Consider the following 144,179-nt stretch of genomic DNA (forward strand, 5'->3'; position numbering starts at 1 on the left):
ACGTTCAACAGTGGGCAAAATTTTCCTCCAGAATTCCATCACAACAGGGCATTCCCACCAGCAATGAATAAATGAGCCCTGGAAGCCACACCCTCTCCAGCATTTGGCATCTTTTGATCTTTTGGCATAGAAAATCTGTAGTGGTGTCAGGTACCATCTGGAGAAAATTTTAAAGTTTTGTAGCCTCAAATTCAATATGGGGGTATGAAATAAATAAGATGACCAGAGTTTAGACCAACATTCTAAACTGATAGTAGTCCCACAATCCTTGTTCCAAGCCTTCATAATTGAGCTGTCTAAAGGCATGTTTAAATTACTTAGTTCTTTATAGATAACAGCAGTCTTTCCTTTCATTTTGGGTATCGGGTCCATTATGGCTTCTTCAAATGCTTTCAAAGGTCTATTTAATTGAGACAAAATATTTGGGTTGTGCAATAAATGATGTAACTGATTGTATTGCAACCAGTCGGCCCGAAAGAGATATTTTCTTTCCAGGTTCTTTAATGGTCTCATTGAATTATTTATAATTAGGTGTTTAAATCTGAGTATACCTGCCACTCTCCAGTTCTTAAAACTTGAATTGTCTTTTGCTGCAGGGAACCAGTCCTGCCCCAAGAAAACTGTTGCTGGAGAGGGATGGGGTGCTAATAAATTTCTATATCTGTCCCAAATATTCAGGGTTAATTTCAGAAAAGGATTCAATTGAAGACTAGAATTACGTGGATTAGGCTTGTTCCAAATTATTTCATACAATAAATTTGGTTCAATAAAGGATTGCTCTATACGTACCCAATCCTTATCAATTTGAGGAACAGCGTATAGCAAAACATATTTTAGTTGAGCCGCCAAATAATATTTCTCTAAATCTGGAAGTGCTAGCCCACCTTGTGACAAAGGTTTCACTAAGGTCGAGTAGGCCATCCTATGTTTTTTCTTTGCCCATATAAAATCCAAAAATAATGATTTCCATTTTTGAAAAATCTCTGGTTTAATGACAATGGGGAGGTTCTGAAATAAGAATAAAAATTTTGGTAGGACAAAAACCTTAATTTGTTCTATTTTTTCTAATAAACTCAATGAAAGTTTCTCACAATCTTTAAAAGTTGTTGTTATAGATTTTAACAGAGGATCGAAATTATCTCTAAAAAGATTTTGCAGGTCCAGAGGAATTAAAATACCTAGGTGTCTAAAGTGAGATTTCACCTAAAACATACTTTTCTAAATCAGGGTGGAATGACACATGACATGTGGGGAGCTGAGTCCAAAGGTTTAAAAAAAAAATATGCAATTGCCCTATTGCAGCTGTGCAGTAATGTCCAGCAAACAACTTCCATATAAATTCTCATGGTTCAGGTTTTGTGCATACATTTTAGTGTTAGTTCATTGATTGAAAGGGAACAGAAAGGAATGCAGGCAAAGGGGGGGAAAGCCACTGTTGAAACTGACCAGACTTTTTCTAAAACTGACAAGTATCTGCAAAGCCTCATTTTCCGTATTGCCAAACATTAGGGGATTCTCTACTGTGTTATCTGCCACTGTGAAAAAGTAAAAATTGTCTCACAATCCCATAATATGGGGAAATATGTTGAGTGTACAGAATGCATGGTAGAATTCGCTAACACTGGCATTGCAATCTGTGATCATTATCAGAGTGTGTGTGTGTGTGCGCACGCATGATCCTGCTTTGGCGGGGAGGGCGGGGTATAAATAAAAAATTATTATTATTATTATTATTACATACCTGTGCAAAGTCTGATGCAACTCACCATATTTTGCAGAGGACTGCAGCTTGTGTGGGAGAGGAGTCCTCTGTCAGAAGCTCTGGAGAGTTTTTTTAGTCTTGTGTCACTAAACCAGGGAGGGGGGTATTTTTGCCAATGCCCAGTGCAGCTGCATAGTGACGCTAATTTCTTGCCTTTCCTTGCAAATTTGCCTGGTTTTCTGTTTGTGATTTCCAAATTTGATCCTGCACACTGGTCATGATCTTGGCAGATTTTTAAAACCTTTCCTGTGCTGATTGCACTCTGTCCTCCAAATTGATTGATCCCAAGCGATTCTTAAGTTTGGTAATTTGCAGAAGGTCCATGTGGCTCAGCCATCATTTTAATGTTAGGCTTCCAGAGACTGCCAAAATGCCCCCCCCCCCCAAAAAAAACAACTTTGTTCACTAAAGCATGAAAGGGAAAAATGTTTTCAAAGCTTAAGGCTTCCCATCCAGTGTGTCTCTCTCTCTATTTACTTCTCCTGTCAATTACATTCTGCACTGATGATTTCCCACCCCCCTTTATTTTGTATACATGTGCTTTTTTTGCACTGGGGACACCACTGTTTGCCTCCTCTCCAATCCCCCTTTCAAGTCAATACCAGCAGGGAACTAAACCTCACACAGCTCCTTTTAAACTTTCCCCCATCATTTAACTTTTTTTATATCAGTGATCTGAGACTAGTGAAACTCTCATTTCATTAGACCATGGCACTTGTTAAAAAATGAAAAAAATGGAGCTTGTACACTGATAAAGTGGGGAGGATGGCAGAAAGTGCAGAGTGGGCAGAATGACTTCAATGTGAGTGGGAGAGTGGCCTTCAAGGGTTGCAAAAGGGCAAGGGGGGAATCCAAGGGAATCTATATGCTTTTGAATTACCTTCAGCTTAGAGGTGAAACAAGGGGGAAATTGGCATAAAAGCACTCTCAGAAAACCCAGAGAAAGAGCAACCAGAAAACAAACTGAGCACTCAGGGGAGGAAAATCAATGTAGAACGACAAAGAAAACCTGATGGACATGCAAGGTGAAAGTGAGGGAAAACCCCAGTGGATAATATGCTTCAGTCAAGGCAGAAATCTGATTGAATCTCTAGAGCATCCATTTCAGAATCTTTCTCTATTCAGCTGATGCTAACCAATCAGATTTCTTGGAGCATTCTGTCACTCAAGGCTCTCAGGCTCTGGCCGTCACAGTCCTTTACCTGTTTGTACAGCACACCTAAGCTTATAAAAGTGCAGTCCATCACACTTCCCCCACAGTGTTGCTGTGAGGGTAAAATGAAAGGAAGGCATATGCATCCAGTCTTCCTTCCTTGGAGAAAAGGTGGTGGGAATGTAGTGCAAGTCCAAATAAATAAAACCAATGCATCAGTTCTTTTGTTTGCCTTGGATTGCTTTCTTGGATATTTTAATATGCCCCGTCTTCACTATATATAGGTTCATAGATTCCTCTGTACCTTTGTATATGCCAATAACTTTACTGGAGCACTCAAAATGTTTGCATTAGGCCCAGCCTGAGTAAATCAACAAATCATTGTGCTTTATGGACTATTTTATAAAGAATAAAAACTGCAACTCTGCATTTTCAAAGTACATGTTTCTATGAAGTGTTGGGTGGAGTCAAAAATTGTAAATCTGCAAATGGGTGATCATACAATTAAAGGTAAAGGTAGTCCCCTATGCAAGCACCAGTCATTTCCGACTCTGGGTTGATGTTGTGTCATGATGTTTTCATGACGGACTTTTTACGGGGTAATTCACCATTGCCTTTCCCAGTCACCTACACAATATACAATGCACAAGTACTATTTCAGATTAATGTGGGAAGGGATTAATAGATTCCTGTAGACAGCCTATGACTTTCATAGCAAGATTCAACAGCCCACTTAGATACATTTTAAGAGCACTTATACCTTATAATAACTGTAATAATGTTCTACATATAAATAACAAAAAGATACACACAGAACTTTTCCATATTTCCTTTTTAGCATATAGGCTTATTTGGTTTCATATGAAAATAGCCACTCTAAAGAAGAATGGTTGCATTGGCTAGGTTTATGGGTGAACTCAAGATGTGGGCTGAACCATTGCATGGGGAGACAAAATGGTATTGTGGGTCTCAAAGAATTTTTTCAGAAGTCGTAAGAAAAACAGGTAGGGAGTAAGAATGTCAAATACATCATGTGTCATACTGAGCAAAGGTTGGTATGTATTTAAGGAAGCAGTAAATGCTACACAGGAGGGAAAATCAGAAATGGAATGGGATTGTGGCTTTGCATTTCAGGGCCTAGCAGTGAGACTTGATGAAGATGGTGACTTTGAGATGTTTTACTTCCTTAAACAGAAACTTGCATTCTTAGTTTTCATTAACCATTACCGTCCCACCAAAACCTCTGCTTAATGTCTGGACTTTCCTTCCTATAATACAATGGGTTAAAAAATAATCCCACATTCCCTGCTCTGCCTCTGTGCCCATAGTACCTCATTGCATTTCCCCCCTTATTATATTTAGGGCCCCATGTGATTGCATTAAAAAAAGGAACACAAAACATGAGGAGATCTGAGCACAGATGTCTTCTATACCAGGGATGGCCAACGGTAGCTCTCCAGATGTTTTTTGCCCATAACTCCCATCAGCCCCAGCCATTGGCCATGCTGGCTGGGGCTGATGGGAGTTGTAGGCAAAAACATCTGGAGAGCTGCCGTTGGCCACCCCTGCTCTATACCATGTAGCTTGACTCTTAAGTTTTAGTTAAGCTAACATTTTCATGGAAAAAGTGGTTTGGTGTGGAGGGATTTGACAGAAGGTGTTTTGGAAAGAAAAGGCAACAAGAGGAAAAATAGATGCAAAACAGATCTTAATGGCTGGAACCCTCAGAAACCAGAGTGGAAGCATTTTAGTCTCCTAGGTCACTTCTCAGAAGGTCTTAAAGGCAAATCCAAAGAGAAGTGTTGGTGTTGGAATTCATTAGCTATTTTGACATTGCGGAGTTTGACCTCAACACAGCTTGGGAATGGCGAGTTTGGAACACAAAGTGACTGTTTCTTTAAGTGTTTGTTTATTTTTTAAAATGTTGCTAAGGATTCGTCACCAGCAGCCACCAGTTGGGTGTGGGTCCATTCCACACTGATTAAGTCACGTTTGTTTGCTTAGATTCCCATATTCATTTGTTCTCTGCATGATCTGTGACACACCTACAGCTATCTTTTGGGCTGCTTGATCTTTTTTCACCACTTAGTAAAATAAAAATCCTTCTTTTTCTTCTGCTCCCAGTCAGAGTACATGTACCTGTCTACCTGGGTGATTTGGAATGCTATGCTAAGTAGACTGACACTTGTCTTAAGTCCCCTGAAGTTAGCAGGCTTAGATGGGAGTAACTCTGTTTAGGATGGCACTGTAAAGTCCTATTCAGATGTTAGAGTTGTTCATACCAAGAGCCTACCAACAATGTGTGTTGGGATCACATACTTCCTGTGATCCTCCTCATGACTGGATGTCATGTCTCTTGAAAGGGGCAACATATAGATTTTGCATGCATGAACAGCATCTGGGCCTGCTACACAAAACCCTGTTTTTTTCAGGGCTCTGATTTGATTCCAAGCTGTGTATTGTTTCCCTTTTTAATCTACATGGTGACTGTGCATACTGGGACGCTCTATGTGTTTGCCATTCTCCTGGTATATGTAAGTCTAACAATGTCTGAAAAGAACCCCTGTTATGCATCTTATGAAGAGGACTCCATCCTTTGGAAGCTAATAAAAGGTGCCAGAAGACAGATGTTTTTCGCTGCAACAGACTACCCCCTCCTAAGGTGGAATGGGTCTAAGCATAAGACCTTAGGGCAGCTGCGGGTGGTAAAGAAAGCATTTTTAGCTCTAGACGTAGTGCATTTTCCCACGATGAGCCTCTTAGCTTTTGAGTATTACTGGCAAGATAATCCTTTGGCTAGCAATAAAGAGGATCAGTTATTTTGTTTCAACCAAAAAAAACCCAGATGCCACATCTATTTTCATTACTATCTCTTTTTTAAATCCTGACATGATGTGACATTTCTTCCATTACCTGTGCAGGGCAAAAGCTAAATAAGTCTCTTGTTGAAACTGTGTCTACCGCTGTGTTTTAGGGATCTCATTTTCCATTTGCAACAAGGAAATACTGTTTCTTGTGCACTGTTCTTATCCAAGTTCTGGTTGTGTAATGAAAAGGAAGGAAATCCAGCAACGTTTATGATTTATGATAGCAGCTGGAACTTGCTTGTTTAGCCAAGGGAAGGGAGTGAAATAGAGTGTAGAAGCGTCAAGACAAGAGTGGCCCAGCAGTGTCACGATCAGCACTGTCAGAGCAAGAAAGCAGACTCAATTGGCTATTGTGTCCAAACTCAATATAGGCGACATTTGCCTTCTTGGCTAAATAATGCCTCAAGTGACAAAGTGACATGTCAGGGAAGAGATGCTCAAGGCTGAGAGCAGTTACTGCTGTTTCTTCATACGGGATTTCATTGATGGTATTCTTGCACAGAGTTTGAATTGACAATTGTCACAACCCACCCCTCCTCAGTACTTGCGTCACCCCTTTCACCTGTCCACTACTGGGCTGTGTGCCTGATCCAAGGTAGCACTTGTGGGGGAAACCTTAACTAGTTTGGACTCCTTCCTTTTGCCTCTTTCCCCTGTGTGTTTGTGTGTGCGAGAAAGGGTGTTTGGCTCACCTCATCTATCTCACCCTCCCCTTCCTTCGATAGATAGATAATTTAGATAGATAGATAGATAGATAGATAGATAGATAGATAGATAGATAGATAGATAGATAGATAGATAGATAGATGATAGATAATTTTATTTGTATCCCGCCCTCCCCGCCGGAGCAGGCTCAGGGCGGCTAACAGCATCATTTAAATTCCAACTATACAAAGAAAGGCAAAGAAAACAAATTACATTTAAACATTAAAATTCTGATTAAGTTTAAAAATTAATTAATTAAATTAATAAAAGTGCTAATGCTATTTGTTCTTTTATGATGGCGGTTATCATTAGCAATTTCTTTCTTCGTCAGCGAAAGCCAGTCGGAAGAGGAAGGTCTTGCAGGCCCTGCGGAATTGTTCAAGATCCCGCAGGGCCCACATTTCCTCTGGAAGTTGGTTCCATAGGTTCGGGGCTACAGAGGAGAAGGCCCGGTTGCGGGTGCATTGCAGCTTCACCTCTCTCGGTCCGGGAGTAGTCAACAAGTTTTTTCCGGCTGACCTCAGTGCTCTCTGGGGTTCATATGGGGAGAGACGGTCCCTAAGCTTCCTTGTGTTTCTCTTCTCAGCTTAAGATGGAGCTGACTTTCAGAACTTCTTATGTTTCAGTGGCATGTGCTGTCTTGGGGCATGAGGACCTTATCTTCCATAATAAGGTCCCCTCTAAGGTACCCAGCTTACTGGGGGTAAAGTGTAGGTGACTGGGGAAGGCAATGGCAAACCACCCCATGAAAAGTCTGCCATGGAAATTCCATGATGCGCTGTCACCCCAGAGTTGGAATCAACTGGTGCTTGCACAGGGAACTACTTTTACCTTTTATAAAGGATCAGTCATTCTGGGTTTCTCAAAGAACTTTATCTTACTAAACCTATATTTAAGCAGGAAGCCTAGATCATTAGGAAATACGGTACCAAGAAGGGTAGATATAAATATTGCTAGAGAAACAAACATAAAAAGCAGTGACAGCTAGAGTTAACTTTTGCTCTATTGAACATCCCTGGTCCTCATTTTCTGAGAGGGGATTGGACTGGCCTTCCATTTTATTAGGTGAGTTTATTGAGGACTGCTCCCCTAAGTCTTCCAAGACTAGACAAAGGACACATGGTTGAATGCCCCTTTTACCTGACTGCAGACTGGGAGTTTCCACCATTAGAGCCAACATCAACTTTGGGTCTTGTTTTCCAATTATAACCACAAAACTATTAACCAATAATATTCTCAGGTATAGATTAGCACTGATTGACTCTGGAAACTGTGACTGTTAGACAATTCAATAGGCAAATCTGAGCAACAGTATGAAAAAGAAGCTCCAATTCTTTAGATGCTACCCAGTAATACGAACTTTTCAATACAACAGTTTTCCTTCACCAGCAACAAAAAAGCAAGGCACACTTCTCTAGTAAGGCTAGTCCCGTTAAAAACCTGGGAGCCATATTCTGGACCAAATGAAGTTTCCAAATTCCAGTTTCAATTGCCCAGATAGTATATTACACTTGTCCAGTCTGGAGATTATCAGAGCATAACTAACTGTGACTAGAGATACTATAAGACTTTAGTTAATTAGTGGCTGGATTCTGCACTAAGGAGACTATAAAATCATTCCATCCAGAGGCTAAAATTACCTAGCTGAGCTACTCAATTTATACAAAATCAGGGCTGCATTATAACATAGTGAGGTGCTAAGCTTTGTCATGTTTAAGGGGCCCCATAGCATTACTAAAAATGGCAATTTAGGACTTTTTATTTACTTTTCTGTATTTATAGGCTCCTCATAATCTGAATTCCTACACTGTAGTTTACTTAGCTTGTGCATAAATACAGCTTTGCACAAAATCCTAAAACACAAAAGGCAGATTTTCAGGGGAAAAATTATGAATGACCTTCCCAGTCTTTGAAATAATATTGCCATCTGAGCCACAGATCTCTAAGGCAAATGCCCCTCCCTACCACATCAACAATACATTTGTCACATCAGACTAAAACAGCTCAATGGTGAGCTCTTTTTTTTTCCCTTAGCAGTTTGTGAACTGCAACGTCTATATATGACTTTGGCTGTTTGCAACATTTGAACAAAAGACTTTCACAAAAGAAAACTATTTCTTATTGCCAAGAGCCAATCTGTCTTTAAGTACTTTAGAGTAATGGCAACTATTGTGCCAGTAGCGAGAGGGGGGAAATAGCACAACACACTCATTTCTGGCTGTTGTCAATTAAACACAGCAGCAAAAAAAAAGGGGGGGGGCGGGAGGCTGTCAGCTAGCCTTCTTAAAATAAAAACAGTCAATTTGTGGGCCAGTTTATGTAACCACATTATACAGTGCTGGGATGAGAAGGCTCATTGCTGGCAAAACAGAATGCGAACATTCAGAAATGTCAACTAATAGCTTCTGTTTTAAATGTGATCCAGTATACAAGAATGGGAAAGAGCTACCCTGTTTTATTCATTTTAATTTTTCATGTGTTGGTATCCTTGAAGCTGCTGGTAGACTAGGGAAGAAAAAAATGGAGGTCAAGACATCTTTAAATGTCTGCAAGCTTTAAAGAAGTTGCATGTGGTTTGAGAGAAGTTTCACTGCTTTTACAGATTTCTTCCTCTGTTGTCATATCTGCTCAACAGGTTTTGCAGGTATTGCTAGAGGTGCAACTGAGACTAGTGTATCTACCATGAGTCTTTCTTTCAAGCAGTCTTCCTTCCACTCTCTGAAACTAGGATGGCATGGACTCCTGGGAGAAAGGCCAGTGACTGTGGGGAACAGTCATTGCATAGGAGCATGGGTCATAATCAGTGTTCCCTCTAAACTGAGTTAGAATGAGCTAACTCACAGATTTTTAACCCCCAGCTCACACATTTTTGTCTTAGCTCAGGAAAAATGGCCTCAGAGCACAATGATTTATGCAGTAGCTCACAACTTTAATGCCAGTAGCTCACAAAGTAGAATTTTTGCTCACAAGACTTTGCAGCTTAGAGGGAACATTGGTCATAATGTTCTGAATTTAGACATGCTCATTCTCCCAGCAGTTCAGTTCCCCTCAGGACTGTGTGCCGCAATCACAGGAACAAAATAATCAGTGGAATGTTTGGCTGCATTCAGATAATTCAAACATGTTCGGTGTTTTGTTCTGTTTCTATTTAAACCTTTGACTGATCATGCACAGCAGATATCAATTGTGGCTCCTATTCCTGAACGCCTTGGATTGGCAGCCAGTATTGAAAAGGCACATGGGTAAAAATAAAAATGTAGGGAAAATCATCTACATCCTTTAACATCACATGTCCTCTATATCCTTTAACATCACATGCCTGGTTCTTTGTGTCTTAGACAGCTGACTTGCTGTCTGTAACTGGCAGCCAACTGTTTGGATCCAGAATAGCTCTCACATGTGTATCCCTGCACAGCTTCATGGGAGTTGTGGTTTATTTCCTCCTCTCCCCATGTCCACTAAAATAAAAGGTGTTTTACACATTTAAAACTATAAAACCAGTAAAGGGAAGCTTTGCAATGAAACATGCACTGACTACTGAAGGAAAAAACCCTTAAGAGTCCTAGTCAGCACCAGAAGCCAAAAGTTAGCAATGTATTCACTGCAGGTCATTTAAATAATGTGCAGGAGCAAAGATAGTGATCATTTTTAAGACCCCATCATTACTCTGGGGGTAAAGACTGGTTTCTCTTCCTGAGCAAGTGCAAAAGTGGCAACAAAATGCAACACATAAGGGTAAGTTGTGACTCTAGATTGCTGTGCAAGGCTCAAAATTCTAATGGGACAGCAAACAACAATACTGAGATGATCTGCTGACAGCCAGCGTGGTGTAGTGGTTAAGAGCAGTGAACTCCAAGCTAGACAACCGGGTTTGATTCCCCACTCCTCCACATGCAGCAGCTGGGAGTCCTTGGGCCAGTCACAGTTCTCTCAGAACTGTCTCAGCCCCACCTACCTCACAAGGTTTCTGTTGTGGGGAGAAGAAGGAAGGGAGGTTGTAAGCTGCTTTCAAAGGCTGCAGTCACACACCCTATATTATGCATTTTCAATCCATTTTCCAACTGGATTTTGCTCGTTCATGCAGTAAAATCCAGTTGGAAAATGATTTGAAAGTGGATTGAAAATGCATGATTTAGGGTGTGTGATCACAGAGTCTGTAAAGTAAATAGGGTATAAAATACAACTCTTCTTCTTCTAACTTGAATGTGGTGTTTGAATGATGTAAGCCTGATTGATGATTGTGTTTGTTGTGAAGTCCTCCATATGCCTAATTTGCTTGTGTTTATCTCCTCTTTCATGGAAAGCTCAGAGTGGTTTGCAGGTGATCTGCTTCCAGTGACAATGTTCAGGCATCAATCGTAGCAACCCCTGCATAACTGGTGTTGTGGTTGCCACAGCATATGTTCCAAGATCATTTAATGGCCCTCAGAGGGTCAAATTAATTATCTTAAAATTGCAACCTATATCCACATTTTTTCAGTGGAATTTATTTCCACATGTATGTCATTCGTGTTACATTCTGTGCTTGTTAGTGATATAAATATCAATGGAATTGACTTTCCAAAAAATGTGTTTCAGACTAAAGTGTAAATGAATGGGGAACTCAGTTCTATTGCCTTTATAAATTGGGTGCTGATTACTGCTGGGTCCTATTTCCTGGATTAAATCTTAAAATAGGGCAGTTCTTACTGCTCAAAATCAGGTATCTGAAGAACATTTTCCTGATAGAACTGTCTTGTTCTCCAGTTTGTCCACAATGGTAAGTACTTAGCTCTGAGAATGGAACTGTTACGGTTCCCTGGGAACAGAAATCAGTACCATTGATAAAGGGGGGGGGGGGGGAGGGGGAGGAATGGCTCATTTGAATTTTTTTCCTTATAATTATGCTGCATTCATGGGATTAACTTTCACCTGAGTTGATTTAAACAATGATCCTTCAGTAGCAGATATACAGTGAATGGAAAGCAGTGAATTGTCTTGTACTTGTATTTCAAAACCTTCATTATTTGAAATGGCTTTTCAGCTATTTGATACAATAAAATTTGTTTTCCTATTGAAGCTGTGCATTTTTTGTGATACTACAAAAGCCAATTAACTTTTGTCTCCTCTTGATTTTCGTATGAAACAAATTCAACAATACTATTTAAGGGATGCACTTAAAAGGGTATAATCTGTTCAGGATTGTGGAAGGGGCTCTCTGAGGAGAATAGAGGATGCCAGCCTTAGCAATTTTCAGGAAGTACTGCAAAACCAGGGCTTTTAATGGATGTGTGTATGTGTGTAAAGTGCTGTCAAATTGCAGGCAACTTAGGGTGTGAATAAATGATTCCCTAGAAACTCTAGTCATTTTGAAAAGCCTTGGTTCCTCAAACATGGTCTAATGTGAGATCTCAGATATAGGGACACTGCTAACAAAGCAAGCTAACCTTGCTATTCTTAGATAACACACACAGTTGTGCAGAGGAGTGCAGTTGTGCACTAACTTCCAGTTAACACATTCCAACCAATTGAGGTCTATGGGTTTTACCTGTGGGAAAGGGGTTGCGACAATCTGCAATAAGTTTTGATTCCTTTCACCCTGGTCAAGTCATTTGCCCAAAAGCAGGGGATTACATCACTATTAAAGGTTCCTATTTGTTCTTCAGGCCTGAAATCATGTTGGACCCTTACCCATAAAGAAGTTAGATTTTCATCTTAGAGTGTGCTTGATAGTGACTGTGTGCTACCACACCATGCAGTTGCTGTTATGCTTCTGGCAGCCATTTTGATTGCTTGCATAACAGTTTGTTGGCCCTGACTGTCTCTGGAGCCACCTTGGTGCTGAGAACCTTCAGCCTGAGATAGAATAACATCTGGTAACTTGGAACCATTATATTACTATGTTAGTTAGCATTTTAATTCTTAGATTTCTTGTTTTCCCTCATAGTCTAGTTCTTTAAAAAATATTCTTGCACCTTAACAAAAATAATTGTATTTTTATTTGCTTCTGGGATTGTTTGTTTTTTGCCTTCAGCTGACCTCAGTCTAATTCCAGTATTTTAGATCCAGTGACCACCTACCAGGTAACTTGACTGTGTTGGGAACTTGTTCTGCAGGTCTACTCTGCAAGGTCAACTTTCCCATTAAATCCCAGAAAGGCTAAGAGCACCCTTTTGCTTCTAAGTCATTGAGAAGGAAGGGCTGGTGGTAGCCTACCAGACTAGTGTGTGGGCAGCCAAACACTAGGATTTTGTAATTTTGTTGTGCTGCAGCCCTTTCACCAAAGGTCCTTCGCCCAGGCTAGATTGGGGAGCTTTGACAAAGGGATTTCAAGGCAACAGGTGGTTTGTCATTGTTTTCATCTCCAGTCTTCTTGGTGGTTTCCCATCCAAGTACTGACCCTGTTAGCAGTCAGACCCCTCCTCCTGCAGAGGGTGCAGCTGGAGCTTAGAGAGAGGTAAATATCCTTCTGAAGTGTCACCCCAAAATCATATGTGCAGGGGACTGCTTGGCCAAGAAATGAAAAATGAAATAAAATAGATCAGATTCACACAAAATGGAGACTGGCCAGGTAAGCACCTGAGAAAGTATTTGGGAAGGTGAACTAATGTGGCTGACCAGCTAAGGCCTTTCTTCCCCACCCTCAGGAGATGCATTACCTCACCTTGAACTAATCTCCTCCACTCCCTGGTCATATTTCCTGTTGCCTATTAATCTTAATTATGCAATATTTAACACTATTCCATAAACCTGGTCGTTTTCCCATCCAGTAATCAAGGGCCATCAAAGAGCCATTAACACCTATAGTCTTTCTTTGGGAAAGCCATTAAGCTTCTCCCAAAATATTGTTCACACTCAGAAAAGCCCATCGAGGTATTGTTTTTGGACTGGCCCAGGGGGAACTTTTCTATAACTGTAAGCACCCTGCATCATAGCAGTTTGTGTGTATTCCTGGCCACACACCTCCATTCTATAGGTTCTCTTCTCTTCATTCTGTGAAATGTTGGCCATTCTTCTGCTGCTTCTGTGGACCTCTAAAAGATATGGTAATTATTATAGCTCTTTTTCCTTCTCTCTTCCCGCTGCTCCCTGACTTCCTTTTATGTTATGTGTTTTTCAGTAGGTTTGTGTTTGTATGTTTACGCTTTATTTCTTTTTCAATAAAATCCTTTCCAGTTTCACATCAGACTGTTTCATGTTAAGAATTCTCTAAGGGAAAGATCCTGGTATATATAGACAGATAGTGTAGTGGTGTAAAAAATGTAACTCCCCCAAGCATGACATAAAAATCAAGCACAACTTGATTGCAGCAGTGTGCCACCAAGTCATAAAAACAGGCAGCAGCACCACTAATTAACTGATTTTGGCTGCTTCTGAGTAAGGTATTACTCACATGTGTTTGAAAGGTCTACTGTCCAATGTCCATGATACCTTTTCTCTGAGGTTGCTGAATTTTACGTTTTGTACTTTGGGTACAGGTACCCAAAGAAGTCATCACACAAGTCTTGAATCATGCACATCTGTTTAAACTGGAGCTGTCAAGTTACTTCCATGCTTCTTCTTTGGGAATATGTACGCCAGAATTTGTTTTGAAAGCACATGACTTACTGCATGCACATGATTACACATATATGTTTATTTCATGTCAGTGTTTGGGTTTGTAGGGGGGTATTTTTAAAAAAAGAAAAAAAAAACACATTTTGGTGTATCTCAAGAGTCTTCACATTTGTAATGGCTGAACAGGAAACAGACTTCAGGTCATGGTGGCTAGTTCAATGAAAACATCTGCTCAGTATATGGGGGCAGTGAAAAAAGTAAAACCCATTCAGTATCATAATTTCCTATAGTGTTAGAATATATAGGCACCCAATAAAATCAGCAATTCAGAACAGGAAAAAAATCACTCTGTACATAGCAAATAGCTTGTTCTATTTATATATTTAAAATTTTATCAAAAGATCAAAGCAGAATCCAGCCAGTCATATTCTCCCAGAAGATATTTAAAGACTCATGTCCAGATATTTAAACACTCACGTGGGATAGACAGAGTTACCAGATCCAAGTTGGGAACTTCCTGGAGATTTGGGGACAGAGCCTGGGGAGAACTGGATCTACATGTTTTTTGAGGAGGGGGGAATTAAAAAATGATGCTCTCTTATGGGCCATTCTATCTTATGGTCCCATAGAATACAATGGACTCCATACCCAATTTGGTGCCCCCCCTCCATTGGCACCCAGGGCAAGCACCCCCCTCTGCCCCTCCCTAGATTTGGCCCTGGGACTGAGACCTCAGTGAGGTACAATACCTCATCCTCCAAAGCATCCATTTTTACCAGGGGAAGTGTCCTCTATCTATATGTAATTCTGGGAATCCCCAGGGCCCACCTGGAGGCTGGCATCCCTATGCAGATGTAAAAATGAACTTTTTAGAAGGGCTTTTGACTTGTCTTCAACACGCTAGCTTTGAATAGCAATTTCTTTGAGTTCATTTTTAATTGGATTGATTATATGATGTGATGATGCTATTGTCAGTTGCCTTGGGCCCCACGTTTGTGGGAGAAAGACTGCTCTATAACAGCAGCTAAAATTATTCTGGCACAGAAATGGAAACTTCAGGAAATCCCCATGAGATTGGACTTGATTGGGAAAATACTGGAAACAGCTGAGATGGACTATCTTTCCCAGTTGATGGCTGGGAAATCTAAGGAAGAAGCAAGAAAACACTGGGTGGAGTTATATGTTTGGTTAGACACTCAAGACTCTTAAGATTCTTTGGTGTGAATTTCTATCTCCTATCTCCTGTAATGTGTATTATAATATCATTTATATTGGAAATGTAAGCTTAAATAGATATCTTAAAAGAAGACTTACGATCGCTAAAACATACTATCTAGATGTTAATGATTTAACATAAAGAGATAACAACATGTGATTATATTTGTACCTTAAGAAAGTACTTTACATGCAGATTAGATTATTACAGTATTGATATTTGTAATTCTAGTTTTCTATTCCTCTCTTACCCGTTCCCCCCAACTTTCTGGAAAACTAATAAAAACATTTTCACACACACAAAAAGACTGCTCTATAAATGTTCGAAACCGAATAAATCTAAATACAGCAATAAAGCATTGAAACGCTCTAGTAAAAAAATCAATGTGTGGAATTTTCTTTCTCTTGTGGAATGCGTTGCCAAATGCAGTGATGCCCAGTGGCGAATACAACTGTAAAAGAGGATCTGCCAAGTTCATGGAGCAGAGGTCTGTAAGTGGTTATTAGTAATGACAACTACGCAAATAGAACCACCTCCGGCGCGCCTATTGATGAGAGGCAAATGGAGCAGGTGGGGGGGAGACCTGTGGGCTTTGGTTCTGGCCACTGTTGGATACTTGACTAGGTGGGCGCTTGTTCTGATCTACTACTGGCGGGCTCATGCATTTGAGGCGGGAAAAGCATGCATTTGCTCGAGGAGGGAATAGGGCAAGCAGGTTTCGACGTCCCCCTTCGCTCCCTCCGTCTGAGGCGAGATCCCGAGTCCGGACGAGTCGCTCCCGGGATGGGTCCCCAACATGCCCACGAGCCTGGCAAGTGACCTATTGAAGGGCTCTCTGGGAGCCTCGGCGCGGTTGCTACGACAACCAATGCTCTCTTTTGGTTTGCATCGAGCCATGTGACAGTGACTTTGACGTCAGCCGGGAGGCTGGCTCTGTGCTCGGCGTCTTCCGAGCCCAAGGCTTGTGTGAGAATCTGGCGGTGGATGCTGGGCTGCTTTCTCTGCCGCCGCCGCCGCCGCTTCCTCCCGGGCTCGCCGGAGCATGGAGTATTAAAGCCACGCGTCTTCTGCAGTGCGAGGTAAGCAGGCAGCTTCAGACTCCGGGGGCCGGGGCTGCCCATCTGCCGCCGCCCTCGCCCTGGCTGCAGTGCAGGCTGCTGAGAGGGGTTGTTGTGGTGTCGCCTTCCCGCCCTCTCTCCCCGCGCGCTGCCCCGCGCGTGTTTGTTTTGGCGCCGCTGCAAGTTTCCCTCCAGGAGCAAAAGCCGCTTCAGGGCGCGACGAGGGAGCCAACGCCAGCAGCCGCTGCTTCCCCGGACTGGAAGCCGCGCTCGTGTGCAGGGCAGGCAGGCAGGCAGGCAGGGGCGGCGGGGGAAAAGCTTGCCGACGGCGGGGTTAAGGGGAAGAAAGTCCGGGCGTGACAAGGGAGTGCGCGAGCCGTGCCCAGACCACGGTCGGTGCAACAGCCTGGTCGCTTGGGGATCTGAAAGGCGCGTTTCCTAAACCGAGTCTGACTCGAGTCGGGGGTGGGGAGGATGGCTCCGTTAGTTTTCGCTCCCGCTGGGCTTAATCCCCTTCTTGAACGTTTACTTAGAAGCAAGTGCCATTCATATCAATGCGGCTATCCCCCTCCCCCCCGGTGAGTTTGTTAGCTGGACTTCCCAATGCGAAAGCAAGCTTTTTTGGGGGGGGGGGGGTGGTGGTGTGAAAATGACTCTTCCGGACTTCAGTGGAACTGAAGTTCTGCGTAAGTGGTGGTACAAGAAGCCGCCAGCCCCCCGAGGAGGAATACAGTTAAGTGAGGGGGAAAAGCCTGCGCTTGCATCTTTCTCCCTCCTTCCTGCATTCGCTTGAGCGTCTCCTGTGAGTGGGGTGAACTGAACGGACGCCTTATTGGAAGTAGCGGAAAGGGTCCGGATCTGAACTATGCCAAGACAGCTAGGTTAAAAACACAGCGGATGCTTCTTCGCTTTTCCCACTCCGCCCCCTTCCTCCAGTCTCTGTTTTTCATTTCTACTTATCCTGAGGAGGAAAAAGAAAATTGCAGTAGCTAAAAAAAGATTTCTGGCTTGAACAGTATATTCCCAGGTGGAAAGAAAAGGGCTGCTGGACACCATGGTGGCTGGGGGAGAGAGGAGGGAAAGAACACGATGAAAAGAGATGGTTATCATGTACAGAAAGTCAAAGGTTATGAACAACTTCGATGCCCTTAGCTATGTTTTCAGGTACTTTGTAGGGATGGGTGCCCACCTGCCTATATTGCTCTTCTCTGGCTTCAGAGCTGGTATGATTCATCATATACATTCAGCCCAAAGTGTAGGGCTTTAGTGTTGATTGTAATAGTCAGGTGGAACGTACTGTTGACATTTTTCTGGATCTGTGTTGTGCATTTAAAACTCAACTATTAATTTTAAACATACCATTTAAAACTGAACTGTGAAAGCAATCTGGTTTGTACCTTGACAGCATAGTCCTGTGCAGGTTTCCTTGAAAGTACCATTGACTCTCAGGTAAGTGTGCATAGGATTGCAGTCTTGACTTTGAAAAATTAGGTGTGAAAAACCTCAGCCTGAGACCCTGGAGAGCTGCTGCCAGTCTGAGAAGACAATGCTGACTTTGATGGACCGAGGGTCTGATTCAGTATAAGGCAGTTTCATATGTTCATATGTTGCAAACAGGCTTTCTTTGTCTAAATCTGATGGGCTTGGTATGTGAGAAGGCATCTGCAGATCTGATACTCACTGGGGTGGGGTGAGAGGAAGAGAAATAATACATCTTAGACAAGAAATCTTGTGCTTAGATTTGGGCAGGTCTCTGTATTATTTCATATTAACTTGTGTGCAGTTAACATGCAGGATTTCCAAACCTTTCTAGTTTTTTACCACTGAGTAAACATTTAGATTGTACTGTGCATCTTATTTGCTTAGGTAAAATGTATAGCAGTCTAACAGGTTGCAGCAACTTTAAAAAGACTGATACAGGCAATGCAATGTTATTAGTCTATTGAAATTCTATGTGAAATCACTCTTGGTTGAAACAAAGCACCCCATTGTATATATTAATGAGCCTTTAGGCTTGATGGTTGGACTTGGAACCCCACATGCCCCTGAACAGTAGAAAAGTGTATATTGTATTCAAGAGAAGTATTTCTTGGGATAATTGCAGTGAACTGTATCATGTTCATACAGTGCTATAGCCTTTTAAATGTCTGGAAGCCACAGTAGTTGCAATTCAGAACCCATTATTTACTTCAGAATAGTCATGTTTACTGGCATCCACAACCCATTATTTACTCTGAAGTTCTCCCGTCATAAAGCAGTGGATTTTGCATTGCAACCCATATTGAGGCCACGGCAAGATGCAGGCTGTAATTTCTTGATTCTGAGGTCAGATCTTGCAAACTCACCCAGCTGAATCAAGTCCCACTGCAAAAGCTTCTGAGGTTCAGGCGAGGAGAAAGGGAGCTTTCTTTAAATATGTATCTTTGTAGTTGGCCAATGTATGTCCTGTGGAAAGCAAGGAATTTCCTGGAGAAAATATCCTTCAAATCCACAAAAAGAGGTATAGAGCAGAATACTGTAACCGATTGTCCACCCTCTGAGACCAGAGTGACACTTTGGTTTTGTGGCCTGAGACCTTAACAATTTAGACTGCTGCTGTTGCCCAAAAGTCTTAGGTTTGGTGGTCAGGAGCTGGGAAGTTTTAGTTCTAAAGTCAAAATTAGCTTTTAGGCCACTGATCCTTCTCAGTCTGATGAATAATGGTTATGTAGGGGGTGGAGGGAGCCAGTGGTATTTTACAAATTAATAGAATTATAGCCTTCTGAACATGGGAATGTGATGCAGTGAAACTTCATTGAACCTGTTGCATTTCTGTCTGCTTTGCAAGAAAAATCAACAACCTTCCTTTCCACTTCATTGTATAGCAAGGTTTACTTGTTTGAGCCATCTCTGGTTGTCCCATTAAGAGGAAATAAAAGTCCCAAGGCACTTTAATAACATTTATTTCAGTAGGACCTTTTGTGAATCACACTTACTTCCTTAGATACTGAAGAAGAGAGCTGTGACTCATAAAAGCTCATATTGAAGTAAATGTTGTTAGTCTTAAAGGTGCCACTGGACTTTTGTTTTATTTTTCTATAACAGATGAATATGGCTACCCCTTTGATATTATCCTATGTATTCAAATTTGCAAGTGGTTGTATGAATTAGTTGCCACCCCCACCCCTGTTTCTGCACATTGGGGACCCTGTGAAAATGCCATAGTGTACATCATCTGCTTCTCAAGTAGATCTACCTGATTGTATAGTATGTCTCCATGCCAGTGTGCCAACTGCTCTGGGCTGCTAAGATGGAGACTTCGCTTGTGATTGAGCAGTCCTGAAGGCTAGCTAATCATCTGCACTGAGCATCCACATGAAGACTGCATCGCACAAAAGCATTTTTCGGTAGCATCATTGTTACTATGTACAAAGATGCCCTGGACCTTATCTGATCTGATGTGTGTGATGTTAGAGTGTGAAGGCAGGAGACCTTGGATCTATGTGCCCTCTGCTTGTAGCACATAAGTGCGTTTAATATATGCTACCTTGGTATGCACGTTTCAGCCAGTTTCAGTGTGGTTGAGTCTGCTTGGTGGTTGTTATTTCCAAAGAATGGGGTGCTTATAACAGTGGATGATATAAGAGATATTGGAATTGCGAGTTTCTTCTAGACCCCTCCTTGATAAAGATCTTCTTGGAAATGGCGTTCTACTGAAGCTGGTGTCTCCGTTGGAGGGGGTGGAGTCTCTCTACCCAGTGAAAAAAGGAAGTTTGAATGTTACAAGCACTTTTGTGCAAGCACCTTTTATCTTTGAAGTATGGAGTTTAAGAAAATAAACAGTATATAATAATTTGACACAGAGTGGTAAACTGCAGTACTGCAGTCTAAGTTCTGTTCACGACTTGAGTTCAATCCCAGAGGAGGCTGGGTTCAGGTAGCTGGCTCATGGTTGACTCAAACTTCCATCCCTCTGAGGTCGGTAAAATAGGTAACCAACTTGCTGGGGGGGGGGGAGTGTAAATGACTGGAGAAGGCAATGGCAGATCACCCCATAAAAAGTCTGCCATGAAAACATGGTGAAAACAATGTTACCTCAGAGTCAGAAATGACTGGTGCTTACACAGAGGTTTTTGTTTAACCATAGTATTGTGTAGTAGTTTTGGTGTAGTGGCGTATGATGAGTGTGTGATTTGCTTAATTGTGCTTTTAAGACATAAGTGACTTTTGGTGAAATGTAACCCACAATGTAACAAGGCATCATATTTAAAAATGATTTGAAAGCAGGCTAGTTGACTAGAGATGGAGGTTTCAACCAGCCAGATGATATACAGCTTTCATTCACTTTTCTGAATCTTTTTGATGTGTCCCATTGAAATGGAGGCTGTGCAGCTGCTGTACTAGTTGGATACAACCCAAAGACTGAGCTATTAAGCTTGTCCTGGGAAGTCACACTGATAATTTTTGCAATTCCACCAGCACCAAGTGTGCTTAGAATTTCAACCTAACTCGTGCCAGTTATGCTGTTGGTTACTTCTTCCTATTGATCCCATATAAACTAAGCAATATCAATCCAATAGTGATCCTGGCAGGGCTGGGACAATCCTGGGCATGTGATTATCCTCACAACTCACCTTTTGATGCTGGTGCCTTGGAATCAGAAACATTCATTCCACAGGAGACAGGGTTCAGCGTTAAAAACATTCAGTTCTGGCTCTCAGGACTCTAAAGAGTGCAACTTCGGTAAAGATTACTGTCAACAGACAGCAGTGCTTGCCAGGAGATACAAGTACTGGCCATAACAGGAATCCTTGAGGTAGAAGCATCAGTGCTGCAAGGGTCTCATTTATCTTAGTGACTTAACAGTGTCATCTTACAAAGAGCTACATCCATCTAAGTCAATTCACTCCATTGGATGTACAATGGATGTTACAAATGGTAGAGGATTAGGGCTGTACTGTTCAGCAGCTTGTGAAAGTAAGGAACAAGAGACATTCTTAGCTTTAGTTAAGAACCTGTTGTGGATCTGCCCTTGTCTCCTTTTGAACGTATGTTCAGACTTCCAAATTAAATCAAGCCCGACACTTAACAGGCTCTTTCTTGTTCTTGGAGAATCCAGTTATGCAGAGTGCTAATTGGCTAGCCTTTGTGACCATCCCAACTCAGCCTCCCTGAGCCCGTTAGGAGAGGGCGGAATATAAATTTAATAAAATAAATTAACAAATAAATGCATTTGTAGCGGTAGATTGTCTGGCCCTCGATTCCCAAATCAGTGCCTCCAGTTTAAACAACAAAAGATGTGCCTTTAAAAAAACACTACTTAAATGGATGAAGATGGTGGATCCAGAGAAAAAAAACAAAGATTATCCCTTCCAAATATGCTTGAAGCATGGAGACAGATGACAATCTATAGTGAAATTGGAGCCAGGGGGACATATGACAGGTAGATCTCTCTACAGCAGAAAAACCTTTCCTAGCTATTGAAGGGAATTACATCTCTCAAGCACAGATTTGCCCACATTGTTGATTCCTGCAATTCTGGTATAGGAGAATGGCCGTAGGACAAATCGTGTTGGTGGTGCTTGGGATAGGAAACAGACAGCTCCAACCACTAGTCCCCCTGTAGGGCATAAGATTTTGCTTTTTCTTTGAGGGGAATTTTGCCACCCTTCACTCCCCCCCCCCCCCAGTTTTCCTGCAAATTTGAGCGTTCCTCTGAGTTTGCAAAACATTGCTCTATCAGAAAAAAATATACAGCTCTGTTGAATGCTCTGTATTCACAAACTGGTGTTCAGTCATGGTTTTGTGATTATGGAAACCAATGTGAGAGATTCTTAGGATTGCATGTAATCAACTTCTGGGTGCATAGCTAACTATAGTTCATCATAACTTTGGTTTATGCTCTTCTCCCCAATCTAGGATTCCAGGCTAAGCTGAAATTTGGAAGGAAGATTGTAAGTCTTATTGTATGGTTCAAAAATAATTACAAAATATACTTGTGAAACTGAAAGTCTGTTATTAATTGGTCCCACATAAGGTGAGGAGAAAGGATATGAATCCGAAGTAGTTTGATTCTAAGTGTAAATCTGTGGTGGCAAACATTTTTGATAGAGGTATTCAGCACCAAACAAGTCGTCCTCTTGTACTTTAAGACCAATATGACTCCCCAAAAGAGACGTCTACAAAGGTGGTAAGCTTGAAGGACAAAATTGCTTTTACCTGAATGCAAATCAGAGATTATATGCATGTATGTATAGATATAGGCTGCAATCACACACACTAAATAATCCACTTTCAAAGCACTTTCCAACTGGATTTTATCAGTTCACGCAGTAAAATCCAGTTGGAAAGAGTGTTGAAAGTGCATTATTAAGTGTGTGTGATTGCAGCGATAGATGGATAGAGAGATAGAGATAGATTGATAAAAGACATTCTTTTCCATCTTTATATACAGTTTCCTTGGCATTATTCTCTCCTGGGGTTATATAGGGATTTGGCATGTGTAACTCCCATTAGTCTTAATGCGAGATGCACATGTCAATCCTTTGCACGCAGTCCTGGATGAAACTGTCTGCCTCACGGACAGCCTTCTCTTTCATCCAGTGAGATGACTGGCTCTCAGCCATGGTTTTAAGAGAATAAGAATACTGTATGCAGTCATTTTTTTGCAAACAAAAACTTGGCTAAAAAATTAGTATTAAAGCTCACTAGGGCCCTATTGATTGAATTGTTGCAAATGGTTGAATTTAACAACCATGTTCAGATTTTTTGTATTGCTGTTATTTGATAACTGCAATACTTTTTTTAATGCAAATGTTGTGACTGTTGCCTGACAGTTGAGGCCAGTAGATTAAACACCCATCTATTCTCATGTCGATCTAGTCCTCACAACAAATTAATTTGACACCCCTGCTTGTAGGCTGTCTCCCCTAGTCTCTGTGGGCTTTACTGTGGAGACTAAGGAAAATTCCTGGAGTGTCACTATATGGAGGCCATCTTTTCCTGCTGCTTCTCAGTTTTTTAGGGGCAGCAAATTGGAGCTGGGGGTTGGTAATTCCCTGCCCTGGGTAAATAAGTGAGAGGCCTAGCAACTGTTGCAAAATGATATTCAAAACTGCATCTTGAGGGGAATTTGGCACAAAGGAATGGGATATGTCACAGAGATAAAGACTCTTGAACTGGAGTTGCACAAGAGCAAAGGAAAATTAAAATAGGGATTTTCAAGTCAAAATAGATGGGGTGAGATGGGATAGCATCTCTAGTGCATCACAGTGTGCCTGGGTGTATCAAATGCCTTGCTGAAGGTTATATCTGGGAAAGTCTCAATAGCTTTCTTTCAGGATCTGTTCCTGTGTCAAAATAACAAATTGTGCTCAGAGTTGGGATTCTTCTTTTATGCATTGGGTCAGGCAATTTGTAGCATGAATTTGAAATGCCTTCAAGTATCTTGTCATTAAGTATATAAAAGGCGATTGATTTTAAGACTGTGTGATTCTGGTTTTGGTTGCCCATCTTTCAGATAAGTGTAACTATGCAGGTATAAGCTGATTAAGGAAACCCAACGGAGTCAGACAGTAAACCACACTTTTGGAGTGAGCTGTAAAAAGGCAGCTGTTTAATGCCTTCTACTAACATAAGCAAGAACTAGTGTAAATCACAAGAAGACCTGTGCAGAACCTTTGGAACCACCGAGACTTGTTTTATAAATCAATCCAAATGCCATGCATGTGGTATTCTTGATGCTGATTCACTCGCTGCCCTGTGTGAACCTTAAGCACAAATATCCAGCTTCAGAATGTTTTTTGTATCCATTTTCTCAAGAGATCACTTTGCAGGGGTCTAAACAAGTCTTGACTGCAGTTGCAACAGCATATCGGGTGGAAGGAATCTGTTTGGGTTATGTTCTTACTGCTGTTTAAAATTATCTTCCTAAATAGCAGGGAGTAAAAGTTGAGAAATGAAGAACAGTAATTTTGTAATTATTTTACACAGATCAAATCACTTCTGTAGCCAGATTTGCATTTCAGTCAGAAATAGGTTTGTGAAATATAATTAGAAACTGGAGTTCAGGAATTATGGAATGCAGCATTTCCCAAAGGAACCCTTGTGAAGAAGCATCTCATTCAAACGTGAACTGAAATCCTATCAGATGAAAAAGAATGTACTCCTCTGGAATTCCTTTCATTTGCCTTTCTACTTTATCTTCATCCTTTTGGCAAACATCAATTCCTCACAGAAAGTATACATATATACATTGTTTAATCATTGAAGTATGTCTTCTCAGAAGGCATTTGACTTGCTGTTTGTGACTGATAGATTTGCCCATGAATTAAGCTGCCTAGAAGTTAAATTCTGTTGGTACGTCTTTTTGTATGTGCCTGTCCTAAGCAAGGTAATGTTTGTCAGCATACAGAAGAGGGTGTCTTGATGATGATGATATTGGATTTATATTCTGCCCTCCACTCTGAATCTTAGAGTCTCGGAGCGGCTCACAATCTCCTTTATCTTCCTCCCTCACAACAGACACCCTGTGAGGTGGGTGGGGCTGAGAGAGCTCTCACAGCAGCTGCCCTTTCAAGGACAACTCTTGCGAGCTATGGCTAACCCAAGGCCATTCCAGAAGCTGCAAGTGGGGGAGTGGGGAATCTAACCTGGTTCTCCCAGGTAAGAGTCCATGCTCTTAACCACTACACCCAACTGGCTTTCAGTGACTTCCAGGTTCTGGAATTCCCACACAGCTCTCTAAGTCATGGTTGGTCATCCAAAATTTCTTAGAGGTAATTGGTTGGCAACTGTGTGAGCAGAATGCAGGACTAGATGGCCCTTTGATTTGATCCAGCATGGCTAGTCTTATGTTCTCTGAACCTGGTGAAGACTGTTCTTTTCTGAAGGGCCTTTGAAGAGCAGGAAGTGAAGGTTAACACCAACCTGTTTTTGTTGTGGAAAATTAAAATGCTTTATTTTATAAACCTCAATCATGTCCTCTTCTAGTCTCCTTTTCTTCTAAGCTAAATAGCCATGAACATTTTAACCAGTCCTCATAGGGCAGCTACTCTAGTCCCCTGATTATTTGAGTTGCTCTTTTTTTAACACCTTTTCAAACTCTACACTCAGTATCGTTTTTCAGGTGACCAGAACTATACACAGTATTCCAAGTGTGATCTCACCACAGATAAGTGCAGTATAATAGTGACATTTTAATTCTCTATTTTGTTCTAATTGTGGCCAGCATAGAATTTCCTTTTTTCCAGAGCAGCTGTGCACTGGGTTACATTTTCATTGAGCAATTCACTACCACCTCAAGGTCCCTTTTCTTGGTCTCTTGCTGCAGCCAGTGTCTAGCCTGTGTAACTATGATAAAACCAGAATATAATAAACATAATTTTAATGACAGTCAAGGGAAGCCAAAAAACCCCCAGTGCAATAAAAGCATTCTAATTAGCCCTCCAGATGTACCGTTAGGCAGAACACCTGCTTGTTCGCTTTCATTCTAATCCACAAGGAATCACATGCAATGGACCTATGTTTATATGACAGGCAGGAAGCACAGTTTAAAGAAAATGGATGTATATAAAGCAGACCTTCACAACTGCATGTAGCCCACCAGTTATGTATTGTGTTTTTTTCCCATTTGCTTAACAACCCACTACATTTTGCTACTATTCCTGTTGTGAAACAAAAAATGCATTAAACTCCTGGTTTACTACACTCCTGTAGGCTTGCTGATGGGTTCGATGGTTCAAAAGTTTTGTAGGTCAGATTTGGACCCCCTGAAAAACACCGCCTTGAGTGTGCATGCCACAGAATCTTGAGCAGATAGCAGATAGATGTAAAAGTCTCTTGGATGCAAGTGGCATGCCAGGATGGGATGCTGTTCATGTTTCTATAGTCTCACTGTGTTATTTTACTGTGTGAAGGGTCTGCTGAAATCCCATGCGAAACATAAGGCTGACTGCAAGCCACAGGAAAACTTCCCAAACTAGTAAACTTTTATAGCTTTTTACCAAGTTGTAAATTTAGAAATAGCTCAGTGGTATCTTGCTGGGAATGTTTAAAATAGCAATGTGAGCATTTGTTCCAGAGCTCGAGAAACACTCGTGAACTCTTGAACATAATAGCTCTAGCAGGTGCTCTGGAAGAGTCAAGAATCTTTCTTTACTTCTTGCTTGCTTTTTTTTAAAGGAAAAGAAAAAAGATTGTGCATCACTTCATATTAGAGGAACCTATAAAATAGTTTTATCGCTGGCCCTTGTGTCAGTGAATAGGAAATAAATGGAGTTGGAGATGTTGAACTGAAACTGTCGCAGGTTTTTTTTTTCTTTCCATTTTTGTTTTTAGGATTCCTCTGACACACAAAAGCAGAAATGTGAAACAATGCTCCCAGCTTTTTAAGACATTCCAGCGGTTCTCATGTAAGTTGAACCCTGGAAATGTTGTCTTTCAAAAGATATTCTGCATGAACTTGTGTTGCATAAGAAGTTCAAACAATGGGGGGAAAAGAGATACTGCAGCCATTGACTCATTCTTCATCTCCATTTTGCTTCTCTCGGGGCACTGTTCTTACATGCTGAGCGGCAGCATGATGGCTGAGTTCTCACTAACTTTGTCATTTCGGTTAGCACAGGTCCAATTAGAGCAATTACATTTCAACAGTGAAACTAGACTTGGTTTTCTGTCAAGTCCAGGTCTTATCATAGCTGTTTATTTCCCTGCTATGTGATAAAGTATTTTGCTCTGATAATTTATTCTCATGGACAAATTTGCTTAAGCCATTATGCATGGTCTGCTGTTGCCAAAATCCTTTCTATTGATCCAGTTTGCTCAGTATTCTCTGGCTGATCGGCAAAAGCTTGCCAAAGTTTCAAGCAAAGATCTTTATAGCACCTTTTTCCTGAGATCCTTTCCCTGGAGATTCCAAGGTCTATGTCTTTATTTGTGCAAAAGAGTTGCATCTGGAGAAAGAATAATTTTGGGGAACAACCCTAAGAAAGCCTACACTGAAGTAAGTCCTATCCCAAGTTGTTCAATGGGAAATGGACTAAGGATTGCAACCTTCTGGTTGCCATCTGAATAACACTTTCTTGGGAATAAATAGACCTGAGAAGGATCCTGAGTAGATCTGCTTAAGACCGCACTCAGTATCCTACTGAAGCCAGTTCACATAGCTTTGGGCTTCGTCCAGACCAGCTGATTTTGGTTGTCAGTCTGGTTTGAATTGAATTGAATTGACTGGACATTGTGATTAGACTTCCCAGGTATTCATATTCATAGAATTTTGCACATGACTACTGAGGGATCCTTCCAAGGTCGGTAAAATGAATAGCCAGCTTGCTGGGGGGTAAAGTGTAGATGACTGGGGAAAGCAGTGGCAAACCACCTTGTAAAAAGTCTGCCAAGAAAACATCATGATGTGACATCACCCCATGGGTCCGTGCTTGCATAGGGGACTACCTTTACCTTTTCTGAGGGCTATTCCGTTGACCTGGTCATCTGATAAACCTATTCACATGATTGTAAAGTAGATTTGAACAAGTCCATGGCATACAATGAAAACCAGACTAGTATAAAATTAGCCTTTTCACACAGTTCCTAAAATTTGTTGTAATGAGTAACAGAGCATTCCTTGATCATGAGCAGATTCTTTGAAATGCAGCTAAATATTGCATCCTTTTATTTCTTTGTTTTAATTTCTATCCTGCCCTCCCTGTGAACGAGCTCAGGGCAGGTCACAACACAAAGTATAAAAATAATCAAATCAAAACTTTAAAAACATCCAATCTAATAAAAAAATAAAGAAGGCAGTCTACAAAAACACAGTATCTTAGGTCTTTGTCAGAGTTGTTTTATCATCTTGCTTGGCTGAAAATAATGCTATTGAGAGAGAAATTGTTTGCAGTAAATTGTAGCTAGAAAAAATAGAGTTCTTTGACAGGTAGAATCCCTTTTGTATATTTCCAAATGCACATGGGTACTGAAGAGCTTTGTAAAATTCATATAACTTACAACCGTCTGTCTCATGAAGAGCCACATGGAGTCCCTGAAGCACGTTTTCACACCCTGGTGGGAATGACGCATTTTTCCATTCTTTTGTAAGAGTCATCTAAACACTGCCTTTTTGTTGTTGTTGTTAAGCTGTATCTTTGACAGCAATGTCATCATTTTCTCTGTTAGCTTAATCTTATGAAGATGCATGGCTCTGTTTATGGCTGATGACTAACTCTTATAATAAAGTTTTCCTGGATATACTGTTCCTTTTTACCCATTATATTGTCTTGGGGCAATGTGTGGTGTAGTGGTGAGGAGAATTGTAGTGGTTAGGCTAGGACTGAGATTCAAACTTCTGCTGTGCTGTGCTGGGTAACCTTGGGCCAGTTGCACCCTCTTAGTCTAAACCCACCTTACAAGGCTGGTTCAAGAACAGAATGAAGAAGGGAGGACAATGTACATGGTTCTGAGATCGGAAGAAGGGCAGGATAAAATGTACTAAACAGTGAAACAGGAATTTCTTATGGAACTACAATTTAGTTTGTATTGTGCTTGCTTGTGGTGGTACAGCCTGGTTGGTCTGCTGGTGCAATTCCACAGGTTAGCTGGTACAACCCCACAGCATTGACAGCACTGTTAATAGCATAATAAAATCTTGCAGCTCTGTAGCTTTTCCAATCCTTGCTGTGTAAGCTAACCTAATTGCCCTTTAGAAAGTGCATCTGATTGTTTTGCAGTCGATCAATACCATGAAAATAAATGCCATAAATATCATGGTGGGGTTTTTTTTTACCTTTAGCCTATAATTTGTAGTCAAAGCAGGATTGGGCAGGATAAAACATTAAAAAAAGAAACAGAATGGGGAAAGAGTACAAAATCAGGGATGGCCAACGGTAGCTCTCCAGATATTTTTTGCCTACAACTCGTATCAGCCCCAGCCAGCATGGCCAATGGCTGGGGCTGATGGGAGTTGTAGGCAAAAAACATCTGGAGAGCTACCATTAGCCACCCCTGCATTGGCATAATTAGTGTCATTAAAGGGTATATTTATCATGTAAATGAGTTGGCTTCTTGTACTTTCAAGCCAAGCTCATACAAGATAATTTTATTGATGTTGTATGAAGATAATTATTTTTTCGCTGCCTAATATCAAAGGGGATCTTTCAATGAACAGCTGTTCTTGTTTATCATTGAAGCATCACATTCTTTATGCTTTATAAATGGTCCAAAGCCAACTATTTTTTACAGACTCCCAAAATACAGGAATATTCCATACAGAAGGGGTTTTGTGCTGATGCAGTATAATCCTAGAGCACTATGCCAGAACTTGTTTTAACATACTTTACAGCACACAGTGCTGTGACATGTATAGTCTACTGCACTAGATTAGTGGACCTTCTTCATGTCTTTCTCGTATCAGTGGTTCAGTTCAGAGTGAGGTGCTGTGTTGATGCCCAGACATTCTGTTAGTTAGTCTTAAAACCAGAATTCTAATTGACTGGCAAAATATGGACCTCCCTAGCCACAGGCAAATCCTGTCTAATAGCTGAGGCTGGCCTGATGAAAAGAGGCAAATCAGCACAGTGGGGCCAGCCGACAACTACAAAATATAGGATTTTACAAACCTGGAAGGAGGTTCTCGGATTTGTAGAAGATATATTTCTAAGTCCCCACCTCCATCATGTTAATGGCAACGCTTGCACAATGGTAAGCACTGGAAAAAGAAACTGCTGGATTTTGTGTCATATTTGGGGTTGCTGCAGCAATATGACATAATCATCTGTTTCAGCTGAATAATATTGTTAAAGTTATATGGTACATTGCGTGACAAAAAGAACCAAAAAAGGGGGGAGATGAGTTTGTCGTCATAGCAGCTATGGTAACTATGCTCCCCAAGAGCCAATGCAGAATGAATGTGGCGTTTGTATGGAAGGGAAGAGTTCTGGGGGGTGGGGGTGGGAAGGAAAGTGCTTCTACAGCAACTTCAGTTTCCCAAGTGCTTATATTCAAAGCATGCTTGTAATTTCTGTTTCTCTTCTGTCAGTTTTCCTTCACTCATTCTATTGCCTATCAGTTAAATTCTTGTCCCCATCCCTGTTTCTTTTCTCCTGCTGCTGCAATTGCACCATTTCTGTCTCTGTCTTTCTGTATGTCCTGGGACAACCATCTCCTCTTGCAGTCTTGTCCAATACCTGCATCTTCTCTATCAAATATCAGCTTAAACCTACTTGTTTCTTAAATCTTCCTTTCCCCTAGCACAGACTGACCCTTTCTGCTCTATTCTTAATTCTCCCTCCCTGTTTGTTCTTCATCAAACCTTCATCCCTTGTCATTATTGCCCTATTAATTTTACACAGAATTACAGACCTTGTAGGCATGATTCTTGGATTGCTATGTAAAAATAAACAGAATATTTATGACACCATAGAGACTGACACATTTTACTTCAGTGTAAGCTTTCAGGGACTAGAATCTACTTGGATGTCGCCCAAAATTTTCATGTATGGAAGGGTTTCCACCTGCAGAGCACAGCTTTCCCATTTCCTTCTCCTGCTACGGCCCCAATGTCCTCCCCCACCCAAATGCTGCTCCTGGGGATCTGGGAGATCCCCTGCCCCCTCCCTCTCTCTCACACACAAATACTTACTGGGTCTTGATCCTACAGAACTTGACTTCATCTGAAAACGAAAGCAAAACAAAGGGAGGGGGCCGTTCTCCGAAGCTCTTCCTGTTTCCTGCTTCCTGCTCAGCCTTAAAGGCACATATTTTAAAAACGGACCTGCAGGAGCTCTAAAACTACATGGTGATTGTGGGGGCAGGGCTTCCCCCGCTGGCCAGCTGGCTGGGGGCGGGGAGAAGCCTGTGAAAACGGGAGATCCCCCGCTGTGACCTGGGGATTGGGAAGCCTACTGCGAGCTCTACTAATGCAGTATGAAGATCCATTACAAGAGACCCGAGCGCTGACAACCCTGTGAGACCTACAACAGGGGTCCAAGGCCATGAGAGAGTACGTGGCAGACTTTTGGGCCAACACCGCTAAAGTACGGGGATGGAACGAGCAGATGAAAATTGAGCAGTTCCAGAGAGGCCTGAATGCCAGCATGCTGGGTTGAGCCCTCCAACAAGCTCGCCCTACCTCACTGATGGGGTGGGTGCAACTGCTGGGAGAAGTAGAGACCAACATGAAGAGAGTGGCTCTCCAGCACCAACTGCAACAAGAGAGTAAGGGGGGACGTGAATCTCAGCCAGGGGCAAAGGTGGAGGGGCAGAAGGCAGGCCAGCTGGGGGGGGCAACTAAACCACCCCCCGCAGCACTGCTTTTGATGCAGAGACCCTAACCACATGGCAGCAAACTGCCCTGAGCAGCCTTGAGGCCCCCCCTCACTCCGAAATCCAGTGCACTCAAAGCAAAGAAGGCGGAGAGGCGAGCAAAGGAACCAGTGAAGGGCAGCTTGGCGTCTGCAACCCCACAAAAAGAGGAGATCATCGTCATCGACGAACTAGGAGAAGAAGCCTGCGAAGAAGAACCGGGGGGTTGATGAAATTGCTGAGCAGACAGGTTAAAACGGATAAAAGGAAGTACTTCACCCAAAGGGTGATTAACATGTGGAATTCACTGCCACAGGAGGTGGTGGCGGCCACAAGCATAGCCACCTTCAAGAGGGGGTTAGATAAAAATATGGAGCAGAGGTCCATCAGTGGCTATTAGCCACAGCGTGTATATGTGCGCGCGTGTGAGTGTGTGTGTGTGTGTATATATATATATATATATAATTTTGGGGGGCCACTATGTGACACAGAGTGTTGGACTGGATGGGCCATTGGCCTGATCTAACATGGCTTCTCTTATGTTCTTAAACAAGGGCGACCTGCACTGAGCAGTGCCGAGCAGCAGGTTGTAGAACTAACGGTTCCACTGAGGGTGAGAATTACGGGGACTTTGTTTTTCATCCCACTGGCTTTACTGAACCCTAATCTTAAGCGTTTTATACACGCCCGAGTGCTACTAGATTCTGGATGCATGAGAGACATAATCACACCCAAACTAGTGGAGGCTCTTGGACTCCCTACTAGTCCCCTGCAGAACCCCAAACAATTTGAGCAAATGGATGGGACGGTGATGATGGGGAAACCCTGCACGGAACAAACCCAAGGGGTGCCGGTAGGGATAGAAGATCACTGGGACACAGAGATCTTTGTCGTAGCCCCCTCATCATTGTTTGACATCGTATTGGGGGTGGGGTGGCTGGCCAAACATGGGGGAAACATAAGATGGGGGAACAAATCATAGACTTTAGAGATAGAGGAAGCGAGCCTTACTGATGGAACAAAGAGTGGGGCCCTGAACCTCCCCCCGAACGAGAAACTATGCCTCACCATAGAGGAAGTGAGATCGATCCCGAAGGAGTATAGAGACGTAAAACAAGTTCTTAATGAAGAAGACGCTAACGAGCTTCCCCCCCACTGGGACACTGACTGTGCCATAGAACTAATCCTGGGGCAGAGCCTCCCCAGAGCCAGATTATACTCCATGAGGTGGGCCGAAAAGGCAGAGCTCCGCAAGTTTTTAGACAAGAACCTAAAACGGGGGTTCATATGGCCGGCACCACCCCCCCATGCCACCCCAGTGCTCTTTAGGAAGAAAAAAGACAGGGGGCTGAGGCTATACACGGATTTTAGGGGGATCAACGTGATTTCGACATCCAGTGCATACGCCATACACTCATAAAAGACCTATTAAGCACTGTGTTGGAGGGAAAGATTTTTACCAAGCTGGATCTGCAAAACGCTTACTTCCAGGTGCGCATAAAAGAGGGAACAAATGGAAAATGGTGTTTAACACGCTGATGGGACAGTTGAAATACTTAGTCATGCTATTCGGGTTGCAGGGGGCCCCCAGGGTCTTCATGAGTTTGATAAACGAAGTGCTGTGAAAGTATTTGTTCCAAGGGGTAGTGGTGTACCTGGATGATATAATTATTTACTCAAAAGGCCTCCCCTCACACGTGAAATTGGTGAGGGAAGTGTTAGTAACCCTTTATGAGAATCAACTGTATGTGAAACTATCCAAAGTGTGAGTTCCATAAGATGGAACTGGATTACCTGGGCTACAGAGTGTCGGGGAAGGATTTGGCAATGGACCCAACCAAAATACAAGTGGTGCTAGAGTAGGAACCCCCAAGGACATGTAGACAGCTCCAATCCTTCATCAGATTTGCAAATTTTTATCGTAATTTTATATGAGGGTTCGCCCACACAATGCTCCCCTTGACGGGCCTCCTTAAAACGAAAGGGGAAGGTCCCAAGGCCAAGCAGCCTGGAGCCAAACTGAATTGGACGGAAAGCTGTCAAGAGGCGTTCACCAAATTAAAAAGACTGTTTACCAGTGAACCCATCCTGATCCCCAATGAATTAAAACCCTTTGTGGTCCAATGTGATGCCAACAATGTCACTGTGGGGGCAATCCTAATGCAACCCGATGGGGGGGGAGGGGTCCCTAAAACCCTGTGCTTATATCTCCCAAAAATTTTCCCAAGACCAAAGGAACTGGTCAGTGTGGAACAAAGAAGCATTTGCGGTAACCTTCATGTTAAAGACATGGAGATCTTGGCTAGAAGGAGCAAGGGTCCCGTTTGAGATATGGACAGACCATAAAATTTGGAAGCCCTAACAGGGCGTTGAAAACTAACTGAGAAGCAAATCAGGTGGGCGGGGTTCTTCGCCAAATTCGATTTCAGGCTGAAACACATCCCGGGGTCTAAGAATTTCCTAGTGGACACTCTATCATGCCTCCCCCAGCACAACAGCCAAAGAGAGGAAGTGATTGATTCGTTAATCTCCCCCAGCCACTTGGGAGCTGTGATCACCCGCTCACAGTTAAAGTGCGAAAAACTCGAAGAGCAGTGGGGGGGGGGGCAAAGACTGATTAAAGAGGTAGAAAAAGAAGGGGATGCAGTACCAGAGGGGGTGAAAAAAGGGGAGGGAGGCTTCTGGTACAAGGACAATAAACTTTACGTACCAGAGAGCCTCTGAAAAAAAGTACTGCAATCCTGCCATGACAACAAGATAGCTGGGCATTTTGGTGCACCTAGTAACAAAACCCTGCACCTAGTAAACAGGCAATTTTGGTGGCCATTTATGAAAAAAGACATCTGTGTATGTAGCCTCTTGCCAAATGTGTTTAATGGCTAAAAGGTGAGGGGGGGAGAACCGCTGGAACTACTACAACCACTGGAGACAGCAGCCTGACCTTGGTCACTGGTGTCACTGGATTTTATCGTGGAACTCCCTCCTTCCCAGGGAAAAAACGTAATTCTCATAGTAGTGGACAACTTTTCTAAACAAGCGCACTTCATCCCATGCTCCCAAATACCCACGGCTAAGAAACTAGCTCAATTATTCTTCCAACACGTGGTGAAATTACACTCCTTTCCTGATAAATTAATTAGTGACAGAGGAGTACAGTTTGTTGCCAACTTCTGTTGGGAGTTCTGCAAGTTAACCGGAATCGAGCAGGGATTGAGCTCCGCGTATCACCCTTGGACTGATGGGCAGACTGAGAGGGTGAACACGTTGCTAGAGCAATATTTAAGGTGCTTTGTGAACTATCAGCAGTTGAATTGGGCAGAGTTTCTCCCTTTTGCGGAATATGATTATAATAATAGCATGCACAACTCCACTAAGTCCTCCCCCTTCCTGGTGGTAAATGATTATGAAGGGAAGCCCTTTCCACATTTGCCAGGAGGACCAATAGCAGAAACTCCATCCACTTTTGAACAATAATGGGGAAAGTTGGGGAAAATTTGGAACAACATCCAAGAAAATCTAGAATTGACTAAAGAGACATACAAAAAAAAAAACATTATGACAAGCATCACTTGCCTGCTTGGGATTTTAAAGTGGGAGATACAGTATACCTGTCCACCAAGAACTTGCCATTACCACAAACCTTTAAAAAACTAGCCTACAAATTTTTGGCATCGTTTCGTATAAAATGTGTAATCAATAAAGTGACTGTGGAACTAGAATTACCAAAGTTGTTTAGTAAGATACACCCAGTCTTTCATTGCAGCTTACTTCGAAGAGATCCCGGAGTGACGCCCTGGCACCCTAGACCCAAAGCCCCAGATCCTATCCCGGTAGGAGATCAGAATCACCATGAAGTAAAAGAAATACTAGATGCTAAGTTGAAGTGGGGTGTATTGTACTTTCTGATTAAATGGAAACATTTCTCAACGGCCCATGATGAATGGGTAATTAGTTCAAATGTAAGAGACCCAACCTTAATTAAACAATTCTATGCTAAATATCCTTCAAAGCCCAAAAGAGGGGCTTGGGGGGGGGCAGTATGTCAAGCGCGCTCATTTCTGGACTGCATTTTTCTAAGTAGAGAGCAGGTCATCAGCTCTCCATCTCTTCCCCCTTATTTACAACCAGTGGGCAAGTAGTAAACCATCAGGCCCTGAGATGTTTATGTTACAGACTGGCCGTTAGTATGTTCACGTCGCCTCTCCCACAGTTTCACACAGACAGTCCTTATCTCTCCCCAAAGAAGTGAGAAGGTTTGATGTTTCCAATAGACTAAAATTCCTTAGTAATAAAATAGATAGTTGCTTAGTAACCATTGAACCCGTGACTCAAGTATGCATCTGTAGTGTAACCTTTGATGATATCCTATATAGCAACTGTGTAACTGTTTGTACCCCATTACTCCCAAGGCTTGTGTCCTTGGTACAGCTCCTGAGTTTCTAACAATAAACCTATTTTTGATTCAAAACAAAGGACTTGGTTATTGAGAAATATCGGCGCTTGACATAATAATTGCTCTCCATTTTTATTGAAATTGTATGCATTAATTCTTGTGGTAATGAAGAATGTACTGGAAAGAGCTTGATGTCCACCATGCTGTGCTTAATAAATGGCAATGATACATTTGCATATCAGTTCTGAGCAGAGTTACACCCATCCAAATCCATTGAAGTTAATGGGCTTTGAAGGGATAATTCTATTTAGGATTGCAGTGCTGGCCACCCAACTGGTTCCTCTGTCTTTATATTTAATTTCTGCTAGTATTCTGTTCTTTTAGGCATTTCATTTTGCTGAAGTCTTTTTGTTGTCAGATATATCCAACTGGCAAATGATTGCCTTTCCACAATTCACTGTTCCTTCCTTAATTATCTGATTTTGCTGATGGGTAATTTTGTTCAAAAATGTATACCATTGCTAAATTTGGGCATGTGAACAAATCAATGATGTCCTGCCACTGCACATGTGAAGATAAAATTAGAAAACAATTTGCTTCTTTTCTCAGTATATCTGAGACAAAATAGTGGCACCTTGGTAAGGAAGAATTGGTTCCTCATCAAAGGCTCCTTAGTAAGCTTGAGTGCCATGGAGTAAAAGGACAGGTCCTCTTGTGGATCAAAAACTGGCTAATTAATAGGAAGCAAAGAGTGAGTATAAATGGGCAGTCTTCGCAGTGGAGGACGGTAAGCAGTGGAGTGCCGCAGGGCTCAGTACTGGGTCCCATGCTCTTTAACTTGTTCATAAATGATTTGGAGTTGGGAGTGAGCAGTGAAGTGGCCAAGTTGCAGATGACACTAAATTGTTCAGGGTGGTGAGAACCAGAGAGGATTGTGAGGAACTCCAAAGAGATCTGTTGAGGCTGGGTGAGTGGGCGTCAACGTGGCAGATGAGGTTCAATGTGGCCAAGTGCAAAGTAATGCACATTGAGGCCAAGAATCCCAGCTACAAATACAAGTTGATGGGGTGTGAACTGGCAGAGACTGACCAAGAGAGAGATCTTGGGGTCGTGGTAGATAACTCACTGAAAATGTCAAGACAGTGTGCATTTGCAATAAAAAAGGCCAACGCCATGCTGGGAATTATTAGGAAGGGAATTGAAAACAAATCAGCCAGTATCATAATGCCCCTGTATAAATCGATGGTGCGGTCTCATTTGGAGTACTGTGTGCAGTTCTGGTCACCGCACCTCAAAAAGGATATTATAGCATTGGAGAAAGTCCAGAGAAGGGCAACTAGAATGATTAAAGGGCTGGAGCACTTTCCCTATGAAGAAAGGTTGAAACGCTTGGGACTCTTTAGCTTGGAGAAACGTCGACTGCGGGGTGACATGATAGAGGTTTACAAGATAATGCATGGGATGGAGAAAGTAGAGAAAGAAGTACTTTTCTCCCTTTCTCACAATACAAGAACTTGTGGGCATTCGATGGAATTGCTGAGCAGACAGGTTAAAAGGGATAAAAGGAAGTACTTCTTCACCCAAAGGGTGATTAACATGTGGAATTCACTGCCACAGGAGGTGGTGGCGGCCACAAGTATAGCCACCTTCAAGAAGGGTTTAGATAAAAATATGGAGCACAGGTCCATCAGTGGCTATTAGCTACAGTGTATGTGTGTATATAAATTTTTTTGCCACTGTGTGACACAGAGTGTTGGACTGGATGGGCCGTTGGCCTGATCCAACATGGCTTCTCTTATGTTCTTATTAGGAAGGGAATTGAAAACAAATCGGCCAGTATCATAATGCCCCTGTATAAATCGATGGTGTGGTCTCATTTTGAATACTGTGTGCAATTCTGGTCACCGCATCTCAAAAAGGATATTATAGCATTGGAAAAAGTGCAGAAAAGGGCAACTAGAATGATTAAAGGTTTGGAACACTTTCCCGATGAAGAAAGGTTAAAACGCTTGGGGCTCTTTAGCTTGGAGAAACATCGACTGCGGGGTGACACGATGGAGGTTTACAAGATTATGCATGGGATGGAGAAGGTAGAGAAAGAAGTACTTTTCTCCCTTTCTCACAATACAAGAACTTGTGGGCATTCAATGAAATTGCTGAGCAGTCGGGTTAGAATGGATAAAAGGAGGTACATATAAATTTTTTGGCCACTGTGTGACACAGAGTGTTGGACTGGATGGGCCATTGGCCTGATCCAACATGGCTTCTCTTATGTTCTTAAGAATCTGCAGTTGCCGTGCGAGGCTGTGGAAAAGGATCACCCCACAGGCTATAATCCTGCTTATTTTTGTGAGTGCTAAGACAAGTTTCTGTGCATGAGATTGCTTTATGTATTTTAACTATTTTGCCCTACGTTTCCATAATGCAAGGCAGTTTCCAATCCAATATTAAAGCCACATTTTAAAAAAATAGTTAAATAAAGAAGAAATCTATGCTATATAACAGCAGTAGAACATCCCCAGTTACACTGCTTCTGGGAGTCATCAGAGACCTACAGATCTTTACCATTGTTTTAGCCTTTCTGAACAAATGGGCCCCACATTGCTGCCTAAAGGCCAGAAGAGTGAAGCAAAACAGACATATTGTCTTATCGGAGGCTTGCTACTGACAAATTGCGGGAGTCTTTACTTCCCAAATGGATAGATGTAGGAACATAATCATAACAAGAATGGAGACAGAAATGGGGGAAGGACAGGTTTCAGTCCATAAAGGTCAAAACCAACATTGACCTTAGAAAAGTTTTTCTCCCAGTCTGCCTCTGGCATTAGCTCTCTTCTAGGGAGAACTGGTTTTACCACAGTTACCTGTGATTCCAAGAGTAGTCTGGTGTCACTTGAAGATAAAAAACCATCATACTAAGAGTGATTATTTAATTTTTTTTTCTCCTGCCTGCCACCGGAGTGGCAGTGGGAAACAGAAGCAGAGAGTGGGAGGTACCCCACCCCACTGGGAAATTGCCATTGCTAAGCCTGCCTGAAAGTCAGTTTGGTGTAGTGGTTATCTGGGAGAACTGGGTTTGATTCCCCACTCCTCCACATGCACCTGCTGGAATGACCTTGGGTCAGTCATAACTCTCTTAGAGCTGTTCTGCTCATGAGCAGTTTCTGTCAAAGCTCTTAGCTCCACCTACCTCACAGGGTGTCTGTTGCAGGGAGGGGAAGGGAAAGGAGATTGTAAACCATTCTGAGACTTCTTTGGGTAGTGAAGGGTGGGGTATAAATCCAATCTCCTCTTCTTCCTTTTCATTATTTCACAAGGTGGGGTGCACAACAGAATCCATATGTTCTAATTTTTCCCTTATCCCACTACAAGAAACAGGTGCTAATAAAGCTGCGTTTTAAACCCTTCAATATGTAAATGTTATTGTCTCAGTTTTTATTGAACAACAGAGACATTTTTTCCATGAAGCATGCTTCTTGAAATTAATTGTATTTAGGTTATCTAATGAGGACACTGGATAATTGAATTACAGCTCTGCCTGAGAGACATTGGTATTGGCTCTGTTCATTTACTTTTTCATAACTGCTCTTTAGTTAACAGTTGCCAATGGTTTTTTTAATGCCCTGCAGAAGTTCATAAATTATACCATTGAAGATGTTTGGTGGCATAACTACTGCTGTCATCCTCAGCGTGGTTTAATGCACATCCTCAGCGTGGTTTAATGCAAATACTTGGATTGATATTAATTCTCCTTTATGTCAATAGGACTGAATTCCCTCAAATGCACAAATTTGGTTCATGCCCTGTTGGCCAGTTGTCACCAGAGGCCTGATTTTTTTATGGCAATTCGATAGATTGCTCATGGGTGTTTGACAGGTTGTTTCACTGTATTCCTTCTTCACTGTGGAGTACAGTGCAGTTGGCTTTTCATACATGTGTGTTCTCACACAGTCAGGTTAAGTTCTAGCCTTCCATCCTTGCTGCATAACTGCTCTGCTCAGTTATGTTTAAACAGACAATTAGATAATTCTCAAATTATGTAAATCAATCATCAATAAATGTTGCATTTCAAAATTGAACCCTTTAGTGTTCGTTTCAGTAGTTCTTAGTGGTGTTAATGGCTACCTCTCAGTTTGAAACAGCAGCATTTTTGCACAGTTTTGAGGAAACTCGAGGCTTTTTTGTAGGAAAAGCCCAGTGGGAACTCATTTGCATATTAGACCACACCCCCTGATATCACCATTGTTTCATACAAGGCTTTTTAGAGAAAAAGCCCATCAGGAACTCATTTGCATATTAGGCCACTCCCCCTGATGCCAAGCCAGATGGAACTGTGTTTCTGCTCAAAAAAAGCCCTGAGAAAACCCAATTAAACTGGTTTGGAAGACGTTTGCAGCTGGTTAGCATGAACTGAACAGACCAGGTGATCCATTGACATCAAATAGCCATCTTCCAACACAGTGAGTTCAACCATCAAATGTATTTGTGTTGAAATTTGCAGTATCCCCATAAAATACTGGTAACTTCTTTCAAAGGTTGTCTCCATTGCGGTATGTTGGCTCCATATCTTTGTAAAATGACGGTATGCGTCATCTGTTTACATTATATGATTTTTTTTGTGAGCTTGGGAAAGAATGCCAAGGCTGAGTGAGAGTAGTTTGCTGCCTAATTAACTCATGGAAGATTTGAACCAGAGACTTCCTGTTCTGTAGTGTTTTATAACTATTCTGTTACTTTATTTGTGGATATTTCAGATTCAAAGAATGAGGTTTCTGGGAAACATATAACAATGCATTTCTAGTACAGTACATTGAACTGGTTACTGCCTGTAAATAATGTTCTGTCCTCTGTTATTTTGACAGATGAACACCAAGAAAAGCATTGGTTTCTAATTATTTGTATATCTAGTTCTATATAAAATGTTCGGTTGACTGAATATGCTGGATCTGACAAGAGTTTATAACTAACACAGTCTTGGTTAGAATCATGATTTGCCACATCATCCTCCAAGATAGTGTTGCTTTTTGGCCGTTGGAAAGCAGATTGGCATGGTGACCAGAAGAACCTTCTATCAGTTGCATTTGATTTGCCAGCTCTGGGTTTTTCTGCATGTTCAAGATACTCTTGATTTTCTTGGGAGTCAATCCACATGTATTGGAATTGGTTTGGGCCTGGCAGTTTCACACATCTCCCCTCCCTGTGCATTTTCACAATAGTGAATTCAGTTTATTTTTTCTGCATGTGCTTTCAGTAGTGAGGATTTTCATTTGTTGTCATCAGTGGTGTCATTAGTATTGTCACAGATCCCCACTTTAAAGGCACTAAAATATATTGGAGTGGTATAACAATAGGCTTAGGCTTAGGAGCTTTCATTTCTAAAAAAGTAAGTCACTGGTTCTTTTCCTCATAGAGGTATTCCTTTTTCCTTATAACTCCACAAAGGAAAGTGATAAAAGGTTACTTTAAAAAAAATGAAAGCTGGGAATTCAGAGAACCTCCTGAGAGTTCAGAGAACCTTATAAGTGTTACAGCAGTCCAGCGACATATCTATATTTTAGTGCCACTTTTTTTTTTTTTAAAAAAAAAGAAAAAGATATCACTCATCTTCGGGGGAGAGGAGATGGAGCAGTTTGACTACAACAGTCCAGTCATTGAACAGGGGACTGAAGGTGGGTGGGAGTGGGCAAGACAAAGAAAACCAACCAAAGGCATAAAAATGCATGTGGAAATCAGTAAACCGAAGCAGTATGGGGCTAGAACCAAGGGGGGGGGGATGTGGGGAAGCCTTTGCTGTTACCTAGACTCAGCTGATCTGGCCACATTGATCCATGCTCTTGTAACCTCAAGGTTGGATTACTGCAATGCATTCTACATGGGGCTGCCCTTGAAGACAACCTGGAAACTACAACTGGTCCAGAATGTCACAACCTGGCTATTATCAGGAGCTAGCCACTGGGAATATATGTTGCCCATTTTGAAACAACTACATTGACCACCAGTTTGAAGAAGCAGAAGAAGATATTGGCTTTATATTCTGAATCTCAAAGTCTCAGATTGGCTTACAATCTCTTTTATCTCCCCCCCCCCCCACACACACAACAGACACAATGTGAGATAGGTAGGGCTGAGAGAACTCTCCCAGAAGCTGCCCTTTCAAGGATAGCCCTGCAAAAGCTATGGCTGACCCAAGGCCATTCCAGCAGCTGCAAGTGGAGGAGTGGGGAACCAAACCGGTTCTCCCAGATAAGAGTTAGTGTACTTAACCACTACACCAAACTGGCTCTTGGACTTGTTTCGAAGTCCAATTCAAAATACTGATTATGACCTTTAAAGGGGTCTAAACCCAAATATCTAATGGACCATCTCCTCCCATATGACTCTGCACCAACTGTAATCTTTGGGCTGCCACCTACTGGCTGTTCCTCTACTCAAGGGTGCCTACCTGACATCAATCAGAGCTTGCTCCAGTTCCCACTCTTTGGAATGTGGCTCCTTGAGGAGATGAGGGGAGCTCTGGCATTAAAAATCTTCAAGAGATGCAGCAGTTATTTGCCAGTGCTTTTAATGGGGCATAAATGACCGATAGGAAGTAAGGAGGCATGATGTCACCTGATTTGTCAGATCTTAGAAGTTAAGCAGGGTTGGTACTTGGAAGGGAGACTCTGCCTGTGAAGACAATGGCAAATCACTGCTGCTTCTCACTTGCTTCTCACAGCATCTTGTTGGGGATGCTGTACATCTGCTATGACTTGACATCACTTCACGCACACAAAAACTGTAGATATCTTTTTTGGAGGAGGTGGATATCTGGGGTTTTATTCTGTTGAATACTGGCCCAGCATAAAGTATGTAGTACTGAATTGTGAATATTATAGAGGCTGTAAGGCTCCAGAGATAAGCAATATTAAAATAAATATTTTTGAAGCTGACATGGTTTAGAGAGCCTCAGAGTAAAGGCTTCTAGTTATTCATATGTGCATCTCTCGACAAAGATATTAACTGAAACGGGAAACATAATGATCGAAATTCCGTTGAGGACATACTTTATGCACAGTTGGAGAATATATTTTTTATCACCTTTGAGTGTTGCATAAGTCTTTACATATTCATTGGAAGCCTGGAACTGTAATGGAACTTGGTGGTTTGGTTTATGTTATTCTGTATTGTATTTATTGGCAACAGTGTGTGTATTTTGAATTTTTCTCATAAGTAATACTAGTGTTTTATGTATTATTTATGTGTTGGAGATATTTAGTACATTGTTTTCATTATACAAGGGAGATATTTGGTGTTTTCTAACAGTAATGAAAGCAACCTTGAGTCACAAGGAAAAGCAAGATATAAATATTTAAATTGATAAATACTATTTCCAGGGTGGTTGGATCCAAGTGGGCAGCCGTGTTGGTCTGAAGCAATAGAACAAAGCAGTAGACAAGTTGTACCTTTAAGACGAGCTAAGTTTTATTCAGAATGTAAGCTCCTCCACTTGCACCTGCTAGCATGGCCTTGGGTCAGCCACAGCTCTGGCAGAGGTTGTCCTTGAAAGGGCAGCTGCTGTGAGAGCCCTCTCCAGCCCCACCCACCTCACAGGGTGTCTGTTGTGGGGGAGGAAGGTAAAGGAGATTGTGAGCCGCTCTGAGACTCTTCGGAGTGGAGGGCGGGATATAAATCCAATATCTTCTTCTTCTTCTTCTTTTGTATGCTCTAAGCAGACTTCATCAGACAAAAATGGAATGGCAAGCAGTCCTTATTATAGAGAAAGTGGGCAGTGTGTTGGTATGTAAAGTCATGGGAATGTTTTTAGCAGATTAAAAGAATCACAAATTGGCGTCTGTGTTTGTTAGTTCGTGTTGAACTAGGCTGAAACAACAGCGGAGGGTGATAAAAAGCAGATTGATGTCGTAGGTGTGAAGTGCCATAAATCTGGGTATCATTCTGACTTTGTTCTCGGTTTAAATAGAAGGCATAGTTTCTCAAGAGGTTATAACATCATTATAGTTTGCCATTAGAAAAAAAAAGGAATACATTAAAATATCGTTGAAGATGGGTTAGTATATGTAATAAGATAAACAGCCAATATCCCTTATTTGAGTATGTCAATACAACCCCCCCCCCAAATATTCTGATACACTGTTCCAGGGTGTTTTTTGTAGAAAAAGCCCAGCAGGAACTCATTTGCATATTAGGCCACACACCCTGATGCCAAGCCAACCGGAACTGCATTCCTGCTCAAAAAAATTCCTGACTATTTCTATTCTCTCTCATCTTTTTGGATACAAGGCAGCATAATGGATAAATAAAACAATGTAAATACAGATAATAGGACCTGCATAAACAAACAAAAAAATGTGATGGGGGATTGGGTGAGATGGAACAAAAAGTTTGGCTGGATCTGATCTGTTTTTAAAATTCTGCCCCATAGACAAGAAACAAATCACAGTTCTTTAAAGCATTTGATTCTAACAAACCACGAAGTCTTCAGTCTTGGTGCAGCAATTACAAGGAAGAGGTAGGCATTGTGCAGACCAGAGGATTTGGGTGCTCATTCCTACCATGACTTCAGTTTCTGCGTTCCATTGACTTGAAAGGAAACTGAAGTACCCAGGTGGTTTAGCTGCAATCTTAGCTTTAGCCAATTACTGCCCAGTGTTAGATTTATGGTTCCTGGGAAAAGTGACGGAGAGAGCAGTGGTTGAACTGCTTCAGGTCTTTTTGGATGAGACTGTTGCATTCAATCTGTTCTAGCCTAGTCTAGCCTTGGGACAAAGACAGCCCTTGTAGACAGGGCCGGCTTGCCCACTAGACAAACTAGGTGGTTGTCTAGGGTGCCAGGAGGGTGGGGCGCCAAATCGGGCTCCCCATCCCCTCACGGTGCCCCAAGCAAACACTTAGTTTGCCTGCCTCCTCTGGCCGCTACCGCTGCCTGCCACCACCATTGCTGCCACCCGCCCCTCCATTCCCCTCCCTTCACCTCCCCCTCACGGCTCTCCACCCCCTGCGCCTCCGCCCCTCCCTGCCAGGCCTCCTCCCTCCCCCCACCCCATGTCGATTTCAAAGCCGGAACCAGAGAATCTTAAAAGTCTTGAATGTCTAACCAGGCATAAAATTTCATCCAATATTTTCTTGCTTCTTTAGATTTCCCAAACAGCTGAGATAGAAAATCCAGCTCTGCTGTTTCCAGAACTTTTCCCACCAAGTCCATTTTTGTGGGAATTTCCTGAGATTTCCATCTCTGCGCCAAAAGAATCCTAGCTGCTGCGTTAAAATGTGCCAACAGATGTCTCATTTCTTTGGAATATTCCTCAGGAAATATGTTCAATAAAAATAGTTCTGGTTTGCAATGAATCTGTGTCTTCATATTCTTCTGTAACATTTCATCCACCATTTTCCAAAAGCCTTTCACCATCTCACATGTCCACCACATATGGTAAAAAGAACCAATCTGTTTAGTGCATTTCCAACATTTGTTAGACATATTAGTATAAATCTTACACAGTTTCTGTGTGGTCAAATACCATCTATAAAACATCTTATACAAATTTTCTTTAAAAGTTACTGACCTAGTTAATTTAGCATTAAGCTTCCACAATCTCTCCCATTCTTCTAATGTGATATTATAACATTTTTTTTTTGCCCATTGGACCATAAAGTCTTTTATAACTTCATCTTGTGTCTTCATTTGAAGTAAGCATGCATATAATTTGGAGATTAGCTTTTCTTGTGGACCCAAAAAAATTTCGTCAAATATTATATATTAAAACCTGTCGCCTTGTCTTTGGCATATCTGGATTCAACTTGCATTGTCTGTCACCAATTCATTTTAATATCCATATTTTCCAGCTCTTTTTTGGTTTTCAATTGATTATCTTTTCCCAACAAGTCATCATACCTATAATTCTGGTTTGATTTTAAAAGATTTGGATGGGTAAATGCTTCTACTGGGGAAACCCATCTTGGAATTTTTTGGTAAATTCTGGTCTTTAACCATGACCACGTATGGTACAAGGATTTTCGAAACCAGTGATTCTTAAAATAGGAATGGCCTTCAAGTCTTTGATACCACAAATATGCAAGCCACCCCATAGTCAAATCATGTCCTTCTAACAACAATTGTCTCTTGTCATTCAGCAGTATCCAGTCTCTTACCCATAGAAGTACAGAAGCTTTATAATACAATTGCCAGTCTGGAAGGCCCATACCTGCTCTTAATTTAGAGTCCTGAAATGTCTTTAATTTAATTCTAGATTTTTTGCCTTGCCAAACATATTTGGTGACCATCCTGTTCAGTTCTTGAAAAAATCCACTTTGTAAAAATATTGGAATAGTTTGAAACAGGAATAATAACCTTGGAAGGATATTCATCTTTATTAGAGCTATTCTTCCCATTAAAGATAGATTCAAATCATGCCATTTTTCCAAATCTTTTTTAATTTCTTTGTAATTTGTCATAATTATCTGCTTTTAAGTTACTACACTTATTTGAAATAACACCTAGATATTTAATTCTTTTTTCATACAAAAACCCTGATTTTTGCTGGAAGGATTGAATTTGTTCCATTGTCGTATTCTTTGTCAAAAATTTTGTTTTATGGTAATTAATCTTTAATCCTGCCCAGTAGCCAAATTGTTTAATCTTATTCCTGAGACAGTCTTCCATCGGTTGTTCTAGTATAAAGACCAAGTCATCTGTGAAGGCTCTGAGTTTATATTGTTCATCTTTTATCACAGCTCCCTTTATATTTGTATCTTCCCTTATTTGATTATTCAATACCTCTAAAGATAAGATAAAAAGTAGAGGTAACAATGGGCAACTTTGTCTTGTACCTTTTTGAATGTTGATTACATCTGTTAGTTCACTGTTCACTGTCACTCTTGCATTTTGTGAGGAGTATATTGCTTCTACTGCTCTCAAAAAGTTTTCACTGCATTCTCAGCGTCTAAACAAATTAAAGCCAGTTGTTTCTCTGGATGAGTCTCATAATATTCCAAGATATTACAAACTGTTCTAATATTATCTTTCAAATATCTTTTAGGAATCCTGCATGATCATAATGTATTATAGACTGTAAAACTTTCTTCAGATGTTGTGGCAGTATAGCAGCAAACTTTTTATAATCCATATTTAAAAGGGAAATTGGACGGTAGTTTTTGATACCTTTCAAATCATTGTTTTCTTTTGGAATCAAGGATATTGTAGCTTCTTGCCATGAAACTAGTATTTGGCCTTCCTCTTGAATCTTTTCAATAAGGTGCTTAAATGGTAAAAGTAAAGACTCTTCATACGCTTTGTAGAATTCTGCAGGTAATCCATCTGGACCTGGAGTTTTACCATTCTTTTGAGATGCCATTGCCTCTCCAAGTTCCCTTATCATTATTGACTAATTTAAAATTTTTTGTTGTTCTTCTGTAAATTTATTGAGATTATTTTGATTGATATATTCTTCTAAATCTGTTTTATGAACTTGCTTATCTTCATATAATTTTTTATAGAACTGTAAAGTACTGGGGTTGGCGCAGTAAGAGACCAGAGTCGGAGAGTGATTTCAGCAAGCTTTACTTCAGGAACACACACACAGACTGAGCTCTATTCAAACTTCCCGCTCTTTTATACAATTCTTGCCCCCTTCTGATTGGTCCTTAACGATCTACATGGATTGGCTATTTACAGGGCCCTAAGGGCCTATCAGGGTACAGTATGAGCATAGAAGTTGATTGGCTACTTATGTTTCAATCCTTCCCCTGATTGGGCATGCTTAGGCCTTCTCTGGAACCCTGGTGTGGAGTACAAGCTTTGGCTTGTTCAGCTTCCCTCCAAAAGTAACAGTTCCCTCCAAAAGTAACAGTTCTCCCATTTAAGCCTAGGACACAACACCCCTCCCCCCATAGTTCCAGCTATCAGGTGACATAGTCCTGGAGATATGCCGGAGGGCGGCGGTCTCGTGTCGAGCGTCGGAGCGCCGAGGGGACTGGGCGTTCTGACTCGGTTGGTGGTTCCACGGCTGCAGAGCTGGAGACATCTGGGACGGCGGCCCCGGGAGACCTGGGTTCAGCTGCGCGGTCGGGGGTCTCCTCCTGCTGGGCAGAAGCGGGCTCCACGGAACCCTGTTCTGTGTCAGGCTCTCGGGGACTTACGTTGTCCGGATCTGGAGCCTCTGACCTTGGCTCCCCGGCAGGCAGGTGACCTCGGAGTTGGTCGATGTGTCGCCTCAGGAGATGTCCACCCTCCAAGGTCACTGCATAGGAGACCGGTTTGGTGACGTGGTCCACCTTTCCTGGGAGCCAGGCGGGGCCAGTGGTGGCATAGTTCCGTGCCCACACTGTCTCACCTGGGTAGAACCCTCTGGGGGCTTTAAGGTGTTCCGGCGCCGGTCGCCTGTCTGGGGCTTGGTCAGGGTGCAGCTTGTCCAGCAGGGTGCAGATGAGGCGGCCCATGAGGAGTTCTGCTGGACTGCGACCTGTGGAGGCGGTAGGTGTGGTCCGGTAGGCCATTAGGAAACACGCCATGTCTTTTGGACAGTCTGAGGGGCCCAGACGGTTCAAGGCCTCCTTTGCCGTGCGCACCATCCGCTCTGCCTGGCCGTTGGTGGCTGGATGAAACGGGGCAGAGCGAATGTGCCTGATAAGGTTCTTGGCCAAGAAGTCCTGGAACACTGCGGACGTGAATGCTGTGCCGTTGTCGGTGACGATGGTCTCCGGCAACCCGTGGGTTGCAAAGATGGCCCTCAGAGCCGTGATGGTCGCCTGCGATGATGGCGAGGGCACCTGGACCACCTCCAACCACTTGGAGTATGAATCCACTAGTATGAGTAGAGTCCGCCCATGGAAGGGGCCAGCAAAGTCCATATGCAGTCTTGACCAGGGGGTTTTGGTGGATTCCCATGATTGCACTGGGCCACGTGGGGGGTCAGGCCTTGACACCTGGCATGTCGGGCACCTTTTAACCCAAGCCTCAATTTCTGCATCGAGGCCGGGCCACCAGACATAGCTCCGTGCGAGAGCCTTCATGCGGACTATGCCCGGGTGTGCCTCGTGCAGGGCTCTCAGCACTTGGTCTTGCAAGGGTTTGGGGATGACGACTCTGTTGCCCCATAGTAGGCAGCCTTTGTGGGTGGATAGTTCGTCTTTCCGGGCTGCAAACGGAGTAAATTCCGGCCCAGTCGAGCCCTTGGGCCACCCCCTCCCCACTCAGTCCAAGACACGCGAGAGGACTGGATTACGAGCGGAGCGGGCAGCAACGTCGCGGGCGAGCAATGGCCTGTCCGGAAGCATGTCCATCAGTAGGATCTGATGAGCCGGGGCTGGATCGGGATCCACGTCAGGCAAGGGCAAGCGGCTCAGGGCGTCAGCATGGCCCATTGCCTTGCCCGGGCGATGCACTAGGGTGTAGGTGTAGCCGGCTAGAAAAATGGACCAACGGAGGACCCGTGGGGACAACACCTGAGGGGTCTGCCGGTCCGATGCAAAGAGGCCCAAGAGGGTTTTGTGGTCCGTATAGAGGGTAAAGGGCCGGCCGTAGATGTAATCATGAAATATTTTGACGCCGGCCACAACTGCCAACCCTTCTTTGTCGATTTGGGCGTAGTTCCGCTCCGCCGACGAGAGGGTCCGCGAGTAGTACGCGATAGGGACTTCGGTCCCATCAGGGAGTCGGTGGCCCAGAACTGCCCCCACGCCATAAGGGGATGCGTCGCATGCAAGGACCAAGGGCAGGGTCTCGTCGAAATGGGCAAGGACGGAGTTGGACATCAGGAGGCCCTTAATATCCTGGAAGGCTTTAGCGTGCTGGCGGCCCCATGCCCAGGGTCGGTTCTTGTCTAGAAGTCGGTGCAGGGGTTCGGCCACTGCTGCCTTGTGGGGGAGAAAAGCATGATAAAAGTTTAGGAGGCCGAGGAAGGCCTGGAGTTCTTGCTTGTTGGTGGGCGCTGGAGCATCTCTGATGGCACGCAGCTTGGCATCGGAGGGGTGGACCCCCTGGGCATCGATGGAGAACCCCAGGAATTCCACCCGATCCACGCCCAGGAGGCACTTCTCCCGTATGACCTTGAGGCCGGCTGTTTCAAAACGTTGTAGGACTCCTCTAAGGCAGGCGGCGAATTCTTCAGGCGAGGCTGCCGCGATCAGCACATCATCGAAGAATGGAGTGACTCCGGGAAGTCCTTTTAAAAGAGAGTCCATGAGTTCCTGGAACAACCCCGGAGCCACACTCACGCCAAATTGCAACCGCTTTACTCTAAAGGCCCCCCGGTGGGTCACAATTGTTTGGGCGTTGGCCGTGGCCTCATCCACCGGCAGCTGTTGGTAAGCTTGGGCCAAGTCCAACTTGCCAAAAAATTTTGTGCCGGCTAGGGTGGCTAAAACATGGCTGACGATGGGCACAGGGTATGCGTGGGCCTGAAGAGCCTTGTTGAGGGTGCACTTATAGTCTGCACAAATCCACACCTCCCCACTGGGCTTGACTGGAGTCACGATGGGAGTTTTCCAGGTTGCGTGGGTGACAGGCTCTAGTATTCCCTGTGCAATCAGTTTATCCAGTTCCTCCTCAATTTTAGGCTTGAGCGCGAATGGAACTCGCCGCGCTTTAAGCCTAATAGGCCACACTGTGGGGTCGAGGTGTAGTGTAACCGGGGGACCCGTGTAGCAGCCCAAGGTGCCATCGAAAACGGCCGGGAACTCTTCGCAATCCTTGTTAAAGTCCACTCCGACAGTCTTATTGACCCCCCTGATCTCTATTCCCAGGGGCTTGAACCAGTCGAGACCCAAAAGGTTTGTAAGGTGGTTCTTGACCACTAGCACTTGTAGCTGGCCCTTGAACCCCTTGTATTGGACTGGGACCGGGCCCACTCCCAAGATAGGCACCTTATTCTTCTGGAAGTCCACTAAGGTGAACCCCGGGTCCCTGAGACGAGGCCTCAGCCTGGTGGGGATTTTAAAAAATGTCTCTGCCGCTATAACAGATGATGCTGACCCAGAGTCCACCTCCATTTGGCAGGGCACCCCCCCGATCCCTACATTGACCCGGATTTTGGAGGGCCTGACTGGCGAGGGTAGGTACTGTACCGGGTATGGGTGGGCGTGGAGAGCGTCGGTCTCGAAGTCTGGCTGGCCTTCGGAGTGCGCAGATCTTTGCGGGGCGCGTGCTCGGGATTTGGATCTGCAGGCGCAGGCGATGTGGCCTTCCTTGTTGCAGAATCGACAGGTGGCATTCCGGAATCGGCAGGTCTTCCGCTCGTGCTGGCCCCCGCAACTTGCACATGCAGGTAGTGTCTTGTGTCTCATGCCCTGTGGGACATGGGTGGTCTTCCTTCCTGCTGAACGATAGCCGGTTTGTAGAGCTTTGTCCTCGTCTGAGTCCTCTGTAGATGGTTCAGGGTTGATCTGGTGTGCCGCAGCCTGTCTTGTCAGCCGTGGCTCTGCTGATCTGCCCTTCTCCCAGCTGGTGGCCACATCGATTGCCTTTGTTAGGTCGCACTCGGAGAGGGACAGGAGTTTCTGTACTAGTTTTTCATCCCTCAAGCCCCATACAAACTGGTCGAGAAGGGCTTTGTTGAGGTCTGCGAAACTGTATCGGCTTGCCACCCGGCGCAGGCTTGTCAAGAACGCCATCGTGGTTTCGCCTGCCTTCTGTGTCCTTTGTCGGAAGTCCCAGTGCCGGGTGAGCTTGGTTGGCTGGGGCTGGAAATACTTCTCCAGAGCGCTGATGATGTCGTCCACCGGCATCTCTGAGAGCTTCCTGGGTTGGAGAAGAGCCCTGGCTAAGTCCACGGTCTCCGTGCCACACGTACTGATAAGCAGAGCTCTCTGCATGGTAGTCTCTGTAATCTTCCGGAAGGTCAGGTATGACTGGAAGCCTTCGACCCACGAGTCCCACAGCTCGGGGCGATTGATGCTGAAGGGCTGTAGGAGGTTGGCTGGAGCCTCCATTCTTGGCAGCGTGTCTGGGCGGCTTGCGAGCTGGGGTGTGCGCAGAACGGAGGTGCGGACCCAGATGGCTTGGATTTAGCCACCTTTCCGTGTTCCTGGTTCTGTTGCTGGTTCTTACTGGCATCCCATCCTCGTCGCCAGTGTAAAGTACTGGGGTTGGCGCAGTAAGAGACCAGAGTCGGAGAGTGATTTCAGCAAGCTTTACTTCAGGAACACACACACACAGACTGAGCTCTATTCAAACTTCCCGCTCTTTTATACAATTCTTGCCCCCTTCTGATTGGTCCTTAACTATCTACATGGATTGGCTATTTACAGGGCCCTAAGGGCCTATCAGGGTACAGTATGAGCCTGGATGTTGATTGGCTACTTATGTTTCAATCCTTCCCCTGATTGGGCACGCTTAGGCCTTCTCTGGAACCCTGGTGTGGAGTACAAGCTTTGGCTTGTTCAGCTTCCCTCCAAAAGTAACAGTTCCCTCCAAAAGTAACAGTTCTCCCATTTAAGCCTAGGACACAACAAGAACTGTTCCACAATTTGACGTATTTCTTGCTTTTGAGCTTTCTCTTTGTTGTTCTCATCTTTCAAAGTCGTAATTATTCTTTTGGACTTTTCTTTTCTCATCCTATAAGCCAACCACCTTCCAGCTTGTTGGCATGTTCAAAAATTTTTTGTCTAGCATGCCTCAATTAACATAAGAACATAAGAGAAGCCATGTTGGATCAGACCAATGGCCCATCCAGTCCAACATTCACACACACACACACATATATATACTGTGGCTAATAGCCACTGATGGACCTCTGCTCCATATTTTTATCTAATCCCCTCTTAAAGCTGGCTATGCTTGTAGCCACCACCACCTCCTGCGGCAGTGAATTCCACATGTTAATCACCCTTTGAGTGAAGAAGTACTTCCTTTTATCCATTTTAACCTGACGGCTCAGCAATTTCATTGAATGCCCATGAGTTCTTGTATTGTGAGAAAGGGAGAAAAGTTCTTCTTTCTCTACTTTCTCCATCCCATGCATTATCTTGTAAACCTCTATCATGTCACCCCGCAGTCGACATTTCTCCAAGCTAAAGAGCCCCAAGCATTTTAACCTTTCTTCATAGGGAAATAGGCTCAATTCCGCAGGGCCTGTAAGACGACCCTCTTCCGGCTAGCTTACACCTAGCCGGGATGGAACCTGACGTAACTGGCCTGCCATCTGTTTATATAAAATGACAAGTTATTGGTTTTAAGCTGCATTGTTTTTATGAATTGAAATGTATTGGTTTTAATGTTTAAATGTGTAGTATTTAATTGTTTATATTTAAATTGTTAAATTGTTAACTGTTGGAAGCCGCCCTGAGCCACTTGTGGGAAGGGCGGGATACAAATCCCGAATAAATAAATAAATAAATAAATAGGGGAAGTTTTCCAAACCTTTCATCATTCTAGTTGCCCTTTTCTGGACTTTTTCCAATGCTATAATATCCTTTTTGAGATGCGGTGACCAGAATTGCACACAGTATTCAAAATGAGACCACACCATCGATTTATACAGGGGCATTATGATACTGGCTGATTTGTTTTCAATTCCCTTCCTAATAAGCATGGTGTTGACCTTTTTTATTGCAGTCACACATTGTCTTGACATTTTCAGTAAGTTATCTACCAGGACCCCAAGATCTCTCTCTTGGTCAATCTCTGCCAGTTCACAACCCATCAACTTGTATTTGTAGCTGGGATTCTTGGCCCCAATGTGCATTACTTTGCACTTGGCCACATTGAACCTCATCTGCCACGTTGACGCCCACTCACCCAGCCTCAACAGATCCCTTTGGAGTGCCTCACAATCCTCTCTGGTTCTTACCGCCCTGAACAATTTAGTATCATCTGCAAACTTGGCCACTTCACTGCTTACTCCCAATTCCAGATTATTAATGAACAAGTTAAAGAGCATGGGACCCAGTACTGAGCCCTGAGGCACCCCACTGCTTACCATCCTCCACTGTGAAGACTGCCCATTTATACTCACTCTTTGCTTCCTATTAATTAGCCAGTTTTTGATCCACAAGAGGACCTGTCCTTTTACTCCATGACTCTCGAGCTTACTAAGGAGCCTTTGATAAGGAACTTTATCAAAAACTTTCTGGAAGTCAAAGTAAACAACATCTATTGGGTACCCTTTGTCCACATGTTTGTTCACCCCCTCAAAGAACTGTAACAGGTTAGTGAGACAAGATCTTCCCTTACAGAACCCATGCTGAGTATTCCTCAATAACTTGCATTCATCAATGTGCCTACTCATTCTGTCCTTGATAATGCTTTTTACCAAATTTTCCAGTATTGAAATCAGACTGACTGGCTTGTAATTTCCCGGATCTCCTCTGGAACCCTTTTTAAAGATGGGGGTGACATTTGCTACCTTCCAGACCTCAGGAACGGAGGCAGATTTCAATGAAAGATTACATAGTTTTGTCAGGAGATCCACAAGTTTAACTTTGAGTTCTAGCAGAACTCTTGGATGTATGCCATCTGGACCTAGTGACTTATTAGTTTTTAATTCGTCTATCAGTTGTAGGACCTCCTCTCTTGTCACCTCAATTTAACTCAGGTCTTTCAACACCCCTTCCAATAAAAGTGGTTCTGGAGCAGGCAAACACTTCTCATCTTCCACAGTGAAGACGGAGGCAAAAAATGCATTCAGCTTCTCAGCCATTTCCCTATCCTCCTTCAGTTATCCTTTCACCCCTTGGTCATCCAAGGGCCCCACTGCCTCCCTGGCTTAATCTCCACCTCCTCCATAAAAATCAAGTTAAATTTGTGTTGCATTTCTTTCACCTTTTTAAAAAATTCATATTGTGTTGGCTGTTTTTTTAAGATCCTTTTCAGCTTCTCCAGCTTGTGACATTAAATTTTGAAAATATTCAGTTCTTTTTTTCTTTTTCTTGATACTATATCTAATTGTAAGGCCCCTATAATAAGCTTTAGCAGTGTCCCAAACTACTTGCATCTTAACCTCTTGTGTTGTGTTCTGTTTAAAAAAAGACTCCATTTTGACCTTGGATTCTTTAAGAAAGTCTTTATCTTTCAAAATTGAAATATTTAATCTCCATGATCTTCTCATCCGTGGGCCTTTAAGCTTTATCATTACAGGGCTATGATCAGAAATAACTCTTGTTTGAATTTCTGCATCAACTAAGTCTTTAATCAAGCTTGCAGAGAGCCAACACATATAGATTCTTGACCAAGTTTGATGACTAGAGGAATAATAAGTAAAGTCTTTGGAGTTGGGATATCTTGTTCTCCATGCATCCACCAAATCCATTTCTTCTGCTAATTTCCAAAAACTTATTGGCAGTTGGGGACCTTTACTTTTAGTCCGTTTGTGCATTTTTTTTGTCCAGTTGTCTATCAGAAACGGCATTGAAATCTCTTATTGGGCAGTATTCTAAATACTCCAAATTTAAGACGCAAATCTTGAAAAAAATTCTCTTGATGATCATTTGGGGCATAGATATTTGCAAGTAATTTTTTTTTTATCCCCTGTAATTTCCACTAATAAAATTCTTCCATCTTCAGAAGCATACTGCAGTTGTGGGTTAAATTTATTTTTAATATATGCTGCCACTCCCCTTTTCTTTTTGTACAAGTCTGTTGCTGTGAATAAATTACCAAGTTTTTTATTTTTCAAAAAATGTTGACCTTTAGTTAGAATATGAGTTTCTTGTAAGCAAATTATGTCCATTTCCATTTTTGTCAAGTATCTAAAAGACTTCCTCCTTTTGGCAGGAGAGTTAAGTCCATTCACATTAATTGAAACTATTGAAGCCATTATGGGTTTTGCTTATCATTATCTTTTTTGGAATGCTGTCTTGTCTGGTATCTCCGTGGTTCATTTGGATTTTCTTCACCAGAACTGTTCCAGCTATCTAAGGCCCCTCCCTCGGCTGATCACTTGCTCTCAGCAGGTAAAACTGCACCATGGGGCCGCACTGCACTCACAGTCTGTCAGGACCAGCATCCTGAAAGGGCAGCCCCCTGTCGCTGACCTCTCTCCCATCCAGAAAGTGGGGAGGGAAGGAGTCAGTGGCAGTGGGGCTGCCCTTTCAGGACACTGGTCCTGACAGACTGTGAGCGAGGCCCCGTTTTACCCGCCGAGTGAGTCATCACCGGCGGGAGGGAGGCTTTAGATAGCCAGAACACGGTGCTAGAGCCAGTTCCGACAATGAAATTGACATGGGGTGGGGAAGGGAGGGGGAGGAGGCACGGCAGGGAGGAGAGGAGGCATGGGGAGCCATGGGGGGGGAGCATGGAGCCATGGGGGGAGGCGCGGGGGTGCCTTGGGGGGTGCTCCAGGCAACAAGTCTACCTAGGGCACCATGGGGTGTTGGGGCGCCCCTGCTTGTAGATCTTCTGAATGACATCCACGTGCAGTTGTATCAAGGCATTTCAGCACTTCTGATCTTGTTGGATCTTTCTGCATTATTTGATGGCCACTTGATTTTGGTTCAGTGCTTGAACTTCCTTGGAATTCGTGGTAAAGTAGGGTTGCCATGTCCCCTTGATGCTCCAAAAGGGAAATTTGGGGGGGGGGGCATGATGTCACACAGTGCTCTGGTTTTGGGGCAAACTCTGTTGTAAAATTGGGCTTAAACCATAGAGTTTTCCCTCCAAACCAGAATGTTCCTCCTCAGCATCCCCAATGTGATAATGTCACATCTGGCTAATGACATCACTTTGTGAGATGACTTTCCTGTTTAGGGATGGGGTTTTTCCCACTGGCCAGCTGGTCTGTGGTGGGGATAAACCTCAGAAATTGGGAATCCCTTGCTGGGACCTGGAGGCTGGCAAGCCTATGGCACAGCCTTATCTTGATTTGCCTCATTTCAGAGGGTGTTATTTGGGGCAAGGGGTCTTCTGGGTGGCCTTTGGTCTACGGGGTATCCCAGGGATTGGTCCAGTCCTCAGTGCTGTTTAACTTGCAAGGGTGGAATTCTAGCAGGAGCTCCGTTGCATATTAGGTCACACGTTCCTGATGTAGCCAAACCTCCAAGAGCTTACAAGGCTCTTTTTTGTAAACTCTTGGAGGATTGGCTACATCAGGGGTGTGTGGCCTAATATTCAAAGGAGCTCCTGCTAGAATTACACCCCTGTTAACATGTATATATGTCCTCTAGTGGAGCTTGTCAGGAGGTTTGGGGTTGGTTGCCACCAGTATGCTGATGACATCTCTGTTTTCCCCCAACATGACATATCTCAATGGCTGACAGCACCCTCCCCTTCCTCACCTTCCAGACCTCTGCTGGTTTCCAGGCTGTGCTTGGCAACCCTAACATAACCCTTCAACGGTGAGTGGTGTCAGGTCACCCACAGAGCTTCAGTTAGCAGAATGGGGATTCAAACCTGCGTCTCCCAGATCCTAGTCTGACACTCTAACCAGTGAACCACACTGGCTTTTTTTGGAATGTCTGTTTTGGCAGCATTGTACTTACTGATAGACATGGACAAAATCTAGCTGAAAGCAAGCACTTTAAGATCCTGTCAATGTCAGAATTAAGCATGCATTCAGCTCTCTGTCATTGCATTCAATGAGAATCAAAAGTGTTTGAACATTGGGTGGATGGGGCCCATTTTCTTCTTTATAGATTTGGACAGTTGCCTCACACAAGCTGTGTTAGTGCCAAGGTTAAAGCCAGCCTGGCTGTGTTTTTATTTGAGATTATTTTAAATCCTAATTTCAATTACATTTTGTACTAATGGCATTGCTGCCTGTAATGCTCCCTAATGCTTGAATTGACACAACATGCTGACTCTTTTGACCTTTCCACTTCAGTTCTGGCATGCAGTCATCCCATTACATAATCCTGTTTCTGCACTTCCAGTGCAAAGCTGCATCCATTGACTGGTAGTAATTAAAAGCCTATCCATTGCAGGAATGGGTGAAAACAGAAACTGAAAAAAATTGCTAGTGCTGGGGAAGGATATTGGCAACCATTTACATGGTTAATATTAGATAATTCAGGAAGCATTGCATAAGTTGCCCCATGTTTAAACCCTGGCTCTTTTGTAGATAACAGTGCCTCTTGTTAGTCTCCCTTTGGTTTTGTGACCTCAAAAAGAAGACAAACTATTAAGGATTATTGGCCAAGTTATCTTCCAACACAAGACTCAATTTCTTGAAGTTGTATGCGATTTCGTTTTAAATCATAGGAGCTGGGGCTCTAAATTTATTACTGCTAATGCAAACTACTGTTTCTATCCAGCTTTTGTTCTCTGCCCACCATTTACCAAATGTTGCATTTTTATTATAGAAACCTTTTTTTAAGGGTTTTTTTTACGATAAAACTTTTAAAGCCAAACTGAATCTGTCACTGATTCATTAGGTATCTAAGTTCCAGGCATAAGTATTGGGACTGGGCAATTCAAAAACTAGTTTCTGATACCTAGGTAAATCTGAAACCAAATTGGGTTCAATTTTGTAGACCTATTGACTGCCGAACTCCTAGATTTTTACCTCTAGAAGCTGAAGTATACCAGCTATGGCCATTATTCAGTAATCATTAAGTGTAACAATGATCTGTTATCTCAGAGCTAGAGTGGCGTATTGTGTTGGAACTGGGAGATGCAGGCTGAAATCCCCCCTCAGTCATAAAGCAGAGTGGACCAGTCAATTCACTTTCTTGTTCAGTATTACATACCTCATAGGGTAGTTCTGCAGATAACATGGGTACAGGAGAATAATGTACACTCTCTGATCCGCCTTGGAAAATAGGTGGGATTTAAAATGCACTAGACAGAAATGTGAAAGCCTGCTTATTTTATTTACATATTTTTAGCCCACCTCTGTCCCCATAGGGACCTGCATTGGCCAACAGCTATTTAAAAAAGAGGTGGTATCAACATTGGATCATCCTAAACCATGCTTTCCCCTTTGTTTTTAACAAGGGGATACAGCTCCAGAACATTCTTTGTTGATAGGGTTGTGAAGTCCAATTCAAGAAATATCGGGAGACTTTGGGGGTGGAGCCAGGAGACATTGGGGGTGGAGCCAGGAGTAAGGCTGTGACAAGCATAATTGAACTCTGAAGGGAATTCTGGCCATCACATTTAAAGGGACTGCACACCTTTTAAATGCCTTCCCTCCAGCATTGATGTAAGATAGGGGCACCTCCTTTTGGGGCTCTTAGAACTGGACTCCCTAGTGCAATCTTTTGGAAACCTGAGGGATATTTTGAGGAGAGGAACAGGATGATATGCTGAAATTTTGGTGCCTCTATCTCAAAAAACAGCCCCTCCAGAGACCCATGGATCAATTCTCTATTATTCCCTATGGGAATTGGTTTCCATAGGGAATAATGGAGTGCCCAGCAGACATTTCCCCTCCCCCCCGCTTTCTGATGACCCTGAAGCGGGGGGAGGGCCTCCAAACCGGGGGATCCCCTGCCCCCACCTGGGGATTGGCAACCCTATTTGTTGGGCATATGATATTGAATTTTGCTGCTGCTACTTCATTTGCCAATGCAAGGCATCAGCATAGAGGTGAAGAGGTAAAGCATAATGGATAATAGAGTCTTTCTGTGAAACCAGACATTCAAGCTCTGTGTATGTGTGACTGCAGCCTCTCTTTGGTTTCCAAGACAGAGTAGTGTTCCAAGATAGAGTACTATACAGCTGGTCCTCCCACTTCCTGTTATGTTGGCAGAAAGAGAAAATGTAGGCACAATCTAATGGCTTTATGCAAAGCAGACAACAAAACGTTGTTGTCTCTTGTTTTAAGAATAAAAAACCATCAAGGACTTAGTTACAGATCTTGTAGCACGTAACAGACTTCCATTAGTGTGTGGTCTTATCCAGTGAATAAAAGTCATCTTGTTCCCTGTAAACTAAACAAAATGGCCGCAAGGCTTCCTAAAGCTGCTGCGCCTTGACAGCTGAGCTGATGCATTCAGGGAGAAGCACATCATTTCTGCAAAATCCCTTTCTTACTCCCTCAGGACTGACTGACTGACTTGGGTCTTAGAAGAACCAAACCATAAACCTGGCTTCACTTTTGAAGAAGAGTTGCAATATTGTTTAGACACATAAACACATGAATGATATTTTTAAAATATGGTTAAATATAAAGTTGTCAAAAAATCACTATCTGTTGACAGAATGAGTTCATGTTTCAGTCCATTATAAGCATAGTTACAAAATTCAGCTGCTCAGCCAATACATTTGCTGACCTAATTTTTAGTCACAAAAGCTTCAATTAAGGGAGGGGATGGGGGCAGGGATCATTCATGGCCCACAACTTCCCTGATTCCTCATGCTTCAGAAGAGCAGTAAATCCAGGCTTCTTCCAGGTAGATGTTAAGTCATTCAGCTGTTCTCTTTGCTGTACTGAGAACAGTAAGCAGACCTTGAAAGAGGAAATAAATAGAGCAGCAATAAAAACTTCTCTCCCTTCACATCTAAACATCTGTTCTAACTTCTGAAAACTAGTCCATTGCAAAAATAAAATGCCATGCAAGGATATTGGTGGCAGCCCTGGCAACGATAAAAGCTATCCCCAACTGCTGTTAATTCAAGTTAACTGAGATGCAGGTTTCTCTCCCTCCCCCAGGTTTTGGTGATTACAAGATGGCCCTGCAACTAGTAAATGAACACTGTCCACTTTTGCATCTGGTCAGCCTCCCTAGTCTTGGGTCTCCTCTTGAATGGACATAGTGGTCTGTCTGAGTTGCTGGTGTCTTCAGTCATTCCAATACATTTTCTCCATTTGAGTGCGGAGAAACAACACTCCCCTCTGAGAACTCCCCTCTGTGATAGGGAACCTACAGGTGGGGCCTGGATATCTCCAGGAATCACAACCGATCGTCAGATGGCATGGATCCATTCCCTTGGAGAAAATAACTGCTTTGGAGGATGGACTCTATAGCATTATGCTCCATGGAGGTCCTCCCCTCCCCTTCCTAGGCTCCACCCCCAATATCTCCAGAAATTTTCCAACCCAAAGTTGGCACCACTGCTTTGTTAATAGATGTGGTTAACAAATTAATGGCTTCACCACAGTTTAAGGACTTTTTTATTGCTGCTCAGACTTGACTACTGTAGGTAATTGAGGTTTGCATCACTTTTCTACCTGCTATCTCTTCCTAAAGCTGCTGCTGAATGAACCTTGTATTTATATAGCAGTGGAACCCATGCCAAAAAAGCTCTCTCTAAGGCTTTTGCTGAAAATGCTTTCTAAAATACAGGCATAGAATTGCATACAAATCTCCAGAGAAATCTTGTTAAAATGCAGTCCCCCCTGCCAATCAGCTCAATACACAAACAGAGGGTATCAGTCCAACCAATACATGGTCAATTTTTCTGCAACAATGTTTAATAGAGTTGGATGGGTGAAAAGCAAGGCTAATTTGGCCAGGATGAAAAAATAGTGATGGGGGGTGGAGTTCCTGCCTCCACATATGCATTGTTAATTTTTATTGTGCATATTTTGATCTTCCTCAAACAGTAAATAGTTTATTGTGATGGTAAAGGAAGCAGATATTTACAGCTAAGTATAGCCACCAAGGAGTAAGAAGAGCCACACTGGGTAGCTACTATTTATCTGTAGTGGAACAAAGTTGGAATCCGGTAGCACCTCTATGACTAGCAAAGTTTTATTCAGAATGTAAGCTTTTGTGTTCATGCACACTTCAGACAATTAAATGGGGTACAATGTCTGATGAAGTCTGCATGCACACCAAAGCTTACATTTTGAATATACTTTGTTGGTCTTAAAGGTGCTACTAGACTATGTTCTATTGCTTCAGACCAACACAGCTGCCCTCCCGGATCTATCTGGGGGAGGGACGGTGGCTCAGTGGTAGAGCATCTGCTTGGTAAGCAGAAGGTCCCAGGTTCAATCCCTGGCATCTCCAAAAAATGGTCCAGGCAAATAGGTGTGAAAAACCTCAGCTTGAGACCCTGGAGAGCCGCTGCCAGTCTGAGTAGACAATACTGACTTTGATGGAACAAGGGTCTGATTCAGTATAAGGCAGCTTCATATGTCCATATGTCATATGTCCATCTATTCATTCGTAGTACTATATCACTGCCTATATGTCTCCTGGCATCTGCTGTGGCAACTGCTGATTTCTCTGCTCTGCTTCCTGACCCCTTCCACGACCCTTCCTTATTCCTTTTTTGTTTGCTCCTTCTTTGTTCTCCTTTGCACCCATTCACAGTCTCTCCATACTTCATCTGTACTCCATGCCATTTTTCCAGCCATCTTCAATGTGTTTTAAAAGTAATGGAAGGATTAAAAGTCTGTGGCTAGAGCTTAAAGGGGAAAAAGAAAAGCATGGCATACCGTTGTCTCACCAGTATGCCTACAGAAGTGACGCAGGACACTCTAATGTTCTGCAAAACCTCTGTGATAAAACCACAGTGTTTTTGCACAAATGCTAGAAGATGCCTAGCGATGCACTGACATTACTTTTGAGCACGGAGAGTGAGGTCAGCATGTTGCTGGCAACATCATTATATTGCCAGCAAGGCCCCCCCACCTGGTAAGTCTCCTGCCAGGAGCCAGACTGTGCTTGACAGCTGTAAGCATGAGCTCTTTTACTCGCTTGGCATATAAAATTTAGATTCTGGGGAGTGGTTTGCATATACAGTGCCACCATATTTATGGTAGTCTTTTTTTTTAAATTCTACATTTTTATACTTTGGTGTCTGTTTTCTGTTTGCTTGCCTGTTTGCTTGCCAACCTCTTTTGGATAGAACATTACAAATAAATAAATGAGGGTTTTGAGAAAGAGATTAACTTACTTTCTTTCAAACTGCTCTCTTGCAACATCCATTAGGGTTGCCAAGTCCAATTCAAGAAATATCTGGGGACTTTGGGGGTGGAGCCAGGAGACTTTGGGGGTGGAGCCAGGAGACATTGGGGTGGAGCCAAGATCAAGGCTGTGACAAGCATAATTGAACTCCAAAGGGAGTTCTGGCCATCACATTTAAAGGGACGGCACACAATTCCTTCCTTCCATAGGAAATAATGAAGGATAGGGGCACCTTATTTTGGGGCTCATAGAATTGGACCCCCTGGTCCAATCTTTTTGAAACTTGGGGGGTATTTTGGGGAGAGGCACTAGATGCTATACTGAAAATTTGGTGCCTCTACCCCAAAAAACAGCCCTCCCAGAGCCCCAGATACCCGTGGATCAATTCTCCCATGATTTTCTATGGGAATAAATCTCCATAGGGAATAACAGAATTCTCAGCAGACATTTCCCTCCCCTCCCCCCGCTTTCTGACAACCCTGGAGCGGGGGGAGGGCCTCCAAACCAGGGGATCCCCTGCCCCCACCTGGGGATTGGCAACCCTAACATCCATTGATTTCAGTGTTTTTATTTTTTTATTAATATGGGTGGCTGTACTTAAACAAGAAAAAGTTTCTAACTTATAGGCTTTCAAAATGAATTGGTAAACATTTGAAATATTGGCTTTATTTTAAAGAAATCTCAATACTTTCCATACTATGAATAATATAATTTTTGGGAAATGCTAGGTTTGTCAACCCTGTGCCGTGATATCACTTCTAAGTTACACCAAATGTGATGTCACTACATTACTGCCAACATCACAGTGTCTCTAAAGTGGCTCCCCTTGCACTAGTAAAGTCTCCTGCTGTATCTGTATGTGTACCTGAGGAAAGTGTTGCATCTAATTAGGCCTTAAATCAGCACATGAAGCTGTTTTATACTGAGTCAGACAAATGGTCCATCAGAGGCCATATTGTCTACCCTCCAGGCACTCAGATAGAGGCCTTTCTCATCACCTATCAATTGCCTGATACTTTTAACTGGAAATGCTGGGAACTGAACTTGGGACCTTCTGCATGCCAAGCTGATGTTCTACCACTGAGCCATGGCTCCCTCGCTGCAATTGATAAGGGTGAAGTCTGTAGCACATCATTTAATTTGATGGTTGCACCCAGGGCTTTTTTTGTAGCAGGAACTCCTTTGCATATTAGGCCACCTCTCCCCCCCCCCCCCGCCCCGATGTAACCAATTCTCCAAGAGCTTACAGTAGGTCCTGTAAGAAGAATCCTGCAAGCTCTTGGAAGATTGGCTACATCAGAGGTGTGTGGCCTAATATGCAAAGGAGTTCCTGCTACAAAAAAAGCCCTGGTTGCACTTGCTGGTTTCTTGAAATCTGTCTACATAAAGTATCCAAAAAGCATCTATATTAGCTACAACATAGTTTTGGACTGTCCCAAGTGAACTGTTTTTTTCCTTTTGAAACAGGAACTTTTTGTTCTAATTTTATGCATAATTTTCTCTTCGTTTATTTTTTTATTCAGTGTGATTCTCTGGGATAATGAAAAATGATTGTTAACTACTAATACTTTTTTTTTACATTGTGTTACAAAGAAAGGTGTGTATGTATTTATTCTTCAATTCTTTTCCATACCTGGGGGAAACGTAAAATTTTTCCCCTTGAATTGTAATTGCAGCTTTCCCCCTCGCTATTACTAGGCTCGTGTGTCTGTTACTATGACGACAACCTTCAGCATATTGTGCTTATTTTACAGTCACTAATAGGAGTAAAAGAGCAGATGCATAATTATGCTATTCTTGCTCAATCCATTAGATTGCAGATGGTATTATAAAACCCTTTCATTTAGAAGAATACATTTTGACTGTTTGTTTATTAATTTCCCTACAGACAGATGATTCACTGAGAGCCGCAGATACTTGTGGAGAAATTTATGTGTGCTGTATATAGATGAGAGGGTCATAGAACCTACATTTACTATCCAGAAAGTTAAAGTGTAAGGATTCTTTAAAAATCAAAAGACAATTAAACCTTAGAATTTACAAACAAATATTAACTGTACAGCTGGTCTTACTGCTTTGGAGACAAAGACTGAATCCTAAGAACACTTTCCTAGAAGTAGGCCCCATTGAATCAAATGGGCTTACTTCTGAGCAGATGTGTTCTTGAGGTCACAATTTGAGCAGTCTCTCCAAATCTAGTGGATGGATAAGTAATGTTATTCCTCCATTCCAGGTGTAGTTGCAGGTGTTTAGTAGAGTTCAGTAGAGTTCATATGTGGTTTGCACATGTGGACTGATTCTGTTTCTTTGGACCAAAACTCTACAGTTTATGGACTGAAAATGAAGCAATCCCATGACCCCAGTGTAAATTATTGTTAGAATTTGTGGACATACATTCATTCAGAATTGTATCCAAAATCTAGACCAGAATCTTTAATCATAGATGAGATCATGCCATACAGACAAGCAGTGGCTAGGGTTGCCAAGTCCAATTCAAGAAATATCTGGGGACTTTGGGGGTGGAGTCTGGAGACTTTGGGGGTGGGGCCAGGAAACATGGGGGCGGAGCCAGGAGCAAGGGTGTGACAAGCATAATTGAACTCCAAGGGAGTTCTGGCCATCATATTTAAAGAGACAGCACACCTTTTAAAATGCCTTCTTTCCATAGAAAATAATGAAGGATAGGGGCACCTTCTTTTGGGGCTCATAAAATTGGACCCCCTGGTCCAATCCTTTTGAAACTTGGGAGGTATTTTGGGGAGTGGCACTAGATGCTATACTGAAAATTTGGCACCTCTACCTAAAAAAACAGCCCCCCCCCAGAGCCCCCAATACCCGCAGATCAATTCCCCATCATTCCCTATGGGAATTGTTCATGGAGGTGCATGATGGCTGTGGGGGTGGGGCTTCCCCCGCCGGCCAGCTGGCTGGGGGAGGGGGGAAGCCTGTAAAACCAGGGGATCCCCCGCTGGGACCTGGGGGTTGGGAAGCCCAGCAGTGGCAGGTTATATCCTTGTCGAGTCAAAGGTCAGGAGCCAGAGGGTCAGAGCTAGGTAGAGTGTTGGAAGACAGGCATGACAAGTACTGAGAAATCAATGACATTGTAATAGAGAGAAATCTGGTAATTCAGTCATGATTGTCCAACTTAAATCTTCACAACAAGTGGTTATGAATTGGCCTCCACATGACAATCACAATGAAAAGCCTCTTGGGATGTCCCACCTGTGGTAGATGATCCACAGAGCAGCTGTTACATTTATAGTGGCTTGCAGTGTGGAGCACTGCATTCATAGGGTGAGTTTCTGCATCAATTTCCCTCCTCGGCTGTTGCTATAATGTCTGTCCATACAATAGGTATGATATGTGTGTGTGCCATCAAATCACAACCAACATTTCAGAACCCCAGTAAGGGGATTTCAATGCCAGTGAGAAGCAGAGGTGGTTGGCCATTGCCTTCCTCTCAGAGTCTTCCTTTGTGGTCTCCCAACTAAGTATCAACCCTGTTTGGCTTCCAACACTGGACTATTCCATACCATTCCACATCCCAATAGATGTGATATAGGAAAAAAAAACTAGCTATGATTCTGGGCTGTGCCTCAGCATTCTCCCCATGTAAAATGGTTTTGCATGTGCCATTTTGGTTCATGTTCTTCTCTCTATAGGGTGTTCCCCACCACCCAGCAGAGTCTGTGTGCAATAGTATGCTAATGATAACTGACTCCGTAGCAGTGTGCTCTAGAAAACAGATCTGGGATTAGGTCTCATGAAACTTTTCTATGTACATGAAACAAAATACAAGGCATTTTTTCTGATACAATCGCAAAACTAACTGAAATTGTGTATGTACAAAATATTTGTAAATTCCGGTGCTCCATATACACATTCTTACTGCATAAAGATGCAAATGTGCTATGCACTGCTGCAGCTGTTGCACGACTGCTTGCGTAAACAGAACTGCTCTAAGTACATTCTCCTTTCTGTTCATGCATTGCTGGATTCAGCCCCTGACATTGTCCTTGCTTGTGCATCTGTAATGTTCATTATACCTCCTAGCAGTTTTTTTTTTCTTGACATAGTTTTGGCTTCATTCATTCATCTCTCAGTGTTGTCTGATAGCTTAGCAGAAGCCAGATGTAGGAGGAATCATTTAAGCATATAAAACAAACAAATATCGGTGCAGCTAGTGTAATACAATAGTTTCCTATGTAAAAAATCTGAAACTGAAACAAATAATCCATCCATCTGGCTATGCAGAAAATCGTAACTGGACAATTAAATTTGTGCAGGGCTCTCCGCTCATGACTCATTCTCTAGTAATTGCTCTACTAAAAGTGCATTCCGTCATAATTAGTCTAATCTGGGATGGCGCTACCATTAGGTAGAATATGATGGCCGCCTTGGGCTGAAGATTTCAGTTTCCATTAAAAGGCATGGAATAGTCTCTTCTAACTGGGTGATGGGTGGGACTGTTGCCCTTTGGATTCTTCTGCGTCAAGAAACCAGATATATCAGTCACTTCCACTGAAAGTAATAGGAGATTTCCACACACACACACACACACACACACACCCAGCCTTCTAGTTCCCTGAGATCATCTGGATGGGCACCCAGGGTCTATTCATTAAGGAGGTAAGATCTGTAAGTACTTTTTAATGGTGGTACCTCTTTCCCAAGGATTTTAGTCCTTTTTTTTCCCCACTCTAATATGTTGGTTTTATATTATTCATACTCTGTGCCTTTGCCTGTAAAAAGTTCTCAACATGCCTTGCAAAGCCATGAAGTGCTAATAATACAAAAACAATCAACTAAATCATTTCCAATATAAAGCCAATTAAATCATAATGAGTAACAGAAAGTTAAAAATAAGCCATGCCATAGCATCAAATCTTCATTCCCAATCTTTCACAAAAGCTTTCTGGAACAGGAACCTGTTTCCTAAAAGGAGGATGGAGAATCTCAAATGGTTATCCTCCATTGATGACAACACTATACTGTGGAGGCCTACTAACCTAGTCTCAGTAGGAGTCAGATGATGACCTCAGGAATCAGGGAGTTTCCTGTGGAAGTAAATAATCTGGATCTTTCAGGTCAAAACTAGTGCCTTGAGTTACACCTGAAAACCAACTAACAGCCAATGTAGTTGTCTAAGGGTGACCCATATATGTGCTCCAATTAGCTGGAATTAGTAGTTTATGCCACATTCTTCACCAATAGGGTTTTGGAAAGGGCTTCAAGGCTCAGTGCCTCAAGAATAATCTAATAATCTAGACCAAAAGCCTTTGCAAACACACACTTCCCATAAAGGGAAATTCTGTTTAGAATTGCCCCAATAACAAGTTTTTAGCATTGCCTTTTCAGAGGCACCATTCCAAATACCTGTCACTTTCACTGACAAAGGTACCTTTTCAACCAAAGAGAGAACATTTGGATACAGGCAACTAGTCACTCATGTGATCTAGCAAGGAAAAAGTGCACCCACTGAAACCTTGAAAGGGATAAGATTCCATTCTCCTATGCCATTTCTTCACTATTGCTTCCCAGGAATGCAGCTAAGTGTTCACTTCCATCATCCTCTCATTCATGGCTAACGAATTCTCTCTGCAATTGCCATGGATTTTATGCTCTGCAGATCTGTGGCTTGAAGGTTATGTCAAGGCTCATTCAGTTCTGAAGAAAGCAGCTTTAACGGTTAACCTCAAATCTGCCCTCTTCCATGAAATTTATAAAAGCTTCCTGGGCTTCTCTTCTCACACTGGCATGGCATGACTTCCAGCACTTGGCACCCAGTCAGGAATCACAGGCAGCACAGAACAGATTTTGACAGCTACTGTTCAAGTTCTCTTGCCCTCTAAAGTGTCACTAATGTCAATTATTTCTTTTCTTTTCTTTTCCTGTTCCTTTGTTGTTTTAAGTTGTCAAACTGGGATGGGCAGTGCTTCCCTTCCCATGAAGAACATGCCCTGGGCTTAATTTTGTGGCAAGGGGAATTGGCACAATTAATGTGAAGAGTTTTTTCTACTATATAACTGCTGCTGCTGCTGCTGCTGTTGTTGTGATGATGATGATAATGACAACAATTAAGGGAGGTCCAACAATGGTGGCTTTTTTCTGGAAAAAAGGTGCCAGAACTCTCGAGGAAAATGAAGAAGAAACACAGGAGATTCTTTGAAACTATTATTTTCATGCACTACAGACTTACCTCTACTTTAAAACAATTTTAGACATGTCACCAACTTCTTCAGTTCTTTTCAGGTCTTGTTTTTGATTCCTAAGGCTGAATGATGACTTTGAAGCTGCCATGTTTTAACATACTTTGTTGGATCAAAGACAGTTAAGGGAGGTCTAACAATTTTTATAAACAATAAAGATGTTATGGTTTTGACTGACAAGGAGGACCTTAGAGTGACAATCAGGCTCATCTGGGAAAATTCCCTTCAACACACACTGGAGGAAATAACTAGTGTATTGGAGAGCCAAGTCCCCTGCATCATCTGACTACTTCCCCGCAGCTGCTACTAGGCATCCCTACATTTAAATCTAATTTTTAAAATTTCATTTTAATATTTTCATGATGTTACAAGTGATGTCATGCTCCCCTGGTACCCCTCATGAACTTTTAAATATTTTTTGAGAATTTTCTTTCCACAGGGGGGTTCCAGAATTCCGTTCTGCTGTGTTCCCTCAGGAAAAAAAGCCATGATGATAATGGGCTTTTTTTTTTTTTTAGCAGGAGCACACAGGAACACAGTTCTGGTTGGCTTGGCACCAGGGGGTGTGGCCTAATAGGCAAATAAGTTCCTGCTGGGATTTTTCTACAAAAAAGCCCTGATGATGATGATGGGTCAACTAGAACTCTAGTTTTCCCATTCAGCTAGAGTATGATGCCCTTCATTCCATGTGTGCTCTTTATTTGGGGGTACACTATCACTGAGATTATGCGAAATAAAACAGGTGGTGCAGCCACTTGTCCAGGTGCACATGCTTCCTCCTGCACCACTGCTTTTATAATATGCAGCAGAAACATGTATGAAATTTACAGTGCAATCCTAAACAGAATTATGCATTTCTAAATCAGTGGATTTAGATGGGCATAAATAAATCCCAGATATTACACAGCAAACAATCATGCGTCATATAGAGAATCAGCAGAAAGACTCTTCTAGAACAGGGTTGCTTTATTTAATATTCATTCTAAGACAACCTAATTATTTGGGTTATATGGCTGTATTTAGGTTGCCTATTAGGCCACACCACCTGATGTAGCCAATCCTCTTGGAGCTTACAGTAGGCCCTATACTAAGAGCCCTGTAAACTCTTGGAGGATTGGCTACATCAGGGAGGGGTATGTGACCTAATATGCAAAGGAGCTTCTGCTATAAAGAAAGCCCTGATGATATGCCATTAAAGGTCTGGATTATGATGACTTTTCTCTTCTTGATTTCAGCCTTGCTCCCGTTGAACCCTCTGAGCAGTCCACGCAGTGGCAACCAGCCTGCAAGCATCTTGAGGAGAGCTCCTTCCCTTGCCATACCAAGGCAAGCATAGACTGCTGCTACCCTGTGTGGTGACAGTGGATTTAGGTGGGCATAACACTGCTCAGGGTTGTACTATGAAACAGGTAGAATCTGTATACTGTAGGAGTTTAGGACTTCTATATTGGTATGCAGATGATGACAATTTTGTATAGTGAATGCATGGAGGGTGGGACTAGAAGTGCTCCTACTAGCCAGCCCTGCTTCCAGCCTCCCTGTGTTGATGGGCTCTATTATCTGCGTATAAATAGGCTTTGTACACAGGATATGTACTCTGCAAAAATACAGGGTACAGGTCATACGGTGAGTTCAGGGCAATATAGCATAGGTTTTATGCAGGAGAGTCCGTCAACATGCAGATGTGTGAGATGCAGAGTGAGTGGAATAAATCCTATTTATTTAAAATACACTTAATAAAGAGTAACAGTTATATGCTGGCTTTAGGTTGTATTAGGATGAAAGTTCAATAAGGCAACCCTGTTCTAGAAGAGTCATTCTGCTGATTCTCTGTATGATGCATGATTGTTTGCTATGTAAGAAGATCTGGGTATCATCCAGACCTTTAATGGCATATCATCAGGGCTTTTTTTTGTAGCAGGAACTCCTTTGCATATTAAGTCACACACCCCTGATGTAGCCAATCCTCCAAGAGCTTACAGGGCTCTTAGTACAGGACCTACTGTAAGCTCTTGGAGGATTGGCTACATCAGGGTGTGTGGCCTAATATGTAAAGGAATTCCTGCTACAAAAAAGCCCTGCATATCATATACATTTAAACATGGAGTGGGAAAAAAGTCAAGAAAGTTCTTTGCAGCAGATAATCAACCCAAGCTAGCATGTGCTTAGAGTTATGTACTTGTGTGGGCTGGAGAAAGAAAAGGCGGGTAGATTAACCCAGCTATACTACTTCAGCATAGGGGTCAAAGTGACCCCACATTTCAGAAATGCAGGACAAAGGATAGACAAATTTGGAATTGGGGTCAAAAATGCCCCTCACGGAAAACATCAAAAACTCACAAAAATGTAAATGGGGTCAAATTGACCCCACCATTTTTAAAGCAGAAGTGTTTATGTAGAAAGGTAACCTGTAATCAGCCTAGATCAGGGTTTCTCAAACTTTTCTTTCCCATGGCCCGATTATTTTTACACTTCTCTTTCATGGCCCACTAAAATTTGGGGGTGGAGCAAGGAGACTTTGGGGGTGGAGCCGGGAGACAGGAATTATGTCATTTCCTGTGGTGTCAAGGAACAAGTGATGTCACTTCTGGGGCACACTGAACCAAAATTCCACCTTTTCCTGTGATGTCACTTCCACGGCACTCCCCCAAATCTGCCTCTTCTTCTGAAGTAAATTCATTTTCAGGAAAATCTCTCTGAAACTCATGCTGAGCCAAAATGGGGGTGGAAAGTGGGTGGTCTTCTCTTTTCACCCTCACACCTGCAAGCACCTGTCTGTTTGCGTATTCTTCTCCAGCTTGCAAGCACTCCTAATGCCCATGTTCAATTGCCTGCACCACCTACACATCCCTTCCTCAACAGCACTGGCCAGTGTATGCAGTTGGGTGTGCTGTTGCCATTGCCATCAGGAATGCCAGCACTATGTACCACCCACACTGGGCCCTGGCAGCTGCTGTACCTTAAAATATACTGACACATTTAGTAGGCCCTTCCTTCAGCTGCTACTACTGAAACCCTGCTTCAAGCTACAACCAAGCTTGCACGGTTTCAAGAAAAACTTTTGACAGTTGTTTTTCATACTTTTCTTTAGTTGAAACATGGGAAAATTGCTGTGAAAGGTAGCAGAGAATTGTACCGCAATTAATGAATTAATTTCAAGTTATATGAAGTTCATACAAGCTTTTCTGCAGTTATCCCAAAAAGGATATTTATGAGGGACTTGCTGCTTTTTACTGGCTGTGTTTCCCATGCCTTTAAAAGCAACTTGTTGTGCAGATACTTAGCCAGTGAACTACTTTCATCCTTTTTAATATCTACAGGAGGAGTTTAATTTTGGTGTCAGACAGCTGTTAAAATCAGGACCAGTAAAATGGTGCCAGGTTCATAGTATTATCTCTTCCAGTGCTGTTGAGATATACCGCAGTAATCTCCAATAATCTCTTTCTGCCCCACACCTCTTACTCTCACTCACTCACACAGAAATCTCATAGAAAGCCACCAGGCTACAACTGGGGGTGCCAACTTTTCATTGGCAGAGCTTCTATGTCTGCAACAACAGTATGATGAACAGAAAAGTTTCATTCAGTAAAAATGGAAGGAAAGAAAGAAAGAGAAAGAGAAGGAAAGGGAAAGAATTAAATGGCAGGAAAGGAAAGGAAAATAAATACATGGAAAGAAAGAACATAAACATAAGAGGAGCCATGTTGGATCAGGCCAGTGGACTATCCAGTCCAAAATTCCCTCATACAATAACCCCAAAGCACCAGAATGTCCACCAGTGGGGCCAGGGCACTAGAAGCTTCCCCCAGCACTAAGAATACAGACAGAGTATCACTTGCAGGGAAAAAAGGAAAGAAAGAAAGAAGGGGGGGGCAAAGAAAAAAAAAAGCCTTCCTCACCATCAGATGACCCCAGCCAGCAAAAATTCTGCCCAGGGGTCATTTGGTAAAAAAAATAGCTACTGAAATGCCCACTCCCCGCTCCTCCCGGCTGAAAAAAACACACACACCGTTCTTTGCCGCCTCTTGGGAAAATCTCCTCAAAAGATCATACAGCAAGGCACATGAAAGCTCATACCTTGAAGAACACTTCATGGGTCTAAAGTGCCAGTGGATGCTAGCTTTTCTCTCAAAAAAGCAGGGGAAAAGGAAGGAGAGGCAGCCCAGCTCCTCTCTGCACAACACAGAAATGGGGCGGGGCTAACTTTGCTGGGGGCGGGGCTAGCTTTGGCTTTTCTTGTGACCCAGTAGTGAGGCTTCCGTGGCTCACTACCGGGTTACAACCCTGCAAATGGGAAACACTGGCCTAGATAAGTAGCCAATATATGGGCAGGACATTGCCAGCAGAAGGGACAAAGTGGCTAGAGCTGATGAGAAAGAAGAAATATTGGCACTTAATCAGAATCATGTATTTTCTCAAGGATTGGTTCTGTCCCCCACGCCCACTAGCTTTCATAAGAAGAGCAGGAATACGTTTTTAAATATACCATTGGATTCATTGTGTAGCCTGATGGAACTATCCTGTTCCATCTCAGCTCTCTGTCCTTGTATTGGAGGATAGGATTTTACTGACTCCACAGCCATTCATAGTACATCACCAGGAGGATATAAGTGGGGAGCCAGGAATTCCTACATGAGGGATCCATTTTGGTTGCTGATTCTGTGCATATCCTAAGTGCATCTCAGTAGAAAAAGAGCCGCAGTATCCAGAAAGAGGACAACTGATGAAGAAAAATGCACTTTACAGTCTACTGTGGGTCTTTCGGAAACACGAGTACTCTGCAAGGCTGACAACTCTTCGTTTGTGAGATGTTGTTGGAATTCATTTCACAATTACGTAATATCATTCAATAAAAGCTGTGAAATTATCAGCTGTGTTTTATTTCTCCTGATTGAAGATTAGAAATCTGCACCATGTATGTTACACACCTCAGGTATCTTCATGATGATCATATAATGAGCCAAATCCAGCCAGCTTTTTCACTTAATCTAACCCAGTTCTCCTCCTTATTACATCTCCTGTCCCATATGATTTGTTTCATCAGAAAATCTGGGTGAATCCAACCCACTGGAAGGCAGGCATTGGATTCTCAGTTGCGTCCAAGCTGCATTTCATCCCTTAGCCTTGCTTCTAGAGCACCAAGCACAGTAAAAGAAGGTCCTAGCAGTGAACAAACCTGCAAATGAGTAGCTGTGAATGGATGTTTGTTGTAGGGAAATATTTCCCTCGGTATGTATACCTTAATGCAGTATGAATGGCATAGACTGGCACAGAAGTGTAAGAAGACTCTCATCTGTCTGCATTAAAAGGGTGAAGGAAATCCATCATTTGGCAACCTAGAGTTTGTCAATCATGCGGTAATTAAGAGGTGATGAAACCTCACTGGAATGTAGCTCAGGGTCTAAAGTGGTGATTCTAATTTGTATCTGTGATTTTAAATATTCCTTCTTTTTCTAAAAAGTTGGCATTGCTTACAAACTCAGGGATTCTGTTTATCATGTGTATCTGTTTATGCCCTTGTAAGCAGCTGTGTAATCTTTTTGTTAAAATTAGGTTTCTTGCAGAGTTGCTGTGTGTCTGATTAATGTTAATACAGTGACTCATCTGTTTTGTTAACACTATGAATCCTAATGTCTAAAGGCATCATGTTGTTGAAAACTAAATCTGTGGGACTCTATGTGATTGAAGTACATGATTCTGGTGTTCTCATAATCTTAGGAGATTCAAAGAATTATAAACATGATATTACTTCAAACCACTACTTATATTTCAAAGAGAGAATTTGCACTGAATAGCAGTAAGATGCCTGCCCCTGTAGGCCTGAATGAACTAAATGCATTACTGATCACCCTTGTAAATCATATTCAGAACAGAAACTTTATGGGACTTGCAGACTGTGTCACATTCTGGAAAGATTCATATTTTTCCTTCCAAGGAAACTTGAAAATTGAAGTTTAAGCTTTGACTTGCAAACAAGTTTAGCTGTTTTCCAATCCTGCTAAAGCAATGAGCCCGCCTATGGCGGGGGAGGGCGGGATACAAAAATAAATTTATTATTATTATTATTAACCTTGAATTTCCGCAACTTTAGGCCTGTACAAGGTAAGGCCCATGGGCCAATTGCAGCCTCCTTCATTTAAGTCTGCTGCCAGCCATGGGAATTCCTTTTACCTATTCTTTGTGCTCTTTTCCTAAGTGCTACTCAAAGCCCATAAAAACAAGAATGGAGAAATAGGTGTGTCAGTACCTCTGTATTGTCCTCATCTATCTAAATGTCAGAGGAGTGTAGTGGTGGAATTTGCACCATTTTTTCAAGCCTTTTGAAGCCAGCCAGCAATGGGTCATGGCCCATTTTGTGTCTGGGATTCCTTCACTGGTGTGAATTGTAGGAGAAGTGACAGTTATTGCTGAACTCAGCCACGAGGAGCGGAAGTGGTGAGGATTGATAGATAAAGAGGGGAAACAGAGATTTAGGGAGGGACCTGGTATGGTGGAGAGAAGAGAGGGAGCATTTCAAGATGCAGAGATGAAACAGGTGATCATGTGTGGTACAGAATGAAACCTGTGGGATGGGGAAGGAAAGAGCAATGGAGCATAGAGATTTGTGTGATGTACAAGGAAAGGAAGGCGGTGGCTCAGTGATAGAGCATGTAGACGGTCCCAAATTCAATCCAGTGTTTCTAGTTGAAAGGGTCAAAGATGTGAAAACCTGAGGCCTTTGAGACCCACTGCCAGTCAGAAAAGATAATACTGACATCGATAGACCATTGATGAAATGTAGTAGAAAGCAGCTTCATATGTTCACATGTGTGTTCAAGGGTACTATGGAATGCAGAGAGACAATATGAAAAAGTGCCTGAAAAGGGGCTTCCAAAAGAATGCCAGGTCACATGACACTAGCAGTCAGGTCATGCGGCTGGGTTGACGCAGGTGCAGGGAGGCCGCTGCCAACAAGCCAAGTCAATCCTGGTGGACTGCTCACTCTGGCTGTGGGGAGACAGTGCCAACTCGGTCACTCCAGGCTCCCAGGGGAAGCAAGCAGCAAGTCAGTCCTTGTGGTCTGCTAGCTGCGGGCTTGCTGCTTGCTACTGACTATGAGGGCAGCACTTAGGAGAACCAGGCTGCAAAAAAGAGACGCAGCAGCTCTTGTGGCCTCGGGAGGGGTGGGGAAGGGAGGGGAACCAGGAAGGAGAGGCATGGCACATCTGGGAGGGGGCAAAACCATCAAATGCCCTCACTATGGCCCTGGGGTAAGGTAAGCAGAAAAAGAGTGGGGGAATCAAGAGAGAGGCTTGTGGGCCTGCAGAAGAGGGTATATAGAACACAGAAAGAGAAGACTATGAAACAGGGAGGTTAATCAAGAGAGTTGTTCTGAGAGACCTCTAGCAGAGAGGGAAAAGAGCATGTGCTATGGCAGTGATCTTCAACTTGTGGGCCAAAAGTCTCATGTGGGTCATGAAGCTGTAGTTTTCTTGGCCACCCATAGAGAAAGCATTTTTTTTGTATTTTTGAAGGTCTTGCTGCTTGTGTGAATGCATAGGGAATAAGGGCACCACATCTCATGCCTTTTCACACATAATGAGAGGAGCAGCAGGATAATGAGGCAGAGTCACTTTGATGAAGTAAGGACAGTCTGTGGTGGAACTCCCTTAGCTTTTTCCCTTGTGTGGCTCACCTCATGGCTGGCTTGTGTTTCTTATCTCTTGGTCTGCTTATCAGAGTTTTGGCCCAGACATCAGCGAGATCGTAACTCTTGCTCCCTCCTCTTCCTATCACGTGACTCTGAAGTGATGCAAATTTATGTCACATGTTTGCAGCACAACAGGTATCATGTTGCTAACTGGGGAGGGGTTAGAGGTGGATTACTGGTCTCAAATGTTGAAGACTACTACAATATGGGAGCCCTGATCTGGATAACCCAAGCTAGCCAAATCTCATTAGATCTCAGAAGCTGAGAAGGGTTGTTCCTGGCTGGTGTTTAGATGGGAGACCACCAAGGAATACCAAGGTCATAATGTGGAGGCAAGCAGTGGCAAACCACCTCTGAATAATGTATCTTGCCTTGAAAACTCTACAGGTTTCCCATAAGTCAGCTGTGACTTGGTGGCACTTTTCACCACTACAGAGAAAAAGAGGAGTAACAGAAATTGGGTTAAAAAGAAAACAGGGTTAAAATTATTTTTTAAAAATGTGTCCTGCCCTTGAAGTAGCTCCCAGTCTTTTTGCATTAGAATAGAATATGAATGTGGTGTTTGAGTGATTTTGAGCCTGTGTGTCTCCCCCATAGTAATAGGAACTTAAGGGCACTAACCAGACAGTCTGCCCTTGTCATTACCAAAGACCATGCTTTTGTCTTTGCTAAAGCAAATGGATTGTATTGTCAGAACTCCAATTTTCCTGCTTCAGTAATGCCATGAAATTGTTAAAAGAATGCTGATCAATATTTTCAAAAGTCAGAACCATCATGAACTAATGATTTCCATTGAATAATTCCTTACTTATGCAAGCAATTTTCAGAAAAGTAGTTATGTTTCTCTGTCAGCCAGAGCTTTTTTGGATCTTAAAGTTTAAAAACCTGTATTTTGGCATGAGCTTTCTAGTTAAACTGGGTGCCTGAGGGGGCATGGGAGGTTCACAGGTTTGCATACCATGAAGGACAAGGAGTTTATACACTTCTTAGCTAAAGATGGAGCTAGATGTTAGAAGGGGAAGCCTGACAGAGCCCTGTGCTGCCTGGGCATTGTTAATGGGGGGATGGGGAAGCATTGCTGGGTAAAGTCAGCAAGGGAAACTGCCCTCCACCTGCTGTCTTTTTCTTGGACATGTCCCCACACCCTATTTTTAAAAGGTTCACCTCACTCTTCTAAGCTGTGCAGCTGAGAGCAGCCCTGGCTGGAGAACAACAGCTGTGGTGGTAGAGGGAAGAGATTTTGGGAGCAAAAATATGGGACAGGTCAAGCCCCTTCCTTTCCCCTTCTTTCATTCCCATTACCTTGGCAGTTGCATATTTGGCAACAGGCATTTACTCAAGTATCATCAGGATTTGTTTTAAAGGATGATAAAACTGTGAGATGTTGCATTCTTGTTCAGGGTTGTGATACGTTCCTTTTTCATTCAACCCTTCTAAGTCTTCATTAGACTCAAAAGGATATAAAACTGCTTAGGATTGGACTATTTGTTGTTGATTGGGCAAAATTTTTCAGCCTGGCATATCATAAAACTTGGCCTAAAATGCTATAGGATCCATTCAGCACTGCCTTTTCTCCTGAAGGCTTCAAGATAGATCCCCCTGGCTTAGCTCATACTAGGTCAGGTACATATTTCAGTGGATTTGACTTGGCTTCAGTTGATGTATACATACTCACTTGAAAACAATACTTGCAAATACATTGTTGGCTATCAGAATGAAAATTCAATATCTGAAAGGCAGTGAGCGATGAGTTGGTTATAAAATTTTACAGCGGGGAGGGTGGAAATGCCTTATCTGTGGTAGAGCTAGGAATGTTAAGAAATCCAGTCCCAGTGTCGGGTGCTGAACTTCTATGTATCATTTGAGATTTCCCCCCCTAAACCTCTTTAAGTTGGTTCCCAAGTTTTTCCCATAAGAGAATCCAGAAGAAATCACATGTTAAAAAAAGCATCTGTCCCTGTAGCCTTGATATATAGCCTTCTTTTGAAAGAATGGCAGCACATAAAGTCACCGCCAGCTGGAACGGACAGCGATTTTGTCAGCTCCCCTGCTGCGATCTTAACACTCATGCCTGCCTGCACTTGGTTGGAAAGACAGATGACAGTACAAAAGTTGTGCAAGTTCCCATAATACATACTGTTCGGGTTTGCCAGTTTCCTTGTTCTGCATAATTATCTGGCTGTAAGAAAGGGTTCTGTATTTTTAAAAATCTGATTCCCCGCCATCTAAAATTATTTATTATTAGTGAAATTTATATTCTTTCTGCCCTCACAAGAGCTGCCAAATGCAGCTGTTCAGGAGGCGGAAAAAATATCTAAACTTATGGTTACATGGAGACTCTTCAGTATTACAGCTTGGGGTGGGACCCACTTTTCAGTGGGTTCATGCCACAGGGCTGCTGTGATGTTAAAAGCCTGCTACCCACTGAGCAGAGCTAATCAATTGGGTCACCCCCTGATCTCAGCTGCATGACAAGTACATAGCAAAGAGCTGGGCATTTTGCTTGTCTGCATTGTAGCAGCCTTTTAAATGCTGTACTGGCAGCAGCATTCTGTGATCCCACAGCAAAGTAGCTTATATTCTCCTGCTGTAATGTCTGAAGTGCACCACAATTTATTAGTACTCACAGGGCTTTTTAGTAGCAGGAACACCTTTGCATATTAGGCCACACACCCCTAATGTAGACAATCCTCCTGGACCTTACAGGAGGCCCTGTAAGCCCTTGGAGGCTACATCAGAGGGGTGTGGCCTAATATGCAAAGGCATTTCTGCTACAAAAAAAGCCCTGGGTACTCACTAGCTCTTTTAACAAGATAGCTTCACACAGGCATCTTCCCTTATACTGCATCTCTACAAGCAGCTTTTACAAGTTAGATGGTCATCTGACCACTGAAGTCCCTGCTATCCTAGTTGTCTGCCTTCAGTCTTCTGATGCCTTCTATACACTGGGAACAGCACTTCCAGCACAGTCTATCAGGAATGATGCCATTTTTGATAACGTCAGTTAATTGATCCGGCAATTATCTCCTGGATTACTCTGGCAATTTCCTCGCATTTCTGCTATACAAAGTGATATATCTGAAGCCAAAACCATAACGTTGATGGTAACAGAAGACCATCTTAACCAAAGACTCTGTAGATTACACTGTTATTACAATATTGAGAGGACTTCTGTGTGACAGAAACTTTGTTCCTGGTGGAGGCATTCCATCACATTGACCTGGGAAACATTTCTTTCCATTCCTTTGTAAAAGGATGACTCAAGGTTCTGAGAATGAGTAATAATGGTGAGAGTAGAAACATGCACACTTTCACTCTGGAAAATTATATCCCAGGGCCGCGGTTACACTCACCATTAAATCCATACCTAGCCCGTCGCTATTATACCCCGCAGCTTTTTTACAACGAATTTCCTGATCAGACATTTCTCCATCCTTCAGTACTAAGCAGCGTTGGTCCCATCACTGGTTGATCAGAGGTCTCAACCGGACCTCATTTTTTGAGATGGCATTCCACACTCGCACAAGCGCAGTACTTGGAATATTGTGCTTGGCTTTTTTTTTTTTAAGTGCCAGAAAAGGTGGGCGAACTGCCCCCCCCCCATTTAAACACCCAGAAAGGAAGGGGAAGCCCAGGAGTTCTCTTTGCTGTCTCTCCGCCTGGCGGGGAGACAGCAAAGGTGGGTGATCTTCCTCCCCCCCCATTTAAACACCCCAACGTGGTGTTTAAATGGGGGGGAGCACGGCAACTCTCTTTGCTGTCTCTCCGCCTGGCGGGGAGACAGCAAAGGTGGGTGATCTTCCTCCCCCCTCCATTTAAACACCCCGACGTGGTGTTTAAATGGGGGGGGGGAGCATGGCAACTCTCTTTGCTGTCTCTCCGCCTGGCGGGGAGATGGCAAAGGTGGGTCATCTTCCTCCCCTGGCAGGGAGACAGCAAAGGTGGGCGATCTGCCTCCCCCCCCATTTAGGAAAGGTCCCCTGTGCAAGCACCAGTCGTTTTGACTCTGGGGTGTTGCTGCTTTCACAAAGTTTTCATGGCAGACCTTTTACGGGGTGGTTTGCCATTGCCTTCCCCAGTCATCTATACTTCCCCCTCCCCCAGCAAGCTGGGTGCATATTTTACCGACCTCGGAAGGTTGGAAGGCTGAGTCAACAATTGCTGGCGCAATGATATCATTTGGAGTGGGCTCTCGCAGGGAAGCGGATGTGCGCTTGCGACGAGTCGGCTACAATGGAGCGTTCAAACATAGAAAGTACGCCCGGGAGTCGTCGGAAGCATTCTTATTCCGGATTTAATGTACTATCAAAAAAGTCCACGTCTCAGTTGTGGCAGTTCGGGACACGAACGAGCCAACGACCATTGCCAGATGCTGATGTTTGGACAACCGCATAAAATCCAGCATGCATCTGGCTTTCATCCATGCCCATCTCATCAGTTTATGTGCGTCTGACCTCGGCCCAGGTGATGTATCCAGAACATTTTTTTATCAGTTTATTGCAGTGATGTCATTGAGCTGTATCCACACACAGAAGGCTATCATGGTTTATAGTGGTGCAGAAACTTCCCAAACAGGAACCAACTGGATTACAGTAAGACCAAGTTTTGTGCTACTTTGCCAGAGGTGAAATCATAAATCCAACCAATTATTGGTGAAAAGGAGCTCTCAAAAGAAGAAGACAAAGAAGCTACACTGAGCATTATAGGACGTGCATAGGCAAAAGGCATGTGCAACAGGAGCTTTAGTAAGGATAAATAGGTGAAATCAAATGAAAAAGCTGGGTGTCTCTAATGCTTGGTATTTTGCACCTTGGTCTAGCCACAGCATGCTGAGAGACAACAGAAGTTTGCTTATGTACATAGATTACGTCAATACCTCTTCCTGGGGAACTCTGGAAACACTAGGACAAGTAGGCATACTCCAAACAAATTTGGCACTGTCAATTCTATTGATATCTCTGTGCGAGAAGTGAGCACGTGATGGGGAATCAATGGGACTTCCTTGTTATGCTCTTTCTCAAGCTGACATTTTGTTGTTCCTTTTCTTGGTGGGGGGTGGGAGCAAGGCAACTAGGGATCTCTAAAGAAAATTTTCAGAAGCATGCACAAAAGTACAGTTCTTTGAAGTAGCCATGGATAACTGTGATGTAAAAGTCATATAAATGTGTACAAAAGAGTGACTTGGCTGATTCTTAATCAGTTGTACAGGGTATTGTTCCACTAGTATGCAGAACAGAATTATTTTTCAGCTTTCCTCCTGTTTTCATAATGAGGAAATTAAAGCACCAAAGCCATGTCTGAAGGGTAACACTAAGTCATTATCTCCATATGTTTGAGAGAAGACCAGATTTTCATGAAATCTGCCTGAACCTTGTGTTGGGGATATCAGGCTATGCTTTGAGCTCTGATAGTGGCAATATGTTTGGACTTTTCTCTTGGTTGATTTTGTTTTCATTAGAGAATTGTAAACCCACATGTCTAAGTATCCCAATTTAAGCTCCAAAAACTAATTAGATTTGCTTAGAAATCCTGAAAATAGATACGCATTAAAGCCTGTTGCTGTCTTTGACTTTCTGCTTTCTCAGCAGAATTTTTTTCTTGGTAGCCTAGCAAAAAATGATTATTTCCCAGAATTATGTTCTGGAAGAGTTGTTGCAATAAGGCTGCGGCAGTAAGGAAACAATAAGGCCTATATGTTGATCAGCACATTATAGTGTATATAGTGTGGGTCTGTGGTCCCTACCCTGTGTCTTGAGTAACACAAACGTGAGTTACAGGTTTAAGAGAGGGGCATGGCTCAGTGGTGGAGCATCTCCTTTGCATGTAGAAGGTCATAGGTTCATTCTCTTGCATCTTCTATTTAAAAGATTGTGTGATATGAACGACTTCTACTTGAGACCACGGAGAGCCTTTGCCAGTCAGATTAGTCAACATGACAGAGGTGTCTTCCACACAGGGACAGGATTTAGTGTCTTCCCTGTTGCTGGTGTGGCTGCACATAAAACACAGCGGCAATGGAGCCTTTATGTGGCAAGTTTCCCTACCATTTCCTGGCCCAGACCCCAAGAAGTGGCTTCCCCGTTTCCCCGGGAACAACAGGGCTTTTGCAACATTTTCCTTTTAAATCAACACAAGAATATCATTCTATCAGTATACTATGGTAATGGTAGGGTTAGCCAGCTTTCGTAAAAAATCCCCTTCTCTTGAAAATATATGCTTTCCCCCTTATATCTTCACAAGGGAAGAGCCTAGAGAATTCTCTGTGCCCATGTATATATGTGTGGGTGGGTATCTGCCAACTGGCACATCGTTTATCAGATAAAGCTGGTCCCAGTCCATGAAAGCTTAGGTCAATTAGTCTGGCCCTGACAGTAATATCATTTGCAATTCAGAAATGTACGCAAAGCTGTGAAGTTATAACAAGATCTATCTGACAAATTTCAGAAACAAATTCCCTCTTCAATGCTTAGAATAGCTGGATGTGCAGACAGTCTCATGAGTTTGTCCTGAACCCAGGAGGAGGAGGAGGAAGAGGAGGAAGAAGAAGTCTCCTTGAGGTCTGTGTCTATGAAACATGCTGGGATAGACAGAGTTGCATTTGTATAGTGAAGGTTTGGATTCACTGCAGCTGCAAAAGCAGAGGCATTCGCATTTGTAATAGAGATTCCACAATTAATTTTTCTGTACACTCTCCTCTATTGGCTCCCATTTCCCCTGATTCACCACCACCACCACCACTAGTAGACTTTTGGAAGGATTGTTTCAGAGATCTATAATTGCTACCATTACCATTCTTTCTAAAGTCCTCAAAGTCCTCCAGTGACACAGTGTGGAAAACGTTAGCTAAAGAGAAAAGGTGCCAAAATGGTGAACACCTTCTTGTCTAGAGAGCTGATAATGCACTTGGACTATGTTCCCCCCCCCACCCTCACGCCCCACCAAAAAAAAGAACAACAAAATCCCAGCTGGAGAAAGAGCATAACAAGGAAGTCCCATTGATTCCCCATCACATGCTCACTTCTCGCACAGTGATATCAATAGAATTGACAGTGCCAAATTTGTTTGGAGCATGTCAACTGTACTACTCATATGAGGGTGCACTTGTATTGTACGGCAGGTCCACAACTATCTTGTCTAATCAAGACAAAGCACTTGAGCTGTCAGCAACACCTGAAAGAATGGAAAGCTCCTGAGACCTCATTGCAGCTTTGCTGTTAGCAATGCTGATGCTAATTCCACACACTCTTATTGAGGGGAGCGTGGCTGCCTCTTCCCCCTCCCTAGCCTCCCATCGGGAGAGCACAAAGGAATGGCAAAGAGAAGTGGGAGTCGGCACGGCGCAGCTGTAGCACGCCTAAGCCAGAGTAAATATAAAGGGACAGAGTAAATCTAAAGGGACAGAGTTTTCTTCTTTTGATGCTGAAAACCATAAACATCTCCAAACTTGTAAAACATTCCCTGCATGCAGCTGCTCCTGTTTGAATCTGTCCTCCTTTTTCTAGGACAAAGATGTGAGGATAAGGTGGGAGGAAAAAGTTTGCTTGGGGGCTGTACAACACAAGCAAATGGTTAGCAGATAAGGTACCATTTCATAGCTACTCCATATGATGTATGTAGGGAAAGTAACAAAGACACTGTTGGAAGGCCTGAAAATCTTGGGAATGTTGCTGCATACATTTTCCTTATTGAAGTTTGGTTTACTAAAATCTCTTGAATGTTGTAAGAAACATTTTTCCATTTGCATTTTGTGGATTATTGCTGGTAAGATAAATGTTTAAAATGTATTTTATTTTTCAATGTCTTGCATTAATGCTACAGGGAAGGGGGTCCCAACTGGTACCAAAAAAAGGGGGTGGGAGAGGTAGATGTTCTGGTAATGTTTAAAGTCCCATTGGTAATTTTGCTGCTTGGCATTGCCGTCTGCTGAATATTTAGGGTAGGAATCCCTGGGTAGATTTATAACATTTTCAAGTGGGTAACTGGGTTGGTCTGTGGTAAAACAGCCAGATTTGAATCCAGTAGCACCTTGGAGACCAACAAGATTTTCACATCATGAGCAAAGCTCCCTCTAAGCTGTAGAGCAAAAATTCTACTTTGTGAGCCACTGGCATTAAAGTTGTGAGTGAGCAGTTTGTCTACTGCATAGATTAGTGTGCTCTGGGGCCATCCTTCCTGAGCTAAGACAAAAATGTGTGAGCTGGAGGCTAGAAAACTCTGAGGTAGCTCACACTAACTGAGCTTAGAGCAGGGGTGTCAAACTCATTTGTTATGAGGGCTGGATCTGACATAAATGATACCTTGTTGGGCCAGACCATGTCAGATTGGGCTGGGCCATGTTGGGCTGTGCCATGTTTGTTCTATTTAAGTTTAGGTAGCAGAGATATAAACTTTATAAAGGACACAAACACAAAGATTTTTTTTTACAAAAATATTAAAATAAAACATGTTTAGAACATTAGCGCTCATTGGTCTTAAAGGTGCTTTCTTTGTATTTCTGTCATGGGATCTAGGGAATTGGGCAAAGGAAGCTCTGGCTCTTTCCTTCCCCAGGGGACTGGGGAAGGAGGAGTGTCAGCCAATAGAAGGAAGAGAGGTTTGGCTCAGTAGCTCTGCTCTGTGATTGAGAGAGCCTAGAAACAAGAAACAAGCTCTGCCTCCCCCCTTCTTCCCCAAGGGAGGAGCCTTAGCCAATGGAGAAAATAAAGGTTTTGCTCCATAGCTCCTGTGCGATTGAGCAAGCCTGTCAAAGCAAGCTTTATGCAGAAGGAAGCAAGAGAGAGGGAGAAGGAAGCAGATGAGAGCCAGTTGCTCAGGAGCCTGATAGGAGCCCTCCGGGGGCCTGATTCGACCCCTGAACTGCATGTTTGACACCCTTGGCTTAAAGGGAACACTAATCTCCCTTGGTCAGAGCTTTGACTCTCAAAAGTTTATACTTTGGAAATCTTGTTGGACTCTGAGGTGATGCTGGACTCCAGTCTAGCTCATTTAGAGCATAGTAAGATTTGACCACACTTGATCAGAAATATGGAGTAACTGGCAATACGACAAAATGATACAGAAGACTGGTTTACCAAATAGTTGCACGCACTGCTTGGTGAATGGATATTGGTTTCCCCACCCTGACCAGAGCACTGCCTGAAACCATAACAATGATAAAGAAGGTCTGCCATTTCCACAGGCAGATGCACAGAAACAAATGTTTCCAATTGGAAGGTTTATATTTCTTGTAACAAAGCTGCCCTGGTGGGGTCCCAAATATTATTCTGATTTCCTCTGGTGTTTGAAAATACATTGTTGTTTTCAGTATGCTCATTTTTATCCAAAACAAATGCTTCTGCAATGCCAAATGTCTCTTGTAAGGGATATGTGAGCATCACGAGTGCAATTAGCAGCATAAAGGCAACTTAAAAATAGAACATTTGATAGAAAGGCTTCCAGTACAATGTGGAATTTTGCTTTTGTTGTCATTAAAAGGACCATTTCTGTAATAGACTAACAGTACAATCCTATGAAGAGTTACACCTTTCTAAACCTATTGAAGTCAGTGGATTTAGACAGGTTTAACTCTGCATAGGATTGCAGTGTCGGTTGAACCAGAGATGAGGACTTAATGGAGATTCCAGGATAGCTTTGAACAGACTGTGTCTAGGAGGTCTCTGTGGACTTCATTTGTAGTTTGTTAGCTACGCTTTAGTTCAATGACTTCTGAAAGAGCAGCTGGAAAACATAATAATATCCTGAGATTACTAACAGGGAGAAGCTAAAAATAACAGAAACGGGAGAGCTTGAAATTGACTCTGGGAACCTGTTGCAAATTATTTACCTGCATTCTTTTGTATTGGTTCACAGTCTTAATTGTTGACTACAGCTTTCTACCTAGGAAACCAAGAGCTCATAGGGCACATCTGCCTGTTGTACAACATGGTACACGGCATATCAGCTGCACCCTACGGGGCTGGGCTTGCATTAATGATCAAGCCCTGCATTCAAAGGCATTGGGAGAGAACAGAAAGAATGGTTGAAGTGCTTCATCTAGACATGAAAGGCTTATTGAGCACCATGGAGCAACTGAAAGCAATTAAGCAGAAAAGAGTTAACCCTAAAATGAAAATGTGTGTTTCACAGGGCAATGGGCCAGTTATCGTAGAAAGGGTTTTACAAAGGAGGAATGAAGGTAATGGACAAGATGGATTCAAGATTAACAAAAGGTGGTACTTCTTTCCACAATAAGTAATTAATAGTGCCCTTGTAAGCGGAGTTACAAGAGTCCTGTGGCGCAGGGTGGTAAAGCTGCAGTACTGCAGTCGGAGCCCTCTGCTCACGACCTGAGTTCGATCCCAGCAGAAGCTGGTTCAGGTAGCCGGCTCCAGGTCGACTCAGCCTTCCATCCTTCCGAGGTCAGTAAAATGAGTACCCAGCTTGCTGGGGGAAAAGTGTAGATGACTGGGGAAGGCCATGGCAAACCACCCCGTAAAAAGTCTGCCGTGAAAAGGCTGTGAAAGCAGTGTCACCCCAGAGTCGAAAATGATTGGTGCTTGCACAGGGGACTACCTTTACCTTTTTAAGCAGAGTTACATGCTTTAAAATTCATTGAAGTCAACAACCTTAGAACAGTATCGCTCTGTTTAGGATGGCACTGTAAATTGTAGAATTCACTACAAGGGGTTGTAACGATGGCTACTAGCATGGAAGGCTTTAAAAGGGAGTTACTTGATTGGTCCATTAATGGCTAATAGTCATGGCAAGTAAGGGGGACCTCCACCTCTGTAGACAGTGGGGAGGAGGCAACATAGGGGAAGTCTTGCCCTCTATGCCTTGTTTGTTGGCCCTTCAGGTCAGCTGTTTGGCCACTTCATGAAACAGGATGCTGGACTTGATGGAACACTGGTCTGATCTAGCAGGGCAGTTTGACTCCTAGCCTATGTAATCTGGGATTCTTGGATTAAACAAATGCCAAGAAGTACTGGTAGGTAACAGTTACCTTACATTTCTTCTGACTGTTGGGGTCATGTGTCCATTGTTTTGTTTCTTAACTTGTGTTGAAGGTTATCTGAGCTCTCAGTGTTACTTGGTTAATCATACTCTGCTATTAGTTACCTCATCTTGTTCCCTTGCTGCTTTACTGCCTTTCTGAAAGTTGAGGCCTTTGTGGACATTGTCTGTATAACAACCAGACCGGAATCAAGAGTGTTTGATTTGTGGTTAATCTAGTTGTAAATACGAATTGTGGTGGTAGTTGAGTCAAAGTTCATGATGTATACTATTAAGATAACAGAAGAGTTAGAGCGCTGTGGGAGTTTAGATGCAGGGAGGAAAGGCCAAGGCAGAACAGAGAGAATTTAAATGCACAAGTCACATTCTTTGGCCTACTCTAGTGTATTAAATCCTCTTTAAACCTTATCAGACTAAAACCAGTTAAAGCAAAAATCCATTGAGTGTTTGGGGACAATCTAGTGGTTTTGCTTTCAGTGTCACGTGTACAACTTGGTGTATTAGATTGCATATAGTTGTGGATTTTCTGACCGCTTACTTTGATTGATTTGCAGAGTTGCCAGCTCTGGATTGGGAAATACCTGGAGATTTGGGGGTGGAGCCTAAGGAGGGCAGGGTTTGGGGTTTAGGGGAGGGGAGGGACCTCAGCAGGGCACAATGCCATAGATTCCACCCTCCAAAGCAGCCAATTTTCCAGGGGAGCTGATCTCTATAATCTGGAGATCCATTGTAAAAGCGGAAGATCTCCAGGATCCATCTGGAGCCTGGCAGCCCTAATTGATTGGTCTACTTGTTCATCTGTGAGGGAAGTATTACAGAGCTCCACAGAGTTCAGTTTTATATCTCATGCTATTTAATCTTTATATAAGCTGTTGAGAGAGATCAGCCATGGTTTTGGAGAGGAGGGTCATCAATAGGCTGTGCTGGACCTCCATTCTTATGTTTCTTCAGATACACCAGCTGATACTTTTGTATGTAGCTGTCCTGAACTAATGTCTGGCCACTGTGTTCAAGGGACTAAGGCTGAATAAAATGAAATTAAATCCTGAGAGGATAAAGGTGATCCTAGTTGGTAAGGCTGATATCTTAAAGGGTTTTAGCTTCACACATCTGATGGGATTCAGCCTATCCTGACTGATGAACTTAAGAAGAAGAAATTGGATTTATATCCTGCCCTCCACTCTGAAGAGTCTCAGAGTGGCTCACAATCTCCTTTACCTTCCTCCCCCACAACAGACACCCTGTGAGGTGGGTGGGGCTGGAGAGGGCTCTCACAGCAGCTTGCCCTTTCAAGGACAACCTCTGCCAGAGCTATGGCTGACCCAAGGCCATGCCAGCAGCTGCAAGTGGAGGAGTGGGGAATCAAACCTGGTTCTCCCAGATAAGAGTCCGCACACTTAACCACTACACCAAACTGGTGTAAGGAAGTGGTTTCCAATATGTAGGCTGAAGACACCTGGGGTCTGTGGAGTTATCTAAAGGAGTCCATGAATCCATGCAGCTTGAGTAGATTTCCACTTCAAGTGTGCACTGACCCAGAAGGGTTGCTTGTCACCTCACAAGGAGAACCACTTCTTGTGAGAGGCTTGAGTGGGAATGTATCATCTTCTATTGCCCACCCTTCCCGTCTCTGATGACAACTGGAAATGACCACACCTTGAATGGAGACAGGGGCTACAGCACTTTAAGGAGCCACTGTTTAGGTGGCAGCTTCCATTGGTTGGTTTCTTTGGCTCCTTCCATATTTCTGTCAGCCTGAGAAGGATCTGAGCTGCATCAGGCAGCCATTGGAGGCTAGCCCCCTCCACACATTCATGTGCACACCCTTCCTCCTTTCCTGACTGTATGTACTGTGCATGTCCTACAAAGCACACAGGGAGCCATGTTTTGTGTCTCACAGAGCATCTTGCAGTGGAGAACACAGCAGAGGATCTTGGGACAATGACCACAGCAAATGCTTCCAAAAAAGAGAAGCACTGTGGCTCACTGGCAGAGCATTTGCTTGGCATGCAGAAGGTCCCAGGTTCAATACTCGGCATCTCCAGTTAAAAGGATCAGGTAGTGTGAAAGACTTCAGCCTGAGACTCTGAGGAGCTGCTACCAGTCTGAGTAGGCAGTACTGACTTTGATGGATCAAAGGTCTGTTTCAGTATAAGGTAGCTTCATGTGTTCATCTTATATGAAGCTTTTGGGAGAAATCAGGGAGTGCAGACATCAATTAAGCCACCAGGCCAGAAGACAAAGATGCCTTTTCCTTTATTGTCTTTTACATGATATGCAATCACTGTCCATTAACACCATTGGGACGTAAAGTGCCCTGTGACAGTCTGGAATCTGCATTTCAAATCTTCCCGTTGTCCTCAAAGCTCCCACTGAATATATGACTCAGCTTCATGTCTCCAGTTTTGCAATCCTGAATTACAATTCAATCAAAAACTTCCCTTCCTGTTACCCTCCCCAATGCCATTTAGTCAGTTTTATAGTTTTCTCCTGATAAGCTGCCCAACTCGCAAGTATTCCTTTATCCTCTGTTGTAAATCTTTTGTTTTTTTGAAAAGAACTCACTTTATGCTAAGCACCAATAGCAGTATAACTAGCCTGGTTTTAGAGCCAGTAATGAGAGTCTCATCCTGGATACCAACTGAACTGCAACAGAGGCTTCCAACACACACTCCTTCTTGCATTTGATTTCTTCAAGGAATAGGACAGGTAATCTTTGATCTCTCTCTTGAACTATTCTTCCCCCCTCCCTGGCCATTTTCCAGTCTACACTTGGACTACACAGATAGCTGACTCTTTATTCCTCTCTGCTCTGGCCCTCACATCTGGAAGACTGGACGCCTCTATCCCTACTAATGTCACTTCTTCTCTGTCTTATTCCCCATTTCCTCACATGTCTGTACACTTTTAGCTCAAAGAGTAACTCCTGCTCTAAGTTGGAGTAGATCTGCTGGTTGTTGTTTTTAATCAGGATAAGAAATGTGTCTGGCTTTGATTTAGAAGCCCTAGCAATATGTTTAGGACAAACCTACTCCACCCCACTGCATGCACACACTGTTGTACCAAATCTCTCAAGAAACTCCTTTAAGATTCTCAAGAATCTTCCTTTAAAATCAGGCCTCTGTTATCCTTTTCCTACTGAAAACTTGCTGCTCACAGCCACCTCTGCATAAACATGCAAGCTAATTCCCCATGTTAACCAGAATGTAATGTTCCAATGTTGTGGGGGTGTGGTAACAGGTATTGCACCATAGCTGCTACCACCACATGAATTGAAAAGATACAGAGCCATGTACAGTGTCTTGCTCCATCTTTTGCTCCCCAAGACAAGCTTTCTGTTGTCTCACAAGAGAGCCTCAGTACACAATTAATCATATGCCATATTTCCAGCTCCCAAGAAACCCTAGAAGTGTTCTTTTAGGTCTCAGTTCAGATTAATTTTTTTAAAAAGAAGAATTTACATATATGGTGTTAGATCTTATATTAGCAACCAAAATACAAATAGTGCAGAACTGGAAATTTGTGGTAAACATTTGATTGACTAATAGCTTAAAAGTCCAAGCTTAAATGAAATTATTCATTTGAATGACAGAAGCAGTTAAAAGCCTTCATTTCTGACAACCTGGAAACACTTTCTTGCTTTCTAGCAGCTAAAACTGAAATTGAATTTAAATGTGTTTGTTACCTTCTTTTTAAAAAAGAGACCTGATATAAATGTTCTCTTTAATTGCTTGCTTTAGTATCTGGAATTGTTGGATGGGTTTCCTTTATTCCTTTTTATTGTTGCTTACTATTGCATAAATGTTTGCATAATTTCTTAAAAAATAGTGGGGGGGGGGGGAGAGAGAGCCTTAGGAAACCCTGGTATGAGCTAAAGGGGTCAGGCAAAGAGATGTTTGCTGTTATCCTTCCCCAATTTTCTTTCTTTTGGGGGGGCGGGGTTCTGGTGGTTAATAGAAGGAAGTAGATAACATGTGCTTGGTTTGCATAAACAGCAAACAATGGCTGTACTATACAAAGTATGCTACCTAGATATGGGGAACTAATATTAAATGCACTACTTCCTTGCAAAATTTACTTTATTTGCAAATGAAGAAATCATCTCAAGAAAACCAAACCTCAGGAGTACTATCCTTGGAATTTCTCATGGCTCAGGGAAATTGGAAGGGTGTAACATTGCAGAGTATATTATCAGTTTGTGTTGTGTTCTTCGTTTGCTCAAGGAGTTCTATTCGCATTCAGTACTTTTCATAAAAACGAATTTCCATGCTGCAGGAAATTTCAGGCCTGAGAAATAACTGTCATCTGGAGGAACCATTAAGCTAGGAGTTCTTTTGTGAAGAGGCACCTTCAGAACTTCTTCTAGAGAGCCTAATTAAACTTCTCTAACAGTTACAACTGAGCTTTCAGCTTTTGAAATGTTTAATAGCCAAAAGGCACTAATCTTTGCTAGACTTGTAGTGCAATGGAGGATAGAGCAATTTTCTTTCGACAAAAGTAACTGTGGTAGTTGAATTGAAAAACTGCACATAAAAGCTGTATTCAGATATATTGTCTGATGAGTAATTTAAAGAGGACAGACTTTCCAGTGTTATAAATACTCTACTGTGGTGGATTTTTTTTTCTTCTTGCAAAGATATTTTCAAAGGATCTTGGCTAAACCAATTTATAACTACTAATTGGTTTTGATACCTGGCCATGAAGATATTAAAAGTGTTGCAAAAATAATTTTCTTTTTAAGCTTTAAGATGCTATCTTAATGCCATGTTCTATTTCTTTTTTTTTTTTACCTAAAAAGAACTAGTTTAATTTTTAAAAAGTTTCTCATGACCTGCTCACTATGTACAGTTAAAGTTTCTCTAACTTTCTCTAACTATATAGAGTTACATTCTGATTACAGCCTGTGTCTAACCACTAGGGTTGCCAAGTCCAATTAAAGAAAAATCTGGGGACTTTGGGGGCGGAGCCAGGAGACTTTGGGGGTGGAGCCAGGAGACACTGGGGGTGGAGCCAGGAACAAGGGTGTGACAAGCATAATTGAACTCCAAGGGAGTTCTGGCCATCACATTTAAAGGGGCAGCACACCTTTTCAAATGCCTTTCTTCCATAGGAAATAATTAAGGATAGGGGCACCATCTTTTGGGGCTCATAGAATTGGACCCTCTGGTCCAATCGTTTTGAAACTTGGGGGGTATTTTGGGGAGAGCCACTAGATGCTATACTAAAAATCTGGTGCCTCTACCTCAAAAAATAGCCCCCCCAGGGCCCCCAATACCCACGGATCAATTCCCTATTATTCCCTATGGGAATCATTCTCCATAGGGAATAATAGAGTGCCCAGTAGACATTTCCCTCCCCCCCCCACACTTTCTAAAGGGAGGGAGGGCCTCCATACCAGGGAATCCCCCTCCCTCTCTCACACACACACAAATACTTACTTGGTCTTCTTCCGGAGAACTGTGCCTGCTGAGAAAACGAAAGCAAAGAAGGGAGGGGCCGTTCTCCGAAGCCCTTCCTGTTTCCTCCTTCCTGCCCAGCCTTAAAGGGACAGGGATTTTACAAACTGCTCAGGAGCTCTACAACAGGAGCTCTATAGGTATGTTCTCCCCCCCTCCACCCCCGCTTCTCAATTTTTGAAGACCGGAAGATTAAGCTGGGAACCCAGAAGTCTCCCGCTAAAGCGGGGGGATTGGGAACCCTACTAACCACACAGGTTGGAAGACTTAAGGGTACTTGCATTTACAGAAGAGGAAATGACACTTCCTCCCTCCTGCTGTAGCTTTAGGATTGCCAGATCCAATTCAACAAATATCTGGGGACTTTGGGGGTGGAGCCAGGTTACATTGCAGGTGGAGCCAGGAGCAAGGTTGTGACAAGCATAATTGAACTGCAAAGGGAGTTCTGGACATCACATTTAAAAGAACCACACACTTTTTAAATGCCTTCCCTCTATTGGAAATAATGAAAGACAGGGGCACCTTCTTTGGGGGCTCATAGAATTGGACCCCGTGGTCCAAACCTTTTTGAAACTTGGGGAGTGTTTTGAGGAGAGGCACCAAATGCTATGCTGCAATTTTGGTGCATCTACCTCAAAAAACAGGCTCCCCCAGAACCCCAGATTCCCACAGATCAATTCTCCATTATACCCGATGGGAATCAATCTCCATAGGGAATAATGGAATGCCCAGCAGAAGAAGAAGAAGAAGAAGATATTGGATTTATATCCCGCCCTCCGCTCCAAAGAGTCTCAGAGCGGCTCACAATCTCCTTTACTTTCCTCCCCCACAACAGACACCCTGTGAGGTGGGTGGGGCTGGAGAGGGCTCTCACAGCAGCTGCCCTTTCAAGGACAACCTCTGCCACAGCTATGGTTGACCCAAGGCCATTCCAGCAGGTGCAAGTGGAGAAGTGGGGAATCAAACCCGGTTCTCCCAGATAAGAGTCCACACACTTAACCACTACACCAAACTGGCTCTCCAGCAGATGTTTCCTCCCCCCCACTTTCTGATGACCCTGAAGTGGAGGGAGGGCCTCCAAACTGAGGGATCCCCTGCCCCCACCTGGGGATTGGCAATCTTATGTAGCTTTCTGTGTGATGTTTAATGGCTCCTCAAGATCAACGTAAGGGGCAAAGTGGGTGTGTGTGGCAGGAGGGAGAAGCAGCAGAAATTGTCACCCTCCTTCCATAAATGTAAGTACCCTTAAGTCTTTGGAATATGTTGGGCCTAAGTCTACATACTTACATACAATCAGGTAATCTCTCTAGAATCAGTCAATATCTAATATGATTTTACAATAATTTATATTCTTCTACTGACCTCTGAAGACTTGTGAAGCCAGTAGATGGGCCTTTGATCTGTAGATGGGTTGATTGTAGCTAAAGGTGAGAGAGGACAGGGGAACACAGAACGCAAGAAATTGGGCTGGATCCAGACTACATTATCCAACTGCAGAACGGAACTTCCCTGCCTTCCCCCTCCCACCTCATCTTACTGATTTCCCAAAAAAATGCTGCTCCTGAGGAAGCTCAGACCCTGCAGAATAGGGTTGCCAAGTCTGACTCAAGAAATATCTGGGGACTTTGGGGGTGGAGTCAGGAGCAAGGTGTGGCATCACATTTAAAGAGTTCTGGCCATCACATTTAAAGAGAGCACCACCTTCTAAATGCCTTTCCTCCATTTGGAATAATGAAGGATAGGGGCACCTTTTGAGGCTCATAGAATTGGACTCCCTGGCCCAATCTTTTTGAAACATGGGTATTTTGAGGAGAGTAAGAAGAAGAAGATGATATTGGATTTATATCCTGCCCTCCACTCCGAAGAGTCTCAGAGCGGCTCACAATCTCCTTTACCTTCCTCCCTCACAACAGACACCCTGTGAGGTGGGTGGGGCTGGAGAGGGCTCTCACAGCAGCTGCCCTTTCAAGGACAACCTCTGCCAGAGCTATGGCTGACCCAAGGCCATGCCAGCAGGTGCAAGTGGAGGAGTGGGGGATCAAACCCGGTTCTCCCAGATAAGAGTCCGCACACTTAACCACTACACCAAACTGGCTCTATGCTATACTGAAAATGTGGTGCATGTACCTCAAAAAACAGCCCCCTCAGAGCCCCAGATACTCATCGATCAATTTTCCATTATACCCTATGGGAATCCGTCTCCATAGGGAATAATGGAATGCCCTGCAGACATTCCCTCCCCCGCACCAGCGTTCTGATGACCCTAAAGTAGGGAGAGGGCCTCCAAACCAGGGGATCTCCTGCTCCCACCTGGGGATTGGCAGCCCTATTGCAGAATGACTGGTGGGTTGCTGTGGGAAACTGCCATTTTAGTCTCACTCCAACCCAACGTTTGTTGTTAATCTGGTAGACATTATATATTTGACTGCCCCCTAAAAGTCAATCATCAAAGGATCTTAAGTAAATTTAGCAGTTACTGGGTAACAAAAACAGGTTCTCCTATGGGTTAGTAACTGATTAAAGAATAGGGCACAGAGTAGGAAATAGTGTGGGTGTCAGTAAGCTAGTATCCATGAAGGCAGTAAAGTACCCATGAAAGATAGGGCAGGTGCTGTTTAACGTTCATATATGATCTGGAGTCAGATATGGGCAGCAGGGTAGACCAAGCAGCAGAGAGCATCAAATTATTCAAGATGGTGAAAATCCATACAACTGTAAAGAGCTCCAAAAGCATCCCCATAAACTGGTGAATATGAAGCTAAAGGCAAATTCCAAAGAGGGAGCCAGGTAATTCTGTTGCAGCCAGCAATTTAAAGATGAGTCTGTTGTGTGAGCTTGTGCGTATTTTTTTCCTAAGTGTTTTTTTCACTGCAGCCCAGTTTTCTTATGCCATATAAGTAAACAAAGTGAAAGGACACTGAAGTATACTCCCGTACGCCATTTATAGTCTTCAAGCCTCCTCCAGAAGGTGCCTTTCCTTAGGATTGTCTGTAGTGCCTCAGCAAGATCATGGTGTCAGTTGTGTCAGTTTGGTGGGACCAGTCCTTTGGAATGGCCTCTCAGAGAGAGTGAGGAGTGCACCTTCTTTTCCAACATTTAGGAAAACATGTATGGTAGTTCTCTTTCAAACAGCATTTGGTAGAGGGTGACTTTCCCCCAATGAAGTGGACTGTGTGTGTTCTGATCCAGTGTGTTTTAAACTTTTGCGTGTTTTAAGTCTGAATGATTGCTTTTAAATTGGCAAATTGTGTACTTTATTCTTTTTAAATTTTTGTTAATTGGATTATTATTGCTACATGGTTCCCTGCCTTGAGTCCAAGGAGATACAATGGGATAGAATTGTTTTAAATAATTACAAAATATCCTGTTCTGCACAAAACTGACACAAAGAGCTATATATGATGTCCCAAGAATGAAGAAGGATATTTCAGGCTTCCTTGCTAACATGTGACCTCCAAAGGCTGCTCTTCAGAGTTGGGGGACTGCCTAGAGTGTGATTTGAAATGGAATAAAGGCTACAGGCAGAAATAGGCCTGCCAAACCCCCGATTAGGACAGGGGATTCCGTCACTGAGAGGGAAACCCTGAAACAGTGGTAGATGATGATTTTATTAGAGTTACTGGCAATTCCTAGAGCTACTGTTGTCACTTCCAGGTTTCCCCTGGAAATAATATCATGTTTGTGATGCCGTGCCCCCCACCCCCACTGCTTCTCTGGTTACCAGGGTAGTCCTGGAAACTGTAGGAAAATTAGCTATTTACATACACAGCATTCTTTTGGATCGTAGTTTGAGTCTGAATTCCAGATGGAACTAATCCAACGAAAATGTTAACAATAAATTCATCCTTTATAAGATTGCTACAAAGCCTAAAGTGTTCTCTATCAGTCTCTAGTTTTGCATATAAGAAATAAACTTTTTTCCCTCCCTTCTTTAGATAATTTCCTGACACCAACATGGGAAAACAGAATAGCAAGCTACGCCCTGAAGTCATGCAAGATTTGCTAGAAAGCACGGACTTTACAGAACACGAGATCCAGGAATGGTACAAAGGTTTCCTGAGAGACTGTCCAAGTGGACATTTGTCCATGGAGGAGTTTAAAAAAATCTATGGGAACTTTTTTCCATATGGGGACGCTTCTAAATTTGCTGAACACGTGTTCCGTACTTTTGACGCTAATGGTGATGGAACGATAGACTTCAGAGAATTTATCATAGCCTTGAGTGTAACTTCCCGAGGAAAACTGGAGCAAAAGCTGAAGTGGGCATTCAGCATGTATGACCTGGATGGAAATGGATACATCAGCAAGGCAGAAATGTTGGAAATAGTCCAGGTATATATCATTTCAAATAACTCTTCCCCTCCCCAATACAGATTGATTGAGTTCTGGTTTTATGAACAATGAATGAGCCATAAATCCTTCAGCATGAGCCATAAATCCTCCAGCATTCTTGGCCTCCCATGTTTTCTCTTAAATAGAAAAACACATAACATTATAACCTGTCTAAAGTTTAACTACTGGTTGGAATGGAACAGAAATTTCTGGGTGTGCTTCATTTCTGAATCCCCATATGTTAATGCAAACAAGGGCTGTGTCTTATGCGGAGGGTTTCCTGGTTCTGATTTACCACATCAAACTTATGAATGGTGAGGCTCTGCCAGCAGGGATTCTTATCTCTGTGACCTGAGGACAGATTTCCCAACCAAGGGAATAGATTTTAAAAACCTGTACTATTAATGGCACCTGGGCCATGCCCTTCATTGGTTATTGCGTGGAACTAGACACTGATGGTATTTCCACATGGGAGCGCATCAGCACTGTAATTCTCAACATGGCCAAATCTATGGATACATAAATCCAGAGACTGGAGCTTTGAACAGATAAGACATATATTTCTACAGACCTGAAAAAAAAGGCCCCAGGTTTACAGAAAATTTTGAAATCTTAAAAAAAATGATCTTAAAAGTGCCACTGAACTTGAATTCTGTTCTGCAGTAGAACGGTTAGATTGAAATCTAGTAGCAACCAACAAGATTTTCAGGGTATAAAAAGCTTACAAGAGGCAAAGCTCCCTTCATCTGAAAATCATGTTCATCTAAGGAGCTGCTGGACTTGAATCTAATTGTGAAGAAAGGCAGCATATAAATAAAATGTATAAATCGATGGTGCGGTCTCATTTGGAATACTGTGTGCAATTCTGGTCACCGCACCTCAAAAAGGATATTATAGCACTGGAAAAAGTGCAGAAAAGGGCAACTAGAATGATTACAGGTTTGGAACACTTTCCCTATGAAGAAAGGTTAAAACACTTGGGGCTCTTTATCTTGGAGAAACGTCAACTGTGGGGTGACATGATAGAGGTTTACAAGATTATGCATGGGATGGAGAAGGTAGAGAAAGAAGTACTTTTCTCCCTTTCTCACAATACAAGAACTCGTGGGCATTCAATGAAATTGCTGAGCAGTCAAGTTAGAACCGATAAAAGGAAGTACTTCTTCACCCAAAGGGTGATTAACATGTGGAATTCTCTGCCACAGGAGGTGGTAGCGGCTACAAGCATAGCCAGCTTCAAGAGGGGATTGGATAAAAATATGGAGCTGAGGTCCATCAGTGGCTATTAGCCACAGTGTGTGTGTATATATGTATATAAATTTTTGGCCACTGTGTGATACAGAGTGTTGGACTGTATGGGCCATTGGCCTGATCCAACATGGCTTCTCTTATGTTCTTAAAGATGGGGAGAAGATAAAAAGGTAGGTGAATGGGTTAGTGGTAAGGAGAGAAAGAAGCTGGTAAAGGAGAGGATATGGGGGTTTCCAGGAGAAGGGAAAGGGGAAATATAGTGTGGGTAGAGGGATACAGGGAAAGTCTTTTCATGTCACCTACCATCAGCAGGGCCTGGTGTCTGGCACTGCACAGTTGGCTCTGGCCCAGTTTCTGGTACTGCTCAGTTTAGTCATAGTCCCTGCATAGAGGCTGCCAGGGGAAGTGAAAGCTGAAGACAGGGGAGCATCTAACTGTAGGCTGGCTGGTGGATAGAAAGATGGAAGCAGAAAAAAGGGAGAACTTATAGAGGCTTTCAAGGAAGAAAAAGAGGAAGTAGTGTTTGGGAGGGATTAATGAGATGCTTCCTGCAAGGCCTTGTGCTAGGGATTACACCGTGTGTGTGGTGTGTTTGTTAAGTGTGCACTTTGTCATTGAATTATAGTGACTCATGTGCAACCTGTTCTTCCTTTCCCACACAACAAAATAGCAAGTTCAGGAAACAATGTCTGGAGAAACAAGCAGGGCTGGGAGGTTTTGCGCCTACTATTATTTGCCAGAAGTTGTCCACATTACACTCAAGCGCCAAATCTCCCTGTTGGCTGTTTGGGCCAGTAGGGGACTCTTTGCAAGCCCCTTGGATTACTTTTGTTTGTTTATGGGGTTTGTGTGCCACTGAAATTCCTCAGAGCCACCTGCTATATGGATAATGCATGCATAAAAGGGCTCTTTAGGGATTACTTTTCCTTCACAACTTGGAGGCTCTCCATCAGATACAGCACATATTTTATAACACCTCTCAGGTGGCTTGAGGGTTTTTTTTTTAAATGGGAAGCTAATAATATCATGACTTTCTGATATGTATATTTATGGCAGAATACTGTGTAATGGGGTGGGGACTGCCATTCCACCAGCAGTACAGTTGAGAAGTTCAGCATCTACATGCATGCTATGTGGCTCACAAGGCTTGGGTGAGTCAAACAAGCACACCCAAGAGCCACAAAGCAAAAACAAGCATGGAAGTCCTTACAAAATACCAATGGTAACCCAAGAAGCCTCACTTGAGATCCCATGTTTTATTTGTTGCTCCAAAAACAGCTCCAAAAGCAGTCGATTCTAACAAGCATTCTGAAAATTCCAGAGGTTTTGTTTGTCCTGTTTTGTTTTAATGAAGAGGTGCTGTTTGGTTCAGCTGTCGCAACCAGTCAGCTTCTCTGATTTGTTCTCATGTTGAAGAGGGAATTATAAGCTTAATGTTGAGTTTCATTACTTTTGACAGCCTGGGTCACATCCCCAGTGTTTCCTGGTGGAAGTGTATTGTATCTGAATTTCCCACAGTAATGGCAGGCTCTGGAGAGGGGAGCATCTGTTCCTGTCCAGCAGGTTATGGCCTGAACCCTCCACCCACTACTGCATTGTTATACACTCTGCAGTGTTTGATTGCCTGACTGGGTATTGCATAGCAGCTAAAACAAGCCTGTGCTTCTGAAGAAGTGCTTGTAAATCCTCTGAGTAAATAGACTCCAATATAGAGTACTCCAGTAGTTCAGTGACAGGGAAAGCGTCATCCACACCTCTATTGTTCAGGTGGGGCTACCCCTTTCCCGGAATGGAACAAAATTGCTTGTGGGGTGAAAAATTCATTAAGGTCTCTCCTACACTCAAGAAGGATCACTGCTTTTGGGGTGGTAGAGTTTTATTATGCTTAAGCATCTTCCCTGCAGTGAAGAATGGATTGTTTTTGATTGCAGTGTGTTGCTAATGGTTCTTTGCACCTGACTGTCAGCAGTTAATGCTGGCATTTGGTTTGTTCATCCCACGCTATTTTCTATAACTACTAGACAGCAGGGTAAAATGTGCTGCCGTAATGTCAATAGCAGGAAGGAGGGGGAGAGAGAGAGGGAGAGTTGATTACATTAAGCAAACATAAATATTTCATTAAACTAGCAAATGCCTTTCTGAATACAGGATTGCGTGCTCTGTTTAAAGGCTAGGAGAGCTGAAAGCTGAGCTGAGCTGAGCTTGTGAACAGAAATAACGCATCTGGAAATCTGGGGAAGCTGAATTGTCTGTGTACTGAAAACAAAATGAGAGGAGCCTCCGGTTGCCATTACAGACCTCTCTTTTATGCTCTCTCTCCCCCCATGTAAACTTAAAGTTTCCACAGTGGACCAAATTGTGTCCCATGGACCATTTCAGGTTGGGGAAATGGTGGAGCAGGGAAAATTGAAATCCCTTCTCTGTGTGCACACCACAGTTGTAATCTGAACAAGGCATCACACATGGGAACTGAGAAGGAGAATCCACGGCTCACTTGTGACAATTACATAGGACTCAGGATGCTGACCCCAGAACCAACCTGTGTACTAATTTGTTGCATTTTATCTTCCAGACAGCAGTACTTAATTGAGAGGGGTGGAGGAGAAATTATGTGGTAGTGGTAATTAATGGAGTGACATTTTCCCCAGTTTATGGCCATGAAAGCTGTCACCAAATTTTGCATAAAACTGCTTTGAGTTCTATCACAGAAAAAGATGGGATACAAATATTTTAATAGATGTTTTATATGGATGTTTCTGCCCAAGTTAAACATCAGAGGACCTTCCAGGGAAGCAAAAAGATCATCAAGGGTGTGCAGAGCACCAGTCTGCCCTCCTGTGAAATTTCAAAGTGATGTTGGAGAGTCCTGTTTCAGCTAAATGAATGAAGAATTTCAAGAGGAATTAAAAAGAATTTTATAAGACTGATACATTTCTCATTGGGGTTAGGTAGGAGTATTCACATAGCCTTAGAATTAGAACATATGCTCTTCGGTAAGCAGGACTAATACTTGCAAATGCAAGTGCTCATAATCAAAGGCCATCACCATTGTGCAAATAACAAAGTAAGTGCACCTTTCTCAAAATTCTTAAAAGCAGCATCACAATCATTCCACAATATTCCCCTACCATCCCACAAAAGCTCTCTGTGATCTCTGAAAGGGCATGATCAAGAGTTGCAGGACAAAAAGCCACCAGGTTCTTTGTGCCATGTGGTTACCATCTGGGTTCTGTCTGCAGAACAACCCAGAAAGTGATTGCAAGGCACGCCTTTAGTTATAGTCTCACACAACACAGACTGTAATCACATGACACAAACCACCTGGTTGCTTTTTGTCTTGTAACTCGTGGCTTTTCCACTTTCTGCCCTCTGCAGTGGCCCAAGGTGGCTGACAGCATTCTCCCTTTCTCTGTTTCTATCTTCAGTATGACTCCAGGAAGGATTAGGCTAAGAAAAAGTGATTAGCTCAAGGTCACCCTGCAAACTTCCAGGGCAGAGTAAGGATTTGAATCTGGGTCTTCCAGGTCCCAATCCAATACTCTAACCACTGCATCGTGCTGGCTGTCTTTACATTTTAGTAAAACATTCAATTATATAAAACCATACATGAATGAAGTATGGTTGATAAACAAGTCTCATAATTTTATCAGTAACACCTAAGTGTAAATCAGTGCTCCCTCTAAGCTGAGTAAGTGTGATCTAGCTCACAGATTTTTGGCCTCGGGCTCACACATTTTTGTTTTAGCTCAGGAAAAATTTAGCTCAAAGCAAACTAATTTATGTAGTAGCTCATGACTTGAATGCCAGTAGCTCACAAAGTAGAATTTTTGCTCACAAGACTCCATGGCTTAGAACATTGGTGTAAATCACAGCACATTAAATACAGAGTTCTCATCTACATTGTACGCAGGCAGCCCCATAGCCAGGAATTGAGCAATTGGGGGGCCCTGATTTTTTTCAGGGGACACATAGTGGTCCCAGCCTCCATGGTCTTCTCTCCTACCACCACTGAGGAGGAAAGCTGCCAGCTCGCTGCCATACAGCCTCCCCCCTCCCCACAGCTGCCCTAAGGTGATCCCTTTCCACCCCTTTCCAGCAGCTCTGGTGGGGAGCCACTCAGAGGTTTAGATACGTTCCACACAGTCTCTTGCCCTTACCTGTAGCATGATCCAGCTAGGCAAGCCCGGCGGGACAAGGGGGGGGGGTGGAAGGCGCCACCAAGTCGCAACTGACTTCTGGGGCTACAAGACCTCCAATTCGGATTTCTTCCTGTCGGAAGGCGAGCCAAGGCTGCCCAAGTGCAGCTCCCACCCTCGCTCGAGTGGCCAGCGAGACCAGGCCAGAAAACCCCTGCAGGCGAACATCACCTCTCCACTGATCCCCAGCCCGACTGCAGCCGGGACCTCCACTTTTGTGCGCCAGCCTACCCTACCCTGCCCTGTCTGGCAAAGAAAGCCTGCAATGGAGCCATCCGCTCCCTACCCCCGCTGCCCCACATGAGGGCCAGAACGGCCTCTTCTTGCAGGTGCCCTCTAGCCCAATGTCAGCCCAACATGGAGCTTAACTTCCAGTCCTGGGTGCTGAAAGTGCCCCGTTGTTTCTGTTTGCTGAGGGGGAGAGATTTCTTCCACCCCTAAGCAAGCAGAAGCAACTTGGAGCTTAACTTTCAGTCCTGGGTGCTGAAAGTGCCCCATTGTTTCTGCTTGCTAAGGGGTCAGAGATTTCTTCCAGCCCCTAAGCAAGCAGAAGCAACACAGAGATTAACTTTTAGTAATGGGCGCTGAAAGTGCCCCGTTGTTTCTGCTTGCTGAGGGGTCAGAGATTTCTTCCAGCCCCTAAGCAAGCAGAAGCAACGCGGAGCTTAACTTTCAGTCCTGGGCGCTGAAAGTGCCCCGTTGTTTCTGCTTGCTAAGGGGTCAGAGATTTCTTCCAGCCCCTAAGCAAGCAGAAGCTACTTGGAGCTTAACTTTCAGATCTTCTTCGTGGTCTCTGTGCAGTCCCACACATGGGTTTTCCCGCTGGGATGAACCAGACCTCGGAGAATTTAAAGCTCGCCTAGGCGTTTATTTTGGCACGCATTCCCTCCCGCTCTGGGGAGCAGGCATCCACTGCACATGCCTGGAGCGAGGGGAACCCACCCAGTTTCTTTCTAACCGCCACCCGGGATAGTCCTCCCTCGCTGTGTCTCCTTTGTCAACCTAGCCCATTTACCTCAGCCTTACCTTATCCGTGACTGACCTCCGTCCGATCTCGCTTCCGATCTTCACTTCTCTCTTCTACTGGTATCGTAAAAAAAAAATCTTTACCCGCTTTTCTATCGCTTTGCTTTCCTTCCCTACCCCCCCCTACCCCTCCGGGCATATGGAAGGAAAAGATCTTAAAATCACTTTTTAAAAGTGTGCTCGCTGTGGGGCGAAAATCCCATAGTTTGACAGCCATTCACAGTGTTTGTTTTGTTTGGGTGAAGCCCACAGAACGGACACTTGCATCCACTGTAACCCGTTCGGAAAGCAGGCCAGAAAAAACCACGTCGCAAGGTTGAAGAGTCACCTCTTGGAATCCTCTCTGCGACCTGCTATGTTGCATCCTTCTGGGCCCCAAAGATCGCCGCCTTCCCTAACTCCTCAGAGGGATGTGGCGAAACCGGCAGCTTCAGTGGCCTTGGCTCCCAGCAAGTCTAAGTCCGGCAAACATACAAAAAAATCCCACGAATCCAAGAAGAAACACTTGGAATCGTCATCTAAGGGGCATCAGGAACCGAGAGGTGTATCAAAGTCAACCCCACCGGATCCCAGAGCTTCTGACGCTGCGGCTCCAACGGCAACTTCCGTACCGAAATCGCCTCCAACTCCAGCCATATTAACGCAACTGTCGATACTGATGGACAGGATCAAAGAGGAAGTTATACGAATCCAATCCCGATCTCCACCATCCATTCACGCCTGAACACTTCCTAACTGAGGAGCCGACAGAATTGTCGACCCAGATGCAAGAACACCAACTCGACCTACACTCCTTCCGGGACGTGTCCGCACCAAGGAGATTCAAAGATGCCACTGTATCTCCGCTTCACATTGAATCCCCTTGACACCGGGAACCCTGGACCTATCGGTACCGAGAGAGATCCCCTAGCCAAGGGAGAGATAGAGATTTACACTGCCGTCGGTACCATGAAAGATCTGCAAGTCGAGAAAGAGATCGGTACTGTTACTACAATCGGTCTCAATCTCCATCTAGATTTCCATACAGACGTCACTACACGCCCTCGAGATCCCCTTCGGTTGATTACCATCGCCATCAAGAATACCCTCGGTACCGTACCGATTGATACCAAGAGGCGGGACCTCGGTACCGTGACAACTCTTCTCAACCACGATGCAGAGGAATGGCCCAGCCGCACCAGGATCCGACATCACCGACTCCTTCAACATCGACTTCGAAACAACCTTTTCAACGGCCGAATCAACCCAAGACGAAACCTCTGCCTACGGTACCGACACTACCCACAACACCTGATGTCCCAGAAGAGGAGTCTGAAACTGAAACCTCTGAATCATCGCATTCAGTCTCCTCCCCAGCATCACCAGCATCTAATATTACTAAGCCAGCTGAGCTGTCCCCTTCAGAAGGAGCAAAATCTTATTTGGATTTAATTTCCAATATGGCCACCACACTCAATATCAAGCTAACAACTGATTTTCCAAAAATATCCGATGTTGTCCATGACTTGGTCCATGCCGATCTACCTGCAGGATCTGTTCTACCCATGTTACCTGTCCATCTCGAAGCCCTGAAGGAAGCCTGGGACAAACCAGCCTCCATTGCTCCGACATCCAAATGCGTAGAATCACTATATAAGATTCATGCACCAGAATCCAAGTTTCTATTTAACCATTCTGCTCCAAATTCGATGATCGTGTATTCGTCATCAAAGTCTAAGCAAACATGTCATCCTGTACCACCAGAAAAAGAAGGAAGAAAGCTAGATACACTAGGCAGGAAGCTCTACTCCATCTCTACAGCCACAGCCAAAATAAATAATTATCTAGCTTATTTTGCTGCCTACTCCTATAATATCTCCTCACAACTGAGTAACCTAGTAACATCCTTCCCAGAAGCTTCCCAGAAACAAGCTTCTAAGCTCTTACAGGAGCTTAATCGCCTAAGCAAACAGCAAATCAACACTGTAAGACATGCTGTTGGCTGCTCCTCAAGGTCGATGGCTGCTTCTGTTGCACTACGCAGGCAAGCTTGGTTACGCTCATCGTCTCTTCAACCAGACATAAAGTTCAAAATTGAAGACCTTCCTTTCAATGGACAAGGCTTATTTAATGCAACCACTGATGACATCTTGACCACAGTGGACGATAGCAGGAAGAGAGCCAAGAGATTAGGGGTGAACCAGCAACAATCTCAAACTAATAGACAAAGACCATGGAAGACACCATTTTACAAACGCCCTCGCTCTCCCAGACAAACCGACTACTGGAAGCGTAAGGCCCCTCCGGTTAAACAGCCATTCCACCAACGCCAACGGCCTCAACCAACCAAGAAGACTGCCACGGCTACAAAGCAGTCTTTTTGACTTGTTCATCCTGCCACCACCACCAATACATCATTACCACCCAACTGCACCCAGACTCCTTCCCTTTTACCCAATGTGGAAGTCAATAACAACAGACTCATGGGTCCTAACAATTGTCCACAGGGGCTATTCCATAGAGTTCGCTTCGCCCCCGAAGAGCCATCACTTCATACTTACCCCTCCCTCCCTACCTCTCCAAGAAGAAATTGCCGCTTTGCTGGCCAAAGCGGCAATAGAGCTAGTTCCACCTCAATACCATCACACGGGATTCTACTCCCGATACTTTCTAGTTCCAAAAAGAGATGGAGGGCAGCGCCCGATACAGGACCTTCGCGAACTCAACAAACATATACAATACAAAAAATTCCGCATGATCACTCTGCAGACCATCCTGCCTCTCATCCCCAAGAATGCTTGGATGGCACTCATCGACCTCCAGGATGCATATTTTTATCTTACGACCAACCATTGCCACAGAAGATTCCTGAGGTTTGCTGTCAGGAATGATCACTATCAGTTCCAAGCACTCCCTTTTGGCCTATCCACAGCACCAAGAATCTTCACAAAGTGCATGGCAGTGGAAGTGGCATCCCTTCATCAGCAAAGGATTGCAGTTTACCTGTATATAGACGACTGGCTCATAGTGAGTCATTTCAAAGAACAATTGAAACAGGATATTTCAACAACTCTGGAACTTCTGTCATCTCTGGGGCTACAAGTCAACCACCAGAAATCCAATCTCGCCCCAACTCAAGATATTCAATTTATAGGAGCACGTCTATCGACTGCAGATCACAAGGCCTACCTGCCAATGGACAGAATCGCCAATATTCAATCTTTGGCCAACACTATAATATCTCAACCAACCCAGACAGCCTTCACCTTCCAACACATGCTGGGTTTGATGGCAGCCACAACTTCGGTCCTCTCTCATGCAAGACTCTGCATGAGACCCCTACAACTGTGGTTCGTTCGATCGTTCCATCCTCAGCATCAGTCTCAACGAACCCTACTGACAGTCCCACGTCACATTTTGCCAGCATTGGAGTGGTGGACAATACAGAATCATCTCCTCATAGGGATGCCATTCCTAAGACAACCTCTATCAGCCATCGTCACCACGGATGCCTCAAGATGGGGTTGGGGAACCCATTTCGACACATTAACAGTGCAAGGACAGTGGACAGCATACGAGAAATCTCTCCACATCAACTGCCTGGAACTCCTAGCAGTCCACAGAGCACTCAAGTCCTTCCTACCATCACTTCACGGTCGTCACATTCAAGTGACATCAGACAATGTGGCGACTGTGTTCTATATCAACCGACAGGGAGGGACTGCATCCACCTGTCTCTGCAAAAGAGCTCTAGCCCTCTGGTATTGGAGCATTGCACACAACATATATCTAACAGCTGTGCACTTACCAGGGGATCAGAACATCCAAGCGAACACCCTAAGTCGACAACTCGTCAACGACCATGAGTGGACACTCAAGAAGTCATATCTCCAACCAGTCTTCAAAAAATTGGAGTTCCCCTTGTCGATGTGTTTGCCTCTCCAGACAATGCCCAATGCACCCGATTCTATATGCAAGGCTCCCCTTCAATCCAATCTGCGGGGGATGCCTTTCTCCAACAATGGGACGGACCAGTTCATTTTCTGTTCCCGCCCATTCCACTAATAACAAAGACGCTCCAAAAGATCCAACTGGATCAAACCAACTGCATACTAGTCACACCATGGTGGCCCCGTCAACCTTGGTTTACAACCCTTCTCCTCCTCTCCAACAGCATATTCCACTGCTTCCCTCAGGCTCGGGATCTCCTTTCACAACAGAATGGCAAGGTCCTGCATCACGACCCAGGTCACCTCCGACTGACCGCATGGAGGATCAGTTTTTAGACTTTCCTGAGGAAGTTAGACACATCGGCCGTTTTCGCACTAGCGTTTGCTCCGTCGTAGCGCCCCATTTACCTCCGGATCTTCTCTTGGATTTCGCACATCTTGCTCCGGCGCTGCGGTTTGCTCCGGCGCTACAGGGATTTTACGCCGGAGTATGTTTTTCAGCATGTTGCCGGAGTTTCCGAAAACCTCCGGATCCACTCAGCGGAGTTTGCTGTGGGAAATCCATCCACGCCGGATCGACTGCTTTGTGGGCGGCACCCTCTCCCTTTCCGTCCTCCCACCCCATCCACCCCCTTGGCCAATCATCAGCCTTTCGCGGCGCTTCCCCGAAGTGCCGGCGCGGCCATTTTTTTTTTTAAACTTCACAGTTTTGCGTAATAGCGATATTTCGAAATTAACAAAGGGGAAAAAAAAACCCTCCTGGAATAGTTGCGTTATTTCGCTGTTGCGTTATCCCCCGCCTCTTCTCCCTTTAGGGGCCCCGGTGGGGGGACCGCGGCAGCCCCCCCCAGCAGGCCTTTTCCAGCCAGTTCGTTTCGGGTCTAGTTTGGGGAGGGCGAGCGGGAAGGAGGCGGTTTCAGCGGGCCGGCGGAGGGGCCCCGGCAGCTTCGACTCTCCCCAGCTCAAACCCCCCCACTTCACTTCCATTTGCGCCCCACTTGACACCGCCGGCTTCCCGCTGCCGCCGCCGCCTTGGCAAAGGGAGCCCAGCCGCCCAGAGACATTTGGCGGCGGCGGCGCTTCTCCATTGTTGGGGGGGTGGGGAATCTAGTGCCGGTGCGGGCCAAAGCGTTCATGTGCGTGTGTTAAAAACGGAATGCCTCCCTCAGCTGTGCCACCAGGATTTCTGGACCTGCACAAAATCGCCATGTATAAAATGGGAAGTTGGAGTCCTGCATTCTTCTCCCTGGCTACATTCCACTCGGTTAGAAAATAGACGGAGCTCGCTCTTCACACCCGCCACAGAAGGGGAAGGAGAGAATGGGGCGGGGGGGGGGAGCTCTGGCAGCAGGAATCAGTCAGGTCCCCCGTTGCAAGCGCCAGCCGGAGAGGGGAAAGAGAGCGGAGGAAATCCCAGCTTCGCCACCCGGGAGGGAGCGAAGGGAAGAAGCTGCCACACACACACACACACACACACAAACCCCTCGATTTCTCTCTCTTCGTTATTGCGATATTTCGCAAATTCAGAATTTGGGGGGGGAATATAGTGCTAGGAATGCTTCTGTTAATACATAAAGGACTGTGGAGGACTCTACAGCTGCAGCCAATCCATGAGCAGCAGCAGCACACGTGATGCGGTTTGTCCACGAAATGAAGGGGAGGGAACAGCTCGATGTTACGTTAGTACGTTAGTACGTCATTACGCAACCAGACTTGCGCTTAAAAAAAAAATGATTGACAGGGCATCGAACTCAAGCCGATGCCAGTGGGAAAACGATTTGAGCCGGGGCTTCAGGGAAGGCGACTCCGCAAAGAGTCACTAGTGGGAAAACGAGAAAAATGATCCGGAGATAATTGCGCCGGGGAATAAGGGGAGCAAACGCTAAGTGGGAAAACGGCCATCCTGTTGAATGCCAGAAAACCATCGACTAGGGAGTCTTACACCCTAAAGTGGAAGCGGTTCACTGACTACGCTACTCACCACAAATTCCATCCTGCATCATCTTCTATATCGCAAATCCTATCATACACCCTTTTCCTCTCTGAATCTGGTCTTACCTATTCCTCGCTGAAAATGCATTTAGCAGCCATTTCGGCTTTCCATCTGCATATAGAGGGACGCACAGTATTCTCCCATCCTGCTGCAAAATAATTTCTTAAGGGCATTCTACATCTTCGACCACCAATCCGTCAATTATATCCTACCTGGAGTTTATCCTTAGTCCTAAACCAACTAATGAAACCTCCCTTTGAACCAATGGCATCTATCCCACTACATCTCTTATCGTGGAAAACAACTGCTAGTGGCACTTACATCGGGCAAAAGGGCCAGTGATATATGCGCCTTTCGAGCAGACCCTCCTTACACTGTCTTCCACCATGACAGGGTAGTTCTACGACCTGACCCTGCTTTTCTTCCGAAGGTTGTGTCACCCTTCCATTTACAGAAAACGACTACGTTACCGTCCTTCTTTCAAAACCCTACTGACAGGGGTCGAAGAACTCTACACAATCTTGATGTACGTCGAGCCCTTGCTTACTACATAGACAGGACGGGTCCTTTTCGTAATGACTCGAGACTTTTTGTAGCTTACGGAACCCATAAAAAAGGGCAAAGAATTTCTACCCAGAGACTCTCTAAATGGCTGGTGGCTGTCATTGCACTATGCTATCAACTGGCTAAGCAACCTGCCCCAGAACATCTATGAGCCCATTCCACAAAAGTTCTTTCTACGTCATCTGCCTTCTCCAGAGGCATGCCTATGGAAGACATCTGTGCTGCTGCAGTTTGGTCTTCTACATCGACGTTTGCCACGCACCATGCAATAGATGTTCGTGCACGGCGAGATTCGTCCTTTGGAGAGGCTGTACTCTGCTCCATCTTTGATTGAAGCCCACAGTCTCTCCATTGGTAAGTGCATTTGTATTGTGTTACCTGAATGTTCTTGACTGATATGCATGTTTAACCTCTGAAGTTTCTTTTCAGAACCAGCACCCACCTCCGTGCAGTTCAGCTTATCAGTCACCCATATGTGGGACTGCACAGAGACCACGAAGAAGATAAACAGGTTGCTTACCTGTAACTGATGATCTTCGAGTGGTCATCTGTGCAGTCACACACGCCCACCCACCCATCCCCTCTGCTGGTTTCTTTAAGTTAGTCTACACTTATACTACTACTACTATACAGCGGCTTGAAAGAAACTGGGTGGGTGGAGTGCCTTCCCCTCACTCCAGGCATGCGCAGTGGATGCCTGCTCGCCAGAGCAGGAGGGAATGTGCGCCAAAATAAACGCCTAGGCTAGCTTTGAAATCTCCGAGGTCGGGTTCGTCCCAGAGGGAAAACCCATGTGTGTGACTGCACAGATGACCACTTGAAGATCATCAGTTACAGGTAAGCAACCTGTTTTTCTGGGCGCTGAAAGTGCCCTGTTGTTTCTGCTTGCTGAGGGGTCAGAGAATTCTTCTGGCCCCTAAGCAAGCAGAAGCAACTGTGTATGATCACGTCCTCTAAGCAAGCAGAAGCAACGGTGTATGATGATGGCAGAATGGAGGATGCAGCCGAGGCACTGGAGGCTGATTAGGAGCCCCAAGTCAGGGAGCCCTGCCTAGCAGTCAGGGAGGGGGCTGTGCCCCCACATGCCCCCTTGTAGCTACGGGCCTGTACTCAGGAGAGCTGAATTCTAAACCAACTGAGTGTACATTTATTTGTGAATGCATGAGTTGATGTACAGTATAGAAAACAAAATAACCAAAGTTTTTAAAAATAAAGGGAAGACGTAAGCTGCATGCCTGGAAAGTCACCAAAACTAAAGAAAAAGGTGTGTCTGTGCCTGCTTTGGTTTTATGGGGGGGTCTAGATATCTAACCTGAATGGCCCTGGCTAGCCAGATTTTGTCAGGTCTCAGAAGCTAATCAGGGTCAGCTCTAGTTTGTACTTGGATGGGAGACCTCTAAGGAAGCCCAAGGGGGCAATGCAGAGAAAGTCACTGGTAATCTACCTCTGTTAGTCACTTTCTTTGAAAGCCTGATAGGGTCTCCTTAAATCAAATGTGAACTGATGGTGCTTTCTATCTCTATGGGTTCTGGGTAACCCCTGTCTGCCTGTGTGCAGTGCAAGAAGCCAGATGGTCACAGTCAAACCTGAATTTAGAAGAAGACGACAGCAGATTTATACCCCATCCTTCTCTCTGACTCAGAAACGCAGAGCGACTTACAATCTCCTTTGTCTCCTTCCCCCACAACAGACACCCTTTGAGGTGGGTGGGGCTGAGAGAGCTCTCCCAGAAGCTGCCCTTGAAAGCGACTCCTATGAGAGCTATGGCTAATCCAAGGCCATTCCAGCAGGTGCAAGTGGAGGAGTGGGGAATCAAATCCGATTCTTCCAGATAAGAGTCCAGGCACTTAACCACTACACCAAACTGGCTGTAGCCATTTTGCCTGCTCGTTCACACCAAGGTGGTTCAGAGAACGTGTGGCTCACCCCTCAAACCGGTGGGTTTTGGAATCATGACAATTACAAACATTTTCTTACGTTCTACTTCTTAGGCAATCTACAAGATGGTTTCTTCAGTTATGAAGATGCCAGAAGATGAATCAACACCAGAGAAAAGAACAGAGAAAATCTTCCGTCAGATGGATACTAATCGAGACGGTAAATAATCTTTGGATGTGTTCTTTTTAACTCATTTGGTTCTGATTTTGCAAACTCTGTAAAAGGTCTAATCTGACTGAGTAAATGGAAGGATGTCACAATATGTAAATAGCAACCTGCTTCCAGGTTCCTCTGAAACACTGAGTGTTTATATTAAGATGAGATAACATATCATGACAAGCGATACTTTATTGTTAGCTTTGCAAACTTGTAGCCTGTTCTCTAACTTGGGCAGTTTGCTTTGTAGTTGATGTTAAACCCAATCTGTGGATTGGGGCTCCAATGGTATATTAGCACTCCTTGCAAAGGATGGGGAAATAAACAGAGACCTGCTTCTTCCCTGGGTCTCGAATCTTTTCTTTGCTCCCAAATCCAATAGAAGGCAGCCCTTCACTCATTGCTATGCAAAGCAGAGATAGATGTTGTTAAAAGTATGGGAGGAAAGTGGGCATTTGGCAGGCTAATTCAAGCAAGCATTTAATTTCCAAAGTCAGTAACATCGCCACTCACATACACACACACACACACAATTAAAATATGTGCCCATATGAAGATGTATGACTTAATTACTCCCCAAAATATTGTAGAGTTTTTGTAGTGCCTTGCTTGATTTGAAATATTATTTCTCCATTGGGCTATATATTTTATCTCCAGTACAACAGATCTGTGCTGTGTGTTGCTGATCCTTGTGGGAGATTCATCCATTGAAAAAAAAGGGTTTCTACATACAAATTTAACACTCCTAAGACTCTCTGTCCACAGTCACAGATGAAGAACCCCAGGCCGAGCAAAATGCCAGACTAATAGATTGATACTGTTTGCCAGTATTTAGACTAAAGTGATAGTGTTCATTATTTGCTTGGTAATGGAGAGATCTTTGCATATAGCAGTGGGCATGCCAGCCATTCTAGGGTTGCCATGTTACAGCCTAGAAGTTCCCTCTGTTCCATCCACCACTCAAGTCTTTTGGCCTGTTCCCCCCCCCCCCCCCCCGCCCACCTACTACAATAAGGAGGATACCTAGGCAAAACAGGCAGAACAGGTGATTCTGGGACAGGGGGTAAAGTGGGCCATGGGATCTCTGGATTTCAAGCTGCCAACTCTACCATGAAAACTTCACTGAACTGGATTTTTTTTTGGTGAACCAAATACTGAAAAGATCTCAGTTTTTTAAAATGTTTTTTAAATGTTTTAATAGCAGCTAAACATTGACATTAATTCTACTTAACTGAGTGGGATACATGACACTGTAATAGAATGTCATGGTACCCAGAAGATGGTTATATTCAGAATGTAAATTCTCCCTTTTTAAATAAATAATGTGAAAAATGTTAATAATTAGAAGACTGTATAATCACAAAGGTTATATTGAGAGTGACAATGGAGGGGGAATTGTACATAAGGTTAGTGAGAAGTGTTTGTGCATATGAAAAATAGACATTTGTGGAATGCTCATGCCAGATGGTGTACATTTTCTTTTTCAATGAGAGTGGGGGGAGGGGCACGATGTCAGGCAATCAGTTGTGCTCAGTGCTTACTTTGTTTTAGAATGCTGAAACCAACTTGTCTATTTATTTTTTAGGAAAACTTTCTCTGGAAGAGTTTATCCGGGGAGCCAAGAGTGATCCATCCATCGTCCGTCTCCTTCAGTGTGATCCCAGCAGTGCTGGGCAATTCTAAAGCAGCTGCTTGGATTATTTCATGTCTCTGTTTTCATTTCTTTTCTCTTTTTGCCAAACAACATTCATGGTGGTGTTGCCTCTGTGTGGCCAACTATGCCTTCTTTTGTGGCATCTTTAGCTTTCTTTGCGGCAGATCCACTAGGAGTACTACGTACTCTCTGAAATTTGACCTGGTTACAGAGAGTGCCATTTGCACAACCCAAGTCAGTTATAAAATTGTTGCAAAATCCTGTGGCCTGACCCAGGGGTAATCTCCATTTTGTTTAAACGGACTTGCTTCCTAGCATGCTTTGGACTGAAGCCTTAAGTTTTATTTCATTGTCGATTCCAAGCTTAAAAAAGAAATAGGCAAGGGCCATGAGCCCTGTTCCAAAGCTATATATGGTTCTGATGTGCATATGGAACAAAGTGGAAGAAATGTCTGCCATACACTTCAGACATTGTAGTGAGCAAAGAAATCCTGTTCATGTGGAGCTTCATTTGTGCACCAGTCATACTGGATCAGAGCACAGGTTTGCATTACAATCAGGCCCAGGATAAATTGTTTGTACCCATCATTATTTCACTGTGTTACACTAAAAGTAGACTGCAATGATTCTCTGGTAGATTCTTGCCTATCACTAATATCATTACCCCCAGCTGTTGCTTAGGAATAGACTTGCAACTACCTGGAGCTCATTGCAGCTGCTTAACACCAGAATGCAAAAATTAAAGGGTAAACAAAACATGCACAAACCCTAAGAAATCCTCCACAGTCGGTGCCTGGGAGGTCTAAAAAGTGTTGTTGTAAGAAGCATGCACAACTGTTACAACAACCCATTTAGAATAATTTTCATAGACTGTGGGACTGTTGGCACGGTGGGTACAATTTTCAGTCATCCTCAGATATGTGAATTGTTTTATAAGATGGGACCATTTAGCAAGTGATTGGCAGCAGCTACCAGCTGGTGAGGAGCGATCATTTTCACAGCTAACACACTTCATCCCTCCATGATATCATCATAACACTGTGATGCACTCACTGCTCCTATTAGGTGAATAGAGGTGGAAAAGACCTTTCAGATGTCTTGCGCAGGTGATACAATTGATCTTTCTGAAACATAGTATCCATTTGGGCATGGGGAGAATAGTAGAGAAGTTGAGGTTCTGCTATCATTTTGGATAAGGAAAGGCAATTGTGGCTCTTGGGAATGCAGGTTCAGAAAATCATACATAAGAGCAGTTCATATTTTAGTGAAGGTGATGATAGCAGACCAGGTCTTGAAGCCTGCTCTCCCACAAGGGAGTGACAAGGAAATGATGGGATTATGTCGATGAATGACAGAGAAATGGTTTGGGAAGGTGGTATTTTCCCCTTTTTTCTTTCCTGCATCATTAGGTAGACAGTTTTAAAAAAATGGTTAAGGAGAATCAGGAAGATTCACACATTAACTTTCTAAATACATGTCCTGCAAAGTTAATGTAAAAATGAGGAGGGAGGTTGGAGTAGAGAAACAGCACAAAAAAGAAAGACATTTGTCCCTTTCTGTGCCTGCCAATTCTCTCCTACAAGTATCCCTCAAGTCTCCCTCACCCCCACAAAAAATTAGGCTGCTTCTGGTCTCATAGCTTGGCTGAGAGAGAAACAGTGAAAAAAAAGACCAGAGGGGCATTTGCAGTGGGGACTCAGCAGACCAAGATCCAAGCTGCTACTTCCAATGTTGCACAGATGTTAACAGTTGACACTGAAAGAAGCCATGTCAATTTGACCATAACTTGGTATGTCCATTTTAGAAGAGGAAAGGTTGCCATGAGGTGACTTTTCTTCTCAGTTTTCATGTAGCGATATGGTTTTGTAATGGTGATTCATTTTCTGCCTGCCGTATTTCAGGTTACCGTTAGGGATGCTTCAAGGTATTTGGTTACCCCTAAAACTGGCTTCTCTGACAGTGATACTGACTGGTCGAAGCCACACCCCTGCAATATTACCATAGGAACGTGGCTTGGACCCAGCTAATGGTGGCATGGATCTAGGGAGTGACACATGTCACCTCCTGTGCTATCATGGGCTGTGTCCCTGTAGCGTTTTGGCACCATCCCCATTGTGCTCCCCCCCGGCCCTTTCTTGGATGGCTCAGTTGGAGAAACAGGCCTCACTTGCAGTTTCATACCCATTCACCATGGGATTATATTTTCACAATATTATTTGAGTCACATCTTGAAAGTGAATCAACCATGAAATGATCTTCACAATGAATTTTTCATGCTATATTTCGATCCACAGGGATAATTTTTTTAAGGGGGCAGGGAGGGGGAACACTACAATCGATACTGTTTTAGATGTAAAAGTGTAGAATTCATACTTCAGTATCGCTTGTAAGTCTGTACTGAAACACAGAAAATGGTACCATTTGTGATATATTTATACATACACACATATATATTAAATGTTTTTTTAAAAAAATATACAAAAAAGCTATAGGAGAAAGATGCTGAATGTTTTATCCTTTTGCCTCACGACAGCTTTTAATTTTTTTTAAATGTCCTGCCACGGAGCTAAGATAGTTGTATGGGCAAGACTGGAGTAAGAGAAATAGCATAACTGAGTCTCACAGACATGAATTTTTCTATTTCTGTGTAAACTTCTGCTAGGAGAATTTAGATTCAGGCTATTTGTGCACTGAAACATATTCATGTCTGCAGAGGGACTACATGTGAGCACTGCATGGAAGGAATTCCAACTTTAGGTTAGGGCTTGCATTTTTAGGAGGAAGGAAGTCGTAATGTGTCACATTCTGCAATCACTTTGAGGGTTGTAATAATGAGGAGGGCTAGGGTAGATACGCAGATGGTAGTGTCTATTCTTTAGGCTGCAACTTTAAGAATACTCTCCTGGGAGTGGGCGCGTTGAATAAAATAGAACTCACTTCTGAGCTGACTAGTTTAAGATTGTCCTCTTAGATCAGGAAAAGCAACCAAAGAACTCAGAACTTTGTGCCCTTGCTCCTGGATGTCATCGCATTGATGATAGCTAGGGAGATTCTCTGCAAGATGGAAAGGCCTTGGAAGTATTTGAGAACAGATGGTAAAACAGCCGGGCTGCTGGATTTGGTTAATTTTCTATGCCTCATAATTCCCATGGCAGTGTTATTGACTCATGTAAAACAGGCACACACTCCTTTTAAAGTGGACGTATTGCTGGCCCCATCACACCTTGGCATATAGAAGGGGAAGACATGGAAGTAGTGACAGATTTCACATTTCTGGGATCCAAGATCTCTGCAGATGGTGACTGTAGCCATGAAATTAAAAGACGTTTGCTCCTTGGGAGGACAGCTATGGCAGTATAATAAAAGTAGAGACATCACCCTGCCAACAAAAGTCCGTATAGTCAAAGTGATGGTATTCCCAGTAGTAATGTATGGCTGTGAGAGCTGGACCATAAGGAAGGCCGAGCACAGAAGAATAGATGCTTTTGAGATGTGGTGTTGGAGAAGACTCTTGAGAGTCCCTTGGACTGCAAGAAGATAAAATCAGTCAGATCAGTCAGTCTTAAGGGAAATCAACCCAGACTGTTCACTGGAATATCAGATGCTGAAGGTGAAGCTCAAATACTTTGGCCATCAAATGAGAAGGAGGCATTCCCTGGAGAAGATCCTGATGCTAGGAAAGACAGAAGGCAAAAGAAGAAGGGGATGGCAAAAGATGAGATGGCTGGACAGTGTTACTGATGTAACAAACACGAATTTGAGCAGACTTTGGAGGATGGTGGAAGACAGAAGGGCCTGGCGTGACTTTGTCCATGGGGTCGCAAAGAATCGGACTCGACTGCAACTGAACAACATTGCTGCCTTTGGCATGCATGCTTGGTACATAGGCCCATTTCATTGTTTATAGTAGGGCCACTCAGTATGTAGAAATGCTGTCCTGGGCAGAAATACAGGAGCACCAAAGGAGTAATTGCTTATGATCAGGAATGCATTAGGCAGGGCGATCCACCATTCCTTTGCTTAAATGGTGCCCCTATTTCTTCCACCTATATGTCAGGTCAGCACAGTGTCAGGATAGCATATTATTTCTCAAGCTGAGTATCTGTAAGACTGCTCCTTCAAAAAAGTGGCTGAGTGATCTTTTACAAGTGCTCTTGTAGAGGCAAAGGCCAAGTGGATCTTAATGTGATGTAAAATGTAATGTAATGATGAGAATAGCATTGTTCTGTGACTAATATGACAAGGCTGTAGTTAGAGAATAAAGGGCAGAAAGACCTGAGCAGAAGATCTCATGAGATGGCGACTAGTTGGTAGTGAATGTTTTATAAATGTAGATGGAGCAACGTATCTTCATTCATCCCCAAAGCAACTGAATTCCAAATGAAATGCCCTAATGCAATCCAATCTTTGTTGTATGTAAGAACTGCCCACTTTCTGGGTCTTCATAGTTCAACATTCTGGTTCTCAGCAGTAAGCAGCAGATGCTGCTGGAACCTCATAGACTTGGAATGAAAGTCATGTTACTTTCCCCCATCGTTTGACCTCAGCCTCTGAAATTCAGAAGAAAATCTCTCTGGACATGATGGTCCCCTCTGTAGCATGTAGGCAATACCTTCATTAATTTAATCTAGTCTTTTTATCAAACCATCTAAGCCTGGAGGCACTGGCACCTCTAGCAATAGCAGTGGATTCCATAAATGAATTGTGCATCATAGAGATATTTCCTTTTTTGGCATTTCTGAACCAGTTGCCAATCAATATCATTTTGTTCAAGCACTCTTATAGAAGAATGTACATATTTTCTTCTCTTTGTTCCATCATTTTGTACTCCTCTCTCATGTCCTTTTTTAAAAAGAAACAAACCTGAGCCTCTAACATAGTGGACCTGGTCCAGAGAATGTTATGCTTCAGCCCCTGTGAAATAAATGAGATGTTAATCATCAATAACTAGTACCTTTAAGGGGATGAAGCATGACTAGCTTTCTCTGGATTGGGTCCCTTTCTCTGCAGGATAAGTATTCCAAACCTTTGATCATTTTGATTGCCCTATTCTGCATTTTTCCCAGTGTATTTTTTAAAACCAAAAGTATTCACATAATTTTTTTAATAGTACAGCTCTACAGAGTTGTTCCAGTTTTAAGTCCATTAAAGTCAATGGGCTTAGAGCAAAGTAAATTGTGCTGGATCACCGTGTCATAGTACCAAAATTAAATTTGAGCCATAGCTCACTGACAGCTCTGCTGCCACACAGCCTTCATTCACAACAGTGGAGCTTGTCCAAAGATGACTGATGGACTATGTCAACTAATAGTCAGCAAACAGCCCTGCAAAATTTAGATGCACCACTAAGCATATTTCTTGGGTTCAATCACTGATTGATCTCCAAAATCCATTCCTATTTAATCACAAAAAAGCCAGTGGCTGTTGCTGCTGTTCTAGATGAATGGCTTGGAGATATATATAGAGTTGCCATCTATATGGCAAGTTGAAGTTGCCATCATTTTGGGAAATCCTAGGCAATAGTGACTTCCATATGCAATCAAAACACAGAGCCCTTAGTTAGACTCTCAGAGTTTGATTGAAACATGGCCTTCCTACTCTTTGTATATAAAGGCTCAGAAAACAAATCCTTTGGAGACAGATCATTTTGCTGGAAAGTGTGTTTTTCCAATGAAGACAAATCCTTGATTTTATTAACAGTTTTAATGTAAGGAGGACAACCTTTTCACCTTCAGTATCCCAGCGAAAGCTGGGTTCAGGTAGCCGGCTCAAGGTTGACTCAGCCTTCCATACTTCCAAGGTCAGTAAAATGAGTATCCAGCTTGCTGGGGGGAAAGTGTAGATGACTGGGGAAGGCAATGGCAAACCACCCCATAAAAAGTCTGCCATGAAAACGTGATGCGATGTCACTTCAGAGTCAGAAACTACCAGTGCTTGCACAAGGGACTACCTTTACCTTTATGTGTATTTCCATGTGTTTTTAGAATTTCACCAGCAAAGAAGTTGACCAAGTCTATCTTATCTGCTGGGGGGCTACAACATCAAGGATCTGTTAGTTTCATGGGACCAATTGAAATTAAGAGCTAATCTGCCTGAGGGCATACATGTCCTAGTCATATTGGGTAGTAGAATTAATTTGTTCCCTTTTCCTTACCAGCTAACACCATATTCCATAAATTGAAATAAATAAATAAATATTCTGGTGCAGATGACCTGCATGGGGAAGGAGAACAGGCCTGAACATACTGGCTGCACTCCTGCCTCCAGGAGACCACGCCACTCGCTAGGTGGTCTGCATATTAACTTGTATTAAAAGTGCCCATGTGCATGCCCCTTCCTGCGATAGGAACCTTTGGGAAGTAGTGTTGTCGATTGTGAGGAGAGAGTATGCACATGGACACTTCCTCCACACTTGCATACCACACAGACCACTTGGCAAATGTGTACGGGCAGGGGGCAGGGCAGGGCCCTCCCTTCCCCATCCAGTCATTCAGTTTGGGGATTGGTTGTCTGTACAGGGCTCACGTTGATTCATTATCTGCCACCAGTTTTCACAACAGATTCTAATACATGATATTGGTGTGTATGAAAACGCAGTTATCCTGATCACTGTTGTAAATGCCTTTTCAGAACTCTCTGCATGACTAATGCTATGATCCACTTGCTCTCCATCCAACCTTTGACTTTGGGAGGCCTCTGGAATGGCTCAGAGTACATTCTGTATTGTGCCTTGAAGGCCCCCAAAGAACACATTGGATTCTAAACTGTAAACACATTGAATGAATGACATGGCTTCATTAAACCTGGAACTGAAAACCACAGAGAACCCTTCACATCAAGCTGACCAAGATTTTAGATACATCACAGGAATCAGAGCCCTGTGGGGAATTTCTCACACACACACACATTCCTGCCAGGCACATCTTCTAGCACCATTCATAATATCAGCTGAGGCCATTTACTGAGTCAAAATGACATTTATTGAAAGGTCTGTGGGAAGTCCTTCCAGGATGGGCTCAGTTCAAACAGAGTTCTACTAGGTGAACTTGGCAGCTGACCATCTCATCAGCAAATTAGTTGTTAGCACAAGTTTAATTCTATGGAATTAACAACTCCTGGTGCTGTTGCCACAAGTACATAAGTGCTTAGGGTAGATCTAGTCAGTATCTTTGCTGATGGAATTTCCATTAAAAATGCTTATACTACTCACAGCATTAGCCAGCGGGTTAAAGTGACCTGGACAATTCCTCTTTATGGAAGCAGAAGCTGTTGAAATTCAGGTCACAAGGAAGCTTAAGAATCATTTTTAAAAATCATTTGTTTCAATCTTGCACAATTCAGGCTTTGAAGTAAAAAGTAAATGTCATGGACTCTAGACCTTCCCTTGAAGTGAAGCAAGGTATTCAGAGTAGGTTTTGCCCACCCTTCTTTCTTAAAAGCAGCATTTAGATATATTTCAGTCTTTTGAAAATTTGCCTTTTGTTTAAGCAGCTGTGTTTGCACATTTGCTGCAGTACTTGCAGAAGCTTTTGGCCTACATCTTAATTCATGGGATTTGGAAATACCACTTGTAGTTCCTTTGCTGTTTCTTAAAAGCCCAGAGTATAAAGTCTTACATTAATATTTAAATAGAGGCTGCTAGGATGTCAACTGGTGGGAGTCTGAAAACAGCTGCACCGGAAGAAACCGGTGGAGAATTCTATGTGTATATTCAAGACCAATTCCCGACTAGCCTTGTCCCTGTCTCATGCTTCTCTTCTCTGGCGCTTCCGATTTTGCAGAAGCTGCTGTGGGGCTCCAACTCATCCCATCCCTATATGGCCGAGGACCTGCCTACCTTAGGGACCGCCTCTCCCCATATGTTCCCCAGAGAGCACTGAGATCTAGTTCTCAAAACCTTTTAAAAATCCCTGGGCCAAGAGAGGCTAGATTGAAAACAACGAGGGAGCAAGCCTTTTCAGCAATGGCCCCCCCGATGGTGGAATCAACTTCCAGAGGTGGTGCGAGCCCTGCGGGACTTGAATCAGTTCCGCAGGGCTTGCAAAACCATCCTCTTTCAGCTTGCTTTCAAGATAGAACCCGGCTAAATTGACTTTTAGCCATCTAGCCATCTTATACATGACTGTGAACTGTAGCACCTTAACTATTAACATAACTGTTTTATCTATTTTAACCTAATCTATAATGGTAATTTAATTGTATTTTAATTTGTCTTTTGTCTCAATTGTATTTTATTGAAATCATGGTTGTCCCATGTCTGTGAGCCGCCCTGAGCCTGCCTTCGGTGGGGGAGGGCGGGATACAAAAATAAATTTACCTTTACCTTACCTTACCTCTTTCCCGCAGCAAGCAGAAGCCAGTTTTCAGAGGATCTTGCGGCGGGAAAGAAGGCGGAACGAGTTGCAGCCCCATGGCAGCTTGTGCGGAATTGGGCAGAAGCCCCACAGAGAAGGAACGTGAGACCAGGACAAGGCTAGTGGGGAATTGGTCCAAGTCTCACAATCCAATCTTTTACATGTTTACTCAGAAGTTAGAAGTCAGTGTGTTGCTCCCAATCAAGCATGCTTTGTAAGCACTTAGGATGGATGGCGCTGTGTCCTTATTTTGGGGTAAGAAACATAGGGTCGGATTCAATAACTTTTTTTGTTTAGTGTGCAGTCTTCTGAGGTATCATGGCTCCTCCTCATGGAACTAGGCTGAGTAGAAAGGAGATGTTTGATCCAGTCTGTAGTACTTAAGGGCCAGAGAACCAAGACTGGCTGTCTTTATTTAAAATGTAAAAACAGCCATTGGAGAAAGGGGGATTCAAATTATGGCCATGGTGCTGGGGAGGGTTCCACACGCATTTTCTCTATGCCATTTTCCTGACACAAATGACTCTGTTTGAGTGGCCTAGTGCTTGTAAATTAGAAGGGCAATTTATATTAGGGGAAAGTGAAGGAGTAAACAACTGTTTCCCCTACTGCCATGGCTCATAAGGTTGCCAGGTCCCCTATGTTCACCAGCAGGGCATGAGGGGGTAGGGTGGCAAGATCCAGGTTGGAAAACTCCAGAAGATTTGGAGCCTAGGGAGGACAGGTACCTCAGTGGGGTACAATGCTATAGAGTCCACCTTCCAAATCATTCATTTTATCCAGGGAGCCTGATCTCTTGTCTGGAGATGAGCTGTAATTCCAGGGGATTCCTAGGTCTCCCCTGGAGGCTGTTATCCCTAATGGCCCCATCCAAACGGGGGAGGGGGCTGTCAAGTGATTTAAAGTGGTATCTTTTCATTATCCAATAATGGCTCTGCCAGTGTCTTGTCTCCTTTGACCTTCCAACAGCGAAAAGCAAATTTTTGAGTTACACTAGCCTCTTCTCATACTGAAATGTTTAGTGGGTTTTATTTTGAAATAGGAGAAGCAAAATATTGCTCTCCAAGGCCATGATATTTTTCCCAATTATAAGTTAGGTGTTTAATTAGCTTTGTGGCAGAATTTTAGATGAGGTAAACAGAACTGAGATGAGGTGAACAGAAGCGGGCACTTGGGTTAGAAAGCAGAAAAGGTTCATAAATGCCTTCCCTAGATAAGTAGAAAACAAGCAATACAGGAAGAAAGCATGGCTAGGTCTCACCCTTGCAAGTCATTCCACAACTGTTACTAGCCCTCAGCATTTTAGTCACTTGCTTTCCCATATAGGCCTCTTAGTCAACTAATAGCACATTGGAAGCTTGAAAGAAAACAACCTTTTTAGAAAAGCATCTTTGCTGCTCCCATATTATAAGGCATGGTTAGTTCCAAGTAGGCTGCTTCATCAACTGCTGTGGCATTTTATAAGACTCTTGGAAGGAAATGCATAGAAGAAGAGTTCATAGTGTTAAATAAATAATATATAGTTATGGGTTTTATCCGCCTACCTTTTCTGCTGGTGAAAATGGGACTTCACTGGAAATCAAGGAAACTGCATGGATAAAAGGTGTGTACAGTTAGGGCTGAAGCAAGGCGGGACATTGGGCAAAGTGGGGTGAAAAAAGCTGGCTGGTCTCAGCCTTTTATGAAGATCTGCCTTCCTGAATTTTACACTGCATGGGCTGATTCCAGAGAGGAGAGGATTCCGTGTCCTTATCCCTGGCTTGATGAACAACCATGTTTGAAAAATGGGGTCCTGTGCACATCATTCCTAGCTCAATCCAACAACCAACAACATAGTTAGAAAACTTATTACATTTGCCAGTCAGTTGTCCATGAGAGGCAGCAATGAGCTAGCATTGATTCTAAATGGTATTTCCTCCCTCAAACAGCCCACCTGCTTCAGCAACACTTGTTTTGGCTTGGTTTTACTGAGTGTACATAGATTGCACCCATGGCTGCCCATACACATGTATAGTTGAATTAGGGCACATGTTGCTACAACATCCAAACTAAATCTATGCAATAAAAATCTCTGCATAGCCTTTTAAAATGACTCATAGCTGTATGTGACATTTTCGTTTCAAAAAATAGCTCCTTAGAGCTCAGATCTTAATATTTGTGCTTCAATACAGTAATTGATTCTACAAAAGAAGGTGGATTTAATGTGGATCCAGGGAAACAGTTTTGCTTCCAATGAACATAACTTTTAGAATCACCAAGAACTAGACAATAGCAGTGAACATCATGGAGGGCCTTTCCCCATGATTCAGGCAGCCAATACTCACTTTTGTGTACAATTTTGCAATGTGTTTGTTCTGATCACTGGAACCTTTCTGAACTGCTGTTCTATAGACTTTTGGGCCAGTTTGCATGGAGAAATTAATATGAAATGTATAGTGTATATAGCAATGTGTGATTCTGGTAAAAACACAAATGTAGGGTTGTCATGTTTTGCAGTCTGCATGTGGATTTTATGTTTGTGTCCAAAAGTATCTCCATTGTAAGAACTGGGTAATGTATGGAGGGTGTCCACTGTAATTACTTCATTAACAGGATACTGTGCTAGAGAAACCATTAATCTGATTCTGTAAAGCTATGGTTAAGGGCAATCTGGCAGAAGGCAAGCTGAGAGTGTTTTACTGCTTACTGGCACCTTCTTTGGGCTCTTTCCATACCCTCTCTTCAGGGTTCTCTTTCTACCCTGAAAGCCCCTACAGTCCTCATTCTTAAATGGAAGCTGTGGTAGTCCAGTGAAAACAGGTTGTGAATAAAATGTGAACATATAAGATGTTCTTCTACACAGCACTTGAACAGCAGCTCAATACATCTCCATCAATGATTATCTCAGAGGAAAAGGATACCTTTGTCTCAAAATGTAAAGAGATGGGGGGAAGGCTGTTCTTAAAGTCCAGTATTGTGAGCCAAGGGCAGACATCCGAATGCTCAAGCCCATCATCTTCCTTCTTGTCTCTTCCTGCATTGCTTCCACTGTCATTCTAGTGGTGCTCCTTGTTCATGTATAAAGCATAACTACATAGACATTTTCAACCTCAGTAACCCGATGCATTTCAGAACACCATGCTTGATTCATATTCATGTTCATCCTGATGTGACTGACTACCCCCACCATGAATCTTAGCTGAAGTGTGATCAAAGATGTCATTGACCTTGACCCATAGCAAATCCTGACCAAACTTTCTGTGGTGGTAGCAAGGGGCAAACAATGAGGGACAGTGTTGTGTTTTACTTTAATTTCTGCTAAGGAGACTTTCCACTGAAAACAAGCACATTCAGGTACAAGCCTGAGCAGTTTACACACATGTGCTACTGAAGACAATGAAATTGCTTTTGTATGTTTCTCTGCTGTGGTCCTTTGTAAGTGAGTGTTAAATGAAGAATACTGAGGGGATTTCACTCTTCATAGTGTTTTAGGACAACCTTTGTTTGCAATAGCACATGTAATAATGAACTAGATGTTCAGTTTGTAATTTGGAGGGGCATTCAATACTCACTCTAGTCTCCATTTTTATGAGGACCAAATGCAACAAGTGAAATCACCACACTGCAAAAGGCTTAAGGGACATTTTCACATGTCGCACTAAAGCAGGGATTCCATTGCAGAGGCGTGGGAGCATGTGCCCCCTTCCTTGATGCTGATCCAGAGAAAGTTGCTCATGATTAGCTCTCCTTGAAGACACTGAGACAGGTGAATTGTCTAGCTCTGCTTGCTCAGATTCCACCAATTTCCAGGGGATTTCTCATGCACAAATCCACATCGCAAATCAGGCATGCCTCCGTCTGCACATGACATCCTGTCTATGTGGCATGGTGCCCCATCAATCCTGGGAATCCACTCGTGAAAAGTGCTTCTATAGATGCATCCCCTTTGTTGGATCAAGGCAAAGAAGATGTAATTTTTCAGATCAATATTCAGCATGATGAGTTATGCAAACTTGTAAAACAAACTCAATCAGTTCTTGCCACGAACAGAACAGATTTGATGGACAGTGGCAAATGTGTTCCAAAGCATGGCTGCTGTTATGTCCTTTTCTAAGCTTTTTACTAGGATATTTCTAGAGTTCTCATCAATGTGAAAGAAATATACTTTTCTTATATTTACAAATGCAACTGTATTTATTATTCAGAGGATGACTTTTATCTGTACTGACTAGAGTTTCCTACTGACTGAGACCTTCCTCTCCCCTGTACATAGGACATTCAGATTTCACTGAAGTCTTACCGAAGTCAGTTTGCATTTTTAAGGCAGTGTTGATGTTTGATAAAAGTGTATGTTGGTAGTGGCAACTTTGGTGTAAAATGTAATGAAAAAAACTACTTAAATTTAATTCTTCTATTAGTGTTTGGCTTTTAAAAAGTATTGAGACATGCATGTTACCAGATCCCCCCCCCCCTCTTTGCTAGTTACATGATACAATTGATCCCCATTGTATAGGAAACTTGCATTCCTTGTTTGTTTGTTTTTACATTGAGGTTAGTTATGATCTGCCTGAACAGTCTATTTTTCTGTGTTTATCTCTGTTGGGTTATGTGTGTGTGTGTTTTTTAACCACACTAACTTGTAGTTGCTCACAGCGTTCACTGCCAGGCCCTTTCTAAGAAAGAGTTGACCCTAGAGCTGACAAATCTCATGGATTCCTACCTTGTCTATATCATATAGAGCCATTGCTTCATGCTTTCCCTTTCATAGAACAGCCAGACAAACTTACCAAGTGACATACCTTCTCTTTCCCTCTCATCTTGGTCTGGTCCCCAAGTAAACGGCCTAATTTACATAGTTCACAAATGTATACTTAAATGCCATTTTTTTTAAAAAAAAGAGAGAGTGAATTTTATCTGATGTAACAAATGAGAAGCTGTATGGCTTTAAACTAAGTTTAATCATCTTTTTTGCCATAATAGTCACCAACCATAAGAGCTTGTTTTAATAACATTCCTTCCATGCACTGATAAGAGCTGACATTGACAACAGTACAAGTCAGCCGAGGTTAAGCACCTTTGAACTTGCTTTCTTGGACACACTTATTTGGTAGCAATCCCTACTGAGTCTTATTTCATGGAAACATGCATGTGGTTACATTACAAATTCCACTGAATTCCTGCTGAGGATACTTAACTTTCCCACTGAAACCAAATCTACTTAAAACAAGGTTGTAAAATAGTGTATTACTATTTTTTCCAACAGTTTTAAGGGATGTAACCTTGTCATGCAGGGAACTGAGCAGGGAAAATGTACATAAATGTAAATGTTTTCCCCCCTCGTTATAATTCACAAATGACTCACTAATGTATGTGTGGACAAAACGGTTAACAGCATTGTTGTAAACTAGTAGTATTGATGAATATACTGGAAGAGTGGCTTTAAATGTACTTAACATTGCCTGCATTGCACTTAGAGGTTTAGATTAATGGGTTGAATCCCATGGATTTGTTGCACTAAATGCTAACCCCTTCCTCCATTGCAGGGAGCTATCCCTTGACACAGTGAAGCACCTGGTACCAGAGGAAGGTGCTACCATCAGAGGAACAGATCCATAGGATCTAACCCATAATGTTAATAAATTATTTGCTCTGTCCAAGTAGCTTCACAGCTATGAACAAGAAATGGGGCCCAAATTCATTTTATGAACCAACCTTTAGCTTATACAGTTGTTCCTCCTTAGAGACGTGACAGAGTGATCCATGTGCTGAACTCATAGAAGATTTAGAGACAGATTTGGGAGTGAGCCATGTGTTGAATTTACCTGACTGTTCCTGCATAGAAATTTTGGACAATATATCATTGCTAGCCATAATGTCTTCTTTTAAAATGTTGATACAGAAAATAGATTCTGGTGGGTAGCCATGTTGGTTTGAAGCAACGGAACAAAGTTTGAGTCCAGTGGCACCCTTAAGACCAACAAAGTTTTATTCTGGCTATTCGTTGCTGGTCTTAAAGGTGCCACTGGACTCAAATTTTGTTCTAATACAGATTGTCTTGAATATCTCTTGAGCCAGGATTCAGTTTACAGCCCTGGCTTAGGACACTAGATGATACGTTTTCACAACTAGGTGTCACTCCTGAAGATATCACCTTCTCAAATCCTTCGGACCTCGGGAAAAGGCAAATACACCTAATAACTGAGATCAATTTTATTTCATTCTGGAGTAGAGGAGGAGGCTAATTGCTCCCATTTAGCCTAGGAATTATTCCAATTGGAGACCCCTCTCATTATTTATCCACTCTGTTCCCTCAGAGTATCAGGAATTTATGCTAACATGTGGTATCGGTTAGATTTTGTCAGTGTGGTTCTAGTGAATTGCCGCTTGCTAAAAAAAGGAGAGAGCAGTGGATCCAGAGGTGGATTTCGGTGTCCAATAACATTTCACCAGATTCAGTTTCTCAACCCCTACTTTCGGATGTAAAATATGATTGTAAGGCAGCTGTTGCAAAGTTTTTGATTGCTGCTGCTTCTAGGCATAAAGGCTGAAAGTTAAATTAAAATTCTTTAGAAGTATGTCATTATCCTATGGTCTTGGGTTGTTCTATACCTTGTGTCCATGAACAAAAAGGGGATAGAAAGTTCTAATACAGAATATAGTGGGGCATAATATATAACATTTTAAAAGCAGCCAAGTGTGTTGGTTAAAAAAAAGAGACACATTTGTAATGTCTTTTTCAGTGCCAAATATATGAACAGTGTTGTTTGAAGAAAGTAAGGATTTTTTACTGTTTTACTGCTGAACAAATATTGTTTTTAAATGTTCAGTTTTGAATAATTTTGTATTGTAAACTGTTTTGTGACACGGTGCTTTTTCATACTGGAATTACTGAATGCACCTATTATTCTGTTTTCTTATAATAATCTGTAACCTCAAAAATCTTCATGAATACCAGTATATGGAAAATATCCAAGGATTGAAAATGAAGCCCCTCAATGTTCTTGCCTCCTAATAAATATTCTGCTGCAGCAAAATGATCTGGAAAATTCCACTATATTGCTTCTGAAAAAACAGGAAACATGGCTGTTATGAGGAGCCTTTTATGTATCACTTGCGATTCTGACTTTGCCAATATGTAATTCTATGCAGCTTTCTGCTCACGACCTGAGTTCGATCCCGTGGAAGCTGGGTTCAGGTAGCCAGCTCTAGGTTGACTCAGCCTTCCATCCTTCTGAGGTCGGTAAAATGAGTACCTAGCTTGCTGGGGGGGAAATGTAGATCAGCAGTCCCAACCCTTTTGGCACCAGGGACTGTTTTTGTAGAAGACAATTTTTCCACGGACCGGGGGAGGGATGGTTTCGGGATGATACAATTGTGCACTTTATTTCTATTAGTTTGGTGTGGTGGTTAAGTGTATGGACTCTTTTCTGGGAGAAGCGGGTTTGATTCTCCACTCCTCCACTTGCAGCTGCTCAAATGGCCTTGGGTCAGCCATTGCTCTCACAGAGTTGTCCTTGAAAGGGCAGCTTCTAGGGAGAGCTCTCTCAGCCCCACCCACTTCACAGGGTGTCTGTTGTGGGGGAGGAAGGCAAAGGAGATTGTGAGCCACTCTGAGACACTGACATTCAGAGTGGAGGGCAGGATATAAATCCAATATTGTCTTATCATTATTATTATTATTATTATTATTACTACTACATTGTAATATATAATGAAATAATTATACAACTCACGGCCCGGTTGCTAACAGGCCACAGACCGGGGGTTGGGACCCCTGGTGTAGATGACTGGGGATGGCAATGGTAAACCACCCTGTTAAAAAGTCTGCCGTGAAAACGTTGTGATGCGACGTCACCCCAGAGTCAGAAACAACTGGTGTTTGCACAGGGGACTACTTTTAATTCCATGCAGCAGGCAGGTAGTCCCTGGAGAACTCTGGTTATGATTAGATAGTTTACATTTTAAATAATTTTACCTTTATATTACATTTTAAATGAAATATACCCCTAAAACACAACCATTTGTAAACAATTAAATACTTTACATTTTAAAAAAAAGATACCCCTAAAACAATCATTTTCAGAACAAATAGGTATAAGTATCTAAAGGGCTTTTTTTTGTAGAAAAAGCCCATCAGGAACTCATTTGCATATTAGGCCACATCCCCCAATGCCAAGCCAGCTGGAACCGATTTACTGTGCATTCCTGCTCAAAAAAGCCCTGCACTGATCTAAACTAAATGTTGCTGTTTTTCTATATGAATTGATAATGCTGATTCTTGCTGCTTGGTGCTCTTGAGCCATGTTCTTTCCTTCAGGTCCTGCCATTGACTATGGGTTTGATGCAGTAGCTTCCCCAGTATGTTGCTGCATTGTCCAATAACTGACTTGTCCAATAGCTATACCCACAATACACACTATGTGTGTTCATTGTAAATTGTGAACAGAGCTTGTCTCCTTTTGCTACCCTACATTTGCTACCCTATTTCTTGTATTCTGTCTCCTTAACTGATATTCTAATCCTTCCCTTTTCTCTCTTTTTTGTGTCTTGCTTACTACACCAGGTATCTTACCTTCCCTAACCACCAGTGTTTCCTCTAAGCTGAGTTAGTGTGAGCTAGCTCACCATTTTTTAGCCTCCAGCTCACACATTTTTGTCTTAGCTCAGGAAGGATGGATCCAGAGCAAACTAATTTATGCAGTAACCAGATCGCTTGCTCACAACTTTGATGCCAGTAGCTCACAAAGTAGAGTTTTTGCTCACAGGACTCCACAGCTTAGAGGGAGCATTGCTCAGCACCTGCCTGACACTGCTGGCTATTCATCTTAGTTCAAACCTCAACATTTTCCTCTGCCCCCTTATAGGAATGTTGAGGAGTGCTCATGCTGGCTCATTCCAAATGAAGTCTCCCAACAGTTAATTTAGGAATTATCTACACACTGAAAGCTTCTTATAAAAACACAAATCTGTCTTTAACTGAGTTGGGCTATTGGTTCACCTGTCCCCTTGTTGCCTAGTTGGACTGGCCATGCTTCTCCCACAGTCGTAAACCAAGAAAAGCCTCTCCCAAACTCATTACTTGAGATCCTTTTAACAGGAGATAACAGGGATCTTCCACAGCTCCTCCTGTATGCACCTTCTTCTTAGCCACAGCCATTCCTCATAGTTTTCTACCTTTCACAATACAGTTGGTGCAATCTTACTAACATCTGTGGTATTAATAACTATTCATTTAGCAGCATTGTTCCATTAGAGTGAAAAGAGAAATATGTTTTTGCATTTGGTAAATCCATGTGAGTTAGCACAACTAAATGAAAAAACGGTTTCTTTAAAATCCTGAGTTTTCATGGCTTTTCATTTATAAATATCTCACTAGTGGTTGGCTTGCAATTATAAGGATGAAGCCAGACATGGTTTTTCACATGCAGAATGAACCAAAGTTTAAAATGTATGCTACAGGTGACATCTGCAATTCAGTTACTGGTTAAGTGGGATGTTTATTATGCCAAACAGGCATGTTAGCTCTCTGAACACATTTTTATGCATAACTAAATTCATTTTTAATCATCCCTACTCCAAAATATTGACAGGCATTGTAAACACTGCAAAACCACTTGGGGGGTTGTGAACAGTTTGGTGATATAAGCACTAGCCAGTATTTGGCTTTTCCCTGGTTGAAACAGAACCATCCTGAAAATACCCAGAACTGGGGCAATGACAGTGCTATCAAAACCACCTCCACCATCCTTAAAATATTTTCCGTGTTTTCATGCTATGACTCATCATGGGCCTTTATGACAAACACTATGATGTACATCACTAAAAAGTTTGAAACTGAGTAGGTGCATTGCCGCATAATGTTTCTGATCTAGAATTTTACAAGTTAAAACACCAGCCACTTTACAACATCCTGACTTTATATCATCTTTGATTTGTTAGAATTTGTTAGAACTCTAGTGGTACTCACTTCATCCATGGCTCCACCAAACACGCACATACAATTTCTTCTTCTTCTTCTTCTTCTTCTGATGATGATGGCTTGCCCAATCCCTGCTACCACACAGCTCTGGGCAATTTACAGCAATGGTAAAATCACATGTAAGATAAAATGTCTGAATAACATGAGTACTACGCATCTAAAAGACTCACATGGCGAGTTCCAAATATTTCCCAATTTCAGATTGCTGACCACTTTGTGGGTAGGGGGGAAGAGGAGCAGGGTGAGCACAGAGAGCAGAAGAGGGTGCCACCCACAATAAAAAAACGTCGCTGTCCTCAACCAAAAGCCTGGCGGAACATCTCTGCCTTATAGACCCTGCGGAATTGCATAAGGTTCCACAAGGCCCTGATGGTGGTCAATATAAATACATCAGTATTAATATTAAATATATAACTATAACCTTTTACATTACCAGTGTACTTCTGAGTATGCAAAGTGGTCTTCCACACTACTGCTGGACCCTACCCAGCCCTAGGGTATTTGGAGGGAGAGGAAGTATGATGTAGTGGTTAAGAGTGGCAGACTCTAATCTGGAAAACTGGGTTTGATTCCCCAGTCCTTCACATAAAGCCTGCTGGATGCCCTTGGGCCAGTCACAGTTCTCTCAGAACTCTCTCAGCCTCACCTACCTCACAGGGTATCTGCTGTTGGGAGAGGAAGGGAAGAAGATTGTAAGCTGCCTTGAGGCTCCTTAGGGTAAATAAAAACATGGTATAAAAATCAGCTTCTCCCTTCAGTCTTCTTGCTTTCTCCTCAACATGAAGCACAACATCAAGCAAGATTGCCATGGTGCCCAGAGGAGGACTAGCTTCCTGTGGAGAAAGGAGAATGAAGTTGCCACAACCCCACTGTGACCATACTGCTCATTTCCCTGTTGGTTGCTGTGATATTGGGTTTACTCTGAGTCTTCTCTGTGGCCAGCTTGCTCTTCTCCAGAAAGCTGCCTGGATGCTGGGATGAGAATGTGCGAGCTGGAGGCTAAAAATCTGTGAGCTAGCTCATGCTAACTCAGCTTAGAGGGAACACTGCTGCCCAGATATTGGAGAAGATGAGCCAACTTACCAGTTCTCAGATCCTCTCGTGTGTCAAGGTGGAACCACCTTCAAGCTAAAAGCCCTACCAGTAAGTGTCCTTGCCCACTTTCCTGGATCAGTGCTCAGAACAGCCACAGGTGGCTTTCAATCCAGTGAGTAAGAAATACTGCATTAGAACATCTTTAGCTCCTGGAAGCAAGAGAACAGAGACCAAAGCTTTGAGCTATTGTTGCCCCCATCCAGCACTTGGCATTGAGAACAGAGACCAAAGCTTTGAGCTATTGTTGCCACCATCCAGCACTTGGCATTGAGAGGTTCCATTTAGGCATACTCCACTCTCAAAAGTACCTAAGCTAGCAAAATCATCACAACTTCTAAAGGCAGTGATTTCCATACTGTACAAGGAGAAAGGTCTATATGAAACGTATGGATGGGACTGATGTATGTACTCAGGCTGCTATTTGCAGATTACAGGCTGTATTCAAACAAGCATGGGCAAAACTCTGTTGCACAATGGAGGGGGGAGTTTCACCTCTTTCCTGTGAGATTCAAACCCCCCCCCCCCAAACAGCACTGAGCACATAGGGGGTCTGCCATGGAGTACAAGGAATCAACAAAAATCCTCCCCCCTCTGCAGGAAGACCATCATCAAATGCAACCCTTTAAAATTCTTAGCCAACTTGCCTTAATGTGAGAAAATGTAGCTCGGGCTGCCAGCTCCCAGTTGGGAAATACCCAGAGATTTTGGGGGTGGAGTTTGAGAAGGGCAGGGTTTGGAGAGGGGGAGGGACTTCAGTGGGGTATAATGCTATTGACTCCACCTTCCAAATCAGTCATTTGCTCCAGGTGATCTGATCTTTGTTGCTTTGAGACCAGTTGTTATCCCAGGAGATCTCCAGCCGCCATGTTGTGGCTGGCCACCCTAAAAGTAACATATGATGAAATGCTGAACTTTCACTTCATCCACAAACCCTTCAGCACCTTGGTTGTAGTGAATTCTTGAGCTAGTATAGCCGGGGTGTAAAAAAGCATCAGCTCGAAATCTCATAAACTTGCTGGTGGTAGTGATGGGGGAGCTAGCACCAGGAAGGGATAGACTCTCTTTGACATGTTCAGCTTTTTCTTTTCTGTTATTGTGAGCCTTTAGCCCTTGTAAGTGGGGAGATACAGAAAGACAAGCAAATTGCTGCCCAATTGCTCAGTAAGAAATCAATCTTCTTCCACAGTTCTGACCTAGGACCACAAAAGTATTCAAATAAGGAACAATACTTTGAACACTAATGTTTCATTCATTAGATTAAAATGTTCACTGATACTTTAAATAACGGTACATGCATTTAGGCTTCTTGTTTTAAGGGTCTATGCTGTTGTGTGCCTTCCCCAACAGGTGGCTCAGGCTGTATGACCCAACTGACCACAAAGATGATTAGAAGCAGTCTCACAGCAGCTTGATCACAATTCAGGATTGCAAGAGCAAATAATGGATCACATACGGTAAGGATGGAAACTGAAGTTGCAGCCAACTTATGATGAGCCTGGATGGGATCATGCATACAGATGTCAAATATGCAGACTCCAAGAAAGAGAAGCTCTCTGCCTGCCCTTCCTCCTTTCTTGTTGAAGAGACACATCAACATGAATGGGATTGCTCCTTGCAGCTGGGCATACCGTTGCCACTCTGGGTTGGGAAATTCCTGGAGATATCAGAGTGGAGCCTTGGGAAGATGGGATTTGAGGAGAGGCCTTGGGGTGGGGGATGTAATTCCAGAGAGTCCTCCCTCCAAAGCAATTATTTTCTCCAGGGGGTGAGCTCTGTAGTCTGCAGATCACTTGTAATTCTGGGAGATCTTCAAGCCCCACTTGGAGACTGGCAACCCTAAATCTTGGGCTGTTTTTGGAGGCTTCTTGTCTGGTGCCCCTCTCTAAGTGGAGTGCATTGGGATCTACTTATGCTAGAGTGGGTCCTGAGCCGCCCTGAGCCCGCTTCGGCAGGGGAGGGCGGGATATAAGAATAAATTTATTATTATTATTATTTACCTACAATTTCTGCAGCAATGGAATAATAGTGTTTAATGTTGTGACAATATCAATTTGATCCATTTTCACATGCTAAATTAATATTATGAGCCAATCTAGACCTAAAAAATTAGGAAGTAATTTTTTAAATGGAAAGCTTGAACCAACAGAGGGATTTTTACATTAGACCAATTGATAGACTATGATCATGAGTTTTTGTCATTTTCTCAGCTGAGGTCTATATATGTCAGCTTCTGTTGAATGGCAATGTTTACAACTGCAATCTCTGTGGGTAGCAAAATATAGCCCTGCAGCATTAAGTGTTCAGAGTCCCCTTTGCTCCTGGAAACTAAGCTGAACTGAGGCAGAAAATGTAATCTACAATAATTGTCTATAAATATTTGATGTTGGTTAATAAATATGATATGCAGAGTGTCAGGAATGAATGGAATAAGGAGTTGCATAGCCTTATTTTGCCCAACAATGGGATATGGTCTTCAAGCCGCCCTGAGCCACCTGGTGGGAAGGGCGGGATACAAATTACAAATAAACTAAACTAAAAGTATATGCCTGCACTCTCCAAGAATCTTGTGGCATATTCAGCAAAAAATTATGTTTAGGATATAATGGATGCCACAATACTTCTTTAACAAAGGACTGAGTAAGGTGTCTAATTGTTGGCATTGTAACTCACGGTCCCTTAAGCATGTGCTTTGGGCATGTCCATTTGTTTGATTTTTCTGTGAAGAAGTTATTATTCATATCAATTTTGTATTAGAATGGTCATTGATTTTTGAGAATGCTTATGTACTTTTAAATTATCTACCTGTCCCTCCAAGCCCTTACTACTGTAAAAAGACTAGTATTATAACATTGGAAAGATAAAAGCCCTCCTCCGCTAAATTAATGGACTGAGAACCTTAGAACTCTATTGCTATTAACACAAGGTGTATAGACAGCAATTGCATATGGACTTATTTTTAGATATCTGGAAACATTTTGTAGAAACTTGTGTTCTACCACCACTGTTGTTAAATTGTTGTCTCTATCTTATGAATATCTTTTTTAATTAGTTGCTCTTTTTTAAATAAAGAAAGAATAAAACAAAAACCACTGAGTCAGAGCTCTGGTTTATCAATAAACTTAGACTTGTAACAGCTCTCCTGGGTCTTATGTGTATTTCTTTGTGTATTTGTGGGAGGCTCCTTTCACATCATCTACTATCTGATCCTTTCAACTGGAGATGCCAGAAAATGAACCCAGCATCTTCCACATGCCAAGCAGGTGCTCGTTCCTGAGCCAGTGGCCCCTATCCCTGTTACATTACCCAATCCAACCATTTCACTAAGAGGGAGGGAGTGCTATTTACTGATGCCTTGTCAAAACGGCCACATCAGAAATGCAGTGCTACTGCCATGAACACATATATCCAGGACCAGCAGCAAGCTGAGAATGGGAGAGCTCAGGGAGGTCTGACATCCCCATAAAGCAACAGAATCTGGATTGCAGAATGGACCCCCCCCCCTTTCAGTCTCTAGTTCCCTAATTCAGAGAACTGGATATGTACGATTTTGCTTGTTTGTTTCAGAGGCAAAAAAGTTCAAGGCTATTAATATAGCCAACTAAAAGCAGGCAAGCTGGTGCCTCACTGAGGGTGCCCAATACCCTTTGCAGAAGGCAGGTTTTCATTTCCTGTCAAAGGACCAGGTGGCAAAGGAGAGCAAAGAGTCCCCCCCCCAAAGGTAAGCTTATTCAAGCTCATGCAAATGCCCCAAAGACTCAATGCAGAGTTGAATAATCTGTTGAACATCAGCAGAAACAGAGACAGTTGTATCTTATGAACATTTATTTCTTTCCTTCTTAAAAATGTACAAAAAATAAAATAAACCTGTATTTATGTTTATAGATTCCCCTCTCCCATTTACAAAACTATTAAGTTACACGAACTATTTCCTTATAACAACACACACTGTTTACAGAGCTTCCTTGCTTTCCAGAGACGGGGACTGCTCACAGGTGTTTTTTTTTTTTTAATTTGGCACAAACATTCTTGTTTGTATCACATCACCATTTTCCAGAAGAAAGGTTGTGGGGAATGGGGAGCGGGGAGAGGAAGGGGTCAGGGTGCCCAATACTCTTCCTCGGAAGGTGGTGGGCTCTCCTTCTTTGGAGGTTTTTAAACAGAGACTGAATGGCCGTCTGACAGCAATGTGGATCCTGTGAACTGGAGGGGGGGTGGTATTTGTGAATTTCCTGCACTGTGCAGGGGGTTGGACTAAATGACCCTAGAGGTCCCTTCCAACTCTATGATTCTAGGGTTATGGAAGCTGCATACTTTCTTCATGTTCTGTGCTTTTCAAAAGCTGCAACACTTTGCTTCGTTCTCACTTCTGTGGCATAACCCTGGCTGAATCCATAACAACAGCTTTGCTGCTTCCTTTTCATAAGAAAACTGAACTGTAGCTCTTGAGCTAATCTTGGAGCTTTCTAAAGAATCAACAAAAAATAAACGGGAAAAAATGCTGGGAAAACAGCTCAATGAATAAAACAAAGAAAAGGCTTCTGTGTTCACATCAAAGTCATTTCTATTTAGCAGCGGATGCTTTGTTTGCAAAAAGAAAAAAAAACAAGATAATTGAGATTCCTGCTCTTTCAACAGAGATTCCTGCTCTTCCAAGCCCAGCTAAGGGGAAAAGGGATTTAAATTCAGTGGGCAGACTGTGGCTGTATTCAAACCTCACAACAAACTGCAGTAAATATCCCCCTCAAAAAGTCTCCTGGGGTGCTCATCAGCCCCTTTGGCTGTATCCACCTGCCTCCTCTTCTAACATTCAGAGCTTCTTCAAGCATTTCCAAGCTTGATCAAAGGGGGCAGCTGTGCCTCAAGCTACACACACTGAAGGAGAAGAGAGGTATGGGCATCAGCATGAGCACAGCACCAAATTGCGTTTGTGCCCAATCCGATCCAAGTTTCATTTCAGCTTCCTGTGAGAATGCAACCCATATGCATTATCCATATACTCCATGTGTGTACTTGTAAAATGCCTTCAAGTTTCAGGTGACTGACTTATGGTGACCCCAGCAAGGTTGTTCAAGGCAAGTGAGAAGCTGAGATGGTTCACCACTGCCTTCCTCTCAGCAGTTTTCCTTGGCGGTCCCCCTTCCAAATAGTGCCCTACTGAGAAAAGACTATGCCAAACACTCAAAAAGCCAGTTTGGTGTAGTGGTTAAGTGAGCGGACTCTTATCTGGGAGAACCGGGTTTGATTCCCCACTCCTCCACTTGCACCTGTTGGAATGGCCTTGGGTCAGCCATAGCTCTGGCAGAGGTTGTCCATGAAAGGGCAGCTGCTGTGAAAGCCCTCTCAGCCCCACACACCTCACAGGGTGTCTGTTGTGGGGGAGGAAGGTAAAGGAGATTGTGAGCTGCTCTGAGAGTCTTCGGAGTGGAGGGCGGGATATAAATCCAATATCTTCTTCTTCCAAAGAAGGCTAACCTTGACAATTATTCTAGCCAAAAATACTGGCATTTGTCATGTAACAATGGACACACAACATTTGCACCAATGTTCAGCTAATTATCTGTGAATTTGTAGGCTCAGAGGACAGCTTACTAATGTTTCAGGTTTCACTGATTTTTTTCAGAGCAAGTTTCTAGTTACATGCTAGGAATGTACAGCTGTTTTTGGAGTGTCTGACACACTAATGTAGCATCTACAGACCCAGCATCATTTGTCTACTCCTTCTCTGCAAGGCATCAAGCCAACTTCAGAATACAGACAAGGTTTTAGCAACAGAAGACCTTTCTCTGAGAAGACAACAGCAAAGGTGGATTACATTGTTTATTATATATATGGTGCTTTCAAGGACTATGTTCTATGTAAACTTGTCTACTGAGGGGGTCATCAGCCCTTGCTCATCAACTTTAGCATAATCAATTAAGTTATTTCTGAGGCATGTGGGATGACATTTACCCAACTTATGTGGAGGCACTGGCCAAGCTACTGGATCTCACCACAACCCTGCCTAGACAGATTCTGATCTAAAAAGCTGAACAAAGAAGGTTTCATGAACCTCATAATTGGGGACTCAACAATTTTTCTGCAATGACTTTCGGGATCGGAAAATGGCGAGCTGAGCTGCTTTCCTTAACGGGGGCAGGCTGGCACTTCTGTTCGGGGTAGTAAAAGGCAAACTAATGCCTTCTGCCTACTTTTCTCAGCTAGAGTTGTCCAAGATATGCACAGATACTTTGAGGAGACTTACCTTGGCTGAAAAGGTGTCCCGGAGGGGGCTCCTTTGAGGCTTTGAGGAATCTCCAGAGAGAAGCTGCATATTCATCATCTATAGAAGTTTCCAGAGTCATTTATTTGACTTAAGCTCGACAGGATCCGAGTCTTCTTTTACAACTTTAAACATCTAATCTACAAAAGACTGGTGTTGATTTGGATAAACTACAAAAAGAAGGTATCGATTGCTATCTTTTCACTCTGGGACTAATTAAAGCTAAACAAAACAAAATTAAAAGGTGGGAGTTGGCTATAATGAAAGCTTGAAAGGAGAAGAAGAAAGGGGGCTAAATTTGAACTTTGTAAATCTAAAAGACTGTGCTAAAAGGAGAAAGGAATTTATTGTTTAGTCTATCTGCGGTTGAGGAAATAGCCCCATCGTCATAGATCTGCAGCACTCACAGTCAACACAGGAAGTACATCAGACATCGTGAGATTTCTCTACCAGTAAAACGAGACTTGGTGGCAGCAAAAGCAGGAAATACCAGAGGAAGAAGAAGGAAGTAAGAGAACTAAACAGCCTACTCTAGGATTATAATATCAGAGAGAAACATCGGCGGCCATTGTTGGGAGGTCAAAGTTTTAACAACGTTTTTAAAGTGACTGGGAAAATAAAAATTGGTGGAGTTAATTGAGTTGGTAATTTTAAAATAAGGACTATTGGACAGTGGTGAAGAAGATTTGAATTGGATAAAGGGAAAAGAAGGAAAATTTTTTAAAGTGAAGCAAAAGTTGCGACCGCCATTTGGGGGAAAATAAAAACTTTAAACATTAATATCTGAGCCTGGGAGGCCCAGAGGAAATTGGGCTTATTGGAAAGGGCAAACTTCACTTTGTTAAACTTGATGGTCCAAATTTAATTTGGTGAGATAAAAATTTTCGATCTTTTTTACATGTCAGATCCGAAGCAAATTCGTACTAGGTCTGCTTCAATGGAGAAAATGCAAGCCCAATTAGATGCAATGGAAGCAAGATAATGAAGGGGGTGAAAGAAATGATAACTGCCTCTAAAAAAGAAATAAGAAAGGATATTGAGGACTCAAAAAAAGAATTAAAAAAAGAGATAGAGCATCTCAGAAATGAGACTGTAGTAATAACAAAAAAAGTACAAGAGGTGGAAGACAGAATGAAAACACATGATTCCACCTTGTTAAAATTACAAGAAAAGGTGATAATACATGACTATAAGTTGATGGAGACACAGATTCATCTGAGAGGTGTACCAGAAGATGAAGAATCCGATTTGAAAGAATACATAATAAAAATAATTGCAGAATTTTTGGAGGAAGATCCTGAAGGGAATAGAAATATGTATGACTATATGTATAGAGTGAACTCACTTTATGCAAAAAAGAACAATCTGCCAAGAGATGTGGTCATAAGATTTATGACAAAAGAAATGGTGGGAAAAATCATGAATTAAAATTTTTAAAAGACATTGATAGTGGGAGGTAGTAGAATAAGAATTATGAAAGAGTTGCCAAGACAAGTGTTAACTGACAGGAATGCATATAAAAAACTGACAGAAAAACTACGTGACAATGGAATGAGATACAGATGGATAATACCTGAAGGTTTGAGCTTTGAACTTCAAGGGGAAAGGATTACAATCACAAACACACAGGAACTGCGTAGATTTTATGGAGAAAATAAAGAATTTGCACCATGATGGATTACAAATTGATATCTTGGAATGTAAATGGACTAAATTCACAACAAAAAAGAAGGCCAACATTTTACCTAAAATAGGAGCTGATCATAACCCAATAATGTGGATTACAAAACTGTCTAAAAAGTCGAGAAGATGGAGAACAAATGAAAATTTACTACAAAATAAAGAAATAGTGACATCTTTAGAAAATGAAACTAAAGCTTATTTCCAAGTTAATGATAGAGAAGATATAGAATTTCAGACGGTATGGGATGCCTATAAGGCAGTAATGAGAGGAATAATAACAACACTGAATAACAAAGATAAGAGAGCAAAAGATAAACAGATATTGGACATTCAAAACAAAATTAAGAAAAAAGGTGAATTAAGAAAAAGGCCAGGGAAAAAGAAAATTATAAGGGAGATCACAATACTGCAAACACAAATGAGACATTTGTTAAATAAGGAGATGGAATGGAATTTGAAAAAATTACAACAGAAATCTTTTGAGGGAGCAAACAAACCTGGAAAGTACTTGGCCTGGCAATTGAAGAAAAAGAGAGAAAGTAAAATTATTAACAAAATTGTGGTTGATGGGAAAGAGATGGTGGACCAAGAAGGAATAAAGAGAGAATTTTTAAGTACTACGCTAATTTATTTAAGGGTGTTAAAGAAAGAATCAAAACATATTTGCAAAAGATTAAAATAGCGCCCTTAACTGAATATATGGAAAAAAATTTGAATGATCCAATTGAAGAAATAGAAATTGAAGCAGCGATTAATGTAATGAAAATTGGGAAGGCACCTGGACCAGATGGATATACGGCAACATTTTTTAAAATACTTAAAGAACAATTAGTACCGAAACGTCAAAAATTGATGAACGCGATAAGATTAAATGGGAAAATACCCAACACATGGAAAGAAGCTGTAATTTCGTTGATTCCAAAGGAAGATAGAGATGTCATGAATGTAAAGAATTACAGACCAATTTCATTATTAAATAATGATTATAAGATATACACAAGAATCCTGGCAGAATGGCTTAAACGATATTTAATAAATTTTATAAAGGAAGACCAAGCGGGTTTCCTCCCCAAAAGGCAAATAAGAGACAGAACTGTTGTAAATATTGTAGAATATTATGAAAAACATCCAGAGAAGGAAGTTGCATTATTTTTTGTGGATGCAGAGAAAGCTTTTGATAATCTGAACTGGGACTTTATGTTTTCAGTAATGGAAAAAATAAAGTTGGGGGAAAACTTTATAAGACTGATAAAGGCAATATATACTGAACAAACTGCAAGCCTATGTATAAATGCAGATCTTACAGATGAAATGAAAATTAGCAAAGGCACAAGACAAGGTTGTCCGCTCTCGCCATTGTTGTTTATAATGACTCTTGAAATCTTATTGACGCAAATACAAGTAGAAGGAATGAGAATTAAAGGATTTACTTATAAATACAGAACATTTGCAGATGATATGTTTATAAATGAAAATCCTATACAAGTAACACCTTTGTTGTTAGCTAAAATACAAAATTTTGGAGAATTGGCGGGACTTTATATTAATAAAGAAAAATCAAAACTTTTATGTAAAAATATGCAAGTAAATAAACAAAAGGAACTGCAGAGGCTAACGGGATGTGACTTCTAAAGTAAAATATTTGGGTGTGGAAATAACAATGAAGAACATTGATTTGTTTAAAAATAATTATTAAAAGTAAAATGGCGTAAAATGGATGAAGATATGATAAAGTGGAACACGCTTAATTTGTCATTGCTTGGGAGAATAGCTGCAATTAAGATGAACATTTTGCCGAGAATGATTGGTTTCAAATGCAACAAATAAAGTTTGGTGGAAAGTGATCTTAAAACTGAAGAAATAAGACGAGGACAAACGGAAATGGAAAAAGTTCTGTTTGGAGATAATGAAAAATTAATTTCAAAAATGTATAAGTTGCTTTTAAAATGGTCTAGGGAAGATGAAGTAGTGAAATCTCAAATGATTACGTGGGCAATTAATGTAAATACAGAAATACAAATGGATACATGGGAATATTTGTGGAAGAACTCTATGAAACTCTCAACATGTCAGAGTATTAAAGAAAACTGTTATAAGATGATGTATAGATGGTATATGACTCCTAAAAAATTGGCAAAGATGAATAACAAGACAGATGTTGGAAATGTAAAAAACATGAAGGTTCTTTCTACCATATGTGGTGGACTTGTGAAAGAGCGAAAAAGTATTGGCAGATGGTTCAACAAGAGATTTCTAAGATCTTGGGATATGAATTTAACAAAGTTGCAGAGACTTTTCTGTTGGGATTACAAATGGAAAAATTTCTAAAAGAAGATAGGACTTTAATCTGGTACTTGCTCTCAGCTGCTAGGACACTGTATGTGCAGTTGTGGAAGCAAGAAAAAATACCAGAGAAATGGGATTGGATTGTAAAAGTTATGACACGGAGTGAAATGGACAAGTTAACAAGACCCTTAAGAGACTATGATTTAGAAGTATTTAAGATGGAGTGGAAAAAGTTCAGAAGATACATAGAAAAAGTATGGAAAATAAAAGGACATTGGACAATTTTTGTTAATGACTAAGTACAAGAGGGAGGAGGATATTAATTTTGGTTCTTAATAATTAAGGGTACCTTTAATATTAATATTTTAAATATAGCACACCATCGGGGGTCAAGTAACGGGGGGAGGGATGGGTAGAAAGTAATATATGGGATAGAGGGGAAAAAGCAGTTATTAATGATGTAAGAAATTG

The 144,179-nt window shown here is 42.9% G+C and overlaps 1 protein-coding gene across 1 annotated transcript; it reads left to right on the top strand.

Annotated features, from left to right (window-relative positions):
• Nucleotides 1–16,150: 16,150 nt before the first annotated feature.
• NCALD (neurocalcin delta) lies at nucleotides 16,151–114,115 on the top strand. The gene is made up of 4 exons (XM_060243422.1): nucleotides 16,151–16,318; nucleotides 96,970–97,366; nucleotides 112,317–112,422; nucleotides 114,005–114,115. Exons 2-4 carry the CDS (start codon nucleotides 96,989–96,991, stop codon nucleotides 114,100–114,102), a joined length of 582 nt encoding a protein of 193 aa, XP_060099405.1. The 5' UTR covers nucleotides 16,151–16,318; nucleotides 96,970–96,988; the 3' UTR covers nucleotides 114,103–114,115.
• The last annotated feature ends 30,064 nt before the right edge of the window (nucleotides 114,116–144,179 follow it).

The sequence above is a fragment of the Heteronotia binoei genome, chromosome 7 (genome assembly GCF_032191835.1).
Source record: "Heteronotia binoei isolate CCM8104 ecotype False Entrance Well chromosome 7, APGP_CSIRO_Hbin_v1, whole genome shotgun sequence".
In the NCBI taxonomy this organism is placed as follows: domain Eukaryota; kingdom Metazoa; phylum Chordata; class Lepidosauria; order Squamata; family Gekkonidae; genus Heteronotia; species Heteronotia binoei.

Bases quoted from the DNA above. Each gene is read 5' to 3' on its own strand.
- NCALD (XM_060243422.1), top strand. From the start codon at position 96,989: ATGGGAAAACAGAATAGCAAGCTACGCCCTGAAGTCATGCAAGATTTG. The intron at 97,367-112,316 runs GTATATATCATT...TCTACTTCTTAG, and splicing joins AAATGTTGGAAATAGTCCAG to GCAATCTACAAGATGGTTTC. The intron at 112,423-114,004 runs GTAAATAATCTT...TTTATTTTTTAG, and splicing joins GATGGATACTAATCGAGACG to GAAAACTTTCTCTGGAAGAG.